Source organism: Magallana gigas, chromosome 4 (assembly GCF_963853765.1).
Source record: "Magallana gigas chromosome 4, xbMagGiga1.1, whole genome shotgun sequence".
In the NCBI taxonomy this organism is placed as follows: Eukaryota; Metazoa; Mollusca; class Bivalvia; order Ostreida; family Ostreidae; genus Magallana; species Magallana gigas.
In genome coordinates, this window is record NC_088856.1 from 53,987,149 (window position 1) to 54,131,327 (window position 144,179).

General features: G+C 34.9%; 5 protein-coding genes and 1 long non-coding RNA gene across 14 annotated transcripts in view; 3 read left to right on the forward strand and 3 right to left on the reverse strand.

Annotated features, from left to right (window-relative positions):
• Nucleotides 1-2,119: 2,119 nt before the first annotated feature.
• On the forward strand, nt 2,120-15,378 carry LOC105323820 (acetylcholine receptor subunit beta-type lev-1-like). Its single transcript, XM_011422899.4, has 2 exons — nt 2,120-2,686; nt 13,957-15,378. Exons 1-2 carry the CDS (start codon nt 2,366-2,368, stop codon nt 14,911-14,913), a joined length of 1,278 nt encoding a protein of 425 aa, XP_011421201.3. The 5' UTR covers nt 2,120-2,365; the 3' UTR covers nt 14,914-15,378.
• A 7,265-nt stretch (nt 15,379-22,643) lies between these two features.
• LOC136274945 (uncharacterized) lies at nt 22,644-25,198 on the reverse strand. The gene is made up of 2 exons (XR_010713401.1): nt 23,439-25,198; nt 22,644-23,263 (listed from the first exon to the last, which is right to left on the reverse strand). It is a non-coding gene; the product is annotated as an uncharacterized lncRNA (long non-coding RNA).
• Nucleotides 25,199-26,501: 1,303 nt separating this feature from the next.
• Nucleotides 26,502-96,335, reverse strand: LOC105323822 (mucin-4). 4 transcript variants are annotated; one of them, XM_066082995.1, is made up of 47 exons: nt 96,258-96,335; nt 95,126-95,186; nt 92,086-92,247; nt 88,797-91,427; nt 82,267-82,304; nt 80,193-80,718; nt 79,651-79,824; nt 79,259-79,402; nt 77,621-77,776; nt 77,381-77,518; nt 76,772-76,890; nt 76,351-76,515; nt 75,898-76,086; nt 74,057-74,304; nt 73,204-73,536; nt 72,545-72,699; nt 71,471-71,704; nt 66,529-66,741; nt 64,837-64,947; nt 62,016-62,324; nt 53,637-53,917; nt 53,150-53,393; nt 52,471-52,596; nt 51,657-51,785; nt 51,272-51,400; nt 50,902-51,024; nt 50,519-50,656; nt 50,189-50,317; nt 49,856-49,984; nt 46,978-47,106; nt 46,077-46,202; nt 45,512-45,643; nt 44,578-44,697; nt 43,091-43,228; nt 41,804-41,926; nt 41,228-41,350; nt 39,513-39,650; nt 39,118-39,240; nt 37,442-37,570; nt 35,116-35,238; nt 34,670-34,843; nt 34,171-34,232; nt 33,643-33,758; nt 32,698-32,931; nt 32,347-32,452; nt 28,971-29,080; nt 26,502-28,276 (listed from the first exon to the last, which is right to left on the reverse strand). In XM_066082995.1, the coding sequence occupies exons 1-47, from the start codon at nt 96,315-96,317 to the stop codon at nt 28,132-28,134; spliced, it is 9,945 nt and encodes a 3,314-aa protein (XP_065939067.1). In that variant the 5' UTR covers nt 96,318-96,335; the 3' UTR covers nt 26,502-28,131. The 4 variants fall into 4 exon arrangements, with proteins under 4 accessions (XP_065939067.1, XP_065939070.1, XP_065939069.1 ...); XM_066082998.1 differs by lacking the exon at nt 88,797-91,427; XM_066082997.1 differs by lacking the exon at nt 88,797-91,427 and having other exon boundaries at nt 80,193-80,756; nt 81,687-82,304.
• Nucleotides 96,336-120,848: 24,513 nt separating this feature from the next.
• LOC117682760 (uncharacterized) lies at nt 120,849-123,287 on the forward strand. Its single transcript, XM_034451097.2, has 3 exons — nt 120,849-120,983; nt 122,022-122,045; nt 122,391-123,287. Exons 1-3 carry the CDS (start codon nt 120,917-120,919, stop codon nt 123,122-123,124), a joined length of 825 nt encoding a protein of 274 aa, XP_034306988.1. The 5' UTR covers nt 120,849-120,916; the 3' UTR covers nt 123,125-123,287.
• A 12,736-nt stretch (nt 123,288-136,023) lies between these two features.
• LOC105331212 (uncharacterized) lies at nt 136,024-139,742 on the reverse strand. Its single transcript, XM_011433317.4, has 3 exons — nt 139,281-139,742; nt 139,035-139,160; nt 136,024-138,631 (listed from the first exon to the last, which is right to left on the reverse strand). The coding sequence occupies exons 1-3, from the start codon at nt 139,740-139,742 to the stop codon at nt 136,730-136,732; spliced, it is 2,490 nt and encodes an 829-aa protein (XP_011431619.3). The 3' UTR covers nt 136,024-136,729.
• A 220-nt stretch (nt 139,743-139,962) lies between these two features.
• Nucleotides 139,963-144,179, forward strand: part of LOC105331211 (uncharacterized protein C12orf56) — a 70,835-nt gene continuing 66,618 nt past the window's right edge. For 5 of the 6 annotated variants that reach the window (XM_066083002.1, XM_066083001.1, XM_066083003.1 and 2 more), the window contains exons 1-3: nt 139,963-140,220; nt 140,598-141,604; nt 143,749-143,914. In XM_066083002.1, coding sequence (XP_065939074.1) covers nt 139,963-140,220; nt 140,598-141,604; nt 143,749-143,914 — 1,431 coding nt within the window. The remainder of the gene's footprint in view (nt 140,221-140,597; nt 141,605-143,748; nt 143,915-144,179) is intronic. The other variant, XM_066083007.1, reaches the window with a different exon arrangement.

Genomic DNA, 144,179 nt, shown 5'->3' on the forward strand with positions numbered 1-144,179 from the left:
TGCTCCTCTCCTCTAGCGAAGTTTTGATAAATTAGAAAATCCACTGAAAAATAAACAAATATGACTACTAATTGGTTTACATTTCCTCAACCAAATAAAAGTCCTCTGCTATAAAATAGGGAGTTGGGGGTTGTGTTGGGTTGTGGTACTAGTACTTTTAAAATGTCAGCATACAATGTCTAGTAATTTCTATTTTTTTTTTTTTGATTTCGTCTATACAAAGAGCATAACATTTGCCAATAAGGTAGGCCACTCAAATGTGCAGAGGCCCACCATATATCCTCGACATTCCATTTATATTATTTTTTCTTTATATATTTTTTCAGATCCTGCGTTAAGGTAACGATTTCATTACTTTTAAGTTCAGTCGAAATAACGACTCTTCTAAGTTTCTGTACAATGTTTATTCTATAAATATTGGTCAACATAATTTCAGACATTAATAATAATATTTTTATATATTATATTAATTTGAGCTCAAATTGATTCTTAGTCCCTTTAAAGCCTTAACTCACCTTTAACAAAGCTTTACCATTTACTCACCTTTAATAGGTTTTGTTAAAGGTGAGTAAATAGCATAGTTTTGTTAAAGGTTACTAAATGGCATAGCTTTGTAAAAGGTGAGTAAATGACATAGCTTTGTTAAAGGTGAGTAAATGGCATAGTTTTGTTAAAGGTGAGTAAATGGCATAGTTTTGTTATAGGTGACTAAATGGCATAGTTTTGTTATAGGTGACTAAATGGCATAGCTTTGTTAAAGGTGACTAAATGGCACATTTTGTTAAAGGTGAGTAAATGGCATAGTTTTGTCATAGGTTACTAAATGGCATAGTTTTGTTATAGGTGACTAAATGGCATAGTTTTGTTATAGGTTACTAAATGGCATAGTTTTGTTATAGGTGACTAAATGGCATAGCTTTGTTATAGGTGAGTAAATGGCATAGTTTTGTTATAAGTGACTAAATGGCATAGTTTTGTTATAGGTGACTAAATGGCATAGCTTTGTTATAGGTGACTAAATAGCATAGCTTTGTTATAGGTGAGAAAATGGCATAGTTTTGTTATTGGTGACTAAATGGCATAGTTTTGTTATATGTGACTAAATGGCATAGTTTTGTTATAGGTGACTTCATGGCATAGCTTTGTTATATTAGACTAAATGGCATAACTTTGTTAAAGGTGATCAAATGGCATAGCTTTGTAGAGGGTGACTAAATGGCATAGCTTTGTAACAGGCGAGTAAATGGCATGGTTTTGTTAAAAATGAGTAAGCGATCTACTTTTCTCAACTGCTCTAGATCTGATTTAACGCTATTTATGAAACGGGAATTTCTAAAATAAAAAACTGTCACCAAAAGTTGTCGATTTTCCTTTGATACGTCGATCGATAGAAAAACTATTAAATTCATTTCTTAATTCAATACTTTTTTTAGTTTATTTAATTGGCAGAGGTACATCCTAGGCACAAGTTTCTTTCGTATGATTGTTAATTAAAATCTGAGAATCTTATGTTAATCCATACTGAGGCAGTTGCTGGTAAGTTGTTTAACTGGAGGAGAGTGATATACAAATATGACTTGTATAAAAAACAATGAGAAAATAAATTTATTTATTGCAGCGTCAAAGCCGCTTGTTTCAACGCCAGATGTCAAGTTACAAGCAAGACACAAGGACCAGAAGTTTTTTTGTTAGGCAAAAAAGGTTTGTGCAATGGTTGTGCCAATACATTTTCATTGATGAATAGAAAATACATTATCTAAAACAAAACAGGAAGTAACATCACTAAAGGATTTTGTTCATAAAGAATTTGCATATATAGAAAAACTTAATGAAAAACTAAATGTTTACTAAAACAATACCACGCATAAACTTGAACAAAAAAATATCGTGATCATGCGCATGTTTTCGGTTCATATGACGCTTAAAGGTTGACCCTACGGCATCCCAATAACGTCTTTGAAATACACATATTAAAAATTGATTGCCTTACAAATTTGGCAAGTAAAAAGGAAAAAACCCAGATTTAACCGAGAGCCCATCGTCACGAATGCTCAAACAACAGTTGTATAATGCGATATTTAAAACCATTTTAATCTTGAATATATGCACTTTCTAGATAATATTTTACAGGCCGCTTGATTTAAACATTTAATATAATCCTGCAATGATATGTACTTTGAGATTGTTTTAAAAGAGCATGCACTAAATTATTAAAATTGTATGTACTATAAAACCATGCTCCTAATCTGGAAAAAGTCCACATGAGCCACCCTCCGCGCAGAGGAAAGGTAGATCGTTCAAACCGTCGACTAATTTCCTATGTAATTCAACGGAACACAAAGAAGATAGAGATAAATTAGTTGAGATGATTTCTGTGGGCTTCCAGTGTTTTGGATTTTTACTTTTCGCTTCCGTCGCCCTCGCCACCCACCTGAACTATGACATTTCAACGTACAGAACCACGATGACTTCTCTTCTATCAAACTACTCCAGCAAAGTTCGGCCCATCGTAAACCAGGGCCAATCGCTACAACTGCAACTCAGCTTGTGGATCGCCGGAATCAATGAAGTGAGTACTACCGATTCGATGATGACCACCACGGGGTACTTGTCCGTTAAATGGCAGGATGAACTACTCAACTGGGATTCTGCGGCGACTGGAATGTATTGGATGCAGTTTAATCAGGTTGGATTTATATTTTTGAAAAAGTGTTTAAAAAATTCTATTACTGATTTGAAGGCCAAAAATATATGAATAAAAGGAAGTTCTGGTTAAGAAAAATAAGCACAGTAACTGCACGTACCTTTAAAGCAAAACTGATTGAAGCAGTGATAGAAGGAACATGCGTATTTCATTTATCTTTTTTAACACTTGCAAAAACCAGTGTTTATCTCAGTCATTGTCAACAAAATTGATACTAAAAGTGGTGTTTCTTTTGTTTTTGTTTTTGGTTGTAAATATGCAAAGTATACGAAACACAAAAATATCCTGGGTTGAATTTTTCAGAACACGTGCTGTCAGATATAAACCTGGTGTAGACATATATAGAGGATATCTATATTGTGTGATTTTATATTTGCTTTATCCAACGAGTTGAAATGGTGTATATATTCGCGAGGCTTGCCGAGCGAATATAACCATTTCAACGAGTTGGATAAAGCAAATATAAAATCACACAATCATAGATGTTCTATTTATCTCATATGAACAGTATTTTTTAGTTTTTGAAATGTTCCCTAAAAGCGACGATTGATTTTTTTCTTTTCTAACGTTAATCGATGGTGCAATGCGGCGTAAGCAGCTGATGTAACCTTGCGCTGCTCAAAATAGTGCGGATTTGAATTAGAAAGTTTTTCGCATCTGAATATGAATTATCACTGAAATAGACTTTGTTCTAAGTTTTTGTTTTTCTCTTATTTTGAATTAAGCCTTACATTTACAAAAGAAATGTTGCAGATTAGATTTTAAAAATTAGATCGCGTGACCTCATTACTTTGAAAAGTTACGAATGCCAATGGATTTGAATGACTCAATTACTAGAAACATAACGTTACGAGATGTTGTTTATTTGTGTGAAACAAAAACCAAATTCAAAACAATTCAATCAACTGGAAGTTCATTATATACATGTAGCTGGATTTTATGTTCATTTTGATTTCTTGGCTGGTGGTGGCTGGAAGTCCTGGGAGGCATTTTGGTAAGTGTAAACATTCATATTGTTTATGTGCAAGATTGCCCCTGCAAACAGCGACTGGGCCTGTTGAATGCTTCCTGCGGCTGACGCTTGTCCGTGTGGACTTGTGGTTGAATCTGTATTTTTCGTTGTAGACAATATTTTGGACATTTCTTTTTGTTTTGTAACTGTAATTTCGGAATAATTGTTGATGGAATTCACATTTTTGTGGCCAGTAACTTGCATTATATCCGTTGTGCTATATAGTTTTCCCTGAGTTTTTGGACACAGTATTTTCTCGTGCTTGTGTTTGTGAGGCGCTTTCCAGAATCTGCAATTTGTGGACATTTTTCAATCATTTTCCCCATAATTTTCCCGATTTTGTTTACTCCAAGTAGGGGGTTCAGTTTACCTGGCGTGACGTCGTAATTTTCGGCTCAGTCGGAGTAAAATTGACGATTTTGAACTCGCTTTAACTTTTTCTTTCACTTTTATAAAGTCTGAATGCAACGTAAATAAGTTGCTCTTTTAAATGGTACTAATTTTTAAACGTCATCTTTTATATCTAGTTATATTTCCCCGTAGTCAAAAATGCTCGGTTTTTCGTCTTTAGCATTTGTAATACAACTTGGATGCTAGTTTTGCTCGATTTTTGCACAAGTCGCGCAGTTTGATTGGATTTCCGCAAGCTATACGTAATGACAGCTAATATATCAGCCAATCAGGGAAGAGGTTACAAACTGCAGATTGAATATAGACTGGAATTCCCCCTCTCCGATGTAAACACGAAGGCCCAAAGACACTGCGTTGTATGTTTCGTGAATTCCATATGGTAAGCGACGTTTCAATGAAAAGAATTCACACAGAATCTTAAATCTTATGATTTCCCCCGTAAGAATGTCTATTTAGTTTCCTGCTATTATTATCAGGCCGCCGCGGAATCCCCAGTGAAACATGACCTTGATAACCTTACCGACGTCAACATCGGCGACATGGCAGAAGCGAACGTTATAACAGACATCAGAATAGGCAAGTCTTCACGTGCATTTTTAAACGCTTTATTGATATAAATGTTTCAAATTTATTGAGTAAAATTGTTATTAGTATATTGCTAATCTAAGATAACTTAAAAGTTTTACTGTGCAATTCGAATTTTCTCATCGTCATGCCTATATTTAGGTGTCCGGTCAAGTCGTACACAGACCAACTCGTATACAGGTCAACTCGTATACAAAATTTCCGCATAAAAAAACGAAAGTCAACTCGTATACAAAAAAATTCCCGTATACCTATCCGAAAGTCAACTCGTATACAAAAATTCCCGTATATTTAGCCGAAAGTCAACTCGTATACAAAAAATCACCATAATTTGAAAGTCAACTCGTAAAAAAAAAGTTAGAAACAAAACGTAAAAGTAACTTTAAAAAACTTGGTTTCTTGTAATAAAATTTCTTTATATATTGCTTCCGTAATTCAGCGTAAAAAGGACATATAAGAATAAAATGGATGTTATCAACTATTACAAAGATTGCAAAATTTATACATGTATAATTGTGCATTATCATTAAACTCGGTAACAAGGTGAAATTACAACAACAAAAATAAAGGATAATTAATTGTGTCAATCCAATCATTATTATTTGGTAATTACTTCTACAAATCAAAACAATAATTGTTAAAACAACAAGCGCGGTGTTTCTTGCTTCTCCAAACGGATGACTTCTAAAAGGCTAATTACGATACTCCTCATTATTTTGTTTGAAAAAACTATATCCAACTTTCCACTTTTATATGTCATTTCCCAAACTTCTTTCAACATGGTACGACACCTGTGTGTTTCCTGTCGACGAACTGTTATAAGTTAAAAATTTGCTTATTTATATAATGAGTGAAAAATGAAAAGTGAATATAAAAGTAACATATGAAATTTCTTTAAGTAATTACATATATATATGTGACTTTTGTAATATTCAATAAAAAATTAAATAGACAGATAGGCTATACGGGTAGCAATCTATTGCCTACTTAAAAAAGACATACTGGTTAATTAAATTAATTAATATTGGAGCTGAATTTGAATTTGAATTTTTCATATCAATATTTCATTCAGTATATGAATGTAATAAATCCACTAATAAATTTTGTATACGAGTTGACTTTTAGTTTTTTATGCGGAAATTTTTGTATACGAGTTGACTTTTGGTTTTTTTTATGGGGAAAATTTTGTATACGAGTTGACCTGTATACGAGTTGGTCTGTGTACGACTTGACTGTAAATCCTATATTTATACATCATACTCATAGTGTAGAGTTTCTTCCGAATTCCGTGGTATAAAAACAAAGGTTTTTTTAAACTAATATTTTATTATGAAACATTTTTGAATTGCAAGACTACTTGGAATTCCAAATTAATACTTTCAAAATTAAAAAGCTAAAAGTTTTTACTCACCTATAGAAATTAATAGTAAAATCACATTATTTACAATTATCATATACCAAAAGAATTTTTGATTTTGTCACTCTTATAAAACTGTAAATGAATATTTGCAATTAAGCTCCAAAATTATATAGAGTACAATAATTCTTATTTTATTTACATAATGTAACTTTGATATATTATAGTTTGATTTCATTAGCACAGATATGTACATGTACCTATATGTATACACATGTAAACAATACCTATATCAGGAATTAGGCTGGGAAACACTTAAGAAACGTAGAAGTAACCATAAATTAATATTATTGTTCAAAATATTAAACAATTATACCCCTGAATACTTATCTAATATTGTTGGTGAATGTTTCCCCCCACATAATACCTACAATCTTCGAAACAATTTCATCTATCGCACACCTGTTGCAAGAACAACATCTTACTTCAATAGTTTTATACCATCTACAATTATATTATGGAACAATCTACCTCAAAATACAAAAAATATAACTACAGTTTCAGCATTTAAGAACAGCCTCAAAAATATTAATAGTAAAAAACTGTATATGCATAAATTATTTAACCATGGCAAAAGATTAGAAAATATTTGGCATTGTCAGTTGAGAAATAACAGTAGTAACTTAAATGCTGACCTTTATTCACACCACCTTATTGCTTCTCCACTATGTCAGAAGTGCTTCCTTGAAGTGGAAGACTCTAAACATTATTTCTTACACTGTCCATCATATGCCTCCCAAAGAAAATCTCTATTTGATTATATGAACGACAATTCCATACCAATCACAATTAAGAATCTACTTTTTGGAAGTGATAAACTAACATTTCAAAATAACCTACTATTATTTGATAAAATTCATTTTTACATAAAAAGTACAAACAGATTTAAGTAAATGCATAGGTAAAAATGTACACATTGTATAAAAAATGTATCTGTATCAAAATGGGTACCACTGACTTTCCTTACACTCCTTTCTTTTCATTTTTTATTGCTTATTTGTTCTCCCCCTCCCCCTCCCACCCCATCCCCCCAAACTTTCCATTTTTTCTACTCTGTTATTAATTTTTGTTTTGTTTTTATTACATGTTTTTTCTTTTCTTTCTGATTTTTTCCCTACATTACATATACTTTTTTATTTCCAACCTTAGCAATTAACCATTATTTTTCTATTTTTTTTATTTTCATTTTCCTATCATGAGCTATTTGTTTTGTTTATTTTTCTGCACTGTACCTCCTTCCAATACTATTTACAATATTAATCTATTATACAAAATTCCATGGCAATATATATGTATATATATATATTATATATAATTATATAATTACTCATATTATACCTTGACTACAGGAGAGAACATAAATAGGCATTGTGCCTGCTGTTCAATCCAATTCAATGTATTTATATACTTGAATAAAATACTTATTAAATTAAATTATACACATGTATGTATATTAATTATATATGTACATGTATCTTATTGTGTAGTGTGGTTGTATACCAACATGTTTGGTGAACCAATAATTTATAGTAAAGATACTTTGCTGCACCATATTTATTATATTTTCAGAAGTGTGTGCTGGTCATCCATCCTCATGAATGTCACTGCTGGTCGGTGTGAAAACTAAAAGATATTCCTTAAAATCTGTTTTTGATATTTGCTGGCAAATATCAAGCAATCAAACTGTGTTAACTGCTGGACAGTGAACTGGTCAATTAAAAAAATATATGATGTCAAAAAATAATTTGGCAATGGTTTATTAAAAAATAAAAATTTCTATTTTATTTTTATTTTTGGTATCAAATTTTAGATTTGGAAAAAAAATGCCCAACAAATGGAGATATCATCAAATGTCTTGATGGAGAGAGAAGCTTTCCTGAAAACCTTGAATTTCTTAAAACCAAATACCCAACCTCAAAGTGGGAAAATTGCTCTGTGCGTGTTTTTCGCACAAAGATATTTAGATTAAAGAAAAAAATCAAGGATCTAAAGAAAAACAAAATTGCAGAAGGCTTATCAGAACTGCTCAGCCAAGAATTTGAATTTCCTGTTCCAAACATTGAGCTTCCAGTATTTGATGACAACATCAAAACTCAGAAGCTGAATTATCTTGTCAACAAAACAAAAGATGTTGTGTTTGAAAACCGCCAGCTAAAGAGAGAGCTTGTTGATGAACAAGAACAACTGAGCAATTTGAATTTACAAATATTTCATTATGAAAAAAAAATTGATTTGTTATTGAGAGTGTTAGATTCTTGTACATTGAAACATCAAGAAACATTGTCAAAAACTAAAGATTTGAAAGTGTTAGAGAGAGAGTGTAAGCACTGGGAAAAAAAGTATGATGACTTGTCAAAAAAGCTAGATAAACCTTTAGAACATTTTGAACTTTTAAAAGAAAAAGTTAGAAAACTTGATGCCAGAAATTCAAACAAGAAGTTGAAACGTAGAGATCAGAGAATAGAAAATCAGAGAATTGAACTGGATAATAAGAATGAAGTGTTAAGAGAGAAAGAGAAAGAAATGCAAGAATTGAGAGAAGAGAGTGAAAGAAAGAATGCACAAGTAGAGAACCTCAAAAAAGAAAAGAGAAATCTGCTGGTTAAGATTTGTAGATTAAACAAAAAAAGGGAAAATGAATTTGACAATTTTATTTCTGAAAATGTTGAACAAATTATGAAACTGAGACAGGAAATCAAAATTAAAGAGGAAAAGATAATAGAGCTTGAAGAAATCAACAATGTTCTATTAAATGAGTCTAATATAACTTCTTTCTGTGATGGGAAGTACACAAATGAAATTCGTGCAACAATAATGACACTAACAACTGAGTGCGGTGTTAGTTGCAAAAAAGTAAATCAAGTTATTCAAACCGTCTTAAAAAATATTACAGGCAAAACATTGTCGAGACTTCCAAGTGCTGGTGTTAGGTCTAGGTTGCTTATTGAAGCAAAACGTATTGCCCAGTGTCAGGTTGTAGATGCCATGGTTAATTCATGTGACATAGGTGATATGAAAGGTAACTGTCTGCATCAGGATGGAACTTCAAAGTTCCATAAACAATTTCAGTCATTTCAATTGACCACACCTGAACATAGGTCTTACTCAATTGGAATGACTGAAATTGGCAGTGCAGATGCTGATAGTCTGATGAAAGCTTTTCAAGCAAATATTTCTGAATTGTCAAACTGCTTACATAATGAAGACAAATCTTTCTCTAAACTTGTAGCAACTATTATTTCAACAATGTCAGACCAGGGTGCAACAAACCCAGTTTTTAATAAACAGTTAGAGGAATTGCGGCAAAGTCTTCTTCCTGATGTTCTAAAGAATTGGGATGAAATGCCAGAAATTAACAGAAAAGAAATGGGGAGGGTGGCATCATTTTTTTGCAAAATGCATGTATTTGTAAACATGGCAAGTGAAGTTGACAAGTGTTTAAGTGTTTTTGAAAACAATGTTTGTTCAGGAAAGAATCCTTACAGTTTTGATTGGAAGGAAAGTGGTGCCTCAAGACTGACTAGAACAGTTAGCAAGGCATTAACAATGCATGGCTGTGAAAAGTCAGGAGTGGGGTCCCACTTCTCCACCCACTTGAAAGAAAAAGGTGTAAAAAATAAACTTATAACCTTTAGAGGACATAGGTTTAACCATCTTTTTTATGCAGCTGGGGCTACATATCACCATTTAGCAGATATCAAAACATTTCTTGACAGTTGGTCAGATCCTAATGAATTGTTGAAAAGCATTTCTTTTGATGTGAATGAAAAAGTTTACACTAGCAGTCTTAGAGCTTTAGGTATCATAGACAAAATAATTACAGGTCCCTTCTGGAGGGTTATTGAGAAAACAGAAAATATTTTGGATTTGAACCCTGTGCTTCTCAACATGAAGTTGAACTTACAAGACTTGTCACAAGATGCATCACCTCTTCTTGAAGGCCATTTAATTTTTCCAGAGGAGAGTGTGCATAAAGATGAGGTGTATGATTCTCTCTTTGAGAACACAGATGATGCAGTATTTGAAACATATACTCAAATGGCTTTAGAATTGGCTTTAGGTGGCATGTTGTTGATACTTGAGAGGCAAGCAAAAGATCAACTTCCTGGTGGAATATATTATGAACCATCTAAAACTGATCAATTGAGAGCCGCTGCAGTACCAACAACAAACACATGTTCTGAAAGAGATTTTGCCCAACTAGATGTTTTAATGAGACTTAAACCATCAGCTTCTACAACTGCATATGAGTCTGTAATCATGTGGACTAACAATAAAACATCTACTTGGTTAAATTCTCTTTCAAATAGTGAAAAAAACTCCATTATTAATGATGCAAGAAAATCTGCACCTGAAATAATGGAGTTAATAAAAAAAAGACAAAGGTCTTTGTATGAAACAAAACTTGAAATTTTAAGAGCTAAACAAGAAAAAAGAGTCATGCAAGAAAATAAAATGTACAACCAAAAGGTAAAGCTAACAAATAAATTGACAGATGTTGGTGGTTTATGGCAGAAAAGAGATGACATCCAGTCTTACAAATTAAAGGTGTTTCAAGAATCTAACAAAGACCAGCTGTTAAGAGATGCATTAGTTGCACAATTGCAGTTTAGAAAAAATATTCTTTCAAGCAAAGGCCCTAAAAATATTTTTCAACAAAGCAGTAAAGGCGTTGTGTATTCTATTGAAGATCTAGAACATAATCTGGTAAAAGTTATGCAAATTAATGAACATTTGGAAGAGGTGTCTGAAAATTCTAAACTCTCTTACCATCCTTTAAGTCAGGTTGAACAAAAATTTAATGAATCAAAAACAAATTTAGCTGAGAGACTAAAAGAAAATAGGAGAAAAATAACAATCAAACAACAATCACTTCTTCTTCCAAGTTTTATTGAGTCTCCTTCCAAATTAGTTGGAAAGAAAATTCTTCATAAATTAAAAGATCAAACTTCAAATGAAGTTTGTTGGTACAAGGGGGAAGTTTTGTGTGTAAAAAGATTGAATGGAAGGATGACAAAGTATGAATGCTTGTATGAAGGTGATATGGAAGCATGTGAATTCCCATTGTTAATTGATTTCCAAAAAGGTGAAATAATAATTCAAGATTATATTTATTAGACACACTGTATAACATAATACATGTACATGTACTTTGCTTGCATGTAATATATCTAAGGCCCTAATATGTAATGTATCTAAATTATTAAATATATATACAAGACTAAGATACTTGTTGGATTTTTTGTTTTGGTCATTATATTAGTTTCTAATAATATGTCACTTAAAATTTACACATATATAGTTATAATTGATATATACATGTATTATTAGCAATTGATGGTAATTACTTTTATTAATTAAAGTTAATTAATAACAAAAATTTATCTTAAGCATCAATATTTAAAACTAATAAATTACTTAACATATTTTATAGGAAATTTTAACTACTTGCGGGAATTATATTTAGATAAATCTTCATAATTTGTGTATAACTTACCTGATGACCATATTTGGAAATATGCAAATTTCCGCCATTTTGGCGGCGGCCATTTTGAAATTATGCAAATTATGATGCAATTAAAATACAGCTTGAAACATGACAATTTTAAAAATATACAGTTTGCTAAGACTTTAAACAAGATTTATATTTAATTTTGAAATTTAAATAGCAAAAATGCAAAAAAATTACAATTTTGGTGCCATTTTTTCCTACACATTGCATTATATAAATCATTACAAAAAGCCGTACAATACTCAACTTTAAAATCTTATTTCTTTGCTTCTAGATGGAATATTTCAATGAAATAAAGTTTTTTGGTTTTGTTAAAGATTCCTCTTTCAATATAATTAAACATGAATTGAAAGTAAATAGCTGGAGATTTCACATGAACCCCCTACTCCAAGCTTTTGTTTCATGAACCATTTATCGCTTTTTTTGTCCGACAATGGAATAGTGCGGGTCGCAATATAAAAAGAATCGTTTGGTTCACGAAACCCCTGTGGTCTTAAACTTGCATATTTCTTATAAACTTCAATTGGGTTGTTTTCATTCAAATGGGGAATTGAAAATATTTTGCCAAGAACTGTTCTTGTGTCACGCGTGTTAGCACCGGTGCGCGTTTTTGTTTGTCTCTCATAATGCTGTAAATATTCTGTGCCATCAGGGTTTTTATGTAATGAAATATCACCCCAACAGAGGTTATAGTGTTCCTGGTGTCCACGCAACCCTAAATGGATGGCATTGTTAAACCATACCGTGTTCAACAGCGACTGGGGGGAGGTAACTCCTAGAACTCCGGAGTCATACAGAATATTAATATCGTCGTCAGATAACGGATCTGCTTTTTGTGGCCTATTGCCCTTCCCTTTTTGTTTAAGATCTTTTTGTTTGGCTTTCAAAGCTTGTTTGGTGGCTGTAAATATATTATCAGGCGACTGCATGATGCTTGCTTCATAGCGGTGTCGTCGAAGGGCTCTATCAATACTGGAAATCATACTTCTCAATGATATCGGTTCAAACTCCTCTCCCCCCTTTTTCCGAACGCTTAATATAAAATTGGCAATTAACACGTCTAATTCTGTAGGAGAAATTTTGTAGAATTCACGCATTTCATTTTTGGAACGAAGGAAAGAACTGAACAAATTGACATCATACAATGTTTTTCTCAATGTGTTTTTGTTTTCTTTATCTTGAATGAATTTTTCAATTTCTTGACTCTCGTAATGAACAAATCTTGACTCATTATGATTTGACAAGTTTTCTTTCAAAATTTTGGCATTATCATCATTATTTTCTTCTGAAAGCTCTGATTCAAATAATGCACTCAAAACTTCTAAACGCTCAATTTCGGAAATTTCTGAATCAATAACTGGCACTGGCGTTGATTTATGGGTTTTCTCACCTTCTGAAACTTCACCAACAGCTGTGTTTAGATTTTCTTCGCTGACAATGTCTTGAGTTTTCGATAATTCATTGCAAATGACAAAAAAATCTCCGTATTTCTTTTCTTCACTCATTTTCCAAACGCCGTCAAATTATTAAGCAGAAGATTTTTGATAATTGATTGTTACGTCATTTTCACGAACGTGATTTAGATCCAATTAGGTCCTATTCATATTTTTTCATAATTTTATTATTTATTATTTTACATTTGTATTGAAAAATTAATTTTAAAAACAATTATATTAAAATATAATTGTTTTTAAAATTAATTTTTCCATACAAATGTAAAATAGTAGCCTAATGTTCAATACAGCTCCACTTAAATTAGGTCATTGAAGCGTTGAAGCGAGGGGCTGTGTCAAAAGTAGTTCCGACCGGAAGTATTTGATATAGCATCACCCGTGTGATATAGCAAAGGTTTATCACACGGGTAATATACACCACACGTATGAGATAAAAGATGTTCTGTCTTCTGAAGCAGATATTGTATCCAGTGGTTTATGGTTTATGTAGCTACTTCCTTACATTCACATATAGCAAAACACATTTTACGAGATTCTATATAAATATTACATTTACATATTACATTATTGCAATTATATTGGTCATTGGTCGGCAGTTTTAATCAAGTTAAGCTCAATCAGCATACCATGCAAACTGTGTTAAAGTAAATAGTCCTTCTCGTTACCAGATATAAATGCTTCAGGATTTAATAGATTGTTTTAAATTTAAAAATATATTGACGATAACATTTCATTTTCGTTTTGTTTCATGTAATTGAGAACTGACGTTTTGATATCTATAACTGGAACCATTTAGGATTGATATGTCTATATAAGACTTAATTTTAATTAAAAACTGTTTATTGTTTTCAATTTTTTTAGAAGGACATATGGGTTCCTGATATTGTTCTGAAGAATGGGTTTACGGATTTCAAAATGATGGGCGGTGATTTTTACTACCTGTACGTGTATAACGATGGTTGGGTAGATTGGTATCCTTACAAGGTGTTTGAAACATCCTGCGAATTGGACGTGACGTATTATCCTTTTGATTCTCAAAAATGTGATATCATTGTAAAGTCGTGGAGTTATTCGAGATGGGAAGTGAACTTCACTTTTAACGATCCACAAATAGGTTTTTATGAGTTTGTTCCCAATCATGTTTGGCATCTGGAATCATATGACGCTGAAACTGACTATACCAATAGTCAAACAGACTTAAAGTTTACACTACACCTTAAGAGAAAAACAAAATATTTTATTGCTAACCTTATCCTCCCAATAATCTTAGTTGGTGTTTTGAATACTTTTGTTTTTATGATTCCCGCAGACGCTGGAGAGAAAATGGGATTCTCCGTGACCATCTTCCTGACATTTGCCGTATTTTTGACCATAGTTAGTGGGGAACTTCCAAAAACCTCAGATTCTATTTCTATTCTAAGCATATATTTAATAATCGAGTTGATTATAAGCATATCGAGTATAATGCTTTCAGCTGTTCAACTTCGCATCCATCACAGAAAACCAACTATAGAAATAGGTGAATGCTTTCGCTTCTTGGTCAGGGCTGGAAGGCGTTTGAGATGCGAAGGAAGAAAAAACGACAAATCGATGAAGTGTTTTCCAAATAGCTGTTTAAATAAACCCCGAATTCACGAGATCGAAGTTATAGACTGTGAAAGCAGAATGAAAATGAACCGACCAGTGGAGGATGAACAGGAAGAGGAAATGGACTGGGGCGACGTGTCGTCTGCGATTGATTTCTTTGCTTTCATCTTTTTGTTATGCGTCCAGGTTTTTGTTACTTCTGTTATGTTCATTTACGCCGCCGCCCGATAGAAGGAAAATATTCTAACACAGATTCAAGATGAACACCAGAGGGTTAGAAATTGACAACTTTTGTCACAACACTTTTTGGACAAAGTTTGGCGAAGAAGTACACGCTAATGTGTTAATGCTTAAACTCATTAAATTCTCTGCACCTTTTTTTCTATCTACCTTTATCTTTCATGCTTATTTAATTGACTCATTATATGCTGTTACTAAGTATTTAAACGTAAACGTATGGAATACAAATAAATATCGGGTCGAATTTTGGGGGTTGATGTTTTACATTGAAATACCGAAATACTCAAAAACTTTTTTACCGGAAAGCTACAGCTTATGTTGAAGCATCCTCAGGTGATGTATATTCATGTTTGTTTAAATCACAAACCTTTGGGGTGCGGTGGAGCCACAATGGCGGGGGTAAAATTGAACATAGAAAAAAGAATTATATTACTCCTAAAAATCAAACGTAGCTATATAATATGGTATTACGTATATGCAAGCTTCTTTAATCAATGACGTTTTTGTTAAATCAGTAGTAAGCTGAGATGTTGAAAGAGGGGTCGGAGACTGAGGGGATCCAAAATAGTTTTACCTATGATTTTCAAGCAAAATTGGCAGTTTTAAATAAATCCAAGATGGCGGCGATATGTAATTTTTGTATTATTAGGTAGAGTGCATATATATCCCCCCGGGGGGATACACTCATTAAACTCATAGAAACTCATAGAAATTACTAAAAATTTCCTTCGATCTATAAAATCATATATTATTAAAACAAAATTTTTAAAACTCCCCTTCCTAAGCAAAAATGTAGGGGTGCCAATTTGTTCAGTTTCAACTTTCATGTGTTTTAGAAAAAAAAATTAAAATTTTATGGAATGTATTTTTCAAAATCTAATGTTTAGTTTGCTTTAATTCATTCTATCAACAAGAAAAGAAGGCAATCGCAATTGTATAACAGCTAAATCAAATTCTTTCTGTTATTTTCCTAACCCTCCGCACCGCCGTCAAATTTGACAATTGTTTTGAAACATGTACCTCTCTAAAGATGTAAACATGCGCTGCAAGGAGCTGGTGTACTTTATTTATGCTTCTACATAACACAGTACCCTATAAGTCCCATCAGGGAAGTCCACAACGGGTACGTTGTGCAATGTAACATTATATTTTCATTTTTCAGTGTCTGCGCCTGTAATAACACTACGCATCGGTTTTTTACAGAACAGTTCAGTAAATTCAAAATGACCTAGAACTGGGGCGCAAGCGGGGTTTCCTTATTGATATTCAAATATTTAATCGTGCAAATGCTGAACATTATATAAATATAAGTAATAAGGAATCATTCTTTGAATATTAGGAGGTAATAATTTCAGGGCGTTGTGAAATCTGTCATAAAGCCCTTTGGGCTTTTTGGATTCAATCACGCCCCGACCAAAATTATCACCTCGTAATACCCAAAGAATAATTCCTTATTCCTTAATTGTCTCCATACACGGTGGAGTACCTTAAAGACTGCTAGCGGTGAGAAACGCCTTCAATATTTAACGGTTGCTGGTTGATACAGATTTCAAGGGTCACGCGCAAAACCAACGAAACGTGTCCAAAAATCAAGTAAGTTTTCAAACAATCCGTGATCACTAAACATCATCATCGCAAGCCATGGGTTTACGATCCACTCTGCCCTTCCACATCATCGCAAGCCAAGGGCTTACGATCCACTCTGCCCCTCCACATCATCGCAAGCCAAGGGTTTACGATCCACTCTGCCCCTCCACATCATCGCAAGCCAAGGGTTTACGATCCACTATGTCCCTCCACATCATCGCAAGCCAAGGGTTTACGATCGACTCTGCCCCTCCACATCATCGTAAGCCAAGGGTTTACGATCCACTCTGCCCCTCCACATCATCGCAAGCTAAAGGTTTACGATCCACTCTGCCCCTCCACATCATCGCAAGCCAAAGGTTTACGATCCACTCTGTCCCTCCACATCATCGCAAGCCAAGGGTTGATTATCTAGGAGCAGAGGGGATCGTAAGCCCTTGGCTAGCGAAGATGATGGAACATGAAATGAATCATTGTCATTGATAAGAATGTGATTTGTAATACTAGTATGTATTAATACTAGTATAAGTAACCGAATGTAAAGGAATTTCCTAAGTGTGACGCATCAAAAGGTACTTAAAACAGTTTTATGCTCTCTCTCTCTCTCTCTCTCTCTCTCTCTCTCTCTATATATATATATATATATATATATCCCCCACTGATTTTGTTGGCTCCGAGATGTAAAAATATGTGTAAATCTATTCGATTCATTAGGAAAGACCAATTTAACAAGAAAGTATATTGTAAAAGAAACTTTTGAATTGCAAATATATGTTTTTTAATTACGGATGCTATTAGGAATATTGGATTGTTAACATCAGCAATGAAATGAAAACAATACACAGGCTGCTTCATAAATGTTTTGACTAAGCGGAGGAAAAGTCATATAAAAACTATTTAGGGGAGAGAGGGAGTGTTCATTGCTTTTTGTTTGATACGAGATTAACCAGAGAATAATTACTACGGCAATTACTACTACTACTACCCGTGGTGAATAAAACTCTGCAACTTTTTCTATTCTTTTTAATTTGTTGTTTCTTCTACAAAAAGATTAAGAACATTTGAGGGTACAACATAAGAATCACCAAACCTACACAAAAAACGCAAGAATAAAGAAACTGTTTGTGATATACGGAGTGCTTTGACGTTGGTGGTAACGATCGACAGCCTTCACAGACGTTTCAAATTTAAACTTGAATTGTAAAAAATTGTTCCATTTCTACATTATTTCCCCCCCTCTTTTACGTTTTATTCCTCGTTAGCGGGATATGTAGTTTTTTCTGCAATGATCCCTATCGTCATAACCAGCATGAATCACCAAAGAAAGCATTTTATTGATTTTATTTACATCTTTCTTTAAACAAATTAATAAACTGATGTAAAAAGTTGGTGAATTAAATAATTACTGATTTTGTGCATCTATGAATCATGTTTGTTTAAACAATAAAATTGTTTCTTTGATGATTCATGCAGGATATGAAGATGGCGACTTTGCAGAAAATTTTCATTAAAATCCGCCCGTAGACCACCCGTGGAAGCGATAAGTTGTGACTAAGGCTATACGTTAGCGGTTATGTAATTTTTTTCTGCAATTATTGCTACTTTCAAAACCCGCATAAATCATCAAACAAAGCATTTTATTGTTTACACAAGTTTATTTACATCTTTCTTTTAACAAATTAATGATTCCGAATTAATTGTAAAAAGTAAGTAAAATGACTTAATAACTGTTAATGTTCATCAGTACGTTAGCTAAAAGAAACAGCCAAGTCGTCTCCTATGAAAATTTGAGTCTGACTTTATTATGAGCATTTCGTACAGTCCGTGATTCTTCTTGGGTCGATGTATGTTTCGACCAATTGATAAATGGGGTGTGTAGATTTCAGTCCTGTCAGTTTCAGTCCCCGTAGGTTTCGACGAATCGATCAACGGGGTGTGTATATTTCAGTCCTGTCAGTTTCTACAGAGCTGTGAATTAACTGTCAGTTTCCGGAAGAAATAGAGGGAATCATACTCGGTAGATGTAGAAATAATGCACTTAAATAAGGACGTTTTTAAATGGGTATCACGTCATCAATTTCAGAAAGTGGTTATATGGATTCGGAAACTTACATTGTGTGAATCACACTTTGTACAACAAACAGAACCAAGAAAAAAAAATGGATATTTATACAATAAACTACAAAACACTTTGCGTATTTTGATTCTTGTCGTTAAGGTTGTAAATCGGCTATGGTTTGGAATTTGTAATTATAAGTATGGTGTCTGAACATCATCGTAACCTCTATTTTGATAGGTAGATTTTTTAATTAAACATAGAATGGCATCTAACTAACCCTAAAAAAAATCTTTATAAAGGTAAAAACAGATTTTTAAATAATATCTTTCTTCTAGGCGACGTCAAATCTTTAATAAATTAGGCCAATTTCATGAAAAGATAATGATTTTTAACTGTTTGAAATAGCGGAGAAATAAATACAGAAACGCAAGATTAGTTTCTGCTAATCTTAAACTGACATTCAACGATCTTTTTGATAAGTTTAATTTGATATTTAAGTGAATTAATTTCATCAATTTATTAAATACTTTTATTTATGTACTTTAAGTTTATGAATACAATACACGGACGCCTTTATAGGCCGTGTACAATTATTCATTCACTCAAGTAAGCTTAAATCAACAGAATTGATGTAATTCTATTCTTAAGTAATGCTTAGCTCAATACAACTAAACTAATCTCTGCTTAAGTAATAAAAGTATATTTTTATTTTTTGGACTGAGAAATCATTGACCTCCAATCAGAGCTCTGAGTACTAAATAATCCAAATTGTATGTACTATAAAACCATGCTCTTAATCTGGAAAAAGTCCACATGAGCCACCCTCCGCGCAGAGGAAAGGTAGATCTTTCAAACCGTCGACTTACTTCCTAGGTTATTCAACGGAACACAAAAAAGAGGTCCTAATTACTTTGACGGTAATTTTTATGTGAAGTTTGGAGATTAATTAGTTGAGATGATTTCTGTGAGCTTGCAGTGTTTTGGACTTTTACTTTTCGCTTCCGTCGCCCTCGCCACCCACCTGAACTATGACATTTCAACGTACAGAACCACGATGACTTCTCTTCTATCAAACTACTCCAGCAAAGTTCGGCCCATCGTAAACCAGGGCCAGTCGCTACAACTGCAACTCAGCTTGTGGATCGCCGGAATTAATGACGTCAGTGACGTCGACTCGAAGATGACCACCACGGGGTACTTGTATGTTAGATGGAAGGACGAACTACTCAACTGGGATTCGACGGCGACCGGGATGTTTTGGATGCAGTTTAATCAGGTACGTTATGCATGTCGAAGAACTAATGACGTAGGTTATGACATTGCATGGAAAACGTAAGAGTAACGTGTCATCTACGGCGTTCCTTTCAAGGTCACATTGTATTTTATATATAATTGATTTTATATATAAAAATTGTAAATTTCATGACCCCTTGGGAGGGGGTTTGGACACCAAAGAGGTGTCCTTTCTGATATAATTAATTTTAACAAATAAAATACACAGTCGTCATATTTCATGTTTTATTTGTTAACATAAATCATATCAGAAAGGATAGTGGGGCCCCTCGGCAGCACAAGAGTACCGCGCTTTTCCATCCTTCACTAGTTTCAGCCTTCACCGGAAGCGTTAATGGCTTAATTGCAAAGTCACATGACTCCGATGTATCTAGAATAAAAACGGTTTTCCAACAGCAACCCAAAATGTGCTATTGATACAGTGTTAATCCGTGTAATGGGGGTCGGTGGGCTGTCATTTTAAATAACATCCAGCTCTTGAATTTTGATAAAAGGAATGAGTACACGTTTATTAGAAAAGAAAATAAATGAAGCTGTCTATCAATATTAAACATACATGTACATGTATCATGAAAGCCTCTGGCAGGAGTTTAGATAGGGTATGTAACAGTTAAAATAGTTATCTTTTTTATTCATATTTGATGATTTATATTGTTAATAATGTAATTAAGAAGTAGAAAGATTAAAAAAGTTTAACAAGTGTTTTATTTATACAAAAAAAACTAGAACAGTTTTTTGATTTATTGGAAGATTTAACTAAATTAGTTATATGTTTTTGCATAACTTTTCTATCCGACTTCATTCTAGTTAGAACCATTTTAACAAGACCTTGGACTTTCAATAGGACGTAGCTATCTAATTCTTGCGTCAAAACAAGTTTAAAATGACGCGGTTCCAAGCGAAATATGCACCGATTGCGTAGTCTTAGCTCAAAAGCCAGACAACCCTTGATGATCTCAAAGAGCCATGGGTGCGTGGCCAGCAATGACATAGACAGGCCTACGTCACAGTGCTGTTTGACACCAACTAACCAAAGTCCAAGCTTAAGCTCTTGTTAAAATGGTTCTATATGCACAGTATTGTAGCATTTATAACAAGCAATTTATTTCTGTTTCACTAATTGTACTATAATTAGTAATGTTGTAAATGCCATCTGTATGGCGTTGAAAAAATATTTTGTATACAATAAGGAGAAGACTATTAAAGTTTATTAAAACTTGTGTCCGAACCTTTTGGCAGCAAATAGTCAATAAAATATGTTAATAATACAATAGTAAAGTAAAAATTGGCTAGTCAAGAATTTTTAGAAAAAAGCCAGATAGTGTCAATGTATTGTAGGGTAAATTACTGAACAGGTAAATCTGGACATCCGTGCAAACAGCATATTCGAGTCTAGATATACGACAAATATACAGCTTTTGTCCACCCCCCTTGTTTTCGATAAGTACCTTCAAAACAGTGGTTACAATATATTTACATATTCCAGTGTCTTTGTCTGTGATAACACAACGAATCAATTTTGTATTGTACAGTCCAATGAATTTAATTCACGTACTGGCGGATCACAATTGGGGTTTAAATATTTAATCGGGCATATAAATTTAAGTTATAAGGAATTATATTCTGAATATTGTGAGGAGATTATTTAGGTCGGGGTGTGATCAAATCTATCATTAACCCCTCCCTTCCGGCATATTGGATTTGTTCACGCACATCAACATTATCACTTCATAAAATTCAAAGAATTATTCCTGAAATAAATAGACCTTGTACAGTAAAACTAGTTTATACATGTAGCGAAGTCCTTGGGACCAATGGATTTACTTCGTTTTATCCGTAATTAGTTATAACTGTCTATATAACTAATTTGTAATCATTACTATAGCGAATTCACTATATACATGTTTCCTTTCACCAGACTACATTTTTGGCTAATTGAGAGGGAGAATGAAATAAAATAACACTTTTTTGAGACCTGTAATAATCTGATTGTGAATAGAAGAATTTTTGTAAAAATAGATTCATTCAAATTATTATGTTAAAAAAGTAATGCAAACTTTTTAAACTGTAAAATAATTCGTTATAAAAGTGTTGAATTTCGTTAATACCAACCTTTACAGGACTCAAAATTAGTTTGCCATATCCGTAAATTCGTTATATCCGATTTCGTTATAACCGTAAAATTTTGCAAAGATTTGTTAAGAATTTTACCGGGGATTCCAAACAAACCCCCACCCCCCCCCCCACCCCCATTTCCGAGAATTCGCCATATATCCGTGTTCGTACTAAATAAGTTCTACTGTATCAATAACTCAAGCGGTAATTATCAATCTGAAAAAATATGTATCAAAAATAATATTAATTGATAGCTACATGTATAAATTTATTACCGAAAATGTTTTTTCTTCTTCAATTTTTCAGAAAGACATATGGGTTCCTGATATTGTTCTGAAGAATGGGTTTACGGATTTCAAAATGATGGGCGGTGATTTTTACTACCTGTATGTGTATAACGATGGTTGGGTGGATTGGTATCCTTACAAGGTGTTTGAAACATCCTGCGAATTGGACGTGACGTACTACCCTTTTGATCGTCAGACCTGTAACATTATTGTAAAGTCCTGGAGCTATTCGCGATGGGAAGTCAATTTCACTTTAAACGATCCAAAAATAGGGTTCGATGAATTCGTCCCAAACAGTATTTGGCATTTGGACTCGTATGATGCTACAACTGATTATTCACAGGAGAGCACCGACATCAAATTTATCTTAAAACTCAAGAGAAAATCTCAATATTTTATTATTAATCTTGTTATTCCAATAATCCTGGTTGGTATTTTAAATATTTTCGTCTTTGTGATCCCTGCAGACGCCGGAGAGAAAATGGGATTCTCCGTGACCATCTTCCTGACATTTGCCGTATTTTTGACCATTGTAAGTGGGGAACTTCCAAAAACTTCAGATTCCATATCCATTCTAAGCATTTATCTGATAATCGAGTTAGGAATCAGCATATCTTCCATCATGGCTTCTGCTCTTCAACTTGGCATTCATCACAGAAAATCTACTCAAGAAATAGGTAAAGGATTTCGTATATTGATCAGAGCCGCGGAGCGATTGAGGTGCAAAGGTAAAGCAGGCGGAGCAGTAACCGGATGTTGTCCGAAACCATGTGGAAAGCAAATCCACGTTAAGGAATTGACTGTAAGGAAGCGTGAGAACACTTTGAAAGTGGACTCTTCTGCGTTGGAGGAAGACGAGGAGGAGGGCAAGGAGTGGTCAGATGTATCGTCTGCGATAGATTTCTTAGCTTTTTTTGGCCTGATCTTCTTCCAGTTATTGGTGACCATTATTTTGTTCAGTTATGCTGCCGCCTCTGGTTAACTGTGATGTGTTGAAATGCTTAAAATATAGAACAAAAACGCTATCAGGATACCGTTGACATACATTGTTATACAATGAAACAAGAATATTCGAGATGTTTAACTACGATAAAATTGACAGTTTAAGTCATACACTGATATTTACCGCTACTGAGTATGATTCCCTCTATTTCTTACGATTTGTTAATTCATACCTCTTAGAAACTAACAGGTCTGAATTCTGCACGCTCCGTTTATCGATTGGTCGAAACCTAAAAATCACGGACTGCAAGAAATAATCATGATAATGTCAGACTCAAATTCCCTTAAAGAGACAGTACAGCTGAAAACATATGTGTGAATAACTTCAGATTTACCTATTGTACCGTTAGAAAATAAGAAATGACGTTGATTGTAGTAGTTGAAATACATAAAAATCCCTTTTACATACTTAATTAAAGTAATTATGAGCTTCCGGAAATTTAAGGGCCGTACAAACCGGAATAATCTTATCTATACTACTATATTAAAATAATAGACTCAAAGTTTTGGTCTTTAATACCGATAAATCGGAAGAATACTGTCTTTTGTTTTATTTATTCTAAACGTCATTGATACTTGAAGATTACCAACTTGTTTTTATTTTTTCTCAGTAAAGCTTCTATAATTAATAATTAACGAAAATTCCTTAAAAATATACCGGAAATCATCTGGATTTTTTGGATTTTACAATCTTGCGCTTGGACAATACATTCACGCTAACGGGATCTTTAGTTTATGTTCCACAATATCATTTTTGCATGAACAAACTCAGAAAAGATAATACAAATACGGGTAAATTTTCATTGTATTTTGCTTTATTTTCTGTTTATATATATATTAATGATTTCTTATGAGAGAAAGTATAAAATAACAAATAATTTATACATTTCAACTAAGTACATGCACTTACTTTTGTCTTCGTGATGACAAAAAATATTTGATTACATGCAAAAAAAAATCACATTATATTTCTTAAATGAGTGAAGATAGAATATGTTTTATCGTTAAAATGAATAATGTTTTACGATAGAATGCATTCCGGTTATTGTCTCTGTAGGAAAGAAAATACATGTACGTTGGTGAAAAAGTGTTGAATTCTTCCATTATATGGATTAACATTTTTAAATGAAAGGTATTTACAGTCTCAAAAAGGTTAATTATGATGAATTTGACTGTTATTTTCAAGGCAACTTCATTAATTTTCTCTAAAATCGTTCCGGGGCGATTCTGCAATTTTCTGCTAGACATTACGGGTATATGGAAAGCATTCTAACTGTGGTGAGGGCCTTTCCCGAGACACGCTTAGTTAATTCAAACTAAGAAAAGGTTAGTGAAATTAATAGCATTATTGTAGGCTTATAGCTTTGTTATGTCAATAATACGGTGTGTCGATGTATCTATTTCGTAAATTATGTCCGATATGCAATGTCAACCCGTGCACGCACGGGTCAAAGTATAGTATCGTTTAGTTGTACGACGTGGAATTGATTGACAGTAATTGACACGTGCTGAAAACTTCAAGATCTTCATTCGACTTCGGTTATCATGGTATACGAGGTAAAAAAGAGACTATCTAAACGGAACACATCCTAACTTACTCGATAATTTATAAATGGTTTACCAATTTCGGTTCATTTTAAAATGAACAGACATAAATATGTCAAATAACCCATCAAGGGACCTCATTTACAAAAAATATGAATTTAGGTTGAAGCAACTCACTTATAAACATGAAAAATACATGCTTACAAAAATAATTTTGGTTGTTTTAAAAACTTAAGACAATTATTACCTGGGAAAAGATTAAAAAACATACTTTTATCAACAAACATGTCCAGGAGAATCTGAAGAAGGTAATGGCCACATATTGTGTCTTTAATATGGATTCATTCGTTATTTTAAGTTTTTATTTTATTCAGAATTACAGGGATCTACCCCGTGTTGTTTTCAAAATACGCGATGACGTTGGCCCTGTGTTGAGTACAACATATTCCTTGTATTTGATTTCTTGCGAAAAAAAAAATATATATAGAACATGCTGATTTGCGGTTTTTTTTTTGGTTTAAAATTCCTGACATCTGTGAAAAAAGCGAATGCAGGACTTAAAAAAAAGAAAATCTCAAATTATACTGCTTCGTTAGGGAATGGAGAGAGTCTTAAAAATGTAAAAGGGTGCGAAAGTGTAGGCATTTACTGTGAAATCCACAGGGGCCAAGCCCGTTTTAACATTAATTTCAAAGTAACCATAAATAAAGAAAGGTACATTGGAATTAATTTTTAAACACGCTTGGTCCCTGTGGTGAAATCATATAAATTCGTGAGCGGCCAATTTTCACGGATTGTGGGTTTATTTTTTGTTTTTGTTTTGCTTATTCGTGAGGGTGTTTTTTCTTGGATGCGTTAGGTTTCAGTAAGAAAAATATAACTTTTTCCAAATTTGTTTTCGTCGAGGATGTTAATTCTGTGGAAGACTAACCACGAATATAACGAAAACTGAGCCACTTTGAATTGTAATGATTCGTATATAGACGATATAGCTTTGATGAGCAATGTTTCATGTAAACATGATCTTAATCTTTTTCCTATAGATCGCCGTTTTGGCAAAGGAAAAGTGAATAATAAGAAACTCGTACATTAATGGGAAAAACAGGTTTATTGGATAAATATATCATAATGATCAATAAGAAATACTTTGTTTTCATTGGACAACAGAAACAATATCCATGGTAACACACCAAAGGTGCTTGTCGTGAAAAGGAAACAAGAATGGAAAACTAAAAGAAAAACCCCAAAAAGACTATGTATAAATCAACAGATGTTGGCTTGTTCACATCAACATTAGTGCACTTAGAAATCACTATGTAAAAAAAAATACTACAGTAAATGACATTGTTTTCAAAGTAAATAATGATAACTCTGTCAAAAATAATAAATAATAATATATCTTTGTTGAGTACCGTTTTAAACGCAGAAATAAATTGCAAGGATTAAAAAAACCAGTTGTACAATAAGGGGAAACTTGTGTTAAACCGCAAACATTTATCTAATGTCTTTCATATACATACAGTATTTTGGACAAAATATTATCTCAGCTTGATGTGTCAGGATATATATTGAAAGTTTTTTCATCTACATTATATTTTGAAACACAAATGCGACATATACTTTCGTTAAAGATACAATATCTTTGTAATTTTAAATGTGATTAAAAAGTCATCGGAATGTCAAAGTGATAGTTAAGTAAAAAAAAACAACATTGAATTGAATCAGCCTAACTATAAGTTTTTATAAAAAATTTAATACACATTGAGAAATGTACAGAATAATTATTTGAAACAAATCTCGGAAAAGGATGAAATATAAAGCGTAGACAAACGCATCGAGAATATACAAATATAAATGTAAAAATAAATTCCAGAGATTTATATCACCTTGTCATAAAATAGTAATACAATGAAAAGACAAAACAAAGAAAATAAAAAAAAAATATAAAAGGTGATCGGTTAACAAAAAACCCCATAATAGTAAAGCTTACGTATAAGATATCAACAGAATGCTAAAACATCAATGACTGGGACTATAGAGTATAAATATAAAAGAAACCGAGTGCTAAATACTGTGTACAGAGAAATATTCGCCCTCGTTTTATTTTCGCCCCTTTCGCCCTTGCTGTTAGCGGGCGAATTTCAGACTGCGCTAATCTCAATGTTTCAAATACTATCTCCTTCAACACAACTGTGTGTTGGGGAATTCAAGACTGGGCAAAACTGTTTGCACGCGTAGAAGGACGTGAATTACTAGTACATTGGACGAAATTAACCATCAATACAAACGTTACTCGGACAGGAAGTGTAGAGTAAAACACCAGGAGAATGGACGGAGCTTTGTTTGATATGTACAGCAATACAAATATGAATATCTACATTTCATGATATACATGTACAGTTGAGGATGAGTCTACATGGGCCGCTTCCCTGTAAATTGTCCTTTGTTTCAATTGTTTGCAATATTTTTAATATTTTTTTTTTTTACATGTAATGCGTTCTGTATCGAAAATCGGCGTTGAATAATCATGATTTTTTTTTTAAAGAAAATTAACATCGATAATACTTTTGAAATTGTGTACTTCAAAGTAACAATGAAAAGGAAAGCAGCCCTGCATCAAACATCTTAATATCACATTAAACAATAAAAAAAATCACAGTTCTTCATTTTTATGACTACAGAAAGGCAATTTATTATACAAGTATATTATGCCGACACAAAAACTTAGTTACATTAAATTCATCAAATGACATCATTCTGGAGCATCCTTTGTAAAAACAAATATAACGTTTCTCTAGTTGTTGACGTTTATTTAAATCATTAATTTTGATTTGCCTTTTTAATTCATAAAAGTCATGCATAGCATTAATTTGATTTGCAAACAAAAAAACCCCTACAAAATCAATTGTTTTGAGTAAGTACATTTAAATTCAGTTTTGATTAATTTTTTTTGTATCAAATTATGATAAATTTGATATATGTCTTAATCTAATGACGTCAATCAAAAATGCATAGTTTCACTGCTTTCTTTACGCCAAAGATCTGAGAAACAGATAATCAAGCATTTAATCTTATTTTCTAAAATTGGAATAGACACAGGTATACATCTATAAAAAAAATTTAAAATCTCATGACGAAAAAGTCTAAACACATCTCAATTCAATACCCCCTCCCACTTCTTCCGTGGAAATGAGTCTGCTCTGACTGTTTTTAGAACAAATAAAATAATCTCACTGTTTTATCATTCCTTCTCTCAATTTCATTATCACACACTCTTGAGCATAAACTTATACGACAAGGCGGTGCCCGGAGATCACCTGGTTATGTGAGCGGGGCCCGGTCGCCCTGGGGTGAATTTGACCCCTGGTTCACTGGTTGTGGCTGGGGAGGGTTGTTAGCTGGGTGGCTGGGGTCGTTTAGTGGGTTAGCGTGTCTATCATCCGGGTTGATTTTGTTTTTTTTATTCCTAGATAAATAAAAAAGCAATCATATAGTGACGGAAAAACAAATAAAAAAGAAAAAAAGCTAATTAAAAAAACGATGCGTTACTAGCACATGTTGTACACCTTTTCGGACGAGGTATACGTCATATGTTTGTGACGTTATATCTCTGTTATGCTTATATTTTGTTCAAAAAAAGTTTTCAAAATTTGATACCAGTTATTATTGATATTAAATAGATAGATCTACATGTAGATCTTATATACATGCATGGGCGACCTAAATCAGAGAAATTGTGTCCAATCCAATAACTACAGAACAACAAGAATGTGATAAAACCCAACATATCATAAACGTAATTATTTTGCGTAGTAAACGGTGTGTTCTACACTACAGAATGATATTTTTATTTGCTGCCAACCGTTAAAATGAAAGTACTAACAGATATTTCTATATTTCAGCAGAACGACCTTTTAATTTTTGACATTACTATTTTGTTACGTTTAGGCATAAACCATTATTTGGTAAATAAAATGTCCATCTATTTCAGCTTTAAAAGTATGAAAGTTTTCCTATATTTTTTACACACAGCTCTTTAATAAAAGAAGATAAAATAGGGCTAAACTAATGGCCACAACCAATCAGCAACCTTAAAAAAATGCAGAGTCTTTGCAAAAGTTTAGAGACAAAAATAACCCATGCATCCTTGGAATACTTACATTTTGACGATGAGTAGTACGATGACGATGACAAGGATGACCCCGAGGATCGCCCCGACTACCGCAACGGGCACCACCCACGCTTGTGATGTATTGGACTCTGTGGGAGTCTGTAGAAGATAAAACATATCATCAGCTATGCAGCCGGACAAACTTTTATTTGAAAACGAGGTTCGTAAAATCATGGTGGCAGCTAACATTTCTCGCTGAAAACTTATTCTTCAATGTTGCTCATTCTTTTTTAGAAAAAAAAATAGACTAAGCTGCGAAAATTAACATCTGGGAGAATGATAGGTCAAGACCTGGGGACTCGCGAAATAAAGTCGTCGTGAATTAAAAATTACATCATAGTTTAAGAAGCATTCACATATGAATTATGATCAGATGTTTAAAAGATTGAAATGACAGATAATAAAAAATTGCCACTTAAAATGATTCCATGTTTATAGGAGAAATCCCACTATAACAAGAGGCCCATGGGGCCACATCGCTCACCTGAGCAACAATGACTTTATATGGGCATTCTAAGATTATTGTGCTATATGGTCCCTCGGTAGAGTAACAAAAAAATACCGTAAAATATCCAAATGTTACACTTATATTTGCATACACTTAATATTTGACATTGTACCTTTATATAAATTGTGCCTGTTTGGAAGGGTAACTGTTGAAATAGACACCCCGAGAAAACTATTGTCAACCGACGCGAAGCGGAGGTTAACAATGCTTTTCGAGGGGTGTCAATTTCAAAAGTTAACCTCCCAAACAGGCACTATTTTGTGTATTATACTGAATGTCTAATTTTTTAAAGAAAATTTAACTGCTTTTATATAGAAATGAAGTGAATTCTACGGCGAAACGTACGCGCATAATTTACGCGCATGTAACAATTCGTTGTGTTACCCGTTGCCAACTGTGTTGCTAACGCTGAGAGTAATAGAACAAATTACCAACTGCGTCTAAACCAATCAGATTTTATTATTTAACATGAAAGTATAATAATATGAAATACCATTTTTACCGAAAAAAAAAATTCTACGCAAGATATTTAACTAATTTTTTGGTAGGAGTTGACGGTTAACCTCTGGTTCTCTTTATTCTAGCCCCCCCCTCCCCCAACCACTTTATAAAGAGATCAAACAGGATAGGAGAGCATATAGGTACATCTTCTCCCTCAGTTGCTTACTAGTTATTGTATTTTATTTTTTTAAAATTCCTACATGTGAAAGAAGAAAATTGTACCTCAATGCGCTCAATTCTCGAATCAAAAACATTCAAAAATTTAATTTGTTTTCAAATATAAATGATTGTTGTTTACCTGGCGTGAATTCATTTCGTATGACGTTTAATAACCTTACTCACTTGACTGATGAATAAACTATAAAACTAAACAATGTTATCACATGATAATTCTAATCAATGTATTGACAGGCATATCGCCCCTCCATTATTTTCATCTTCCTTAAAAAGAACAAATGACTAAAAACAAAGATGCTTTTCCGCTGCAATATTTTTTAAAGAACAACGACATTGCTTTTATTCTCATAATAATAATGTGTCAGAATTATGGCAACTGTTTGAAAGCCTTCGTTTCTATTTACTTGTGTTTAAAAAACTATCAAAATTGGCGTAGATTTTATATATATATATATATATATATATATATATATATATATATATATATATATATATATATATATATATATATATATATATATATATATATATATACAATTCATACAAGAAGGGGCACCAGAAAGTAGGTACTGCATATAATCCTTTTGGCAAGATATTTCTAATGATTACCCAAAATTTCAGCGTCAATCGTAGAATTATAAGGAAGATACAGACATTGGTTTGAGTCAGGTTTTTGTTCACATGAGGTTATTTCATTCAACTTAAAATTTTTAAACTTGGTATTTCCTATTCAGCATTTAAAATATAAACAAATTTTAATATATTAAAAAGCATGACCTCAGCTCTTTGTACAAACATAGTATAGTGCACAAAGCTCTGCATCTTGCTTATAACCCGAAACTTGACTCTTAGATGACTCTAAGTCATTAAGTAATAGAACATTGTAAACAATTAAAACAAGAAAAAAATGCACTAACACACAGGAAGAGCACAATTTATTTTTCATCATAAATACACCTATATATTTCTAGCAGCGAAAATAATCTCCGTTTAGACTGAAAATGCTGAGCGTCACGTTGCATTATTCTACCATTACATAGAGACCGTGCTGAATAACGGATAAAATGAATAGCACAAATGAATTGTGTTTTATTATATGTTGTTAGTGCATCAGATTTTGGTCACTTTGCGCAGGTAAACAATCAGTTGTCTGGTTTATCGAAGTTTAATACGTAGATATTTCAAAATACAAGCGATAGTTCCCCTCAATATCTATGGCATAATTAATGAAAATGAAACTAAAGTCAAAACACGCTAAAACCACCGTCACAAGTAAACATGTCAACGCTTTGAAATTTTAAACCTCATTTACCTCACAAAATTGGCACAAATACTGTACATTATGCAAGTTTCATATTTTCCTTTCGCACGTAAACTGTTGCACAACAAGCAAATTCATCTTTGTCAGTTTGGCACGTTTTTGTTCTTCGAACATGGTTGCTGGTTTTCGATGGGATGGTGTAAAAGTAGTCCGGGACATATGTCTAATCTACACTTTTGGCGAAGGAAAATTGGCGATTTTAAACTTATTAGTGTTTTATATGACTGTAGCAGAAATGATACAATCGACTAAACTTAAGATGCTTTTTTATATCTGATGAATTGTATTTGAAAAAAAAAAATAACTGAAAAATAAGTTAGACGCGAAATAGAAAATAAGGACAGCGCGGGACATATGGCCCCAGCTCCTTTTACACCGTCCCGTTTTCGATATACGAAATACCGAACCTGAAGTTATAAACTGATCGACCCCCATTCTTTCTTTATTATTATTTTCGTAAATTACTCAAATTTTAAACAGAATTAGCCCATGAATTTTACATTTTATATTTTCCTTTTCATAAGAATTATTTAGGATTAATTACGTTGAATTTGACTCTGTAGTTTTTGAGGAGAAGATTTTTAAAAATGCACCCCATTCTTCAGTTTCGAGGTTTTCTCCGCTTTGACTAAATATCGGTCTTTCATTTCTGCTATTTATATTTGTGCTGAGGTTGCTTTGTGCCAAATTTGGTGAAATTGGCCAGGTGGTTTTGGAGAAGTTCAAAATGTAAAAGTTTACAGACAGACGGACGGACAGACGGACGACTGACAAAATGTGATCAGAAAAGCTTACTTGAGCTTTCAGCTCAAGTGAGCTTAAAATGAAATATACAACACGACATAGGTATACACATACCGATGTTGGTGCAGTGACCAGCATTATCTCCCCTGCTGTAATACTTAGAGTCGCATTTGTGTGTTCTTTTATGGCAGCCGCTAATTGAACAATGATTTCGTCTTGTCTAAATTAATAAGGATAACTTTTACAATTCTTATATTGGTGAATATATAACATTATTTGCAGATAGATAGATAGATAGATAGATAGATAGATAGATAGATAGATATTGTTATACCATTTATAAGTGTAATTTATGAAATGATTTAAAACAATGGCAATATCTCTCTCTCTCTCTCTGGGACACACCCCTGGACTATTAATATTTGACCACATTATTTATTAAACAGATTCCTGTGTTATTCTTACATTGTTGCGTTCGCCATTATCTGCTGCAGGACAGACTGGGGAATTGCTATCTCTAGATTACTCAGAGTTATGCTCCGCCTCCTCCGGCTAGATGTGGCTGAGCAGAGGGCGTTACTTTTATCACCCTTCACTACAACCAATATTTGGGTGCCTCCATTTACATCCCTCGGATAACCGTCTCCTATGGCGATTTGTTCTGCTTTTGTGAAGGACTTTATGCTAGAAATACTTGGTCTGTAAATAAAAGTTGAGATGAAATAAGTAAAAAGATGAACAGAGTGTCAATTAGAATATGAACTGGTGTAAAATAGCATTCATGTATATATACATAGGATGGAATATTTGTATAACAGCATTCTTATACAAAGAGAACGTATACTTATACATTGTACAGAAATTAATTAACAATAAAAGCTTACTAACCCATACGTGGACTGACTGTTACGACATACTTATACGTAAGTTGATTCACAATACCAGTAGACTTATACACAAGTTGATTTACCTTACAATAACAGCGTATTAATGCATACGTGGACTGGGTGTTACAACATACTTATACGTAAGTTGATTCACAATACCAGTAGACTTATACACAAGTTGATTTACCTTACAATAACAGCGTATTAATGCATACGTGGACTGGGTGTTACAACATACTTATACGTAAGTTGATTCACAATACCAGTAGACTTATACACAAGTTGATTTACCTTACAATAACAGCGTATTAATGCATACGTGGACTGGCTGTTACAACATACTTATACGTAAGTTGACTTGCAATAACTGGGAACCTATGCAATTCTGACTTGTCGGTCTGTTACAACATACTTATACCAAGGTACATAAACTGATCTTCTTTAAAAGCTTACTAACACATGCATGGAGCGTGTGCAACAGCATACTTATACAGAAGTTGATTTACAATAACAACATACTTACGCATATGTGGACTGGCTGTTACAGCACTGCCTAAGATTTGTGTTGTCTGTATTGCAGTATTTGTTTATCTCTGTTGCTATCTTTGAAGTGAACTTTGCTTTGACCTCTACCGTAAACTTTAAGGAAATGTGGATATTATTAGCTAACGTTAATCGAATGAATTACCACTGTCTTAGTTTGTGAAGAAAAATAATTCACGAGAAAGCAATTTATCTGGTCAAGGCCCATTGATATTGTTTAGTAATATTAAAAATAAATAAAAATAAAAATGAAAAAGAATATTTAAAAAATATAAAATACATGTTAGATCACAACTAACAAATCAATTTTTACAATTGCGACATTTAAATAAACTTGCAAAATGCTAATTAATGTAAAATATCATGTATAGTTAAAACACACAAATAATTTACTTATTGTTGTTAATGCCAAACGCAGATAGTGTTGCAGAAAGCAGAAATTCAGAATTTGAAAACACGGGCTTTAGACTTTAGAAAATCTAGCGCACAATAACGGCGAGAGTCTTACATGATCTGCTGTTACTCCTTTGTATTGAATAATTACTCCATAAGTCTGTTCGTCTTCCGTTGCTGCCAAAAGGAACAAAAAATGTGTAAGTAAACGACAAGAAAGAAAATCTGTGAAAAATCACGTCAATTGTAAAGGATACGCAATATTTTTATTAACCAGCAAAATATAACGCAAATCATTACTTAGAAAAAAAAAAGAAAAGTGTATGGGTAACTAGGCTACCCTAATATAACACTCAGACAGACACAGACGCAGAAGACTTTACTTGTGTCACCATTGATAATTAAGATCTTCCCTCCCAATGAAAGACCCTTATGTCACTTTATATCGATACATGTATTTGGTAACTGTAAAATTGAATGTGTATGGTTGGAATCACTAAGGCGGGCACTTACGAGAGTATTATTGAATGTGTATGGTTGGAATCACTAAGGCAGGCACTTATAGACTGTATTATTGAATGTGTATGGTTGGAATCATTAAGGCGGACACTTACGAGGACAGAGGTTAGTGTTACAGGCCTGAGACTCAGACAGTGACCCTGTACAATCCCTCCCCGACCCCTCCCGCGTGGGTTTGTTACAGGCGCGGGTCCTTGTCTGTGTCCCTGACCCACAGGTCTGCGAGCAGGTGCCCCATGCCGACCAATCGGACAAGCCGCCGTCACGATCTGGAAAACAAAATCATTGCAAATGACTTTTGTGTCCATGAAGTTATGTTTTATAATCACAATATATATATATATATATATATATATATATATATATATATATATATATATATATATATATATATATATATAAAGAAAATTTGAAAAATGAAAGACAACACAGAGTAACTTATAAATAACCAATGATATATAAAATACAATGGCTGCATTGACTAGTCTATATTGGTAATTGCTTTGACCAATCGTCTGCCCAGTGAGTGGAGAATACTGACCCACACACACGTTGTTGGGCCCCAGAATGTAACCGTCGGTACAGGAGCACGTGTAGGATCCCACAGTGTTCTGGCAGGCGCTGTGGGTGGAGTGACAGGGGGAACCGGTACACTCGTTAATATCTGCAAAACACCAAACATACACAGGTGTAAGACCTAACAAAACATTCGGGTGGTCATCAATTAACATACACAGGTTTTAACGCGGAAATACATGTATCATGGCAACCCGACTGGTACTCAGGTCTCTGCGACTGATACATTGCGACTTGTACCCTGCGACTCGTACCCTGCGACAAGTACTCTGCGACAGGTACTTTGCGACTGACACTTCATGCTCAGAACGCAAATTATTATTTTTAAAAACCAGAACAGAGTTTAAATGCGCAATTAATTGTTTATCTTCCATAATTTTCATGATCTTCTATCGTTACTTTATACCAAACACCTTTGATTAACCGCATTAATTCTTTAAGATATGAACATACAAGTCCACAAAATCTTTAAAGTACTAAAACAGATACAATTAGAATGATATTCTAATATTTTAAAATTAAAATGCTCTGCACGTTTGCATGTTATTTTTTGTTGTAATAGTTAAGGGTCCTTTTATAAATGTTGTCAGTGACAGCGTTACAAGATTTATTTAAAAAGACAATAAAGTTGTACATCTATAACAAAGTTATAACAAGAAAACTTAATGGGCGTGGCCATTTTGAGACTGTTTTGATCTCCCATTGGGGATAAAACCTCTGTATAATGATATAAGTATATACACAAGTTTAAAAGCTAAAATTTATGGTCTTTAATTTTAATTACTAAAAATTATAGTTTGTAGCTTAACAAATAATTTTGAAATATTAAGGTAGATCTGATGGTGAATGCGTTGACCACACAGCCCCTTATGTCCATGCAGGCCTCAGGATCATAGGGCAATGTTTAGATTAAGTTTAAATTTTACTCCTTTTCAAAAAAGAATATTTGTTATAAAATTACGCTTGGAAATTGTTACTATCAACGTTATATAGAGAAACATTTTAATAGCATGTCATTTGTGATCCCCTCGCGCCAACGAAAGATATCAATATAAGTTTTAGAACTTGTTTATCAATCTTTGTAAAATAAATAAAGTTCAGTTTCAGCATTTAAATGTTTTCAATCAGAAGACAATATTAAAGACGGTGCACAAGTTTTGACTTCAGTCTAAGACTGTCTCACGATCCTTTAGCCTTTCGGGGCCCATGATTGGTCAATAAAACATCTTGTGTCGTTTAAGTGGTTTTGGCGGGAAAACGGCTTTGGCAATCGAGGGTGTCGCTAAAGGTGATGTATACGTATGTATTTTTTTTTTAGATATGTACATTAAGAATGAGCTATGTCAAACCGTACGCTAGCTTAATTTAAGAGGCTGGATAGTCAACAAATTGTCCGTCAGGTCTACCTTAAACTACATGTACCTTAAAAATTGAACATGATATTTTTTAGTCATTTTGTCACTGCTTGATCAACGATTTCATTTTAGTCGAACTACATATGTGGCGACAGCAGTTTGTGATCATACTCGTACCCATAGGCTTCTCTCAAGGAGATAACTATAGTATAAATATGACCAAGGTCATCGAGCCGTCATAAAAATCAATGTCGGGCATATAGCGTGCCGTACACACTACGTATATAAATACGTGTACAGTAAGTACAGTACGGACCTGAAATATCGTACCATACACACTAAATATATAAATCCGTTTACAGTAATTACAGTACGGACCTGAAATATCGTACCGTACACACTAAATATATAAATCCGTTTACAGTAATTACAGTACGGACCTAAAATATCGTACCGTACACACTAAATATATAAATACGTGTACAGTAATTACAGTACGGACCTGAAATATCGTACCGTACACACTAAATATATAAATCCGTTTACAGTAATTACAGTACGGACCTGAAATATCGTACCCTACACACTAAATATATAAATACGTGTACAGTAATTACAGTACGGACCTGAAATATCGTACAATACACACTAATTATATAAATCCGTTTACAGTAATTACAGTATGAACCTGAAATATCGTACCGTACACACTAAATATATAAATCCGTTTACAGTAATTACAGTATGGACCTGAACTATCGTACCGTACATACTAAATATATAAATACGTGTACAGTAATTACAGTACGGACCTGAAATATCGTGCGGTACACACTAAATATATAAATACGTGTACAATAATTACAGTACAAACCTGAGATAGCGTACCGTACACACTAATTATATAAAAACGAGTACAGTAATTACAGCACGTACCTGAACAGGACACTCCATCAGACGACAGTTTGTAGCCCGGATCACAGGAACACGTGTCTGTGCCGTTCAATTTGGCGCACTTTTTTGTTTGGCATGTCGCAGTTTTAGAGTCATCACAATTTGCCTCCACTGAAATACATGTATATTTAACTTTAATGTTTTTCAAAAGCTAGAAATGTGTCCTACATCAGTCTTATCCTGAGCATCATTTATTATGGATTTAGAAAAAGACGATGTTTCGAGGATACGTAAATTTGTAGGCAATGGTTTTACCAACGAAACAACACTTAGGTATCCTTGACTTTATTCACTAATAAAACCACAAAAAGCCCACCAATATGTCTTTTACTTCATCTAACATTTGTGGTTTTTGTACATCTACATACAAACGAAATCCAAATAAAAGGTTCGTGATATTTCTGTTATTTATCGACTTGAGACATATATAAGGGGTTGTTAACGATAATAATTAAATAAAATTAAAAAAAAATATATAGAAAAAAATTGGAAAAGGAGGAGGGGTAATCAGTGGCGTAGCGTCCTTTACGCAAAAACGCAAATGAATACACAAAATTTTGCAAAGCATATATAGGTCTTATGATTTGAGTTTCCTATTGTTTGCACGTAAACAAATCGTATTGAGACTCCACTGAATTATAATCTGCATATTTAGTTTTCAGTTCTCATCGTAAACCATACAATTACTACGATTCCGGAACATACCGTCATTCCATACTTAACATAAAAATTAATTGGAAGTTCGTTTGAATCATAAATTAATATGGACGAGCTATACCTTTGACTTTCATGTTATTGGTTTGAAGAATGATCTACAATAAACTTATCAAAATGAGATGAACAACTTTTAACTCCTTTCAAGTTTAAATATTCATACTAAAATCTGAAAACACATCAAGTTTTGAGTGTGTGTTGTAATTGTATTCTGTCAGTCTATACTTGCATGTAATTTAAAGTCAGCGGTCGGGTGATTAAAATTTTGACAAATTAAAGTCACAATACATTGTGATAAACTTCATCATTTGTCATTTAGGTAAGTATGTTACGGTTTGAATAATAGACCTGTTTCAAATGGCCTATTATCTTTAGTCATATACAGTTGGTTTCCGCTGGGGTATCAGTGTTTCAAATATAATTACACATTCTTTTAAAATTCAACATTTCCCTTACACATACAGTATGTAGAATTGTACCATTTTGAGACAATATCTCATCATCAAAAGCCTGTAAATCTAAAAGCTAAATCCTAAAATCCAAGAGCATCGGGGGTCTTGAAATTTTAAAGAAAATATTCGAAGAGTACCAGGTAAATAATGTTTGTCTCGGAGTTCAGCAAATTTTGTTCATATTTATTGGAATCATAATACTTAAAAAATGTCATATTTTTAAGGCTGTTTTGTCATTCAAATAACATAAAATCCAGGAGCTTCCAGGGGCTTCGCCCCCTGGGCCCCCACCAAGGCTCTGCCCTGGACCCGCTGGGGGCCTCAAGGCGGCCCCAGACCCCCTACCTTTTTTTTAATACAGTAAATTAAAAGGTAGCTACGCCACTGGTAGTGCACGGTCCTGTCCACAAGCACCTGTGTTTCCACGCATGCAATAAAGGCATAAATTGTATTTTTATTGAATACCACTGTGAGCAGACGACATTCACATACCTGTGCAGGTTCTTTGATCGGCTTCCAGTCTGTATCCAAGTTGACAGGAACAATCGTACCCGCCATTTTTATTTACGCAAGTATGTTCACATTCATGGCTGGATGTTGAACATTCATCAACATCTGAAATATTCAAAATCCAATTGATGAAGTGCCGACCTTACCGATATCTGCTTTTAGTTTACTTAATTATTCTTAAAAATATTTTTCATCTCATTGATCCTCTAATTCTTTTAACGTTCTCTCTCTTACCACCTCTGTCTGTCTCTCGTTCTCTCTGTTCTTTGTTGTCTGTCTGTCTGTCTGTCTGTCTGTCTGTCTGTCAGTCTGTCTCTCTCTCTCTCTCTCTCTCTCTCTCTCTCTCTCTCTCTCTCTCTCTCTCTCTCTCCCCTTACCGTTACAGGTTCGATCGTCTGAGGCCAGGGTGTAGCCCTCCAGACACCCACAGGTGAAGGAGCCCTCGGTGTTCGTACAGTTCCGCCTCTCCTGTCGACTATCACAGTTATGTGTGTTCTCTGAGCACTCGTCAACATCTATTGGACAACAGGCAAAATGAGAGAAATCCTTATGATATTGGACACAATATTCAAACTCAGATAGAACAGTTGTTAATAATTCCATTGCAAGCAATGGTTGGTTTGATGTTTGTATACAATTCCTTGCCACGGCTCATTTGCTAGTATCTTTCAGCAAAATAAAAAAAGAAATAAACCATTTATATATGGCCAAATATTCAGACTCAATGATAATTGTTGCCTCGTTGCAATCCTTGTATGATTATTCACTTACTGAATTCACTCCCAATAATCTTCCTGCCAGAAAGGTAGATTTTATCGCATTATAGTTCAAGTTATGTAAAGACAAAACATATACAAGGGCTAAACAAGGAAATTACGTAAACAAAAAACGCTGTCTTGTCAAATATTTTTTCATTTAAGGTATCCGATCCATAATAGGACTTTATTTTTCCAACCCTAAATATCAATCATGTATTTAATACTTTGATATAATTTAAAAAGAATTTTAGAGTAGAAAAGATTTACCGAGATCGAGAAATTTTCAAAAATATTATTTACTAAGCAGTTATTGATTAATTAAGACTGCATTATGGTCTATGGGAACAAACACGTTTTTTTAAAATAAGAGAATTAATACTAGGAATATCAATAAATGCTTGGTGGAAAGATGTATTTTATCATTAGGAATACAAAAACAAATGAAGATAAATTTTATACCGCATAGATTTTTCTAGAATTAATTTTTATAGAATAAAAGCAAAGGGAGGCAACTCTTCAAGAAAAGGATAAGTTCATTGATTAGGACACATTCCACTGTTACCATGGTTACATATCGATACTTAAATATGAAAATTGTATCCAAGTATTCTAGGTATTAAGTCCATACATATCTGTTATGATCCCAGATGCATTGGATATGGGGCTATTATAAATCGAATACCGTAAGTAATATATAACGCACTGAATTATAATACATTATTCAATTTGTAAAGTTTCGTTCTATTTGATGAAATTGTTGTTTTGATATGCGATTTTTAAAGGTTTTAGCGTTCTTCTACCACTACAGAGCTCGGTAAAGCCTAAAATATGACGCCGACTCAAAGATTCACCGCGAGTTTATGAAAAATACCCTGTCTATGCTAAGTTTTAAACACTAAGTCTTTTGTGCCTTCCCCACAATATATAACAATATTTTACCACTTGACATCTTATTTGCTCACAATAGTTCGAGAGGCAAAAGTGTGCTCTTCCATGTTTGAATTCCATTTTCTTTACCGTATACAAATATACACCTCTCCGTTTACAGATGACGGACCAATGTAGAATCTTTGGAAAATATATCTACTGATAATCTAGTATCAGGCAGTTTGATGTCAAAAACAAAGTTTTTACCACCTCAAAAACTTCTTAAACTGAAGCACGGACTTGCGACTAACGTATGTTACATATTTTGGCATCATTGGGCATTTTCACAGTCTGTTTCGGCGTTTTTCAGAGTTGAACCCTTACTGTTATGACCTCATCAGAGTAAAACAGACTAATAGACGTACAGATAGGTACATATAGACGGACGGACGGACAGACATTCTTACCTAGGCAGGTTCTACCGTCCCCCGTATAACCGGCTTTACATGCACATTTGTAAGCCCCGGGGGTGTTAGTACACGTTCCTAGCGCGGAATTGCAATCGTTGGAACCATCACACTCATTATTATCTGAAAATAAAGTGATAAATGCTTACATAAATTCAAACCACTTTGAATTTCAACAGCAGTTTTATAAGAAGAAAGTCTGATTTTAGACAGTTACCTTCCAACGTACGACATTGAACATTAAAATATTCATCGGCCATTACAAAAGAAGACCACTGTCCCAGTTTTTTTAATGTGAAAAATATCGAACTTTTATAAAAAGGACATAATTACTAATAGGTTACAATTTTGATAAGTAGAAAATCTGAGAAAACGCTATCCTTAAATGAAAACATCTTTTGATGTAAAACAGGAATATAAATGGTCTGTTTGTAGCTTATAACACACCCAACATCATAAATCAAGGATTCCATGGAAACTCAAGATATCACTGATTGTTTGCATTTTGGATGTGTGTAGTACTTATATTAACATGCCCCTCATCCTAACCCAATAAGAAGAATACTAATGGTTTACCTTGACAGGTATCGCCGACCTTAGTGTACCCACTGACACAGTTACAGTCAAAGCCCTGGTCCCGATTGACACACAGGGAGTTAGAGGGACAGTTAGCGGTCCCCAGCGTACACTCGTCTGCATCTACAAATTCAAAAATGAAAAAAATAACATATTTGTCAGCATCTCAAATATCAACAATTTAAACTCATATTTAGAATTTCAAGGATATAATTTTTGGACTTATTTGTTAGTAACTCAAACACAAATGTAAAAAAGAATCTCAAACATTAGTCAGTATTTCAAATTTCAACGATAAAGAATTAATTACTGGTCAGCATCAGGAATTCAATATTTTAAAAATATATATTTTATTTTTGGACATACATGTATTTGTAAGCATCTCAAACGTCAACAGAAAGAAATGAAATATTTGTCAGCATCTGGAGTTTTAAATTTTTTTCTTTTATACATATATAACAATATATTTGTCAGCGTCTCAAATTTTAAGGATATATATCTCATTCGTCAGCGTTTAAAATTTCGACACAAACATACTTCACCTGCATATCTTGATAAAAGTTTTACGGACCGTTTTAAAACGATTGAATATGAATCTTAGTTGGTCATGACGATATAATGCAATGCACGTCTTTTTTTATATTTTTTTTTATGAAAAAATGGTCCCTAAATCTATCTCGACTCATCACTTCTAAAAATGCTATTGGCTTTCGTTTTTACCAAAACAATGCTTGTTTTATCATAGAAAAATTGCTTGCTTTAAAAAAAACCCACTTTATATTGTCCTAAACCTAATGAAATATATAGTTATCCATTTGTACCATGTTTTTTTTTTCAAAATCCTCAGTTTTATGAACCAATCAAAAGGCAGACTTTTGACATCTTGTCTTTGTTATGCTATCCTCCATAAATCATCCTTTAAGCATTCATTGATTCATAGACTCTGTTTTAATCCGTTTAAACATTACAGTCATATGTATTACAGTGCCATTAAAACATTTTTCTTTTCCTCCGTGAATATTTCTCATAACTATGATATAAACATTTCGAAACCTTATTTGATGCAACATTTCTGTACAATATCAAAACCCCATATCTTTTCAAAAATTCATTTAACAAAACAAACCATCTACATGTATTTTAGACAATGCCTTTAACAACATATACCTATTTGATATAAAAAAAACTTAGTAAGTTTTTTTCAAAATGAATCGTTTAACAAATCATCCCATCTTTTGTGTACTTTGGACTTTGTGCTGGGATATTATCGCTATGACAACCACTCACCCACACAGACGATGTCCTGGGATTTAACGTACTGGCTGCTGACACAGTTACAGACATAGGACCCCACTGTATTACTACACGACACATTGTTAGCAGCCAGACAGCGGTGTAGTGCGTCACTGCTGCATTCATCAATGTCTGGAAGAGAAAACGTCAGATATATACATTCTCTCTTCAACATATACTTCTTTACTGGTTCTGCCTCAGGTAACTAAATGGTTTGCTAATTATTACATCAAAAACGGTTCTTTTTTGGTTATTTCATAAGATAACATATGGCCACCCAAAGATTACTAATATCTGATAACTGATTCAGCACCACCCATAGACTACTTGTATCTGAATGACTGATTCAGCACCACCTAAAACTACTAGTATCTAATGACTGATTCAGCACCACCCAAAGACAACTAATATCTGAATAACTGATTCAGCACCACCCATAGACTATTTGAATCTAAATGACTGATTCAGCACCACCCAAAAACTACTAGTATCTAACTGACCAATTAAGCACCACCCAAAGAATACTAGTTTCTGAACGACTGATTCAGCACAACCCAAAGAGTACTAGTATCTGAATGACTGATTCAGCACCACCTAAAGACCACAGGAATTTAAATGACTGATTCAGCACCACTCATAATCTAATAGTATCTGAATGACTGATTCAGCACCACCCAAAGACTACTAGTATCTGAATGACTGATTCAGCACCACCCATAGACTAATTGTATCTAAATGACTGATTCAGCACCACCCAAAAACTACTAGTAACTAAATGACCAATTAAGCACCACCCAAAGAATACTAGTATCTGAACGACTGATTCAGCACAACCCAAGGAGTACCAGTAACTGAATGACTGATTCAGCACCACCTAAAGACCACAAGAATTTAAATGACTGATTCAGCACCACCCATAATCTACTAGTATCTGAATGACTGATTCAGCACCACCCAAAGACTACTAGTATCTGAATGACTGATTCAGCACCACCCAATGACTACTAGTATCTGAATCACTGATTCAGCACCACCCAAAGACTACTAGTATCTGAATGACTGATTCAGCACCACCCATAGACTATTTGTATCTAAATGACTGATTCAGCACCACCCAAAAACTACTAGTATCTAAATGACCAATTCAGCACCACCCAAAGAATACTAGTATCTGAACGGCTGATTCAGCACAACCAAAAGAGTACTAGTATCTGAATGACTGATTCAGCACCACCTAAAGACTACAAGTATTTAAATGACTGATTCAGCACCACCCAAAATCTACTAGTATCTGAATGACTGATTCAGCACCACCTAAAGAATACTAGTATCTGAATGACTGATTCAGCACCACCCAAAGACTACTAGTATCTAAATGACTGATTCGGCACCACCCAAAGACTACTAGTATCTGAATGACTGATTCAGCACCACCCAAAGACTTTAAGTGTCTGTGTTGTTGGTTCTATGTAATTACTTACCCACACAATTTTTTTTAGTTCCATCAAGTTCATACCCTGCAGGACAAGAACAAGTATCCACTTCGCCTATCTTACCACAGGTGTGACTGCAGCCATGGTTGCTGGCACACTGAAATTTGGCTGCAAGTAAAGCATTCAGGTTTACACGTCAACCAATAAAAAAATATAGATGGGTTATATACAGTACAGGAAGGTCATAAGCCCATCAGTGCCCCCGATAACTATGTGGCGTTCACCAGATCAGTGCCCCTGTTGATTATGTGGCATTCGCCAGATTTTTGTGTCCCTGATTATTATGTGGCAGTCACCATATTATAGTTCCCCTGATGATAATGTGGCGGTCACCAGATTATAGAGCCCCTAATGATTATGTGGCAGTCACCATCTTGTAGTTCCCCTGATGATAATGTGGCGGTCGATATTATAGTGCCCCTAATGATTATGTGGCAGTCACCATATTGTAGTTCCCCTGATGATAATGTGGCGGTCGACAGATTATAGTGCCCCTAATGTTTATGTGGCGTCACCATAATATAGTGCCCCTGATGATAATGTGGCGGTCGCCAGATTATAGTGCCCCTAATGTTTATGTGGCGTCAACATATTATAGTTCCCCTGATGTTTATGTGGCGTCACCATATTATAGTTCCCCTGATGATTATGTGGCGGTCGCCAGATTATAGTGCCCCTAATGATTATATGGTGGTAACCAGATCATAGTTCCCCTGATGATTCTGTGGCGGTCACCAGATTATAGAGCCCCTGAAGATAATATGCTGGTCGCAAGATGATTTTGTGAAGGCCAGCAGATGATATGTTTTTCTCATTGGCACAAATCCAATGGGCTTCCATGACCATCAGTTGTTAGACAACAAAGTTTACAATATTTCAGACATCAAATTTCACTGCTATCATAATATTATATCAAACTTACATTCACATGTTTTACCGTCCCCCTTTAATTCGAAATTTGTTGGACAGGAACAAGTGTATCCGCCAATTGTATTTTCGCAGTGATTGTTGTCATAGCAACCATTTGCAGCCGATTCTGAGCATTCGTTAATATCTGTTGACAAATAATTATACTTTAAGAGCTCAATGCAAGTACGTTTTCATTACAAAATATGTTTACTTTGTTTCGTCCAGGTTGGAACACAACAATTACTTTATATATATATATATATATATATATATATATATATATATATATATATATATATATATATATATATAACATCTTTGAAACATCTTTGCAAATGCTTATTTCGCCATAAGTATTCTAACCTGCACAAAGGCCTTTTAATGCAAGTTCCCCCGTTTGAAATCTATCAGATAGTTAGTAGTAAGTCCACATCCACTGTGTCTCCTCTACTGTCTGTCTACTTGTCTTTCCGTCTGTTTTCTTGTATGTTAGTCTGTCTGTCTTTCTGTCCGTTTGTTAATCAGTCTGTCAGTTTGTAGGTTAGTACGTCTGCCAGGATTTTTCTTTTTTGACTCACCGTTACATCGTCTCCCGTCAGCGTTCAGTGTGTAGCCCCTGAAGCAAGAGCACGTGTAGCTACCGATATTGTTGATGCACGTCTGTTCACACTGATTGGTGCTTCCAGATGCACACTCATTCTTATCTGCAACACATACACCCAGTCCATGATCGTAAATACCAAATTTTTATATATATCATTACTAACATATTTCATAAAATTTTAATTCCCACTTATTGCGCTTATCAATAGAATAAATTATACCTGAAAAATACTTCTCCATATACAATAAGCTAATAGATATAAACGCAATGTATTATAAGGAGCAAAAGTTTTGCTTGGATATTCACCAAATTCAAAGCCAAGGAAAGCGCTTTAGAGTGATAAGATTGGTTTTTGGTAGAAATATATTATTTTATATTAAAAAAGGCTTCCGTTTTTAAACGACCTTATTTAGTACAAAATTTGTAAGAAATCTTTTAATCATTTTTTGGGCCGAATATGAAATTTGATTTTAAATCGATTCACGCATTCACGAGATTTTGGGCTACAAAGTCCTGAAGCGAGAGTCCGCATAGCTCAGTTGTTAGAGTGGCGGGTTCAGTCTCCGAGTTCCAAATATTTCCTATTTCTTAGTTGGGATAAGATTTATGATTTTATATTAGAAATCATAGATTTTACTTATTTCTATTTTAATTTTATCAAAAATCACAATAATACCGACTTTTTAAAGTATAATCTAGGTATAATTATATATCTATTGAAATTTTAATAGAGGGTTCAAAGGAATTTGATGAAGCGTTAAGAAATGATAGAAAAGAACAACTATCCCTATTGTCTACTTCATGGTGCACTCAAACGGAAGACCTTTAATTGCTTGCAACGAGCGTCTAGTTATTATTAGTATTATATTTCGTACCTGCACATGTATACCCATCGCCAGTAAATCCACTGTTACAACTGCACGTGTAAGATCCGGCGGTGTTTGTACAACGTCCGTGCTCTTTGTCACAGCTGTGGGTGGCCGCGGACGCACACTCGTCGATATCTAAAAACAAAAGAGAACGAAAGTATATTTATATACTGTTAATTCAGTATAAGAAAAGAATAAAAATAAGATTAAAAACTAGAAAACTGACCAGTCAGGAAGGGCCCCGCTATGACAATTAATATAGAGAAGTGAAAAAAACTTTGAATTCCATCCTCTTTATATTAACAATGATGAAAAATAAATGCCCGGCAGAAGATGTAAAGAACTGGAATATATAGGATCTCGTGATTTGTAGTTGGATATGATTTTCATCCAACAATTAAAGTGTTTTTTTCTTGAGCCTTAGTGAGGGGATAAAACACACAAGTTGGATAAAAATCATATTATACTACAAATCATGAGATTCTATTTATCCCATATTTTATACACCGCAATCAATGTTTACACTGTTTATAAAACTCTACATTATTTTTACTTCATTATGCCTAGGCAAAACAAAGAATTGATACCAATGCAATGATACCTAGGCTTTGCCTCTATTCAATAAAACTATTATAAATCATTGTGTACGGTATTTTAACCAAAAAAAATATGAATATTATATTTCAAATCCATATTTCAAAGAATGTACACAATACTATCCAATGAGTCATATCCACGGGATAAAGTGGGTTAACATGGGATGAAATAAAATTTGTTAAAAAAACAAAGAATTGATACCAATGCAATGATACCTAGGCTTTGCCTCTATTCAATAAAACTATCATAAATCATTGTGTACGGTATTTTAACCAAAAAAAATATGAATATTATATTTCAAATCCATATTTCAAAGAATGTACACAATACTACACATCATTCAAAATTGACCTTAACTTCAAAACAAAGTTCATTTGCAGACACAGGCAGTGCAGTAATTAATCTCAATGTGACAGATAAAGATAAAGCTTAGGATTTTCTTCCTGTGGAAGGTTAATTAATCCCAAAGGACAAATATTGCACAGCCTTCCATGTATACAATGGTAACATTCTCAGCAGTTATCTCCTCTCTTTGCCCATTCATTCTCAGCAGTTATCTCTCTTTGCCCATTCTTCTTATGCATAGTTAGGAATCTACCCCACCACCCCAGCTCCAAACCAGAAGACATAGAGAACCAAACTTAGCATCAAAATATGTATTTCTGCCTACTGAACTACCATACCAAATTTGAACTTGATTGGGCAACCATAAAAAAAGTTATTAGAAAAAAACAGGAAATTTGTGGACGGAAGAGTGACAGACGGACGGACGGACAGAAGGACGGACGGACAGAGTGATTACTATAGGGCACCCGCAAATCCTTGCGGGGCCCTAATTAGAATAAGAATAAAAAAGAAAAGAAGTTGGTTTAAAGTAAGAATACCGTACATTCCCACAACAATATACTATATGCAATGTCTTCAAGAAAATTTAACATGCAGATTAGCAATTAGAATAACTATTACCTTTTTTTATTTGCAAAGACTATAGTTGCTGTTGACTACTGAAAAATAGCTTTTGTGATAAAAAGTCTACATTTAATATCTTAAAAAGAATTATATAATATCGTTAGACAATAAGGGGCTCTAAAATATAAATATCCTGCAAAGTTTATAGCGCGCAAATAAAGTTTATTTTAGAGTTGTACTAGGATCTTTGCTTGGGTTTTGACTTTAATCCATGGTGTACATTATTACAGGAATCTTTGGTTTACAATTTTTCTAGAATGTTCAGGTTACAGTATTAGTAAAATGTTAAGTTTACAATATTGCAGTAATCTTTGCTTTACACATTGCAAGAATCTATCTAAAATATATGGTTTACAGTATTACAGGAATCTTTGGTTTACAATTTTTCTAGAATGTTCAGGTTACAGTATTAGTAAAATGTTGAGTTTACAATATTGCAGTAATCTTTGCTTTACACATTGCAAGAATCTATCTAAAATATATGGTTTACAGTATTACAGGAATCTTTGGTTTACAATTTTTCTAGAATGTTCAGGTTACAGTATTAGTAAAATGTTAAGTTTACAATATTGCAGTAATCTTTGCTTTACACATTGCAAGAATCTATCTAAAATATATGGTTTACAGTATTACAGGAATCTTTGGTTTACAATCTTTCTAGAATGTTCAGGTTACAGTATTAGTAAAATGCTAAGTTTACAATATTGCAGTTATCTTTGATGTACAATATATCTAAAATCTATGGTTTACAGTATTAGAGGAATCTTTGGTTTTCTATATTACATGAATTTTAGTGAATAATTTTACATGAATCTTTGGTTTACAGTATAACTGAAATCTTTGGTTTACAACAATACGTGAATCTTTGGATTACAGTATAACAGAAATCTTTGATTAACAGCATTATAGGAATCTAAGGTTTACAATATAACCGGGACCTTTGGTTTACAATATTACAGAGATCTTAGGTTTACAGTATAACTGACATCTTAGGCTTACAACAATACAGAAATCTTTGGATTTAGTATAACAGGGATCTTTGTTTACAGGACAACAGGGATCTTTGGTTTCCAGTGTTATAGGAATCTTTGGTATCACTGTTACAGGAATCTTTGTTTCCAATATTTCTAAAATCTATGGTTTACATTTTTAGAGGAATCTTTGGTTTACAGTATTACAGGAATTTCCAGTTATAATTATACAGATATATTTAGATTATAGCACTACTGTAATCTTGTAGTTACAGTATTATCTTTGGTGTACTGTATTACTGGAATGTAATGGGTGCGTTCACAGTATACCTGCAATCAATGTTTACCTGTGCAGCTGTTGCCATCACTCCCTTTAGTGTACCCCACGGGACAAGAACATGTGAAGCTGCCATCATTATTCTGACACGTGGCAGGTGCCACACAGGTGTCTGTATTTAATGTGCATTCATCTTTGTCTAAAAAAGGCATCAAATAAAATTAAATTGAAATCAACATTAACCCAGTTTGGTAAAACCTATTTCAAAATGAATTGAGAGAGTTTTAATGAATATATTGGCTGACAATTTCTATTTTATTGTTAAATGATATATTAATCAGGGGGGGTCATACTTTTATGTTTTCAATCAAAACAATATAATAATCTGACATTTCTGTCTTACCTGCACAGATAAAATCGCTGAGTTTGTTAAATCCGGTCTTACAGTCACATCGGAACGCCCCAGGAGTGTTAACACACGTGCTGCTAGAGTCTACACAAGTGTCCACGTTAGTAGCACACTCATCAATGTCTACAATAAAAAAAGAAATATGCAAATTATAAGCAAAATTTGACACATTCACCTGTTGTGCGCAGTGTTTAAAACAATCTATGAACCAATTCAAATGCCTTTTTACTAGCATGATTTGAACAAGAAATAGTTAATATACATGTATCACATGATACAACGGAATTGATAATCATGATCACAAGTTATATCAACTAAGCCCACCTATACAGTATTTTGAGGCGTTTAAGGCGTAACCAGACGGACAACCACAATACACCTGACCATTAGACACTGCGCATGACGCAGTTTCACTTCCGCCATCGCAAGTATTCTTCTCCTCGGTTGAGCATTCATTTTCCGCTGTAAAAATACATATAATTGCTTTTCAAAATTGACTAATTTCAGCATCTAAGTAAAGAATAAAAAAATTTTTTCATCTGTAAATATAAGATATTGCATGCTGGCAATTAATCCATTTCTGGATTTTAAAAATAAAAGTATTTCGAGCTGTAAATCGTAAGGAACTGCGTACTGTAAATTAACTGACTACAGTAACTTAGTAAGATGAGATTATCTGGTTCTTTCTGTTGATTGGTCACACTTACGTAGGCAGCTGACAAGGTCTGTTGTGTTCAATTTGTATCCAGTATTGCAAGCACATGTATACGTTCCGATCCCGTCCACGCATCTCTGGGCACAGTTGTTGGTACCAGCGCACTCATTTATTTCTGTGATACAGAAAAGGTTACTTTTATGCAACTATAATGATATACCCCATAACACGTCATGAGCCCCCTTTGATGCAATGAATTATACAAATATCTTTACCCTGAAAATGTCTTTTATGGGGATTCAAAATTCATTAAAACAACCAGAACCCCCCCCCCCCCCCCCCGAAATTATGACACACATTTTGCATTTAATAAACAAACTTAAGCCTGAATCAACATCGTTTGATTTCTTAATTAAGCTTACCCTCACACGTGTTTGATTGCGTATTTTTGCTGTAACCATAGTTACAAACACAATCATAACTTCCGACCGAGTTTTGGCAGCGAGAATTGGCTGGACATGGATTAGAGGAGTTGGTACATTCGTCAACATCTGCAAATTAACAACAGACAGTCAGTTAGGACCAATATACTGTGGAATCATTAGATTTCGTGGTGGCTCAATTTTCGTGGAATTCGTGGGTACCTCTCTTCCACGAATTAACATCCCCCACGAATTAATAAATTAGAGCTATAATGTCATATTCCTCTTGTATGTATACGAAAATTCACGAAATTACGTCCCTACTGCATTCGGATTGGTTAAGCTTTGTTTGATATATATTTCATGGTCTCTGTCAGATACCCACCTGTACAGGTGTAAGTGGTCTCCCGTTGGTAGCCGGTCTTGCAGGGACAAGAGTATCCCCCCACGCTGTTCAGACAGGTGGTCGTGACGTCATTACACTTGTCTGCGTTAGTTGTACACTCGTCTTTATCTGTAATTAGTCGACAAGAACCGTTGAAATCGTAGAATGTATAGCATGTCAGTTAGTCAGTGTAAGTTTACATTTGATGTATCTAAACATCACATGGTCATCTTTTTCTTTGTAACATTTTAAATACTTTGAGTTTGCAATGTGATGTTACATTAATTACACTAAGGTAGAGATCCCGCTATCAAGCGTTTTAAGAGCGTATACAACAGTTAATTTTGGTTCTGTATTTACCCCTGGTACTGTATTTACCCGTGGTTCTGTATATACCCCTGGTACTGTATTTACCCGTGGTTCTGTATTTACCCGTGGTACTGTATTACCCGTGGTTCTGTATATACCCCTGGTTCTGTATTTACCCATGGTTCTGTATTTACCCCTGGTACTGTATTTACCCGTGGTTCTGTATTTACCTGCTGTTCTGTATTTTAAATAACCCCTGGTTCTGTATTTACCCGTGGTTCTGTATTTACCTGTGGTTCTGTATTTACCCGTGGTTCTGTATTTACCCCTGGTTCTGTATTTACCCGTGGTTCTGTATTTACCCCTGGTTCTGTATTTACCCCTGGTTCTGCATTTACCCGTGGTTCTGTGTTTACCCATGGTTCTGTATTTACCCGTGGTTCTGTATTCATCTTTGATTCTGTTTTACCAGCAGTTCTATTTTACCTTGTAGTTTTGTATTTACCTGTGCACGTTTTGCCGTCCGCCCCCAGCACGTATCCCTCGGCACAAGAACAAGTAAATCCGAATTCTATGTTGGTGCAGTTATGAGAACATGGAGGGGGAGAGTTCTTAACACACTCGTCCTTGTCTTTAAAGAGAAAGTAAGTAAACTTAAAGATCATAGAATTGTAGCATACTGGACAGCTACTGGTAACTAACCAGACGGGTTGATTTGCGATTTACTGGACTTGGATTAACAAAAGATGACGTTATATAAATGATTTGAATAACAAGAAGGTCAGCTCAGAGTACATGTAAGGTCATTTTCTAAATTGGTTAGAATAATGCAGGGTAAACAACTTTACTGGGATGGAGAGAGATGCTTCCTTCTTTTGTTGTTACAGTACCGATCAGACCCAACCTAACAGAAAGTAAACCCCAACTAAACCCTGGGTTTACTTTCTGGGTTGACTTCGGACTTTCTAGAGTGGACCCAGAGTAAACCCAAAGTAAACCCCGAGTGGACCCAAATTTTCGAAAAGTTAACCTAGAGTAAACTCCAAGTAAACCCCAAAAATAAACGCGGGGTTTAGTTGGGGTTTAGTCTGGTGTTAAGTTGGTTATGAACTGTACTGTAGGTGTCAACTTTTGATTCTTTATTCAACATACCAGTAAATAATATAACTTTTTTCATTAATTACCTGTACAGGAGATCCCATCCCCCTCTAAATGAGTCGGACACGATCCGCACTTGAAGCCCGCGGGGGTGGTGCTGAGATCACGTGCCAGGACGTCCGTGCAGTCCACCCCGGGCCAGCACGGGTTGTCGGCGCACCCATCCTCGTCCCTCTCACAAAATGGCCCAGTATATCCGGTCACACAGACGCAGGGGACCAGCAGGAACTGGTCACTGCTACTCACACTGAAGTCACAGCCCCCGCCGTTCTACAAAGATATATTAAACAATGAAACACTCATCACCTACAACGACTGAAATACAACTCAACTAAAGAGTGCATGGTTAAGGTGCGGTAATACTAGAAATGTTACTTGAATACATGATACAGGTACAAGTCACATCGCCTTACAAAATATAACAGAGTGCTTGTCAATAAGTAGTTTTCTAAAACATAGGCCTTGATTTAAATATTAGTTATAATAGTGAAGTAAATCATTAAATCTACTCACCTGGCATTTACAATATTCAATCTTGGGCGTCCATAGAGACTGCGCCTTCCCGTCTGACACAGTGACCTGGATCTTGGCCGTCTCAAGGTCAGCGATGTTTGTCCATGTTAAATTGTGAGTGTCGTTGGTGACAAGGAGACCGGAAGGGGCGTCATCGTTTATCAGGAAGAAGATGATGTCCCCGGCGTTTTTGTCGGTAGCCGTTAGATGTAGTGAGTATGTCGCCCCAACCGACACCTCTATAGTCACATTCCCATTGGCGATTTCCGGTGGGTAGTTCGCTGAAATTTAAAAAATTCTTAATATCATATCTTACAAATATTAGGGTTAGGGTTAGGGTTAATTCAGGACATTTGCAAACCCCAGAATTCCGGTAAATCAACGTCTTGATTATGACCTGATAAAACTTTAAATGTTAAATCATTTTAATGAACAAAATAGAAAAACAGTACCATTTGAATACCCTCATTTCAATTGTAGCATACAGGATGTATTACTATAAATTGTAATATCGGGTACATTCCTCAGGAGAAACAAATTACAATATATTGAACTATGTAAAGGCATCTACTGTACTCTATGCTTTTCTTTTTGAAAGTCTCAACTCATACGTAAACTATAGAATTTTCCAAAATTTTGTAAAATCAATTGAGAGAATCTGCTTACATATAGTCTTATTTTATATTTTGTTGATGTTATTTCTGTTTGTTGTAATTGATGTAAAACTGATATATTGAATAAATCTATAAAGAATTAAATTATGTTGAGTTTGAACTCATTTGAAATAGCTTTCATCTTTACTTCTTTATTTTTTGTAAACCCCCTGTCACATACTCAATTGTTTTCTATTTGAAATCCTGAAGTTATCCGTCTTTGGTTTTGTCTTTTATGTGTACAGTACAGCTCACGAGTATCCCGACACCCACCGTGGAAAAAACACGGTGAAAAACGGTCTGTGTCACACCGTGTACACGGTGTGACACCGTGTATGTATATTGGAAAATTCAAGAAAAAGCACCGTGTCGCACCGTGGCCGCCCGAGTAACTCCGTGGCCACAGTGTCACTCCGTGGATATCGTTACCTGAGACCATGATAAAAATAGCGTATGTTTACAAATACAAAAATTATGGCTAAACAAGGGTTGAAATATAAAAAACCTTTTCAAATTAAAAAAAAATGTCGATTTAAGGTACGCGGACCCAGAAAATTGTCGGGGCTTTTAACGTGAAGTTAATTTTTTGTGATCTGAAAACTCGACGTAAATGTGTACCTTTTAATTCATTTTTTTCTTAAATAAATTCAAATAAATTTACCAAACATATTTATCAATCAATTGATATATTATCAAAACTCAAATCAATTTTATTCATGTTTTTTTTTTCTTAACAGATGTGATGTAACTGACGATCCGATCAAAATGTCGGGAGCTTACCGTCTTATTTTCTGTTATCTGAAAACACCCGAAAATAGAACACCTTTTGATTTATCAATTAATTTACAGTTTAACTTTAAACACCCCCCCCCCCCCAAAAAAAAAAAGAGAAATGAAAACATTTCAGATCATGTTTTTTTTTAAATACATAATACCGGTGACTCGAATATACTCAGCTATTTATGTAGCAATAAATTTTTAAAAAATCACTCTTAAATGATAAATTATAGATAAATACATGAACAAACTCTTGGCAAATTAAATTCAAACATTGAAATAAAAAAACAAATACACGCGTTTCATAAAATAACTTTCAACTTTATTTTCCGTATAGCTGGTAATAGCGTCGTGATTTAACATGAACAAAAAATCACTCGTACGATACACGTGTACGGAAGCTGATCAGAGACACAGCATTGTCTTTCATCTTGGGTTCTATACACAACAGGTGTTATTGTCTTTCTTTGTTTTTAGCAATCATTGTATTTTACAATTAACTCTGTATACTTGGACGCTTAAACAGGTGTACACGGGATGCCGTTATTCACACCTTTCCACGGACACCTGTTAGGTAACTCATCACAACCGGTCGTGTGTATAGTCTGAATATATCTTAATTCTACTTTGTTAGTTTCATGGTTTTTCTTAATCTCTAAAAAACAAAAGAACTGTCTGTAGATATGTACACAAACAACTGCATGTACATGTACATGATTGTAAGACTATCGGCGCGTGGATCCGTGGGACAATTCAGCAAGTCTACATGCGGGAATTTCACAAAGTATTAACCTGCGATAAAAAATCATTTACCGGGTACATTGATGTACGAAAAAAAACCTGATTAAATGAAACTGTTAAATAGATGAATGAGATAATGCCTTTTTGCAAGTATTTAGAACAAACACAGCCATATTTAGTTTATTTTCAATGTAATATGTGTGATGTGAAATAGCGTCGAAATTTTCACCGATAAATCTTTATTACACCGTGTACTGTACAAACTTTTTGCCATTATGTTGAAATCGTTATTGAAACCATGAGCCTAAAATAAATGAATTAAATTCATACAAATAAAACTCTAATAATTCAAAATTGTTTTCACACAGTGACATACACTCAGAGAGAGAGAGAGAGAGAGAGAGAGAGAGAGAGAGAGAGTTTATTAAACAACGCAGTATTTCAACACTCGTACATGCAGTATAAGAATAAAGAATCAAAACAATTCAAACACTAATTACTTCATTGTTAAACATTTTTCTATTCTTCGGACTTGAAGAACAATACAACGACATTATTTCCTTATCATGGAAGGAGCACGTGGTGTAGCTCGTGGGCTGATTTGATTGAAAGGAGTAGCACGTGGACTCTGACTGCATGAATTCTATCACAATGTGCAATTTAGGGAAAAGGGGGTTCAATATAAATGGAAACTATTAAAACTATCATATTTAAGTGAATTACAACTTAAATGTACTTAAAGTTAAGCCTAACCCATATTCTCTCTCTCTCTCTCTCTCTCTCTCTCTCTCTCTCTCTCTCTCTCTCTCTCTCTCTCTCTCTCTTATGACGATTATTAAACAACCAAACAGTAATTATTGCAATAGTTTCTTGGAACACAAATGATGTCTAAATAAAAGTGGCTTGATATAGATGAAATAAAAAATTATCTAGTACCGATCCACTGATTCTACACGCTATGAATATGTACCGGTATTACATGTACAAGTACATCACACATAGGTATAATAGAAAGAAAATTTGAAAATGAACTAAATACATGTATAAAGCTGTATAATTATATTATTTTGAGAAAGTACAATTGTTTTCAACAGCCCTTTAGATTTGATATCGTTAAATTGAGTATAAGCGAGAAAAGATCACCGTTACGATTCTACGCGCTATTGAAACTGCCAAACTACTACAATCACTACTACGTTTACAAATGGACTGAAACATAAACTTATTGAACTGTATATTTCAATTTTAAAAAGGAGAAGAAATTGTTAGTGTTTTGAATGATCACGCTTTTAAATATGTGGGCGATTTTTTTGTTCTTTATATCAAAAGAAATCAACCGTAACAATCGCATAGATCTAAATTATTGCTTGCCTGAAGATTTTATTTATTTATTTTAAATTTCTTGGTTTTTTTCTTTAATTCTCTAACGTAAATAAATAATTATTTTTTTTTTATAGGTTTTATTCTTAAATCCTCCATTTTTCACAGGTAAATACCGCGTGTTACACCGTGTAACTGTCCATGTAGCATCGCGTTGCACCGTGTCGCACCGTATTTTTTCTTGTTTCGAGGCCGTAACAGAGAACAATAGATCAAAGGTACCGACACTTCCACGCTCAGCGTGGACTTTTAAACACGGTGGCCGGTGTTTTTGTCGGGATACTCGTGAGCTGTACTGTATGTCAATAAATTAGAAACTAACATGGCTGCCTCCATTGTATTCAACATGGTGTCAGAATAAATCTACAAAATTCGCCCATCATTAGAGGCCATCGGCAGAAAAATACAATCTTAAAAATTGTTAACATACCGCTGCCACCTTTTAAAGACGAAAAATGGAAGGAATAGCAGGAGCTAGCCCGAAGATGGACTGGAATGCACCCGACCTAGTTACACAGTGGAAGTCATTCAAACAACATTGCCAGTTTTGGTTTGCAGGCCCCCTTATAAAAGCATCGGAAGCCCAGAAATGCAACTACGTGATGATCTGGATAGGAGACAAAGGTAGGGACATTTACTCTACATGGGATCTCTCGGAGGAAGATAGCAAGAAACTAGACGTACTGTATACGAACTTTGAGAAACACGTCAAACCCAAATCAAACAAAATCTATTCCCAATAAAAGTTTCTAAGCAGGGTTCAAAAAGATTCGGACACTTTTGAGGAGTATTTGACAGAACTTAAGTTATTAGTGAAAGACTGTGAATACAAAGATGCGGATGACATGATAAGAGACGCCATTGTGTTTGGAACTAAAGACCACAAAGTCAGGGCTAAGTGTATCGACGAGGGTTCAGATTTGACACTTGAGAAGGCAATTAATTTTGCAAGAACTCAGGAAATATCAAAGGCACAGTTGAAAACAATGAATGGTGAAGATAATTCAATAAATGCTGTAGCTACCAAGCAAACACAAACCCCTTCTCAGTATGCTCACGGAAACTCTGGAAAATTCAACAGGGGAACATCTGAAAAATCAAAATATCCATGCCGAAACTGTGGTGGCGTACACGAACCGAGACAATGTCCTGCCTATGGAAAACTCTGCACAAAATGTAACAACAAGCATCACTTTCCCTCAGTATGTTTGTCATCAACTACATACAAGGAATTCAAGCCTATGAAACCGAAGCCACATAAACTCCACACACTCCACGTGGATGACAACACCAACTCTGAAAGTGAATCAGAACTATTTATCGATACCATAGAAGAAGTAAACTCTCTGACTATGGATGAATGGAAAGAGACAATCCTTGTGAACAATGTACCTGTAAAATTTCAGTTGGACACAGGTGCTAAGTGCAATGTTATGTCTTTGGCAACATTGAAAGCCACATGCAGTGAACCTAAAATCCGGAGAAAAGATGTCCCACTCAAGTCATATTCTGGACATCTCATTAAACCTATGGGCATCACCTCCCTTACATGCCGCCACAGAGATCAAGACTTTCAGGTTGACTTTTATATAGTCAGAGAGGATGTACAAGCTATTCTTGGAGCAAAAACTTGTCAAGAAATGAAGATGGTGCAACGCATTTACAGCTTGACTCCTAGTGCATTACCGGAAGACATAGTAAATAGCAACATGTATGAAAATTTGTTCAAAGGCCTTGGATGCTTGCCTGGCATGCACACTATAGGTGTAGACAAAACAGTCCCGACCAGTAGTACATCCACCAAGAAAGATACCTATTGCAATCAAGGACAAAGTCAAGACAGAGTTGGATCGAATGACCGAGATGGGAGTTATTGTGAAACAGGAAGAACCTTAACTCGATGGTCACAGTCATTAAACCGAATGGCAAAATTAGAATTTGTATTGACCCAAGAGACTTAAATAAAGCAATTTGTCGTGAACACTATCCTCTTAAAACAGTGGAGGAAGTTATTTCACAGATGCCAAATGCCAAAATATTCACCAAACTGGATGCCACTAGTGGATTCTGGCAACTTAGACTGGATGAGAAAAGCTCAAAATTATGCACGTTTAACACTCCATTTGGACGCTTTAGATTTACACGCTTACCTTTCGGCATCAAATCGGCTCCAGAAGTGTTCCAGAAAGTGATCTCGCAAATGGTCTTCGATGTCGAGGGAGCAGAAGCCATTATTGATGACATCCTGGTGTGGGGATCCAATCAGGAAGAGCATGACGCAAGATTGAAGAGAGTGTTAGAGAGAGCAATGGAGTACAATCTCAAACTCAGTGCAGAAAAATGTGAATTTAGAAAATCGGAAGTCACATATGTTGGCCATAGACTCACAAGCAAAGGAGTCAAACCTGATCCAGAAAAAATCAGAGCTGTATCCAACATGGTAAAACCGACATGCTTGAAAGATCTACAAACATTTATGGGATTCATCCAATATCTCAGCAAATTCATGCCTCACTTGTCTACAGTCCGTGCACCCCTAAGAACACTGCTGGAGAAGAACACAGCATGGCACTGGGATGAAGAGAAGGAAACAAGCTTCCTTAAACTCAAGAATATGGCTACAAATGCACCTATTCTTCAGTATTATGACCCGAGCAAACCTCTTACACTTAGTGTTGATGCTAGCTCAAAAGGACTAGGCGCAGTACTTATCCAAAATCAGAGACCAGTTGCTTACGCATCAAGAGCACTTACGCCAACTCAACAGAGGTACTCTCAAATTGAGAAAGAGACCCTTGCAATTGTGTATGGTTGCAACAAATTTCATGAATATGTTTATGGACGTGAAGTACTCATAGAGACTGACCACAAACCATTGCAGTCAATTTTCCACAAACCTCTTCACAAAACACCTCCAAGACTTCAACGACTCCTACTTGCACTAGAAAAATATGACCTTGAAGTCAAGTACAAACCTGGTAAGGAGATGTTCTTAGCAGACCATCTGAGCAGATCATACCTACCTGAAACCAAAGAAATACTAGTTCCTGATATCAATGTCAATGAGATCCACCTCATTTCTCATTTACCAATTTCACAAGAGATGTACGAGAAGTTCCAGAAAGAAACCGCAAATGATGAACACCTACAGGAACTACAAGACGCCATATTGGATGGATGGCCTGAAGAAAAAAGCAATGTTTCCTATAACTTGCGACCTTATTGGACCTTCAGAGATGAGCTATCTGTCATGGACGGACTTCTCTACAAGTCAAGCAAACTCATTGTACCCAGAGCACTACAGAACTCAATGCTGGACAAGATTCATGAATCGCATCTTGGGATAGTCAAGTGCAAAGCACGTGCCCGTGAAGTTCTCTTTTGGATTGGCATGTCAACAGATGTCGAGAACCGAGTTAGGTCATGTGGACTATGTGCACAACATCAAAACATCAATGCAAAGGAACCAATGCTAATGCCAGAGATACCAGATCGGCTCTGGTCGAAACTAGCTGCAGACCTATTTGAACACGAGAAACACCATTACCTACTAGTCGTTGATTACTTTTCCAAATGGCCCGAAGTAATAAAACTAGAAAACCTGTCAAGCAAAACAACTGTCAACTGCTTAAAAGAGCTGCTTTCAAAATACGGACTCATCGATGAAATGATTACCGACAATGGACCCCAGTTTTCCTCTGCGGATTTCAAAGACTTTTCGTCTGAGTTCGAATTTAAACATGTAACCAGCAGTCCACACTACGCTCAATCAAATGGCCAGGCAGAACGAACTGTACAAACAGTCAAAAGGCTCATCATGAAATCTAAAGACCTGTTCAAGGCACTCTTGGACTACCGAAACACACCGCTAGACATCGGATTATCACCAGCACAACTTTTTCTCAACCGCCGACTTAAAACATCACTTCCAACCTCTGCGCCCTTGCTAAAACCTCTTGGATTAGATGCCAAAGAAATCGCAGCCAAATTAAAATCTCGCCAACTGAATAATAAAATCCAATTTGACAAACATGCAGGACCTGGATTGGAACCGCTTAAGGCAGGAGACGCAGTATTTCTGTACACAGAGGGAAAATGGAAACCTGGTCAAGTCATTGAACAGCATGCATCACCTAGATCCTACGTTGTTCAGTCGTCAGATGGAAGGAAATTGCGTAGGAACCGAAGACACCTTCGCGCAACCAACTACCGTGCTGAGAATCCACCGCGAAATGATGGCATGCGAAATTGTGTGAATCCTGAAGATTTGCGTGATAGTTACAGGACCGTTTGGACCACAGTAATGAAAAAGATGCAAACATCACTGCTGAACCAAACAACGCACCTGTTCCAGTTCAACCCCAAACCACGCGCTCAGGCAGGACCGTCAGACCACCAGCAAAATTCAGTGACTATATTGAATGACTCATTGTGTTGCGTTAAATAGCTATTACATTGAAAAATTAACAAAAACAATTAAAAAACTGTAATTTAGAGTTTAGAAATTATGTATTTTGTTTTTGCATGAAAATCTAGTCTTGCGTAATCTCTAGTCAATTTTTCATTACAAATGCATAATATTTTGCTTTTGATGGAAAGAGAGGGATGTCACATACTCAATCTTTTTCTATTTGAAATCCGGAAGTTATCCGTCTTTGGTTTTGTCTTTTATGTGTATGTCAATAAATTAGAAACTAACATGGCTGCCTCCATTGTATTCAACACCCCCCTCCTCCAAGAATTTCGTTCTGATTAAGATATCTAAACTTTTCGCAATTATAAGAAAATAAAATACTGATTAAGTAAAAACAAAACAATAAATAATTACCAAGCGTTGACTTGGTTTCATCTAGAGCGGCCTTGGTATCTGAGGTCGCCGACGCTAAATCCGCGTTGTCTGTCACCTTGAAGTCAAAGTAGCACTCCCGCCGCAGTGTGGGGTTATCGTCCGTGGTTGCCCCGTTGTTACATGTACTGATTGCCGTGGTTCTTTTAGAGTCGTCGGTGAACATCGCAGTTAAATTAGGATTGAAAAATACAGGCTGATAATCTGCATCAACATGGCTTCCCCAATTATCGTTATCACCCGTCGTCTTTCCATCATAAGTAAATAACGATGTAGCCTCTGAATTCTGCCCTGTTAAAAGAGAATGAAACATTTTTGGAGAAGAATTAATTAACTTCTTGAATTTATTTGCTTGAATTGTCCTCTGGCTGACGTATGCATGATTTATGCACGGAGTGACAAGAATGTACGCGATCAGTTATGATCATTTTAATTGTATGATAGCGTATTTCAGGTCCTTCCCGACACCTAAGAATCCTTCCCTCAGTTTCCCATATCCTTTCTGACCATGGACCAGCTTCTAGGACTTCTGCCTTTATCGTGAATAATTCATGGCCGATATCGATTGGCCCCTTCACACTCGTAAGGAAATATCAGCAGTTGCTTTGTTGTTTACGCATTATCAACATGTTTTGATTTATGACATGATCATCGTTTTTATAGCTCTAAATCCCAAAGGGTGTAGCTACAACAATGTAACTAGCCCTTTCTCTTCTTTTTTTTGAGATCTCCAGAAAACGTCCCATAAAAAAACCCGGAGAGAGTTTTTACAGCTACAAATTGTGTCGCTCTACCCCTGCGAATGCTTTCATCTCGTTGCTAAGTATGAAATAAATCAAGAGGTGCTCGTATGATAGTTCACGAGACTTCCCCGAGATTTGTTCAGTTCATGTGAAAATTCGAGTGGAAGTATATTAAGTGTTCGTATAATATTCTCAAAATTCATAAGAACTGGTCGTTTTACATATCGTGTCCTTCACGAAAATCTATTAAGAGGTCTGTCTTTTTTCATCATCTAACTGTATTTAAATTAAACGATGATATTCATAACAGAGTTATCGTTCGTGCTCAACCACTCTACACGTGGTTGAAAATAATGTTTTAGGGTGCGACCGTTGGGGCGAGCACAGCAAGTGATCAAACAATGAATTATGATAAATCAATAAAAATAAAATTAACAACGTAAATAAATTTGATTGCAAAATAAAATAAAACATACCTATTTTCCAGTAAATATTCATTATTCATAGTTTATAAGATTTGTTATAATTTACTTATTTATAAGTAAAACAATAGTTTAATCTCAGATACAATGTTGTTGAATAATAAAGATTTCAATATAAGTGTTCTTTGCACTGTATCTCCTCTTTTAAAAAGATTGTAACGTTGGTTCATCCCCTTTTTTTGCCGTAGACTCTTTTTCCTTAAACTTACATAGAAAAATTGAATCATTTTAGAGCATCCTGACCCCCCCCCCCCATGTTAAAAAATAATATTTAATCTTTTTTTCAATTAACACATAGAAAATCGACTTATCATGGATTTGCCCCCTCCACCTTTTATAAAAAATTAAATTAATTTTTTTTTGGGGTTTACGCTTAAAATATGTGCTTATCATATTAAAAGAACATGGAATTCTCCCCCCCCCCCCCCTTTGGGACTTGGATCATGTAATAAATGGAAACCATTGAACTGCTTAAGACCTGAAGGATTAGAATTTTCATGATTTTTTTTTTTTGCCTGTAAAATTTTTTGGGATGAGGCTGCCATCCACCCACCAACCCCACTTTAAAAAAAGGCGATGCTACGTGTACGTTCCAGGAAATTACCGTAATTATAGTGATTAAAATAAATGTGAGCATTCAACCGAATAAGTGCAAGTTACAACTGTTTATAGTATCTGAAGAAATGTTCTCATTCTTCATCTTTGCAATATTTTGATAGGATTTTGGTAATTTCACCAGATTTCCCCTAATTGTGGCGTCAAAGTTCACGGTTAAGACTAGTGTCGTCTGACTCTTTCATTAAAACTCCCCTAAGATAATCAAAGTACTGAAGTACTGACGGGAGTTGATTTTTTCGATTATCATTTATTTTAAAATCAACTTATCTGGCAATTAGTTTCTTGTCTACATTTGAATTACGCACTTTTTTTATTATATGAATTTTAGACTTTTCCGACAAGAATTTCGAGAAACCCTATATGAATCATGTTGTGTAATATTTAAAGATAGATTTCAAACTTTGTATCAGTAATCAAAACAGTTCTAAAAATCTTATGGATCCAGGCACTATTGATATCGAACTCTAGTCTAGTCTCGTTCAACCAGACGCTCGGCTGTCTCCGTTAATTTCTGACAAGCAAGAGAGCCTTTCACTTTTATTTCTAAACTCATTTTATCCACCAACTAGTGAAGATAAAGTTTAAAATCAATAAACATGAAGATTTTATATTTGATTACAAGTACCTATACTATAAAATAGACTATAAACACGAGGCACGATTTTTACTGCAAAGGGTTGACCTTCCGTACCGCGTGCATGTTGCACCATCACATGTCAATAACTTACCGGTGTATAGTTTACAATGTCCCATCCACCTACTTTTCGTGTTATTTTACCCCTTGTCTGTAACTTGCAATTTCACTGTGTAAAGTCAACACAAGAGTCATAACCGCAGGTTTCGCATTTTACTTCTGATTCTCATGTACCTAACAAATGGGGCCTACATATATTGCATATCAATTTCAACAAGAGACGCCCCTCTAACTAATGATACTCATATATAGGTTCTAACACTTACAAACTTTTCCATAGTTGTAGATGGCCTCCTCGTTGGAGGTAGAGTTCGTCACACTTCCGTTGGGAGCTGTAAAGTCATCGGCAGGGTTATCATTAAAGTTGCCCAATAATCCTGAAATAAAAGTTACCATCTTTATTGTGACATTCATCAACCAACTTTCTGAGAAAAAGATGTTTAATTTCATGCTCTCATAGTATTCCTTTAATTTTTTGATAATTTGCTTGAAGACTCTTGCTATAGTTGAAGATCTAAAATAAAAAACCATTTAAATGTCGGTTTAAAATATCATATATCTTAGAGTAAAATGAACTAAAAGTCGTACGCTAAAATTTCTTCGGATCAACCGCTTTTGACAATAATACTTTTATTTAAAATGGCTCAATTAGGTACGCGGATAAATCCTTTTTAACATTAATTATTTTTTTAAAGCAATGTTTGTATTGAAACTCCCAAAACCTAAACATATACGGGATTTGTTTTCACCGTTATTTTTTTTAACCTAAATTTGTGACCAATTTGTGGTTGATTTAAAATAAAAATAAACTACACAAGAACAATATATTTATGATTATTTTAAGTCTTACTCTTACTGTATATTTCAGGTTTCAAGTTTTTCTATAAATTACAGAAACCAAACGCTTAATAACTCTACTACAATATTCTCCAACACTATAATATTGAAATGAACCGTACAAACGGCTTAACTACTGGTAAGGGTAGCTGATTAAATTTATATACAGTATCATTTTATCTTTCAACTGAACATAGCTTCACTTTAGATGATGCCCTCGTTCAAGTATTTGGCCGGCCATTTAATGTATATAATACTGTGGAATCATCAAAGTTCATTGTGGTATCGTGTCAAATATTTTACTTCTGTTTATTTTATTTTTCTTCTAAATTTTAGCGCGATTTTAATCAAAATACATGTACTTTCTCAGGGTTTGAATATGGCTATATTGTTCGGAAAAAGCTTTTGTTAGGTTCAAATGTTGGTTAATCTCATTTACTCGTTTATCTAAATTCATGATAGTAAAAACGTCAAATGTCTTAGAGTTTTAGATAATTGAATTTCCCCACATCTTATCTTTATTTTGCTAAAAGCATTTACAGGCATCATACACTTCAAAGGGAACTAATTGGCTAGGTAATTTACTTAGGGATTAACTCAGGTGTCATGGTCTAAGCTATTATTCATTTATCGTTTTACACGATACATATTTTGTTTAATATACTGTTGAAATTCTTTTGTACATTAGTCGGAATCGAACAGCCGTCCCGATATCACCGATCTGTATCAAAATTAGTCAGGTCCTTAATAAATGTTGAAACGCTGATCGGACTTTCCTCGGTTACTTTAACCAAATTGAGGGCTACCATCGGAGTGTTGATTGTGTTATAGTACAGCCGAGTGTCGATCGAGTTGTACAGTGGTCCTTTACAAATTTTGATTCTCGATAATCTAAATTTTTGTAAAGGACAGTGGCTCAATTTTCGTGGTATTCGTGGGTAGCCTTCCCCCACGAGTTTACATCATCAACGATAACATATCTTTCTTACTAAAACTGAAAACTGACGCATCCACGAAATTGCATACCCACAAATAAACAAAAAACCCACAATCCACGAAAATCGGTCCCCGTGAAATTAAATGATTTCAAAGTATAGTGCATCTCTTGAACAAAGATTTACCTTGGAAGTTGTTCTTGTACAGGGCGGCCGATTCAATGACCAGCTGGAACATTTCGTTCTTGAGTTGAACGCCTGCCGTCAGCCCATTACTGAAGATCATCTTCCAGGTGTGGACGGACGAGGCGTCCGTACTCTTACTGACGGACACCTTGGTCCAGTCCTGATCATTCGTCAGATCCAGGGAATCCAGCACTACTCCGTTCTTTAAGATCTCTTTAAAATAAAAAACCCACATAAAACAACTAAATGAATTGCTTTTTTAATTAATGTTATTTAAACGTAAATGTAGTATATTTGTATGTACATAATACCTAATGAAAGTGTTATATGTTATATATACATGTACATCTGCAGTTTATTTCATTCCTGGAAAAAAACGGAGTTGTTTTCCTGTTATATAAACTGCTGATTGATGAGCTATAAATATAACATGAGGTAAATATTGATTTTTTTATAGAGTCGATATACCTTTGCAGAAGTTTAAATCTAAAACTGAATACTTATAGGTACATGTTGCTACATTCTGAATTTAGGAAAGGCGTACAAGGAAAAACCAAGAAATAGATATGATGTTATATAGTTACAAGAGGCCCAATGGGCCACATCGCTCACATGAGCAAAACTGGCTTTATATGGGCGTTCAAAGGATATTGTACTAAGTGGCCCCTCGGTAGATTAACCAAAAATAAATATCCGAATTATCACTTATTTTTGCATATACTTAATCTTTGACATATTTACCTTTATGGAATACAATTTTTACCGAAAAGAAGATGATATGCAATATAAATATATAAATAACTAAATTTTCAGTTGGTGTTCACGGTTAATTTCCAGTTCCCTCTATTTTATCCCCCCCCCCCAATTACTTTAAAAAACGATTAAAACACCTAAGAGCATAAAGGTACATTTTCTCCCTCCACTACTTACTAGTTATTGCATTTTAAAAAATCCTATATGTGAAAAAAGAAAAGTGTACCTTAATGCACCAGAATGAATGCGCTCAATTCCTCAAATCAAAAACATTGAAAAATTTAATTGGCCTTCTCCATTATAGACGATTGTCATTTACAGGCATGAATTCATTTCGAATGACGTTTCATATCCTTACTCACTTGACTGAAGAATAAACTTTTTTTTTTATTTAAATACAACTTTCACAAAATAAAGAGCAGATACAAGTGATATAATACATATAACACTTACTGGTATAATAAATTTTGTTAATACATTTCTCTGATATAATATGATTTTACAGATGTATATACACAAATGTACATTATCACCAATATAATTTTAGTATTGTCATGAAAGTTGTTATTTTTTGGGGTATATATTGGGGGCGAGGGGATGAGGGAGGGGTAGAAATTGGGTGATTTATCTATAAGTTTAAAAAGAAAATTCACTGACTTACTATAAATTAATCTTGCTCTTGTATTCTTGTACATACTTAAATACATGCATGTATGACATGTACATTGGCATAGACACAAACATAATACACATGCACATATAACAAAGTGTGTTTCCATAAATCAGGATTTACCAGCATATGATTTTGATTCAATCACCCATGGGGAGGAGGGAAAAAATAGAGAAAAAAAATAAAGCAGGGGGTAGGGGAGAGGTACAAAAATAGAAGCAGATGAAAGCAATTATCTATGATTCTAGCTTTTGGAAGATGTTTGACCAATAGTTATTATACTCTTGGTATTTGCAGTTTTTTAGAAGGATATATTTTTCAACATAAAGTCTGTTAATAATGGTATGTTTCAGTGCCTCTACGTTTAATTGTTTAGAGAAACTAAATTTACAGGCATTTATATATTGTTTTACTATCAAGATTAATAGATTTTCAAAGCGATGTATATCACTGTTCAGATATTTACCAAACAGAATAGATTTATCATCAAAATTCACGTTTAACCGTAAATCATCAAACCAGTGTTTAATTTTGTCCCAAAGTTCTTTTATGAGGTAGCATTCAGAAAATAAATGGTTTATTGTTTCTGTTAACTGTCCACAGAAAAAGCATGAAGCAGAGTTGATTAAATTGCAATTACATAAGTATTTATTTGTTGCAGACTGAAGAATAAACTTAACTGAAAAATGTTGTCACATATGTTAAAGAGCTATAATTCAAATTAATGAATTGGCAGGCATGTCGCTCTATTGTACCAAGGCCCGTCCATTATTTTCATCTTTATTAAAAAACAACAAATATGTACAAACGAAGATGATTTTCCGTTGCAATAATTTTTTAAGAACACCGATAATACTTTTATCCTCATAATAATAATATGTCAGGAGTATGGAAACTGTTTGAAAGGCGTCGTTTTCATTTACTTGTGTTCGAAAAACTATCAAAAACTTGTGCAGATTTTATGCAATTCATCGTTGAAGAAGGGGCACCAGAGAGTAGTTACAGCATATCATCCTTTAGCAAGACATTTCTATCGATCAACCAAAATTTCAGCGTCAATCGTAGAATTATAAGCAAGATACATAGCTTATTTTGAGTCATGTTTTTGTTCACATTCAACTTAATATTTTTAAACTTGGTATTTCCTATTCAGCATAGCTGCATTTAAAATATAAACAAACTAAAGCATGACCTCAGCTTTGTGTACAAACATATAGAAGCATTGTGCGCAAAGCTCTGTATCTTGCTTATAACTCGAAGCTTATCTCTCAGGCTAGTAAAATGATAGGAACTTGTAAACAATTAAAACAAGAGAAAACTGCACTAAAACAAAGAAAAAACTCAATTTATTTTTCATCATATATATACTTAAGTTATATATTTCTTGCAGCGAGAATAATCTCCGTTTAGATTGAAATTGCTGAGCATCTTAATAGAACATGTTGCATTACCCAACCATTACATGTACGTTGAGATCGTACCGAATTACACGCACCAACATAATTTGACCCCCTATGGTGGCCCCATCCTACCCCCTGAAATCATGGCTTGAACAAACTAGAATGAATCAACACTACATGTACCTAAGGATGCTTCCACACAAGTTACAGCTTTTCTGGCCAATTGGTTTTTGAGAAGATATTTTTAAAAGACTTTTCGCTATGTATTCCTGTGTAAAATTTGACCCACCCACTGTGGCCGCACCCTACCCCGGGATCATGGTTTGAAAAGATTTAAATCTACACTACCTGAGTATGCTTCCAAACAAGTTCTGGCCCACTGGTTTTTGATGAGAAGATTTTTCTCTATGCATTCCTTTGTAAAAATTTTGACCCCCCATTGTGGCCCCACCTTACCCCTGGGGATCATGATTTGAAAAAATTTGAATCTTCACTACACTACACAAGTTACAGGTTTTCTGGCTAACTGGCTTTTGAGAAGAAGATTTTTAATGATTTTTCTCCATACATATGCATCAACAAATTTGACCCCCCCATTGGGGCCCCACCGTACCCCCGGGGATCACGGTTTGGACAAGCTTGAATCTACACCTTTTTGAGGATGCTTCCACACAAGTTACAGCTTTTCTGGCCAATTGATTTTTGAGAAGAATATTTTTTAAAGATATTTCTCTGTATATTTCACCTCAGGTGAGCTAACAATTATTTATGTCTCTGCTACATGTACACACACTTAGTATTTCCATCAGTAAAATTAATCTCCGTTTAGACTGAATAGATTAGAGAAAATACTGACAACTAGCCTAAAACACAATGCAGTAATCAACTATTAAGCCAAAACCATACCGTATTACCTCAGAATTTGTATTTTAGTTGTTAAAGTACCGTACCTGTTATTGTATCTTATTTTCTGCAAGTAACAGCCAGCTGTCTTATTTACCGATGTTTATGTTTGATTGATACGTAAAACTTACAAAATACAGGCGATAGTTCCCCTAAGTTACAAACCGTAATTCATGAAAACGAAACGAAAATCAAAACAAGATAAAACCACCGTCACAGGTGAAAATGTCAACGCATTGGAATATTTAATCTCAGTTTACATCACAAAATCGGCATTAATGTATCTTGCCTATTTCAAATATTCCTTTCGCACGCAAACTGTTCCACAACAACCAAATTCATCTTTGTCAGATTGACCCATTCCCCATACGTTCAAAATGGCCGCTTCAAAGAGGGTTTTGAGATATGGAATATCGACGCCGAAGTTATAAACTGATCGAAGCCCACCCCTTCAATTTTTTTTGCGAAATAACTCGAATTCGGAAAAAGGATAGCCCTTAATTTTTGCAATTTATATTTTCCTTTTCATAAGGATTATTTATGTTAAATTGCGTTGAATTTGACTAAGAAGTTCTTCAGAAGAAGATTTTTAAAAATGCACCCCCTTTTTCTACAGTTTCGAGGTTTTCTCCGCTTTGAATAAAGATATGTCTTTCATTTCTGCAATTTATATTTGCATTACCATAAGGATGCTTTGTGCTAAATTTGGTTAAAATTGGCCAAGCGGTTTTACAGAAGAAGTTCAAAATGTAAAAAGTTTACAGACGGACAGACGGACGGGCGGACAGACAGACGACGGACAAAATGCGATCAGAAAAGCTCACCTGATCTTTCAGCTCAGGTGAGCTAAAATATATTCTTATTTGCTATTCTTAGAATCTCGTTTTTTAATCATTACTCTTAATTAAACAATCCTTTTTACATAATGAAAAAGCAATCTGTATTTAACCGAACTATCATACATTAGCACTGTTATATGTTTACAGAAACGATGTACCCAAGTAAACCCACATAAAAAAAGAAAATCAAAAGTAAAATCAATGAAAAACACAATACCAAAAGTTGGATAAAATTTGAGAAATAATTATAATTTTCTAGCATTCGCAATTTAAACTTCTCGGGTCCTTCCGACAGGAAGATGATTCGGTTGTCGGAAACACCCAAAAAGTTGTGCACAGTTGATACATGTAGCAGGCAAAGATCAATTATAACAAACCTGCGCCATCTTTTGTGGTATTTAGTCGGATCTCCACTTTATCAGAACCGGTCTGCTCTCCGACAATTGAACTGATATAGGTGGCAGGTTGTTTCTTTCCATCCTTCATAAATGGCGTAAATCGACCTTGAACTTGCACGTCCGATGCGTTCAGAAGAATGAACTCTCCGTGCCCGTTAAAGGTGAAGGACAAACCGTCTAGGGTCGTCAGATGTGGGTCTCCGAGAGCTCCACCTAGCGGTCGATATAACAATATCATCACACATGTAAGAAACTTTATAAATTATTTCATCATCTCTTGTTTTATTTCGGTAAAAAAGTAGTTTGCGTGTGTAAAGAGAGAGAGAGAGAGAGAGAGAGAGAGAGAGAGAGAGAGAGAGAGAGAGAGAGAGAGAGAGCTGAAAATTTTGTGTAATAAATCGACATGCGCGGGTCCAGAAAATATTCCGGGGTGGGGGGGGGGGGGGGGGTTTCGAGGAACATTTTTGGAAATTTTATGCGCGAGTTTAATAAGGCCGTCTTTCCACTTTCCTTTCCTCGACCCCTTCCCTTTCTAAATTCGCGCATAATCGATTCATATAAGTAAGTTGGTCGATGTTATCAATTACAATGTAACAATAAAGTCAAATCCACATTTTGCACAAGTTGTTTCCTATTGCAGGGTCCACTTAAGGTCAAAAGGGGAAAAATAACTTTCCCCTTCTTTTTGCCAACAAAATTGATATTTGGGTATCCTGTATTTAAATCTAATATACTCCTCATGTTTGGGTTGCCCCTGCCTTGAGCAATCAAACTACACAATGGAGACGGACTTAACGTCACACGACAAAGTACAAAGGTACAGGGGAAAATCTATAAAGTACAAATGTACAGGGGAAAATCTAGTATGGGTTTTCCCCCAAGGATGACGGCCAAGGAACAATAAATTTCTAAAGTGTGGGTTTTTCTATAGGATATATATTTCTAAATCATTAGAAGAATTCACGTTGGGATAACATGTTGCTGAGTTTCTCTACTTTACACCTCTAACACATGCATGATATTGGATACACACGTGCACATTTTGAACTGTACCTGCTCCGCTCGCGATAAAATCGTCGGATGTACACACTGGTCGGCGACTGAGGAAATTCTGGCACACGTCAGCTCTTGAGGCGTACCCGTTGCTAGCGTTACAGCACCATTCGTAGGCCTCGTGAACCTTCTCTTGGTCTTGTCCAGAGTGTCGCCTGCAAACAACAGGTATAAACATGTAAAATTTTGCTGTCTTTATGATTTTTTTCTCGAAAAAGTTATACTTCTCCATGAAGTGACGTAACAGTGATTGCGTTACATCCGCTTAATGCGTCCAAACTATTTTCTTATTTCTAATCACTGTAATGTAATGAGTTTTAATGGCTTCATATAGACAAAAAAAAGGCCATAAGCTAAATACGAAACAAAACAAAACCCAAAAAAAAATCCTACAAACAACGCAATCAAACTCACTTCAATGAGGTTATTCGATTGAGAGAACAATAATTACAATAAAAATTATAATTATTATAATTTTTTTATTAATATAACGCAAGAAAGCAGTAAAAAGTTTCTTTCTATTGAATATTCTTTGCTGTAACTAAAAACGATCTGGACAATCAAACATACCAAAATTGTCATGTGAAGTATTGAAAAATTCAAAGATTACATTACATAAGATGACAACCAACTATTGGAAGTAAACATTTTCTACTCACATGTACGTGTTAAAGCCATTGGCCAACACATGATCCAGAATCAACCCTTTGTTTGCCTTGTCGAAGCAGCATCGCATCGTGCGTGGATCAGTAAATGTTGTAGATAGGGCGCTCCGCTTACCATAGCATTCTACACTAGAGGGAATTTCCGCCTTTGTGTACTGTACGAGCGAGTCCGTCTTCTGCAACAGGCTGGGAGGACATTGCGTCACTTCTGATGTCACCACAGGATTGCTGGTATCAGCGTCGTCAGATGTTATCCAGTTTAAGCATTGGATACCAGGATGTGAGATTGGAGAAGTCTCCGAGAGACGGTAGAAGGAACGGCCGATACTGCAGACAAATAAATTGGTCGGCGGGTAATTGACTTAAAAAATCGTTTTTTACCCGCTTAAAAAGATAACCCCTGGTCTTAACTTTTTGTGATCTAAGTGGATTTAAAAAAAGAATCTGACCTTGCTTATACTAGAGTTTTTTTTTCAAAATGGCATGTTAAAAGCAGGAATAACATTTGAATATTTTTGATATAAATACTGTATCTTTAAAACATATCCCAATTTATCATTTTACCATTCTTTAACTTATGTTATTCATAATGAGAATTAAATACTATTGACGTACTAAGTTTAATTGTCAGACTAACCGTTTACTAATAACTATTGAGGAGGCTAGATAGACAACAAATTACCTAGCAAGTACGACCATTATGTTGAGATAATTTTCAAAAATGTTTTTGTTTTAAATAACTTTATCAATATCTTTATATGTAACTCTTCTATAGAACTAAATATGGCCTAAAAGTGACCAGCGTCATCCAGCGCTCCTAACCTTTTGTCTCAACAAGCCTGTATACCTTGTAGGGTTAGTAAAAGTCACTTCATCGATTCTCTCTATTTTCGATTTGTTGGCCGCATTGCTTAGAAGGTCAAGGTATGAGTAGGGGTACTCCTCACTTGTTGCCCCCTGTTTCAGAAGCCCAATCCTGACCGGGTAGTTACCCACGGAGTTCAGGACGTCCCACTTCATCTCCCTGTCCTCGTACGCCACCTTGACGAGAGTGTGCAGAAAGTCTGTGACCAGGATTAACTGGAAGGTGACAGTCTGCAGAATAAAAAACAAAGTAAAGGATAGAAAAAACAATCCTTTAAGGATTAAACAAATCCAGGCACTAAAAGGCAGAACCGAACAGGAAAGAGCTCATGGGAAAGTGCAGGAGAGAGCCAATGGGGTTGAGCAGAAGGAGAGAGCCAATGGGATAGACCAGGAGAGAACCAATGGGAAAGAATATGAAGAGAACCAATGGAATATAACAGGAGAAAGCCAATGGGATAGAGCAGCAGCGAGTAAATGGGGTAGAGCTGGAGAAGGCCACTTGGATTTAACATGAGCCAATAGTACAGATAGTGAGTCGTACAATAAATATGCTATGATAGAAACAATCATTGAGATGAAAAGTGCCAAATACCAATATGATAAAACACGATTTAAAAAGCTGTTAGGATAGATCATAAAGCAAATAGGATAGAACATGATTCAAAAATCCAATAGGATAACAATGTATTTCGAGCAGCCAAAATGATAGAGCAAGGATGAAAAGGCATTGATATACAACAAAGATCCAACAGCCCGTAGGATCTGTCTAATAGTCCTAGGGTAGACAAAGACAAAACAAATAGACAATAGGATAAAGAAATAGTCCTAGGGTAGACAAAAACAAAATAAAAATAGACAATAGGATAAAGTAATAGTCCTAGGGTAAACAAAGACAAAACAAATAGACAATAATATAAAGTAATAGTCCTTAGGTAGAGCAAAGACAAAACAAATAGACAATACGAAAAATTAATAGTCCTAGGATAGACAAAGACAAAAACATAGACAATAGGATAAGGTAATGGTCAAACAACTTAGGGGATAGATTAATTGTCACAAAACAACAATGGTTTAACACAATTAGCAGGATATATAAACGAAACGACCAAATATAATAGCTGTTTAATAAAACTTTATCAGAACCAACTAAAAGATGACAAGCAGCAAAAAGTGGCTAATGGTATAACACGAATAGCAGTTTATGACGTAAGCTGTACATGTGAATACTTTTTTCTCGCATTATCACCGGTGTGAGATCGGTTTGTCCGGTGTGAGACAGCAGTGTGAGATTTTTCTGTCTTACACTGTGTATTACTACGCCGTTTTAAAACGTAAACAAATGTTGTCTGCTGAATGGAAATGTAAATATGGTGCATTGAAATTATCCATTAAGTAATTGTGTTGCTTAATTAATTACAATTGATCATATTTTTAATTAAAAAACTGTCGTATGCCCTCATTTTGACTTGCACTATTTGAAGCACGCGGAGGGATATACCGAAAGTAATCTTTTGAACGTCATAACAGAAAGTTGTCAAACATCATTTTTTAAGGTAATATAATGCGAGAAAAATAATCATTCATTATATACTCGTGTGGGAAAATGAAATTCCACCTCGGGGCCAAGATTCATGGTCTAGGACTCGGCATAGCCTCGTCCTAGACCGTGAATCTTGTCCCCTCGGTGGAATTTCACTATCCCACACTCGTAATAATGAATGATTCTATTAATCTGATAATGACTTGCATTATTTAAAGAGATACTGTTTTTGTCCGACATTTGACCATTTGCTTGTTAACATTAAATTTTATTTTACATACCTGGGAAGGAGTAGCGGGGCTTTTATTCTGTTCCATTTTGTACCACGTGATCACTATCATGTATTTTGGGGAAAATCCGGAAACGCTGAGAGACCCAGCAATCTCTGCGGCCTTGTCCACCATGAAGGTGTTTTCTGACGTCACATCCGCTGAGTATTCTTTGTAATATACTCCATTGTCTGCACTGGCCTAAGTAGAAAGTCGTACATGTAAATCAATGTTTATATTAATGTTTATATTACCGTTTTACTAGATTCTCACGCATCAAAATATTTATTCATATAATCATTTAATTTGGTTAACACTAGAATACACAATGCAGGTTAGACTACAGGTTCCCCACATTGTTTTCATATACATACGTAACTTAATCGTGAAAAAAATCTTTTATTTTTAGGTACTGTTCTTTACAAAGATCATTTAAACTTAAAAAAACAAACAAACAAAACACACCCCTGAGCTTATCATCATGTTCGACCACCAGGGGGCGAAAGCTGCTTTTTCTTGGAATGTGGCATCAATGGTGAATTTGGCGGGGTTCGTGAAGGACTTCCGCTGTCCGATACCAACTTTTTCACTAGTGACTGTGGTAAATAGTAGTAGACCACTCCTCGTGAACTGTCAATGTGAACGTAAACGTATTTGCCATACTGCCGTAATGTGTGTTTAAGTTTGATTTGAATTTGATATAATTTTATTTAGATTTTATTATCATGGCTCTTGCATGTGTAAAAGTACATATTTTGCAATATCTGCCGTGTTTTTTGTCATGTCTTTGTGTTTGTAACTTATTATTTATCCACTATTTTAAAGTCTATTCGTTTCAATTTAAAAGAAAAGCATTTCAAATTTCCAGTTTATCGCATCATCTTACGTAAAACGATGGGTACAGATGACTTCCGAATGGTACAGCATATTTCGGGAAGAAGTAGGTGGAGAAGCCATCGCTATTGGCTAGCTTTGTATGACCAGTATGAGGCAGTAACCGAATCTCTGTGCAAGAAAACAAGAAAATGGATTCAGAGCACTGTGAATTTTTGTAAATATTTATATAAATACTGTGAAAGAAAATAAATACTACAAACACACATAATTCCTATGAATACACTTATGTTAATGGACTATAAAGGATACTTTTGGTCTGGGATTTTTATTTAATCAAGATTTTTTTTAAAATGATCATATTCCTAAATCTGTATACAGAGCTATTCATTCAAAGGGAGGTAAATAATGCCTATTTATAATTAGAACCAGCAAAGTAAATTGCAAATCCGTCCAGTCGGAGCCAAACTCTTTAGAAGTGTATTCTTAAAATATAATTTGTAGAAAATGATTGCCCAAAAAGAAGACTTCATTATCTCAAAATATACTTTTTGTCTTTTCACTTATTATCACGTTAAAAAATTAGCAAGATAAATATGTGTGTCCGATATTAATTTGCATATGATCAGGTCAGAATAATTCAAATTGATCACGAGGTTACCTTTGCAGGTACCAGCGGTCCCCGCTCCCTGAAATTTGGGTTTACAGGCACAGGTAAAACTTCCAGGTGTGTTGGTACAGGTGGCACGGTCTGTGACGTCACAGTTGTTCGTTGATGTACTACTGCACTCGTTAACATCTTTAAAAAAAGATTCAAATTCATTAAACTTGCTTATTTTAGATTGCTGTTAAATGATAGTTTTGTTTTGAGGAACGAACTCAACAGTTATCGAGGATGTACCTGTGCAGGTTCTTGCGCTGCTGTCATACGTAAACCCACTGCTACAGACACACGAGTAGTTTCCCACCGTGTCTTTACAACTGGCCACGCCCACTTTAAGTCCACGTGTGTTGACATCGTTACAGTCGTTGTTGGTTCTTGTGCACTCATTCTCGTCTACAACAATCAACGCACGAGATGAAGGATATAATAATACAGGTTTTTACGTTTCCTCTCTGTTGATGCTGTACGCGCTACGATATTTGTTCTTTTGTTGTTCTATTTATAAATGCATTATTTGTTGTGTTTGTAATAACTCACACATTATTTGTTATTTAATTTTCGTTGAAATTACTGATACTGTAATTGTTTTTTGTTGTTGATTTTTACTTATTGATACATTAGTAATGGTTGTGTTTACTGAAACAGCATTTGTTACAGTTAACTGTTGCACTCCATGATTGAAAATGTGATTCTGTTGCTATTATTCTTGCTAGGTAGCATTTATTTTTGTTGTTGTCGTACTTACTACTGAAACAGTATTTATTTTTGTTGTTGTTGTTGTTTGTCGCACTTACCATTACAGTATTTGCTGTTGTTGTTGTTCATACTGATGCAGTACTTGTTGTTATTGTTGTTGTACTTACTGCTATAATATTTGTTGTTTTTGTACTTACTGATACAGTATGTATTGTTGTAATACTTACTAATACAGAATGTGTAATTGTTGTTGTACTTACTAATACAGTATGTTTTGTTGTTGTACTTACTGATACAGAATGTGTTGTTTTTGTTGTACTTACTGATACAGTATGTGTTGTTGTTGTACTTACTAATTCAGAATGTGTTGTTGTTGTACTTACTGATACAGTATGTGTTGTTGTTGTACTTACTAATTCAGAATGTGCTGTTGTTGTTGTACCTACTGATACAGTATGTTTTGTTGTTGTACTTACTGATACAGTATGTGTTGTTGTTGTGCTTACTAATACAGTATGTTTTGTTGTCATACTTACTGATACAGTATGTGTTGAGTATGTGTTATTGTTGTTGTTGTACTTACTGATACAGAATGTGTTGTTGTTGTACTTACTAATACAGTATGTGTTGAGTATGTGTTGTTGTTGTACTTACTAATACAGTATGTGTTGTTGTTGTACTTACTGATACATTATGTGTTGTTGTTGTACTTACTAATACAGTATGTTTTGTTGTCATACTTACTGATACAGTATGTGTTGAGTATGTGTTATTGTTGTTGTTGTACTTACTGATACAGAATGTGTTGTTGTTGTACTTACTGATACATTATGTGTTGAGTATGTGTTGTTGTTGTACTTTCTAATACAGTATGTTTTGTTGTCATACTTACTGATACAGTATGTGTTGAGTATGTGTTATTGTTGTTGTTGTACTTACTGATACAGTATGTGTTGTTGTTGTACTTACTGATACAAATTGTGTTGTTGTTGTACTTACTGATACAGTATGTGTTGTTTTTGTACCTACTGATATAGTATGTGTTGTTGTTGTACCTACTATTACAGTATGTGTTGTTTTTGTACTTACTGATACAGTATGTGTTGTTGTTGTACTTACTGATACATTATGTGTTGTTTTTGTACTTACTGATACAGTATGTTTTGTTGTTGAACTTACTGATACAGTATTTGTTGTTGGCATCGTTGACGTAGCCAGACAGACACAAACACCGGAAGGAGCCATCACTTTTGACCAGGCACGTGTGATTCACTCCGTCCGTCAGGCACGGATTGATGACGCTGGCACATGGATCTGTCGTTACTGAAAGGCAACCCTATTGTTTGACTAAGATCATTTTCTATTCCATATTCAGCGTACGTATGTTTTATATTTGAAAATGAAGAAAAATTCGCTTGCCTGTATGATCATTTTAAATTTCCGAAACAGAATACAAACTGGTGCTCTAAAGACTATACTGTACTGCCTGCGATGATCAAAATAATATATTGATGTACATTACTTTGGATTATCAAATGATTGTGTGTTATATTTATAAGAACTGTACTTACCCACACATGCTGGAAGATTCTCGCATTCTATGGTCTCCTGCAAGTCGGGTCCACAGTCCTGGCCTCGATTTGCTCCTGTGGCGTCAGAGCATGTCCTATTTCTAGTTTTTACACCGCCTTTACAGTTTTGATCACAGGTTCCCCACTTGCCCCACTGAGTGTATGAAGCAACAGCTAACAGTAAAAGAAAAAAAATATTTTTTGTGACAAAATCTTGGTATATGATTAAATCTTTTCAGAAAACCAATTGTTCATGTCTCAGTATCTATTTCATTTCATTATTATGCACGTTTCTTTGTAACCGTATGATTTGTAATATTCTTTGACTTGACAGTTCTTTTATAAGAAGCAGAAAGTTGTAAATTCCATAGATATAGGATTTATTTTAATTAGTTGTCATTTATTTTGAGCTGGAATATATTTAACATAATTTGCAATCACGGTTCAAATTGAAGGTGGGAATGATGGTAGAAAAGCATTAAGAAATTAATCTTTAATAAATACACTTGGCCTCGAGTTTGTCACGTGGGCTTTATACTCACCAAACTGACAGGTGTCTCCCGTGTAATTCTGGTTACACTGGCACGTGTAACCAGTTGGTGACCCAGGTGACTGCACACAGTTTCCGTTGTTTTGACAGACAACACCGGCACATTTATCTTCAGTTGTAGTAGTAGGTATAGTAGTTGTTGTTGTTGTCACTGTTGTTGTTGGGGCAGCTGATGTTGAGGTTGTCGTTGTTGTTTCAACAACGTTAATGGTTGTTGTTGTAGTTGTGGTTGAGTCTGGCCCAATCGTTGTTGTGGTGTCAGCAATCTGGGGAGTTGTAGTAGCAGATGCGTTTTGGGCAACTGTTGTTGTGGAGGTGTCAGCAACCTCGGAAGTTGTTATAGAAGTTGTTGTAGATGTGGTTGAGTCTGGCCCAATCGTTGTTGTGGTGTCAGCAATCTGGGAAGTTGTAGTAGCAGATGCGTTTTGGGTAACTGATGTTGTGGTGGTGTGAGCAATCTGGGAAGTTGTAGTAGCAGATGCATTTTGGGTAACTGTTGCTGTGGAGGTGTCTGCAACCTGGGAAGATGTTGTCGCTTCTTCTGTTGTCGTATTGTCTAAATCAATAGGGAAAATGTTGAGGCAATATTGGCTATGATTTGTGACAGCGTTTTAACAATGCAATACTCACACGAACTTATTTCTTATGACAGCCTGCTTTATTTGTTTACATCATTCAGTGTTTCATACAATACTACATTACGTCATATTTTCTTTTTTCTTAGTTTTGTTTAGGAATTATTTTGCACCGCCGCATTAAATTAAATTTTCTCTTTTTGTAAGAAAATTTTGTCATGAAATTCTACTCCTGTTTTTTTTTTCTTACTACAATGATAAAATTATGACACAATTGCTTACTGACAATTTCGCTTAGATTAGACAGCGATATGCCAAAACATATATTAGTATTCCAGTTAAGACCTTCATGTAATAGGTTTTGTCAGTTTTATTTCACTTCTTACCTAGGTTCAAAAGCCTTATATATATGATGGAAATTTCAATTATGAATGTATCTTTATCAACACTTCTATCCCAAGTGGATAACCACAAAAATAATGGTAAGGTCTAAATTAATGATTGAAATTCAATTAAGATAAATGCAAAAGGGCAGGAAAGATATCATCATAGGGATTACTTTTATTGTCACAAAATCTTGGTACATGTATATGATTTAATCTTTTCAGAAAACCAATTGTTCATGTCTCAGTATCTATTTCATTTCATTATTATGCACGTTTCTTTGTAACCGTATGATTTGTAATATTCTTTGACTTGACAGTTCTTTTATAAGAAGCAGAAAGTTGTAAATTCCATAGATATAGGATTTATTTTAATTAGTTGTCATTTATTTTGAGCTGGAATATATTTAACATAATTTGCAATCACGGTTCAAATTGAAGGTGGGAATGATGGTAGAAAAGCATTAAGAAATTAATCTTTAATAAATACACTTGGCCTCGAGTTTGTCACGTGAGCTTTATACTCACCAAACTGACAGGTGTCTCCAGTGTAATTCTGGTTACAATGGCACGTGTAACCAGTTGGTGACCCAGGTGACTGCACACAGCTTCCGTTGTTTTGACAGACAACACCGGCACATTTATCTTCAGTTGTAGTAGTAGGTATAGTGGTTGATGTTGGGGCAGCTGATGTTGAGGTTGTCGTTGTTGTTTCAACAACGTTAATGATTGTTGTTGTAGTTGTGGTTGAGTCTGGCCCAATCGTTGTTGTGGTGTCAGCAATCTGGGAAGTTGTAGTAGCAGATGCGTTTTGGGCAACTGTTGTTGTGGAGGTGTCAGCAACCTCGGAAGTTGTTATAGAAGTTGTTGTAGATGTGGTTGAGTCTGGCCCAATCGTTGTTGTGGTGTCAGCAATCTGGGAAGTTGTAGTAGCAGATGCGTTTTGGGCAACTGTTGTTGTGGAGGTGTCAGCAACCTCGGAAGTTGTTATAGAAGTTGTTGTAGATGTGGTTGAGTCTGGCCCAATCGTTGTTGTGGTGTCAGCAATCTGGGAAGTTGTAGTAGCAGATGCGTTTTGGGCAACTGTTGTTGTGGTGGTGTGAGCAACCTGGGAAGATGTTGTCGCTTCTTCTGTTGCCGTATTGTCTAAATCAATAGGGAAAATGGCTATGATTTGTGACAGCGTTTTAACAATGCAATACTCACACGAACTTATTTCTTATGACAGCCTGCTTTATTTGTTTACATCATTCAGTGTTTTATACAGTACTACATTACGTCATATTTTCTTTTTTCTTAGTTTTGTTTAGGAATTATTTTGCACCACCGCATTAAATTAAATTTTCTCTTTTTGTAAGAAAATTTTGCCATGAAATTTTTTTCCTGTTTTTTTTCTTACTACAATGATAAAATTATGACACAATTGCTTACTGACAATTTCGCTTTGATTAGACAGCGATATGCCAAAACAAAATATTAGTATTCCAGTTAAAACCTTCATGTAATAAGTGTTGTCAGTTTTATTTCACTTCTTACCTAGGTTCAAAAGCCTTATATATATATGCTGGAAATTTCAATTATAAATGTAGCTTTATTAACACTTCTATCCCAAGTGGATAACACAAATATAACGGTAAGGTATAAATTAATTATTGAAATTCAATTAAGATAAATGCAAAAGGGCAGGAAAGATATCACCATAGGGCTTACTTTTATTGTCACAAACTTTTCCGAATGATTTTTAAGGTAGTTCGTATGATGAAGCATATTATAAAAAAAAACAAAAACAAAACCAATAATCATTCTTAACAATAGAAGAATTTTTGTTCGAAAAAATGATTATTATAATAAATTTATGTTAGTTTCATGTATATTGGAAATAAAATGCAAATACCAACATTAGTACGGTTGTTCGGAAATTATTAACTAAAGCCAACACGAATAGTTTCCCTTTCTGAGTGACGAATGTTGGTAAAAATTGGCATAAACATTTAAGACACCCAAACAATTGTTTAAAAGCAATAAAGTATTTACTATTTTGTTTACGGCAGTAGATAAACAAGTCGGTGGTCTAGGTACCTGGCGCAAGCATTAGCTTAAAGATTAAGAAAAATTAAACATCTACTTTCTAAGTGTCCGTAGAATTACAGCTAAAGATAAAAGAAATCATATTAACCTTATTCGTTTTGCCTTTTACTGTGACTATTTTTTTTTATCAAGATTGGCTAATGTGCGAATTGAAATACGGATATTTTTTATATATATTTTCAAAGCAAAAGATATCTGAGAACGACGGTATATTGAATTTTGACGTCAAGGCGGCGCAGTGAACATACATCAAATTGGTGGACATCTCAGAATACCTTTTAAGGCCATCAAATTGCTTAAACAAGAGGCCCATGGGCCACATCGCTCACCTGAGGAACAATAGGTATGATAAAGTCAGCTTAATGGAGTCATAATACATGTACAAATAATCTGGACAATGTACAATAATACATGTAGATCCTGTATAAATAAAATCCATTCCCCCCCCCCCCCCCCTTGGAACTCGGATAGCCCTGATTTCTGCCAATATTTACAAGACTGAAGAGCAGACTTTAATCACCGCTCCTGCACATATATAGGGACTCAACATTACGCAGGCAGGGATGACCGCACACCTACGCAACTCAACAGGTACCAACGTTTACGCAAGCAGGGATGACCGCACACTTGCGCCAACAGCTCAACCTAACGCAAGCAGGGAGTGCCGCACACTTGCGCTAGAAAGGCCTGAACACCAGCAGGGATGACCATACATTAGTGCTCCGCCGCAACCACCACCAATTCAAGCAGGTATGACTTCACACTTGTATTAATGCGATACAGGGCAGGAATGCCCGCACACTTTGTATCGAAGGTTAGAAAACACATAGATTAGATAGAGCAGGGATGTTCACACACACAATCTTTCCATACCTGTTCAAGTTTAACCCCAAACAGTCGCTCATTATAATGCAATAGACACTGTCCCTATACATGTGCCGGCCTAAAATAATTCATAGTATCTAAAAATTGGAAATCAAAAATAAACAAACTAATCCGGCCTAATCCAAAACTTCTTATGCAGAACAACTTATATACATTGAATATTTATTATTGTATAAAAATAATTATCACAATAATTGGTTAACAGTGGATGCATTAATTAAAATAATCAAGAATCAATAAATCAAGGGCAATAACTCAATACAGTAATACAAAAAGATTCTAATGAAAAAATAGCTGCCTGCTTAAATTTTATAGTCATATCACATGTTGAGTATTGCAGTTCTCAAAAAGATCCTTTAAAATTGTTTATATATGGGATATTTAGCTACATCAAACTCTGAACGTTCTTGTGAGGCCGAAGAATTGTCCTGGAGCCAAAGTTTTAACAATTATAAAGAATCATCTTGCTGATTAGTTTCTGAGAAGAAGATTTTTAAAGATTTACTTTATATATTCCTATGTAAAACTTTAACACCCCCCCCCCCCCCCATGTGGCCTCACCCTACCCCCACGGATCGTGATTTTCACAACTTTGAATCCACACTACCTGAGGATACTTCCACACAAGTTTCAGCTTTCCTGGCTGATTAGTTTCTGAGAAGAAGATTTTAAAGATTTACTCTATATATTCCGATGTAAAATTTCGACCCCCCATTGTGGCCTCACCCTACCCCCGGGGATCATGATTTTCACAACTTTGAATCTACACTACCTGAGGATGCTCCCACACAAGTTTCAGCTTTCCTGGCTGTTTAGTTTCTGAGCAGAAGATTTTTAAAGATTTACTCTATATATTCCTATGTAAAACTTCGACCCCCCATTGTGGCCCCACCCTACCCCGGGGGTCATGAATTTCACAACTTTGAATCTACACTACCTGAGAATGCTTCCACAGAATTTTCAGCTTCCCTGGCTGTTTAGTTTCTGAGCAGAAGATTTTTAAAGATTTACTCTATATATTCCTATGTAAAACTTCGACCCCCCATTGTGGCCCCACCCTACCCCCGGGGATCATGATTTTCACAACTTTGAATCTACACTACGTGAGGTAATTCCACACAAGTTTCAGCTTTCCTGGCTGTTTAGTTTCTGAGAAGAAGATTTTTAAAGATTTACTCTATATATTCCTTTGTAAAACTTCGACCCCCTCCCATTGTGCCCCACCCTACCCCCAGGGATCATGATTTTTCACAACTTTGAATCTACACTACCTGAGGATGCTTCCACAGAAGTTTCAGCTTTCCTGGCTGATTAGTTTCTGAGAAGAAGATTTTAAACATTTACTCTATATATTCCGATGTAAAATTTCGACCCCCCATTGTGGCCTCACCCTACCCCCGGGGATCATGATTTTCACAACTGTAAATCTACACTACCTGAGAATGCTTCCACACAAGTTTCAGCTTTCCTGGCTGTTTGGTTTCTGAGAAGAAGATTTTTAAAGATTTACTCTATATATTCCTTTGTAAAACTTCGACCCCCTCATTGTGCCCCACCCTACCCCCGGGGATCATGATTTTCACAACTTTGAATCTACACTACCTGAGGATGCTCCCACACAAGTTTCAGCTTTCCTGGCTGTTTAGTTTCTGAGCAGAAGATTTTTAAAGATTTACTCTATATATTCCTATGTAAAACTTCGACCCCCCATTGTGGCCCCACCCTACCCCGGGGGTCATGAATTTCACAACTTTGAATCTACACTACCTGAGAATGCTTCCACAGAAGTTTCAGCTTTCCTGGCTGTTTAGTTTCTGAGCAGAAGATTTTTAAAGATTTACTCTATATATTCCTATGTAAAACTTCGACCCCCCATTGTGGCCCCACCCTACCCCGGGGGTCATGAATTTCACAACTTTGAATCTACACTACCTGAGAATGCTTCCACAGAAGTTTCAGCTTTCCTGGCTGTTTAGTTTCTGAGCAGAAGATTTTTAAAGATTTACTCTATATATTCCTATGTAAAACTTCGACCCCCCATTGTGGCCCCACCCTACCCCCGGGGATCATGAATTTCACAACTTTGAATCTACACTACCTGAGGTAATTCCACACAAGTTTCAGCTTTCCTGGCTGTTTAGTTTCTGAGAAGAAGATTTTTAAAGATTTACTCTATATATTCCTTTGTAAAACTTCGACCCCCTCCCATTGTGCCCCACCCTACCCCCAGGGATCATGATTTTTCACAACTTTGAATCTACACTACCTGAGGTAATTCCACACAAGTTTCAGCTTTCCTGGCTGTTGAGTTTCTGAGAAGAAGATTTTTAAAGATTTACTCTATATATTCCTATGTAAAACTTCGACCCCCCATTGTGGCCCCACCCTACCCCGGGGGTCATGAATTTCACAACTTTGAATCTACACTACCTGAGGATGCTTCCACACAAGTTTCAGCTTTCCTGGCTGTTTAGTTTCTGAGCAGAAGATTTTTAAAGATTTACTCTATATATTCCTTTGTAAAACTTCGACCCTCCATTGTGGCCCAACCCTACCCCGGGGGTCATGAATTTCACAACTTTGAATCTACACTACCTGAGGATGCTTCCACACAAGTTTCAGCTTTCCTGGCTTTCTGGTTCTTGAGAAGAAGATTTTTGAAAATTTCTCGAAATTTTTCATTAATTTCTAATTATCTCCCCTTGAAAACGGGTGTGACCCTTAATTTTCACAACTTTGAATCCCCTTTGCCTAAGGATGATTTGTGCTAAGTTTGGTTGAAATTGGCTTAGTAGTTCGTGAGAAGATGTTGAAAATGTGAAAAGTTTACGGACAGACGGACAGACGGACGGACAGACGGACGACAGACAAAATGTGATCAGAATAGCTCACTTGAGCTTTCAGCTCAGGTAAGCTAAAAACGATACGATGACAAGGGATAAAGAACTTTAGTTCATCGTCTTTTTTCACTGATTCTTTACCTAAGATGTAGACAAAGGGATTAAATATCGACCACTATTTACACACCAACTGATGTCAACAATTCTATAATATGTACAAAATGACTGCAAGAGACATGTCACAGTAATTTGACTTTCAGGTAAAAATAACCCGATTTTTCCACAAAAAAAGAATAGATAGAATATGTTAATGTTGACATCTTGGAATAAAACAAAAGATAAGAAATGAAGTATAGTTCTCATTTCCGTTCGTATGTAAGGTGTTTAAAAATATAGGAGCAGTAAGACGCGTTAAAATGACTTTGCGATGTGTTTGGGGTTGCCACGGTCACTGGAAGAATACACAAATGTCAGTTTACCAGGAATGATCTAATAATGTCATGGACAAGAAGTTTTTCACATTGATAAACTCTATCCTGATTTACGTTTTGGTGAAATTTTAAGTGTTTATTGTATTTCCCAAAGGATAAGAGAAAATATCTTAATATTTTCCGAACTCCCCTTAAAAATCAATTGAATCTTTTGTATGCCTTGAAGATATGATAGGTAATGTTTAACAAAATTTAGGGAAAAAATCACAAATCTATATATAATATGTTATGTATATGAATAAAATCATAATATGACACAGTAGATATTTTCTTATGACAAAACAAATATGCTTTTATTAATCTTTGTTTTCTGAAAAGAAATTATGAATACATCTACATGAGATTACGCACAATATTATGTGGCGAATGTGTGACTTAATTCTGTGAGCAGTTTACCAGCTTGAAAGGTGTGCAATGAAAAATGAAGTGATTTCGTGAGATACTCATCATTTTATTTGACGAGAATTTGCTACATATTAAAGGTTTCAGTGTAATATATAAGAAATGAGTAGATGTGATTAAAGTAGATGCCTGAGAGGATATGATTGTAAAAGTAACATGGTCTCAAAAGTCACGTGCAGATGTAAATGAAACTGAAGTATTGAAACAAGGCATAGACGTCAATATTGTAAGGACGCATTAATATAAAAGATGCTTTTAAGCTCAAATTTAAAAAAACAAGCATTCGTTATAAATATCACTTTTTATAAGTAAAACGTATGTGGATAAAGCTTTTCTTTGAATGTATTAATAGTTTTTTATTATATCACCATAAAATAACTTTCTTAAAACTTCGCATTTATAGATTATTGATTAAAAACCCATTTTAATAAATGTTGAACCTGCAATTAATTAACTAGTGAGAAAACTCCATGTATGCTTGCCATATTTGTAAACAGAATACTTTTATAATCACAGTAATTGCGATGCACCTTTTGTAAGGTAAAATGATAATAATTGGTAGAAAGTGATGTAATAACAATTGCTCCATAAAAACCATTTAATTTTCTGCTTGTTAAGTAAACATCTTTATTTGTCTGCACCAAACTGTTATATACGTCTTAGAGTCAGTCCTTGGTCTAATTAATCTGGCGAAAGAAATCTGTGAATACCTCATACAGTGTATCGTTGAACATATTACAACATGGGTTCTTACATTTAGTGTATTGAGTGCCATTCTGTCATTCAAAAGTCAATGAAAAAGGGTTGCACAGTGAAACACACAGTTGAACTGGCGGACATGCTTAATGTAGCGATGGCGCATGCCCATATATAAGCAAGACATGATAGGGCACAACAAATGTGAGAATTAGGATCCAGAAGCATTGGTTTACCTGTTGAGTTGACGTTGCTTGGGCTTGATATTTCTAATGGATTGTTTGTGGTGTTTGATTTGTGTTCAGTTGTAGCTGTAACGGGGGGAGTGTGTGGAGATGACAGAGGGGTGGTCTGTGTGTAGGATGCCTGTGTTGTTGTAACGGGGGGAGTGTGTGGATATGTGACTTGAGAGGTTTGAAAAGCAGTAGTTGTTTTTGAGCTTGGATTCCCTGACTGTGTAGAAGTAGAAGATATTATCTCGGTAGATAATGGGGTATTAGCACTTGTTGGTGACAGTGTTGAAAGGTTTTCTAATTGTGAAGAAGAAGATGCTGTGATTTCTGTAGACATTTTGGTATTAACACTCGTTGGTGACTGTGTGGAAAAACTCTCTGTTTGTGTGGGAGTGGATAAAACAACTGGAGAAGTTTGGCCAACAGTGTGTGTTGTTGAATGTGAAGATGGATTGTCAGTTGGTACAGAAGTAGAAATTGTAACAACCGGAGATGTTTGGCCAATAGTATGTGTTGTTGTTGTTTGTGTAGATGAATTGTCTGCCGGTGTAGAAGTAGATGATGCATCTTCTGTAGACAATTGGCTATTGGTATATGTTGTTGTTTGTGATAGTTGATTGTCCGATGGTAGAGAAGTGGAAAATACAACAACTGGAGATGTTTGGCTATGGGTATTTGTTGTTGTCTGGGTAGATTGATTGTCGGTTGGAATAGAAGTAGATGAAATGGCTTCAGTAAAACTCTTTGAACTCGTTATTTGTTGTGTAGAATGACTTTCTGCTTGTGATGAGGTTGATGAAATGACTTTAGTAGATGCTGGAGTATTGACACTTGTTGGTGATTGTGATGAGGGTCCTTCTGTTTGTGAGAAAGACGATGAAATAACTTCAGTAGAAGTCAGATTATTTGTACTTGATATTGAATGTGTAGACGGGTTGTTTGCTTGAGAAGAAGACGATGTGACTTCTGTAGATAAAGGAGAATGTACAGTTGTATGTGACTGTTCTGTCGCAGAACTTCCTATGTGAAATAGGGAAGATGATGCGACCTCCGTCGAGGTTGGAGTATTAACGTTTATTAATGTCTGCGTAGTAGGGTTTCCTGTTTGCTTGGTAGATGATGATGTTACTTCTGTTGATATTTGAGTACTTTCATTTGCTGATTGTGTAGATGATACAGCCGAAGATGTTGCAACTTCTGTTGACGTTTGAGTAGTAATGCTAGTTTGTGTTGATTGTATAGATGGACTTTCTGTTTGTGTAGAGGTAAATGACGCTACCACTGTAAATGTTGGAGAATATGCACTTGTTGGTGACTGTGTAGATAGACCTTCTGTTTGAAACGAAGAATATGATGTGACTCCTGTAGTTGTTTTGGTATTTCCACTTGTTGAATGTGAAGAAGGATTATTTGCTTGTGTAGAAGAAAACATGTATTCTGTATGTGCTGATGTATGAGTATTAATACCCTTTGTTGTTTGCGAAGAAAAAGAATCTGTTTGGATAGAGGTAGGTGATATTGTTGATGTTGGAGCACTTGTGGATGATTGTGTAGAAGGCAAGTTAGTTTGTGAGGAGGGGGGTGTTGTAAGTTCTGTTAATGTTTGGGTACTTGTGGATGCTTGTGTAGAAGGCAAGTTAGTTTGTGAGGAGGGTGATGTTATGAGTCCTGTTAATGTTTGGGTACTTGTGGATGCTTGTGTAGAAGGCAAGTTAGTTTGTGAGGAGGGTGATGTAATGAGTCCTGTTAATGTTTCGGTACTTGTGGATGCTTGTGTAGAAGGCAAGTTAGTTTGTGAGGAGGGTGATGTTATGAGTCCTGTTAATGTTTGGGTACTTGTGGATGCTTGTGTAGAAGGCAAGTTAGTTTGTGAGGAGGGTGATGTTATGAGTCCTGTTAATGTTTGGGTACTTGTTGATGATTGTGTAGAAGGCAAGTTAGTTTGTGAGGAGGGTGATGTTATGAGTCCTGTAGAGTGTTGGGTACTTGAACTTGTTGTGGATTGTGTAGAACTTTCTTTATGTGTTAAGGTAGATAAAACAACTGTTTGACTATAAGTATTTTCTGTTGTTTGTGGAATTTCTGTAGATGTAACAACAGGAGATGGTTGAGTATCTAGGCTAGTTGGAGACTGTGTAGATAGATTTTCTGTTTGTGAAGAAGAAGATGATTGTGTAAAAACACTCTCTGGTTGAATAGAAGAAAATGATGTTACTACTGAAGAAGTTTCGATATTTGCATTTGTAGTTGATTGCGTAGATGGTGGGATTTCTGAAGATGTTTGGGCATTTGAACTTGTTAAAAACTGTGTTGAACTACTTTCTGTATGTGTTGAAGATAACACTGCGACTTCTGAAGATGTTTGGGCATTTGAACTTGTTAAAAACTGTGTTGAACTACTTTCTGTATGTGTTGAAGATAACACTGCGACTTCTGAAGATGTTTGGGCATTTGCACTTAGTGGGGATTGTGTAGAAGAACTTTCTGTTTGTATAGAGGTGTATTCTGTTGTTAGAAGGTTATTTTCGGCAAGAGAGTCTGTGGTGGAGTGCATTGTTAGTTCTGTTCTGTCTGCTAGCATTGTTGAATAGTATGTAACTGAAGTTGAAATAAAAGATGTCGCTGGGCTTTCCTCTGTTTAAGAAAATATAAGCGATAGAGTATCAATGACAAAGAAACAAGCAGGTTAAAAACTTTAATTTATGGTAGATAAAACAATTCTGAAAGCAGATTTTCACAAGAAGCATGGTGGCAGAATATATGCCTTCAATTAAAAAAAGAAAACGATGAAACAATTCAAAGCTGGTGGAATTATAAAATGTTAGTATTAAAGCATAATTTTTAAAGATGTATTATTTGTGAACAATTTAAGCAAAAAATGCTTATAAGTTATAAAAAATAACTCATTGTTTACTTTATTTTCTTATTTTTTGAAGAATATTTGAAATCAAATTAAAAGAAGGTCATATGCAAACAAAATAAATAAATAAATAAATTTTGAAAAAATATATAAATAAAAAGACAAAAGAAATGTATTTTCTTCTTTCTAATAAAAACTTGACATTTTAGAGTAGCTAATTTCTGTCACAAACGATGGCAACAATTTTCGTTTCCAGAAAACTGAATATCTGTTGCAGAGTGTGCTCTTTTGCCTCTTTTTTTAAACGTTTGAGCAATTCCAAGCAAAATAAATGTATAATTCAAATATTAAACTTGAAAAGCCAGTACTAGTATCTCGAAAGCCATTCACCAGATTTGAAGTAATTGTTTTTAAAGATTAAAAAAGTTTTACCTGATGTGGTTTCTGCTTCTGTGGCACTTGACAACTCCGTGGTCGTAGAGCTAGACATCGCGTCATCTGTGGTGGCGTCTGCCTCTGTTGACGTCACAATGGTTGCGTTGGTGGTCATTTCTGTGCTTGTTACTGGAGCTATCGATGTGGTAGTTGTCTCCCCTTTGAAAACAAAGAGCATTGAATTATAAAACAGACGACAATTAAATAGTCTAATATGAACAATTTACAATTGTTGAAGTGAAAAAATGTGGTGCTGCTACTTCTGTTCAATAAAAATGTAGATAATTATATTTTTTTCAATTCTTCACAGAACGGAACTGTATGAATCAATTTTTGAGGCAACCTTATATCTTATTTTGATTAAATCACAAATACATGGCCATTTTCTTTAAATTGTATTAGTAATTATAACTTTAAACGACAACAGTGAGATACAGGGCTCAATGTTTTAAGTCTTACCAAAGATTGCTCTATGTTTATGTATCTCGACGATTGACATTTAGATATTTGTACAATTTTATTCATATTTGTATTGTTGTACATTTCATATTGTCTGATTTTATTTGTTTCATTCGTGCTGTAATTTTTTTTTTTGTATTGTAAAATCCCCCCTTATATCAAAAATTTTTCCATAGATATTGGCTTATATAATTTGATTCTGAAAATATTTAAAAAAAAAAAAAAACAAACAAACAAGCTAACCCATCCAATATAATATGAAAATATTATGGAAAAAGAAAATTCATAAAAATTTACTGATTTCACAATGCCTACAAGTGAACATACACATGTAAATAAAATCTGAGTGATAATTCACCACAAGAAGTAACTGGATTCAATTTCAAAATCTAGTTAATAATTGAAGTGAGAAATTTTTTAATCATTTCTCAAGAGAACGTCCCAGGCGTTGACATTTTGGATTTCGTGTCAATATCTCATTGTTTTTTCCTTTTAGGTATCTTTTTCTATTTCCTCTTTATTTCCTCTGTGATTATTAAAGACACCTACTAACTCATATTATTCTTGCTGGTGTTTGGTTTTGAAATCTGTTGATTCGACTAAAATTAATCTGTATCGACCACGAGAAACACTTTTGGAATAGGACAGTTTTCTATATAACTCAAAGTTTTGAAACTGTTGAAACGATTTATATAGTCTTTTCCCGCAAACAAATTGATCGCAAATAATAATCGACGCGATAACTTAGGAAACAGTATTAAGTGGCAGAGTTAATGGACCTTATTATCATGCAAGTTAAGGAAAGTCTTTGGACTTTTATGTTATATATCTCTTTGTTAATTTCATCCTACATTGGTTAATATTTTAGCGAAGTGTACGAAATATCGATGGAATATACTTATATTTAATTGATCGTTTCTAGTTTTTCCATTATATAAGTAAATTTAACATTTGACCGCTATCGATGACCTTGACTCGATTGACTCAACATAATGATTGACATTTTACTTGACAGAAGAAATATTGAAAGCTGCTGACACACAAAAAAGGAGACCGGTAGACGAAGATATGTAATTTTGTAATTAAAAATCGATTCAATTTTCAATATAGCTTGACTTTAGGGAACACAGTCAACCTTGTAAGAAGGACAACTCTCGCAGATAAAATCACTTTCATTCTTTGTTAATTCTTTTGTTGGATTGCAAGTTTTCATGAAATCGTCAGTACCTTACATTCGGGCTATTTTTTGTGGTTTGCCTGATTTTTACAGGTTTGTGTGGATGTAATGTCAATCAATTTTATGAATAATGCATAAAGACGAAGATTTCTTGATGGTTTTCTATGAAAATGGATATGCAAAAATAGAATTCGGAATTAACTGAAACAACACGAATATTTCCCTTTGTAAGTGACGAAATAGGGGGGAATTGGCATAAACATTGAAAAAAAAAAACCAGACAAATAGTTAAACAAAGTGTTTGCAACGGTAGATAAACAAATCGATGGTCGGGATACCCGGCTCAGGCATAAACTCGGAGAATAAAAAACTAAAACCTCATCTTAAACTTACAGTTTAAAAGCTTAAAGTATATGATAAAAGAAATCAAACTTTGTATTCACATTTTGCTATTTATTGTGACAAACTTTTGATCAAGTTTCGAGTCCTAGTTGAAATATGGTTTTGGTACAGTTATATTTATTAAGTAATAGAAATCGGACAACGACGGTATATTGAATTTTGACGTCAAGGCGGCGCAGCAAACATACATAAAATTGGTGGAAATCACGGAAAAAGACCTTTTCAGGCCACCAATTTGCTTCGATAAAAACTATACGATGGCAAGGGATGAAGAGCTTCAGTTTATCGTCTTTTTTCACTGACTGTTTCACTAAATAGGGACTACATATCAAGTACTTTTTACACACCAACCGATGTCAGAAGTTCTAAAATATGTATACAGAGTTACTGTACATGAAATTTCACAGTATTTTAACATTCTGTTGGAAATAACTCGATTTTTTCCCAAAAATCAAGAATGGAGAGAAAATGCAAATTCTGACATCTTGAAATGTAAACAAAAGATGAGAAATGAAGAGTAAATTCTATATAACATTATTTAGTTATCCAGGTCCAGTCTAGGATTTACCCCGGGTTGTATTCCATACATCTTCAGGCCGCAGGCCGAATGGTGTATGGAATACAACACGGGGTAAATCCCCGTACACGCTTGGTTGGACCTAGATAACGAATTTATTTCCTATGTTTTACAAATTTAAAATTACATAGTTTTACCAGTGAAATAAGTTTGATACAAATATCCAAAAATTAATATTAATTGGAATTGTGCTGAACATCATTTATTCATACATATAGCTAAAATAGGGATTTTGACAAATTACTTCTCATTTTCTTCATTTATCAACGTTACATTATTTTGCACAAAGACCTAAAGGTGCACTTGCTTGAACAAAAATTGCATGGTGACGTCACACTTGATTAATTTGGCTACCGTCGTAGCGTGGGGTTGTTGTTGTTGTTTTTTTGTTTTTGTTTTTGTTTTTTTTTTGTTTAGCTTACCTTTGCTCTGTGACAAACATACTAGGAAGCAGAGAATGGCAAACGATGGAAAAGTCTTCATCTGTTAAAAGAAAATGTGAATAATAGATATGTCGGCATTGTAATGAGAAGACGTTAGGCGTCGTCAAAATAGATCGCGTTCAAAACATCCAACGCTCAAAGTGAAAAAAAATAAAGTTAATAAAAGAAAAACCGAGAGCGTGAAATTTGATTCGTCTTTTTAAATACGTAACCTTTCATCCGTTTGAATCTAGAGTGACGTCTTTATTCTAAAATTATTCCTTTTTTAAATTACGCAGAGTGTAGAAAACCTTTAATCTGGGTACAATTTCTTTCTTGTTTTTTTAATTATTTAATGCATGACTTTTGATCGAACTTTGTTAACAAAATTGTTGGTTTTAAAGGTTAAAACGATTGTATTGATGAAATACTGAGAAGAATTATTAGATTGTAACTTTTTACGGATGAGGAATAGCTTAACTTAGCATTTATAATTGTGTGAATTCCAAAACCCACCAGTCATTTTAGCTATTCTCAAATAACTTTACAAGATGTACCCATTTAACATACTCAAATCAAAAGCAACACAAACTCTACATGTGTTTATTTTGCTATGAAATATATACATTTTTCTGCAAAAAGCTTAAAAAGTTTTAATTCATGACACTGTTAGGGAAGAGATCAATTTTTGTTCCTATATAAAATATTATATATAAGTAACCAAAGCCTTTTATTTGTGCTCAAAGAAATTGTAAGAAATACAATTTATGAAACTTTCTTGTTTTCCTGAATTTTTGTGATGAAATTTCAGACTGTCAACAGAAGCTAGATGGTTTTGTTTTTTTCAAAGCGCAAAAGATTAGGTGTTAAAAATTTCATTCTGTCTCTATATTTTACCTAGTTTCCCCACAAACAGAACATATAGGTCTATTCATTATGGATCTATTCATAATAAACATCTAAAGCTTTTTTCTTTCTAAAAATGTAGTTTAATATGAGAAAATTACAAGCAAATTATATGTAATTGCATCGCTATCGTAAACCATGACTCAATTAAAACAAACATTAAGATCAAACCTTGAACACGTAGAAACAAGTATTCGTTAATAATTCACTGAATAATTGTACATACCAGCTGGAGCGTTGTTATGTTGCTATTTCCGAAAAAAAGGTGAAAATATGTTAACTGCATTCTCAGGTCGTGCACGTGCACTTTGTCGAGGATTAACAGGTGTAGATAAATTTAATATTCATTAAGTAAGCTGACTCATCTACAGCTTGTGTCACGACTTTTACCTGTGCTCGGTCTCTTCATCATCAAACACTTTGTTTTGCTGGGGAAAAGTTCACATTTACTTCTAACACATGATAATAGTACATAAAACCAGTGCGTATCAAAACAACTGATCTCTGACAATTTTAAACTTTAAATGGTCAAAATGACTAAACTGTTTAAGTTCTATATTAGTTTGTCCCTTTGATACTTACAATCAAACTTTCAACACCTTTTTATTTGCTACAATGTATTCACTGATTTCTAGCTGACGGAAATGCTATAGTTGAAAATGTGGTAAACAGTTGTATTTTGAAAATTGATTTTAATTAAATCTCTGATGCAGTTACTTTGACAAGCCGGAAGTAAAAAAAAAGTAGACCTAAGCACAAATCATCACCGCTGACAAGACGCCGTACTTGAAAATAATCGATAAATTCGATGTTATGTATGCAGAAGCACAGTTTTTCAAGGAAATTTATTTATAAATACCTTATAAATAGTCAGAATTTAAATACATGTAGTATGAACAATTTAGATATTTTTGTAGTCGTTTGTATTCCTACGCCAGAGCACGATTACAGCAGTTACGTTTAAGATCAAGGACATACTATCCATACTAAAGAAAGAACCATTACTGGCGTAGACTAGACTTTATTATCGTCTGTTTGTTTAAGATTGCACTTTTCCAGAAATATTTCGATTACTGATACATAATGCGCCGTAGAGTTCAACGACGTTTATCCTATCTTTGAATATTACACAATACACAATGAACGTGATTCATATGAGGTTAGCCGTCTATATCTCGGCTTTCTTGTCGTAAAAGCCCAAGAATTCATATTTATTCAAATAAAGCCAAGAAACTACTTGTCATGCGAAATCACATATCGTTGATATCAAAATTCATAATAATCAATAAATACATGTATTAACTCTCGTCAGTACCTAAGTACAATGTATTAACTCTCGTCAGTACCTAAGTACATTGATTGATTGTAGTTTTGATGTTACTGTTTTTGTTGTTATTCTGTTTAGATTTATAGTTTTAGGATATCCGGACAAAATTTAGTATTTTTGCATCATGAGCTAGAAATGTGACGTTATAACCTCTACAGGACAAAACACCGTTCCGTGGACCTCTTGGAAAGGAAGGAAACACCATTAAATCGGACCTACGTTTCAATATGTCATAATATATAAATAATGCCTGTTTGGGAGGGTAACAGTTGAAATTGACACCCCGAGGAAACCATTGTCAACCGACGCGAAGCGGAGGTTGACAATGGTTTTCGAGGGGTGTGTCAATTTCAACTGTTATCCTCCCAAACAACAGGCACTATTTATTTTATTATACTGAATGTCTTAATTTTAGAGAATTTTTATATTGCTTTTGTATAGAAATGACGGGAATTCTACGGCGAACCATTCGTGCATAATTTTCGCGAATGTAACAATTCGTTGTGTTACCCGTTGCTAAGTGTGTTGCTAACGCTGATGGTAATAGAACGGATTATCGACTGCGTCTAAACCAATCAGATTTCAGTATTTAACATGAAAGTATAATAAAATGTAATACGTTATCTCCGAGATATTCCGCGAGTTTCATGCGTCCAGTTTTTACTTTCATAATACCGTCTATTCGGTAATTTTCGCAATTATCTATTATTCGCTTTATTGAATACGCAAAAATTATATCCTGTATCATTTTCTATAAGTAACCTTTAAAATCGCAAAAAATGACTGATGCAAATTAAAAATGCTACATATTTCCCCCATTTTTGCAAATTTTGTGACACGCGAAAAATTAACCGGATATACGGTAGTAGATAGTTAAAACTGCACAGTCATTGTTTCCCCGAGATCACATGTAACGATCCCGTTTATTCAACAGTTCCAAGAAAAACGACAAAGGAGTTGATTAGGTTTAATTGCGTTTATGTATTGTTTCTGGAAATCAGCCCGTCACGGCCTGCCTTCAGTATAAAAGGAAGGGTCCCCTTAGATCAATACAACAGACCGCTTGAGCTCTCCACTGGAGCTTTGAAGTCGTCATGGCCTTTCGCTGTATTCCTACAACTGTTACTCTCTTTTATCTCGCAATAAAAGGTTTTGATCATCAATTCACAAACCATTATCTTTTTTTCCCATTTTGGTTTTTCAAATTAGGTTTTTTTTCCTCTCCATTAAATAGAATTTTTTTTTTTCATCAGTTAGTGTCGTCAATATAATATTGATCGGTGATTAATTTTCGAAAGACAATGTATCTTGATTTTAAAAATGTATCTACAAATGTAACATATAAAGTTGTTGTCATTTTGTAGGGATCATTCCACTCAATTACATAGACGAGTATTGGATTGAATCACTTTTATTTTTTGTGAAAAAACTTATGTTACAGTCAGGGCAATTTCTATCTTTTTCCACCCATTTCGATATTTTTCGCGGACCTCAGTTTTAATGAGCTTTTAAGAAGACTTAGATTTTCAATGAGATTGCGTAAATTTTTGACAATGGTTCTTTAAATACATAAATTCTTGATTCAATGGATTCTGTGGACCGATTTAATGAACATTTAGCAAATTATGAGAAAATTAGCAATATCCCAGCAAACGTTTTCTCTCTCCGAAAGAACAAAAATTGAGTTACTTCTCCTATCGTTATCCATCTCTTCACCGTAAAGACGCCGTTGGCTCCATCTTTGTCCCTTTCTATACAGTTCTGATCAAAACCGGAAGTGAACAGCTTTGAACAAGGCGGAAGAACAAAGAAAAGGAGAACCCCTTAATTAACAAGGTCTCGATGGTAACGGGTGGTTTGCATGACAGAAAAAACCCGTGTTCTTTCTTTACCTGTGCACAGGTAGAACAGAATCAATCGATGGCGAGGAACTAGACACTATTTGTTGTTGGAATGTTGTACAAGAGCAACTAGTTTGATCTGATGCTGCACGCGATGTGAATCAAGGCATGATTAGCACATGTTTCTAGCTATAATCTACGAGTAACAGCATGGATGCAGCAACGGACAAAACATCAAAAAGTAAAGGAGTTCAGGAATTATTTTTTATTTAATAATTCTTAATTTTCAAATTTAACCCGACGGTCATAAAAACTGTTCTAGTTAGTGATTCTATTCTCTACATTCTACATAAGATATATTTATCCTTAATTCTCTCCACCCACGCATACCATGTCCATAGAGATCTATTCCTTCTCACGACTTCGTGTTCGAATGCAATGCAAAGATAAAACCTGTTCCCATCTCGCTTTTATGACTCATTAACTCCAGCAGACTTTTATTGGTCAATCACAGCCAAGCAGAGGTTCTTGAGAGCCATTCAATTATGGTCTTAGATTTGAACCGTTGGAATTTGGCAATATTTCATGGCATGTTATCAGAAAGCTTGGATGTCCAGTTGATTGCAAATACATGTTGCTGCGTGAAGAGCTTGCAGGCGAAATTAACGAGCGGGGGAAATAATGTCGGTAAAGGAAAAACTAGACCCCTTCATACCTCCCCACGCCAGGTGTTGGATGACAACAGATAAAAAAGCTTTTACAGCAGTCTTAACTTGGTATTTCTTAATCATATACCGCTGTGTCATGGAAGTCATAATCCTATTGATTTCCAAACGGTTACTCTGTCACCCAATATGCAGGTTGCCGTTATCTGCCTAATTAGTCTATCAGATTTGTTCAACAGCTTCAGTTTCAAGATTCAAGAAACAGGCGATTAAGAGCAGTTTTCTTACTGGGTGCTGTTGTGACTGGAATCGAATTTGGTTTAGCTTCCGGTCCAAGGGTAAAACTAGGGTAAAGTGACAGCGGGTCGTCTTCCGGTCCTTATTTGCGGATATGGTATAGCTATATGCAGAGGTTCCCCTTCCAGGCTAGATGGTTGCTTCCTGGTAGAGAGAGCTCAACGACAGATTGGTGTAAAGTCGCGGTGGGAATAGTGTATAAAGTCGCGGTGGGAATAGTGTATAAAGTCGCGGTGGGAATAGTGTATAAATTCGCGGTGGGAATAGCGTATAAAGTCGCGGTGGGAATAGCGTATAAAGTCGCGGTGGGAATAGTGTATAAAGTCGCGGTGGGAATAGCGTATAAAGTCGCGGTGGGAATAGTGTATAAAGTCGCGGTGGGATTAGCGTATAATGGCGTCACGAAATCGAATTGATGTACCGTGGAGAGAGACCGGATGGAAAGGAAAAGTAGCGTGTCAAACTTAGAAGTGTCATGATCAGTCCAATGGTTACGAGGATTATGTACAGTTTTCGTTGGTAGTAATTGACTGCGGTTTTTAATGGGCATGGTTAAATTGTATTGCTTACATTGATTAAGTAATGCATTTTTAATAATCAGCCAAAATTTGAGTCCCAGTCGTCGTAGAATTTTAAGAAATATACAGAGCTTACATTCTTTGTTTGGTAAACAAGGCTCGTGCCTTGGTTTTGTTTTTATTGTTTCAATATACCGGTCAAAATTCTTTTAAAGTTGATTTGTTTTATCTGCTAGTTCGTTTTAAACATTTATAAACCGTTCTGTCATTGGTCACATTTATTTTAGTGTAAATTCAAAATGTAAAAAAAACGGGACCTGAGTTTTGTTTACAAAACAACAAATCGTGAGCACTGTATCTCACTTATCATTGGATGATTGACAATCATTTTGGTTGACAATTCGAAATGTATTACTGAAACATTGTAAACATCTAAAAGAGAAGATAGAATTTGACCAAAATCGTGACCATGCCCCTTTAAGTTGATGTAGATAAAGCTTTGTGGAAGTACTGAAAAAATGGGAGACACACATATAGGCCATAGTACACACCGTGTATTTATTGATTAAGTAGAATTTCACAACATGGAAGATATCGAGGATTACCCACGGACGCCAAAAAAAAAATTTGGTAGAATTTAATCACTTTATGCAATAGATCATCCATTTTTATCCGTCACGGGCTAGTATTATTATGTCATTATAAATCTAATTCTTTATCTGAGCAATATATTCAATCAATTCGAAATTAGTCCCATTCTATTATCTATAATCTTACTTTACATTAGGAACACCTCAGGCATTTTCAGTGCGGCAATATAATTTATCAGATGATGGAGATAATTGTATTTCTCCCTTTGCTGAGCTATTTCAATCAGTTATGTGTAAATCAGGCCTAAATCACTGTCATTATGACAACGCAGTCGTGAAAATGGTTTCTGTGGCAAACAGACAATTTTGTCGGTAGGATGCGATCGATTTCCCATGAACAATTGGAAATTCCAGGCGATTCAACTCGATTCCAATTAACCAAGGTTATGAAGTGGAAAATTCCCAATAAAATTATTTTTTACTGATTTAACACTTAGGGACAAAATATCATCTCCTTGACCTAATTTATTCCTTCTCCAACTTTTTTTTATAATTTCAAATAAAAATGAATACAACATGTTTATATAGCATTAAAATAGTCTACCGTAATTTGTATGAGCGGCAACTTTTGCGCAAAAATAAGAATCGCGCGAAACTGGGGTTCGAGAGGTTTGATTGCATGTCTCGCATTCCGTTTTATTTCGGGCATTTATACTTAAGCCATATTGGTTCATACACGTTGTGTTTCGGGTCACTTGACGCCCTTTTAATAACACACTGCGGGAAAACTCTCATTTTCCTTTTTACAATTTTCTACGATTTGAATAGTCTTCGAAATTATGTTTATTTGGATGAAATTTAAACTGCAATGTCTCACTGTCTGGTATAATAAAATTTTATTTTGTTTGCCTGTTTGTTTTGTTTTTGCGTGATAATGGCGCGGAAGGACAAAAAAGAACTTGTGCATTGATTTAATTTTCCCTCTTGTAACCAGATTTTTTTATGCTCTGTTTCTTGTCATTTTCAAAATAGGTATGTTATTTTTAGATAATATATAAAATTGTGTGAATTTCATAAAATTTCTGTTTGTAGTGCATGTGTATTAATTAGTCGTTTGTCGTCATCATGCTATTACGTAAGCTCATTCGGTATTAATTATATCATCAATTTGCACACGAAGTATTTCCATAAATTTCAGGAAAATAAAAACCGGCCAATGGGACGATCTGTCAGTTTTTTTCATAGTGAACAATGATGGGTGGATACTGCATTTTCATATTTTATCATAGATGTTAAAATCATTTTTTTTAAACCCAGATATTTCGTTTCCTGCTATTCGCCTAAGAGAATTCTATATTGTTGAAAAACACCCATTACTGCTCCACAAACTGAAAGGAAACTATAACGGGCATTTTTCCTATGAATGCGGTGCGTCCCATTCAGTGATGCATACACTGTAGATTAACAGAAAGTGATTAATATTTCAGAGAAAAAGAATCCCAGAGCTATAATAAAATGATATCCTTTCTCCGTGCATCTGCTTATCGACACAACATGTTAAATAAAGCATTGGGAGTGAAAGTGCTTGCTAGCTTTCATATATATTCTATTTGTTCTCTCTCTCGTTAAATTTTTCAAATACGTTTATCTGTTTATATTTAGTATATTACGTTTATAGCAGTATATTTGGGGAGAAAAAGTTCTAAGGAACGGGTATTAGACATTAGGTCTACATTACCTGCTCATTTATTAAAACATGCCAACCAATGTCTTAAAAGGGCCCAATTCTTTTTTTTTTTTTTTTTGGTTGCCTTTAATATTTTTAAAAATCAGTATCTGGTTTTTTTTTCTTCTACTTATACATTTAAATGAACAATATGATCCAGAAGCACGGGTGTACTTTATAGAGAAACTAAAATATAATCTTAGATTACAGAATGATGGCGAAAAATGGGCGAAAAAATTTAGATCCAAAAATAATTTGTTTACTAATTTGAGAAATTATTTGTGATTAGAATATTTTGCTTTAAATGTACATGCTTCTTAATAAGATGAATAAATAAAAAAGAGAGAGAGAAAAGAAACACGGGTGCCACAGACGTTTAAGATAGAGTTGGCAGATATATGAAGGGAACGTCGGCCAACTTGAAACTACACTACATTTTAATTCATTGTGGCATTAAAATTCTTTTAATTATCGGTGTCTATTTATAAACGGCACATGTGCGCTTAAATACATATGTAAACACATGTAAATAAATAGTCAATAGTAATAAATAGTAAAACTTGTGTAACATCATGTAATTACATCGAGGAGGAATATTGACTGCATAGCTTTATGATGAGAAAATTGAGACAACAATGAAAAATATACATCAATAAACAGATAAGGTTTTGAATGACACCAATGCATAAAATTAACAGTGGTAAAATATTATAATGCAACGAGTCTGGCATAGGAGTGGAAAAGATAAGCACATACGACTCCGACCCCCCCCCCCCCTCCTTTTATCATATCTGTATCATATGAGTGTGAACACAAGTCCTATATTCATTCGCATTAAACTTTTTTTTAGCTTTTCATCGGCCAAGTTAAAGACAGACTACAAAATAGAGATAGTTTCTTCAAAATGTAATCCATCTCTAAAATCGGGTTGGGGGTGTTGGTGGGGGGGGGGTATGAGAGGGGGTAACATACACTTGACCAGGTGTAAATATTTTTTGAGCCTCCCTATCGATCTCACCTGTAGAATTAATCACTCTTGACCGTAGTCTGTCAATTAATTTGGCATTCATTAACTACACAGGGGATTCCAGCTACAAATTAATGCTAACAGATCTATAGGGATTTATGGCCATTTCTAACATTAAAGCCAAATCGACAAATAGGGAAAAAACGAACAGACTGGTTGCGTAATTTTTGGTTCATTTCAACAATCTTACGAGTCCCCCTTTTTTTGGCTGACTGAAATCAATTTATTCTCTACGAGGCCTTAATAAATCAATCTTTATAAAATCATTCAATTAAAAATTTACATTTTTTCCTGAATCCTGAGATTCTAAACACATTAATTGAACTCGGTGTTATTTGACATTAATAATTAATTGATTCTTTAGACAATCGCCGTCATAAAAAGAATATTGATTCATTTTCTGTACTTCATTGTATTACATTTAAGTGCACTTTTAACAAAAATCACCCCCCCCCCCCCCTCCGACCGCAGAATGAACAAATACTATGCATCAATTTTTATTCTTTCTCAACAAATTGTTCGCTATTCCATTACCTCAGCTACAGAATGAGATCACGTCATGGCGGTATTTAGTTTACGGCTGGCGTTTATTAGTTCGTGGAGACAAAATGAAGACTATTTTTCACGGCCATCTGACAAATGCATCAGATTTCCAATACGAACCAGCACTCGGCCATTTAGGAAAATGTATTGTATTTAATTTGGTATGTAGAAATTAGGACGATTTTATGGACGACAAGACTTGTTGGTATTCTTTAAGATAGTTTGAGAAACCAAACAACTATAAATTTATAAATTAATTGGATGTGACATACATACATACACATATAAATGATGATGGGTTTTTTTTTTTTACAAAAAACCTGCATTCGATTTCTTTTCTTTTCATATACTTTCTGCCCAAAGAAAAGGTTACAACTATAGTTCTTTTAAATTCATTTCTCCATATATACCGTAAATAGTAAAGTAAACAGCCATATCTTTTTTGCGCAGTTGAAATATCACATCATTTGGTGGTTTTTTGTTTTTTGGGTTTTTTTGGGGTTTTTTTGCTGAGAATCAACTCACCTTTTTTAGATGTGTAGCCGATGCCAGTGAAAAAAAAATATAAAAATCACAAATTTCCAAGTTCACACAATATATTATCACAGAACAGCTCAATGTATCAAACGGAGGAAAACGGTTCCTTCAGGAAGATATGGAAAAACCGACCATATTACATAATTACAGCTGGTATCCAAACTGAGGGTGGCTGAGAGGGGTAGATAGCGTCAGGTAGGTATTGATTATCTTAGATAGGTAGGCACCAATACAAGTAAACTTAGGTAGAATACTGCTGCAAATATCATCTCTAAAACGGATACCTGGTGTGACGTCATAAAGACTTTACCAAGGCGATGTTGGCTTGCGTTTCTAGGCAACAGTTTCAGCGTTTCCAGTGAGATTTTAAATCTATTTTAAGCTATGATTAATATGGCGAGGGAAATGGTCCATGAAGGGAAGTCAGCTCGATCTGTTGTTGTTTTTATAATTGTTAAAACAGTCTATTGAATTCTTCACGCGGTAGCAATGCATTAACATAACGTTAAATTCCTTTTTTTTTTAACTAAAGGATAAATGCAAATCAGTTCTACTGCATTTCAGAGACGGAAAATTGGGAATAATGGTGTGTGCAGTTGAGTTGGTTTGGCATGATCTTGTAAATTTACTAGTTTTTCTTCTTATTAACTATTTTTTCATATTGAAAATTTATGTTTTCGAAACACAATTTTATTCATTTATAATTTCTACATTTATATTATATATTATATTGTTTTTCTTTTCATTGAACCTGTTTTCCTGTAGTTTTAAAATCAGATGCCAAAATACTCAATTTTAATTATTAAACGCAGATCTAAAGCAGGGACTTACTATGATAGATGGACACAAAGATCGTGGCAAATGATTAAAGTGATTAATATGCACGCATATGTTATCAGGTTTTACAAGATAACAATTAAACAAAAAGATGTTAAACCATGCATATGGAAAATGAATAAAGATTTAAGATGAATTATTAAAAAATTATGCATGGAATACAAATGATTATATGATACAAAACGAAATGAGATTTAAAGTTATAGAGTAAAGATGACATAAAGATTTTACGTGGAGAACATGGATAATTTCAAACGGAAAACATCAAATATTGAAATGTTTCAAATGCCATGTGTCATGGGGTCAATAAGTGGGCAGAAATAGAATTAAGTAATTCTGGGAACCACACACTGAGTACATTTCATGAAGGTTCCACCAAACCGGAAACAGCGCAGTGATAAAATCCTGCACGTCTGGACAGATTTAATTTTCCCGATATTTTAATTAACTTTCATGTTTCTCTATCTATGCCGTTCTTATCCTTCGTTGATTAAATCTAAATAAAGGGATTAATTTCACTTTTACATTTCATTTTTGATTCACCTCGCTTACGGGAGCATGCTGGTAGAATAATGACTGTATAGATTCCATTTATTATGAATAAGTACACTTTAGTTTCACTCAAGTACACACGAGTTTCTATGTTTGGTTGTTAAGTAGCAAACTACTTCACCGAATCAGGAAAAGTTACTTTTAAAACAACAAATAGAATTTTATAATGCAATGTAAAGACAAAGTCTTAAAAAAAATCAAAACTATTTTATATTTATGATTCCTTTTATATTCAGTCCCTAGATCTCAACATGCAGTTCCTGTCTCTTTTAATAAATAGGTCTTGTCAAATACCATTAGTTAATAAAAGTTCACATGGGATTCTTTAACACGCTTCGACTTAATGTTTTTAAATGACTTCAAAATTATACATTTTGAAAGAAGTTCTCAAAATGAAAGCAGTGGATAGATACATCACGCATTTTCCATTTAATTTCTTTTTTAATATTTCATTCAAATTTTTAATATTTATATTGATGCTAGCATACTTTTTCCTAGGCAATTCTATGGCGACTGGAACATATATTTAATATGGAACTGACAATGAATTCAGACATTTCTCCTGCTGTAGCCGGCGACTAATTGATCAGGACTGCTTCAAAAACATTAATTATCGTAATAATTACCAGTGGGAATATCAATGAGGAGATAGCATGTCACGATAAGCCGTCAGCCTTACATACCCATCATCTAAAACATATGCTGTATCAATTTTGAATATGACTAATTGACTTTTTAGTTTTAATTTTTCCATCAGGATGTTTTATCTGCTTAATGAAAATTGACTATAATCTACTATGTATGAACAAATTTATGAACTCAAAGTTTGAAAGAGAATTATGAAATATAATTTTTTTTAAAAACTTCACTATGAATACCATACAGTTGGGTTGTATACTTTCTCTCTCTCTCTCTCTCTCTCTCTCTCTCTCTCTCTCTCTCTCTCTCTCTCTCTCTCTCTCTCTCTCTCTCTCTCTCTCTCTCTCTCTCGTCTTTCCAATATGACCATTTCCGGCATCAAAGTCGCGCGCACGCATACATGTACGTAGACATCGTTCTCTTTTAATCAAAGAAAAGCTTGCTACCTGTTGAATATTTCATCAAAGACAGCAAGAAAACAAGCACGAGCGGTTCTGTTTTGTAACCAGACGTGGCCACCGATTACCATAGAAACCGCCAAAATATTATTCGGGATTCGGAGAAAAACAAGGGTTGCCGGAGAAAACTAATCGATTATTCCCCCTAAAACGCTTAAAAATTGAACCTCCGACGGACGAGTCGCAATAAAACGGCCAACAAAGAGGCGCCATTAGTACCGGAAAAACGAAGATATAGAGACATCCTGGGTCCAAGATGCTATAGATAAAGATTCCGTCAAATTGTCACTGTTTCGTCAAAATCGACTTTTGGTTGCCGTAATCTGATTTTGGAGTCTGCGGCATTGGCATTCAAAATGTCCGCCTCGCTTAATTAACGACCTGGCGGTACATGGGGACTGATCGATAATTATACCACAGTTGGGGAAAACGTGGATAATTAATATAAGGTTACAGAAAAAAAATTTCCGTGAAAAGAGGCAGATCAGTTATAATTAACGGGGGCTTATAAATATTATTATTAAGATCAGAATTCAACAGTAGCACACCATATTGCACCTGTTATTGGGTTCTAATTACATGTAGTAATAAACATATATACATGTACCCACTTAATTGAGGAGGGGTGCGGACCTGGAATCCATAGAGGTGTGTAGGATCACTGGAAGCTGTGTTACCCGGAAAGAACTATTTCAAACAATGTGGGGAGGGGGCGGGGGGGGGGGGGCATGTGCCGACCTAATTGGCTTAAAGGAAGATAGATCCAGACTGTGTAGGCGAGAATACAAAAATTGCAGATTTAGGGGATAGGGTGGGTAAAATAAATCCCACCAATATGACTATATATAAGCGTCCATTATTTCTTTCCTTTTTTGCAAATCCTTTTAATTCAAATATAAAAGACTGTCGTTTATACCATGAACGTAGCATCGTTTTTGAAAGTGGTGGGGGGGGGGCAGACTCATCCAAAAAATCTTGACAAGCAAATCAAACAAAACGAAAAAAACAACAACATTTCCAAAATCTTCAAAATCCTAATCCGTTGGAAAGGGGGGGGGGGGGGGAGGGGGCTGGCATGGAATATCTATAACTTCAATTTTCAATGTCACTCATAATTTCCTTATTTTCTTACCAATTTTTTACATACTCAGAAAAACGTAGGGGGGGGGGGGGGGGCAACTCCATGATACTAGTAATTCAATTTTTCATATGTTACTTTGAGAAAATTGCTTCCTGCGAGAAAAAGTCGGGGGCAGCCCCCCCCCCCCCCCCCACTTGATGCTACGTGCCTGTTTACTGTAGCTGCTTCCTCACTTTATAGCCTGTAAATTTAACATAAGGTACACGCTAACCCGTTTTGCCTATCAATACGTATCATCTTGTGTAAAACTATTTATCGCCCGCCACCCAGTGACCGAGAATAAGGCATCACCCATTGACAGCTAGGCCGGGTCAACGCAGACAATAGCAGTGCAAGAAGCTGAACTTTCTGTTGAATACATATGTACCATAACACTGAACTTCTGAAACAAGGCAAAACACAGTTTAAGTACATGTGCCTGAGTAATTGCAGTTCATGTTACCTTCGTGTTTCACAGAAGAAAAAAAATAAAAGTTAACCACCACTAGCTTCTCAAGTATTAATTTTTACAATCTTTTCATTCTACTGTTCAGAAACGCTTCATTGATATTGACAATACAAGTGAAAATTTAAGATACATTTCATTATAGAGAGAACAATAAAATTCTGAGACTCGGTAACTGACTTATCTTAAAACTCTATATAAGTAGCTACATTACTTTTCTCGGTCGACATCCTTACTTTACTCAAGACCCCCCCCCCCCTCTGGTAGCCTATGGTTGACGTTTGATGAAGGCGCATAGCAACAGGAAGATGGGGCAAGGATTGCTTCCTTCCTCTCAATTTTCAAAGGCAATTGATTCAAATAAACATTCATATGCATGAATGCACGAAAAATCTGACCCGGTCGACTTTTTGGGGGACAGCAGAAACAACAAAGACATTAAATGCTAATACAATAAACAGGAAAAAAATATCTAGGTAAAAAAAACCACCCCAATACTGGAACAATGATTCAATGATGAGATGTGAATACATCACGCATTTGATTCCCGTTTCTAGTAGGCTTCTATGATTTAAGTCGGTACAGATGTAGCCTATTGCTAAACTCATGGCTCAGTGCATTAGTACTGCTGCTGAAATAAGTTTTAGGTTCTGTTGCTAGCTATACCGTGCTAATTTTACCGACTTGCGGTCAATGTACTAGTATTTAATTAAGGATACCATAAAATCATGGCAGAATTTGCCAATGCATGTAAAGAAACTCAATATTATGTTCCTCTAATGGATACCAATGGAGGATCGCAGCTGAGTTTACATATGTACGTGTATATAGATATTATATAAGTCTCTGTATACATGTATTCTGTTTCATTGCTCACCATATGGAATTGTCTTTGATTATCACAATACCAAAACGCTTAATATTAAAATGATTACATGACTGTCGTCGTTAAACCAAAACAGAAAAAGATCAAGAAATAATATATTTATAAATAACTGCAGGTCTGTAGCTCCCGGTCTGAAAAAAATCGGATGGACGACCTGGGAGCTACAGTGCCTCCCATAGTAAAAATCTGCAATTTACGGCGCACAAAAAAATGTGCTAGATTTGGACTGAGCTCCAGGTCGTCCATCCGATTTTTTTCAGACCGGGAGCTACAGACCTGCAGCTAATTTATAAAGCACATTTAGACCCCTTTACTATATTAATTTTTCGCATACCCCCTCCATCCCCCCCTTCCACAAACATACATATATATTTGCCTATTTGTAACATGGGGAAAATGATTAAATTAGTAGATACGCGTTGACATAAGGACTTACTTGTGTCGGGTGTAGAAGTCCCTACCATTTGTGTTTCAATAAGGATACGGGGGATGACCAGGATACATGGTATTGCGCTTTGTATCTGACCATCTTCCTATTGTTACGTCATCTTTACAGGTCCTTAAACCCGACTACATGCATAGTTAGTGACCAGTGCGGTTAGCAGCACATGTATATATGCGTGTAAATATACATGTCAATCCAAAATCAGTATAGATCGAAATTATTTATCTTGCCGTTTTTACTTTTAAATTGCAGACAATGTGACACTAACTTACATGTATATAATTTACGGCAGACAATGTGACACTAACTTACATGTATATAATTTACGACAGACAATGTGACACTAACTTACATGTATATAATTTACGACAGATAATGTGACACTAACTTACATGTATATAATTTACGACAGACAATGTGACACTAACTTACATGTATATAATTTACGACAGACAATGTGACACTAACTTACATGTATATAATTTACGGCAGACAATGTGACACTAACTTACATGTATATAATTTACGACAGACAATGTGACACTAACTTACATGTATATAATTTACGGCAGACAATGTGACACTAACTTACATGTATATAATTTACGGCAGACAATGTGACACTAACTTAGATGTATATAATTTACGGCAGACAATGTGACACTAACTTACATGTATATAATTTACGGCAGACAATGTGACAGTAACTTAGATGTATATAATTTACGGCAGACAATGTGACACTAACTTACATGTATATAATTTACGGCAGACAATGTGACACTAACTTAGATGTATATAATTTACGGCAGACAATGTGACACTAACTTACATGTATATAATTTACGGCAGACAATGTGACACTAACTTAGATGTCAATAATTTACGGCAGACAATGTGACACTAACTTACATGTATATAATTTACGGCAGACAATGTGACACTAACTTACATGTATATAATTTACGACAATGTGACACTAACTTACATGTATATAATTTACGACAATGTGACAGTAATTACATGTATATAATTTACGGCAGACAATGTGACACTAACTTACATGTATATAATTTACGACAATGTGACAGTAACTTACATGTATATAATTTACGGCAGACAATGTGACACTAACTTATATGTATATAATTTACGGCAGACAATGTGACACTAACTTACATGTATATAATTTACGACAATGTGACAGTAACTTACATGTATATAATTTACGGCAGACATTGTGACACTAACTTACATGTATATAATTTACGGCAGACAATGTGACACTAACTTACATGTATATAATTTACGGCAGACAATGTGACACTAACTTACATGTATATAATTTACGGCAGACAATGTGACAGTAACTTAGATGTATATAATTTACGGCAGACAATGTGACACTAACTTACATGTATATAATTTACGGCAGACAATGTGACAGTAACTTAGATGTATATAATTTACGGCAGACAATGTGACACTAACTTACATGTATATAATTTACGGCAGACAATGTGACACTAACTTACATGTATATAATTTACGACAATGTGACACTAACTTACATGTATATAATTTACGACAATGTGACAGTAATTACATGTATATAATTTACGGCAGACAATGTGACACTAACTTACATGTATATAATTTACGACAATGTGACAGTAACTTACATGTATATAATTTACGGCAGACAATGTGACACTAACTTACATGTATATAATTTACGACAATGTGACAGTAACTTACATGTATATAATTTACGGCAGAAAGTGTCTGGTTTACAACTACATGTTGTTTATCTGTTTTAATTTTGATTTTAAAATAATGACAATGTGCACGTCCTAAGTACGGAATCCTTTTTTAATACTCAACGAATAAACAAGGACACTGTTACACTTGTATATTATACGGTCAAATTGAGCTGCTAAACAATGAATTTTTTTTGTTATTGTTTTCACAACTAAATCGATCTTTCGGTCAATCGGTTTTATTCTTCGCCTTGGTTAAAAGGATATCTTGATACGAGCCATGTGGCAACCAACTTTGAAACAATTACGCAATATGGAGTTTTTGTGATTGACTTCGACCGATCAAAGTTGTCCCAGAATGAGGCATCCGGCAAAGTTTACTATTTGCGCACGCATTGCGCTTTGTGCTACTTTATTTACTATGCAGTGACAGCTTCGTGTAATTTTTTTACGTCATGTAGATTTCTAAAAAATCTTTATTCTATAAAAATCCGTTTTCTTTTAGATTAAACCTTTTATACATATACACAATGCTTCAAATCCCATTTTTCTTTACATGCGTAAGAATATTCACCGGAAATACATTTCGCCTACTAAGAGTATTAAAGTTTATTCGTGCCTTGCTATTTCGGAAATCAACATAACGGTTCGATGTATCCTATTTATCACTTTATTGCATGTACTGTAATGCTTTCGCATGACATAAACTCAACTGACCAATGATATTGCATGCCGACGATTCCTTTACAAGGAAAACAGTACCCGCAACGTTATTCTTTTACAAGATAAACGATAGAAAGTGCTTCACGCACGATAGGATAGGATTAACGCACGATAGGATAAGATTAACGCACGATACGATAGGATTAGTATACATCACGCTAATCGATCTTTACGATTACATGTACTTGTTTTTCAAAGTGCGTTGAATTAGGGACATAAGCATTTATTTATATTTTTTTGAAACTTCTTAAAGAGGTTCGCTCCTCAGGTTTTGGGTTGCCATTTTGGGTCACTTCTAGTCTGAAAATTCTGCATCACATATTAATTCTAGTAGTATAATTATATTCAACAATGCCAAATACACTCTATTTAATAAATTGTTTTTTAAAAATTACATTTTTACAGACTTTAGTAAGGGACTATATTTTGTGGCGGAAGGTTTTCAAGAAGAAAATGAACAGTTTTCATAACTCAATATAGCGTATTGTTATTTAGCTTCCTAAATTTCAGCGCAGACCAAATTCCTAGATAGTTTGTGTATTATGACATATTCACGATGATCTGGAAAAACATATGTGAACAATATTTTGATATTTCTATCGATATATTTTGGCATATTTAGCTTATATTTAATAAAATTTAAGAAAATATCAACTCCAATTTTGGCCTAAAATTAGCTTATTTCATGCTATCTCCCACATTTTTGAGAGGTGCCCCCCCCCCCCCCCCCCCACACACACACTTTTTTAAAATTTTATATGATCGAGATTAAATGCTTGTCCATTTGTATGCAAAGTTTTGTAAAGATGACATCACTTATGCTTTTTTTTTTCATTTGCGTTATACTTCGATTACTCCAAAATTGTGTAACAATCTTAAGCTGTTGTGTTACGTACATTATGTACTGGCGATTTGAAGCCAACAGTAAAGCGTGATTTTTTAAACTCTGACTTAAATAATACTTTTATAGTCACTTCACGTGATCAACTTCATACTGTGTTGAAATCATAATTAAATAATAGCATTTGTTTGATTTCTTCAAATAATCAATTTCCTTGCCAAATCTTCGCAAACATTTCAGGAAATTTGAAATATGTCATTACTGTTTGGAGCCCCATATTTCCAAAAAATAGCACGTGACATGGGTCACAAATAAATGAACATTTTAGGTCCCCATCTTTATATCCAAGTGGTTTTTGGATGATTGACATTACTATTATTTTAGGTGCCAACCTCCTTAACTAAAATAGAAAACCAGTTATATTTATATATTAGATCAATCGCATCTTCGCTAGCCAAGGGTTTTCGGTCCATTTTGCCCACTTTGGGTTTATTGGGAGCGAAGTGGACCGAAAACCCTTGACTAGCGAAGATGGATAAACCGACGATCCGCGTGATATAGTGATGTTCTGATTTAGCGATGTGTTGTACCAAACCATCTACATTATATCAAGTACCAGATGCTATTTGGTTTCAGAGCTACCTTTAACTTGAAGATATGGCCATGCGCGGATCCAGAAAATTTTTCCAGGGGGGGTCCGAAGGATAATTGTGTTTGCCAGGGGGGGTCCGAGGCATATTTTCGCGATAATTTTACTATGTAAATTTAATAAATTTTCATTTTCCAGGGGGGGTCGGGACCCCCCCCCCCCCCCGACCCCCCCTCTAGATCCGCGCATGATGGCTTTTGACGCTATGAACTTTTATATTGTAAAGAAAAAATCCATATATTAATCTAGCCTTAAAATTTAAACCTTTTCTTATAATTTTAAACACAGCTCAGGGAGACCAATATACCATAAAAAATGGCCCCGACCATCCAATCGGTTTAAGATCGTAAGGTTATAAGATATCGGCCTTTGCGACGGAATATGATAATTTATTTTCTCTGGTGTAATTCAAAAGTTCAGTGACGCTACTAGTGGTGTCGTTGAGGTTTTTTTCTTTACTCAGATTGAGAAATATCCCATTTCCTAATCTAATTTCCTTTACCCAAAAGTCACACAAATACCTAGACAGAAGGATAAATTATCATTGACATCGGTTTTTTGGTAAAATACACGCACAAAGCATCTTTTTTAATAGTGGGAGGGGGACAACTCCCCTATAATTTATTTTTATGTGTGTGAATTTAAGAAAAATGTCGGCTGCGAGAAAATGTGGGATGGGGACACCCCGCCCCCCCCCCCCCCCGGCCCGCTGATGCTGCGTGCCTGTAATAATAGCCAAGAGTTTATTAAACCATTGTAAAATTCAATGCCTTACCTTTATATATGATTATCGGTGGTGAACAAAATATCTCAGTATAGTTTGTTTACCCGCGATTTCCGTGCTGTTGCTATCGAAACACATTTAAATGACTACAGGTAAATTAAAATATCAGTTTCTAACAGGAAAAAACCCCCTATAAACTTTATTATGGGAAACGGCTCACATCTACTTCATCACATAAAAACAAAATAGGGACTTAATGTTGAATAATTCGCCGCCTTCAATTCATATTACCATTTTACTTTTTAAGAAGAAAAATTTTAGAATCTAAAAACTATATTGAATAATGTTTTCCAATATAACAGAAGAATGACAGCTTTCGGTTTCAGATATATAACTTGACACCTTGAACATTTAAGTGCAACACTCGGATTTCAACCTTTCAATCCCAAATTTAAGAAACTGGAACGATAATAAGAGATTCTGATACGAAAAAGGGAGGCGAGGGAAGAGAAAAAGGGGACCTACACATAAACAAACATACAGTCAGGCATACCTTGTATACCCCAGTGTTCTCAGCCTCGGGGGTCGGGCGATGATCCGTGTGTCAGCAGCCCAGAGGAAATTGTCACCCTTGAGCGGCAGTATTGCGCTTTATAACAGAGATGGGTGATTGGATCTGGTGCAGTGCTGTTGCCAACTAAATAATATACATATATACCCACCATCTACGTATCACTAGCCGCTCATCCGTGAGATGCTGTAACCCCCCCCCCTATAATCCCCCGTGGCATATCTACTATCTACGTTTCACTGGAGAAGCGCGCTCAGCCGTGAGATGCTGACCCCCCCCCCCCCCCCCACCTCTAGTGACATACCTACCATCTACGTTTCACTGGGAGCGGCTCAGCCGTGAGATGCTCAGACAAAAACGTCATCTGATATTATTTCTTTTTTCTTCCTTTTCTTTCTTTTTAAAGATATATTTGCACTTTTTTTTCATGCAGACTAAAGAGATGTGAGGCAAGGTTTTTACATCGTGTCTGGTTGTACAGACCCCGCCAGGGTTTGGCTCATTTGACTGTCGACTGTATCAATTAGTTTAGAGACATTTGTCCTACTGTGCAAATACAAGAACTTTGAAAATAAGTGAAAAAAGAACTAATTCCAAGTAAATTACATAAATATATAAGGTATTGTTGGATAAATCAGAGGAAACATTCATTAAATAGGTTGTTTTAAGAACTAACATCTTTTGTACCCTTAGCGCTGCGTTTGTGCAGTTTGTATCTTATATTGGCATTTTACTGAAAAATATTTAAGACGCATGTAAATACGTGTTACAAGAATACAATGAATTGTATTCAACAGGAATCATGACATCTAAATCAGCTCTCGCAATATTTCCCTTAAATCATCTGGGCTTGACAGTTAGTACTGATACAGTTCAATATTTAGTCCAATTTTATCTCGTCGGCTGTGTGTTTTCTTTTAAATAGATAGGACTAAGTTACATTATTCATGAAGAACTGAAATTTTCACCCATGAACAATAACAGCGTTAATTGCTTCTTCTGCTGATTTCACTATTTGCATCTGTTTGTTGGATGAGGTAGTTCAAGTGAGGTAGCTCAAGTTTTTGATATCTGATAATAAATATAAAAAAATCAATCGATTGTTTATTATAAAATTTTAACAGATATGCAGTCACATTGCCTGCAGTTTGTGAACACATCTTCCTTAAATTTTAAAATATATATGTGTTTCCAGCAATATAATTATAATTAATTCTCTCTCCATGGTTTCTTGTTTTTTCCTTTATCTTTGTTTTTTTAAAAATAACTTTCTACATTTACTTTGTTTCAACATTCCCCTTTAATCGATCCTTTCAGTGGTGCTTACGTCCCTAACCTTTTGATGTAAGTTGTACTTTAGTACTGTTTAAAATCAAAGGACCAGGATAAGTAATAAATAGAGACATGTAATTTTTATACTATTAACAATGGTGGTAATCTAAGGCTAGAATATTAAAGAATCTAAGATACGTTCTTTAAAGGAAAAAAATACGTCTCTAAAGCGTGAGAAGGCACTTTTAAAACCCCCTAAAAGTTAGATTTTCTCTTTTATCCACAATTTATAAATTTCAGTTTGAACAGGAAAATCATTTTTGACACGATTGATTAATATCATCGTCCAGACTCGTTTGAACAACCCTGATCGCATCAAAGAATCTATTCTTTTTTTTCTCCGAAATCGTAATTTTGTTTTAATTCTTTGTCTCAAATTAAAATTCGTCATGCCTCTGAATTTGAAGACTTTTAAATAATTCAGATTCGGTACGAAACCATTATCACATTGTCTGGGTCGTAAACATTGTCAATAATCGATGAATTCAGAAGTTTTATTTTTCCTCTGAAATTCTTATTTATTCATATTTTATTGCAATATTCTTATCAGTTAATTGTCTGAGTATTTCATAATTCTTTCATGCACAGAGAAAATGACAAATTTTTGACAATTTAAATCACATTTGCTATTATATATAGCCTTTTTTTAGCGATAGAGCTGTCATGCAAGTGGCACGTTGTTTTTTTCACCTAACTTGATTTATAATCGGCACTGTGACCCCTGGTGGGTCGCTAACAGCAATACAGACTGCTTAAAATGAAGTCAGAAATTACTGATTCCTTCCAAAAATTTCTACGAATTTAAAAATGCGGCTAATAAATTATTTGTAGAAAGGTAAATTTTATACTGAAAAATTAAGGAAATAAACACAAAACATATGTATATTATGATTTTACCTGTAGAGTTCTTCTACAACAGAGAAGAAAGTAAGATCTGCGAAAAATGACAGTATGCAAGACAATGATTAAAAAGGTTTGCTGTTTATTAAGGAGTTGATGGACTGTATAAAAAATACAGGTAGATTAGAATATTTGTATTCATTCTGTACTAAAGATAGTGTATGGCTTTATATATCATATTTAAAATTTTGACGCAGATCTAATGGTTTATTTGTTGATCATAGGGTCTCCTTATTATCAAACTAAGAGCTTATGCAGTGAAACTTTATGGAATTATCACCAAATAGTTTGACCAATCGGAGCCTACCTATATAATCTTCTATAATAATGATGAGAGCATGTTCACGTATTTATTTGGAGATAATTTTGAGCGAATATCTTGTACTACAGCAGACATGATCATGTAACATCGACATCTGTTTGAATAGTATGGATGTGTGCATGTGCAGTCAGTAGAATAAGGTAAAAAGCGGGAGAGGGAAATCAATGCACGACAATCTCCAAATTTTCTTCTACCCCGTCCATCTTATTAGATAAAAAAAATCCCACGTCCACTCTCCGATTTCAGACCTCATTTTTTTACGCTTATTTTGGATACATTTGCCCACTCCTTGCAAAAAACCTGATGCGTGACTGCGTTATAGTTATACCATGATTGTACCTGATGCGTGACTGCGTTAGTTATACCATGATTGTACCTGATGCGTGACTGCGTTAGTTATACCATGATTGTACCTGATGCGTGACTGAGTTATACCATGATTGTACCTTATGCGTGACTGAGTTATACCATGATTGTACCTGATGCGTGACTGCGTTAGTAATACCATGATTGTACCATTGACATCGGTATGTATGTCCACCCTTGTGTATATCTTGATTTTTATGGAGTCCATCACATTGACATTCCACAGACTCATCCCAAAAATCTTGACAAGCGGAAAAAAAGGAAAAGGAAACTTAATTTCCATAATCTTCAAAATCCTATAACTTCAATTTCACTCTGCATTTCCTTATATTCATTCCATTTTTTACGTACTCCCAAAAAATGGGGAGACAACTCCATTATAATTCAATTTATTATATGTAAATTTAAGAAAATTTGCTGCCCGCTGCCCCCCACCCCCCCCCCCCCCCCCCCCCCATCCCGCATGCTAAGTGATCCTGTTAATCAGTCTGTGGTTCCCCATCTTTCACATCCATTGTATATGTGGATCTAAAGGTATTTCAAGTACAGAAAAAAGACAACGTAAACTCCACAGCCTATATATTTTTGACCTTATATTGAAATATTTTTTCTTGAATAATATTAGGATACACAAGAACAAGCCACCGTGAAATTCTTTGTCACAGAGGGAGGTTTGTGATCTCTGAATAAACAACAAAAACAAAAATATCATCAAAATTACGCAATGTCGCTCAGACCTTGAAATATTGATGAGAAACAGACCAAAGTATTTTTTAAAATAATTCATAAAGTTGGAAAAAAGGTCGAGGCGCCTGCATATCTATCGTCTGTTGTGTGCTATCATAGCTTTAATACTATACAATATCATGCATTTCGTGTTTTCTTTTAGTTTACTTGTTAACAATGTGTTGTTCTTCTTCCTGTTTGTTTTGTTAAACGCTGCATTTTGGGCCAGTGTATCAGATTGTATGCTAAAAGTGAAAATATATCAACTTCCACACTTTACAACTACTATTATTATCATCAGATATAGGTTGCTGTTGATTCCCACATCGCGTGTAAAGCAGTTTACAAACAATTCTTGAATGCAGTGTATATATACAGGTACACACATTAATAATGTAAATGCTTTAAATGTCACCATAGTTCACATGTGCATACATATTACAAATGAATGCCCATGTACAGGTATCTGGGCGTATAATAAAATTCCTAAATATCACACATGAAACGTGCATAAACATGTATGTATACAGATATTTCGTGTACACAAGTTCATATGGTAAGTGGGTTTGAGGTTGATTATTAGAATGTATTTACAAGCATTTCTTTACATTCTTTAATTTATTCATCAAAACTCCACATTAACTTGAGATATTAAAGAAATCGTCGAATGTTTATAAACCGCTTTTATAAAATTCACTGTTGAATTGTTAATCCAATTCCACAACCATTCTATTTCCCATAATACTGAAATACGTTTACTTTACCAATTCCGATTTGTATAAAACATTGTATATCAATTTTAGATATTTCATAAAATGCAACATCAACTATCGGCAGAGGCAGTGCCACTATGTGACGTTTTGTGATAATGATGAATCATCTATAACTGTAAATTTCAAGCTTAAGCGAGCCGGTCACCCCACCCGGTAAACATATGACAGCGCTCCCGTGAACGGAACAAAACTGTTTGAACCTTTATCAGTTCATTACTGCTAAATCTTCGTGTTGCGGTTATGTAAGGTTAGTATAGGAGCGTCTTTGTGACTTTTTGATGTCTGTAAACAATTTTGGTAGATAGGTAGATGGCTCCCCTCAGAAACGCCGGCTCGTGGCCCGGCGTATCACCCAGTCATTGCCCAGTTGACAAATACAGATATCCGATAGGATTAGGTCGAGGAGAACTAGTTAGGTTAATGATTACCGCCCTATAATAATATAATACGAGGCACGAATTGAATTTACCATGGGGCCCCATAGACGGGTACCCAACAAACAGCATCCGCAGCACTCCGCCATGTTCAAGCCATTTTTAAATTTAACATGAAAATTTCCCGACTCACGTCTTGTAAGACTTACTTATATCACAATGCCCCGGTAGGGGTTATCGCTTTGTTCCTTTGCTTGTTTGATATTTCCTTGTTGACCCCCAAGCAGAAGTTCTATATAAAGTCTTTGAGGTCTTTAGGATTTTGCATTCTGGGTTGTCAAGCAAGCAAGATGTTTCCCGCCTTTACTGTGGCTGTCGTCTGCCTCGGACTTGTGTCGGCTGGACCGGCATCTCGCGGTAAGTCGTCAGTACAGATATATTTAAAATATCTCCCGTAAGACACTTCTATATTGTAGCCGTTCTCCTTGGAACGGTCAATTCCGAGTGTAAAAGTTAAAATGGTTCCTAGTTTTACTATAGATCAAAACAACTGCTACCAATTGATAAAGAGTGATGATTGAAAGAAACTTGGTTGAGAATTTTTTTTCTTGTAAAATTTGTTTATTCTTGTATCCTTTCCATTGTAGTTTTATCGTATAGAGGAAAATAAAAACGTTCGTGAAGTATTAGTAATAAATGGTTTGACTAAAAGAAAATAATGTTAGTAATACTAGTAATCATTAGTTACCTATACTGGTTTATTTATAAATTGTCAATTTCTGACTTTATGGAAGACAAAAATAGGCAACACCTTTATGTTTGCATCGGATTTGCCTAGGTACAGGTATGAAATGATAATTATTATATTTATATTATAGTAAACGTTACATAATGTAGATATATATATATGTCGGTCGATGAGTTAATCAATGCACTTCCTGACACCAGAGACAAAATAACTATATTAAACAAACTGCAGATAACAACTTAACACAATCTTATTTCCATCAGAGGCCCTTGAGGCATTGATTACACCCCCCCCCCCCCATTCCAACTATCTTTATCAACTGAAAAAACTCGCACGTATTTCTTGTTTATGCTTAATATGCATAAAACTTTGTTGTTTATGTGAATTTTAAGTCCATTAAAGCTTGTTTTAAAAGGTCCGTTTTTCGACTGATGTTGACACTCGAAAAAGTGCGAATTTAAAAAATAGCTGTAAAGTTTTCATTTTGATATTCAAAAACATTCAAATTAGAATGTTTTAATTGGAGAAAAGCTAGTATATGTCTGAAATAGTTTTCTAGTATAAAAATTAAATTAGGTAAAGAGGAAAGCGGGATAACCCTCACGTGTATACTGTATTATCACAAGAATTGATATCAAAGTAGCAGTGAAATAGCTGGTTATGAAACAATTTCACTACATCAGTTTTTTCTTTTCTTTTCTTTTCAGAAAAGCGACAAGTCAACTGTCCAGGTATGTTGACTTTGCTTTGTGTGTTTGAGAGATGCAGTTCTTTTATATACATAAAAACAAGAGCTAAGTTAGTTCTAAGATCAAGTTGTAACACAAGTTGTTTGGGGACAGTTTTGCTTCAAAATTTACATAGTATTTGAGGTATTTTCACTGGACTATTGATAATTAATGATTATTTTTATTAAATTTATTTTTTCGAATATTGCAAGCTTGAGATACATGTAATTCAACACTTTGGGGACGTCATATAAATGTCCATATATTCCTATATATTTTTGTGAAGATAAATACATTAATTTGGCATCAGTTTTACATGCAGTTATTTCAATAAATTTACATTTTCAGATGCATTCACTAACGTTCCCAACCCGTGTGTCAACAACGTAGAGGGCAAGATCTACTACCCCCACCCCAGCGACGCCACAAAGTTCATCCAGTGCGACTTGCTGGGACGCATGTACATCATTCAATGTCCCAAGGGCCTGACCTACAAACCCACCACCTCATCATGTACCTCCGTCAATGCCCCAGTCCCCACCACAATGGCTCCTCCTCCCACCACGCATGCGCCAGTTGTCATTCCGGTTGTCACATCTAAACCTACTTCTAACCCATGCACTTCTACGAACCTTGCACAGGGAAATATCTACTTTGCCTACGCCTTCGATAAGTACCGATTTATTGAATGTGATCTTCTCGGAAACGCCAATATCTTGAGCTGTCCCTCTGGTTTGGTTTGGGAGCAGAGTCGCTTGTCTTGTGTTTACGACATCGGAACGGATAACGTTGTACCCAACCCTGCCGGAACCGGAACTGGCACCGGAACCGGAACTGGCACCGGAACTGGCGGCGCCGTGAATCTGGAGACCGTCTGCGCTTCACCTGGATCCACAGTAACTACCACAGACGATTTGTTCCATCCTTATCCAGGAGACAAGACCAAGTTCATCCAGTGCGATCTCTGGGGTCAGGCCAATGTCGTAGACTGCCCGACAAACCTCTACTGGAACAATTCCGCCAAGACGTGCGCTGCTCCGTACGTGGTTAACGGACTCCCTGCTCAATCTCTTACTGGCTAACTTAGGGACTGCATACTTATTCTAGGTTATGAAATTGACGTATAGGTTTATAATATATGTACTTAATGATCACACACATCGATGGACCATATCTCTCTTCTTTTCTCTGTAACTCAGGAAATGTCTTGTTTGCTTACATCATGCAATAAATTAATATCTTATATTTCAATTCTTCATTGAGTTATTGACCACTTTATAATAGTCACTGTTTTATCCCTTGAAGTATCTCGGACTAGAATGACGCAACTTCTTTGGTTAAAATATACGTCTGTGAAGCGTAAAAGTCAAATTTATTTCTGAAGTCAGCCATTACCAAATGGAAAGCCGTAACGTCTCTTTCTTCATATTTCTTCAACTGACTAACATACACGTACTAAAAGGTTTGGGTCCTCGATAAAATAAAACACTTATTAGGTATGTTACCTAATGAAGGATATACATGTATGTCGGGTCGTTAAGGTCCCGTGAACAGGAAATAGTGTCTTCTGTGGCATTAAAAGGGGCATGGTCACGATTTTGGTAAAACAAATTTTTTTAGGCATTTTTTAAATAGATAACATTCTTATATATAGTTAGAAGCGAGTTACAGAGCTTGAAATTTTTCGCTATGTAAACAAAGCTTTTGTTTACATTTTGAATGTTAAAAATTCAAGTTTTAGAATGTGTTAAACGACTGGACTGTTTATTTATGCTTAAAATGAATAGACACATTAGCTTGAAAAAGATTTTTACTAGTATATTGAACCTATGTAAACAAAAGCAGGGCACGAATCTTGTTTACATGATAAAGAACTGCGAGCCTTGTATATTGCTCCTAAATTACGCAAGACTCTCAAATTTCACTTAATCATTAGTAATTTATTCCCTAAAGCATTCTAAATGAAAAAATAATACAATTAAATTTGACCAACATCGTGACCATGCCCCTTCAAAATATTTTTTCATATTATGATACTAACATGTACATATACATTTTATCTATGCTAAGGGGAAATAACTCTTTTTCTGACCTTTCTCTAAGTTGTATGTCTAAATGCTATAATTTTTCCAATCCCAAGGACTAATTTTAAAATGTGTTTGTAGTTTTAGTTTTCTAACACAGTTGACATTAAAATTAAAAAAAGATAAACAAGTTTCTGCCTAAAAAGATTTTACTTTTTAACAAAAAAAAGTACGGTTTTCTGATGCTAAAATATGCTCAGGCTAGTTCATGTTTATCTGACATCTCAAAAAGTGCGATGACGTATATTTTTTCTAATTATTGATGAAATTTAAGTATATTAAGTTGAAATCAGTTCTGTTTTTCAACTTTCATCAGAGAATTTTACGAGTATGGAGTTACTTTAAATACAAGTTGATTATAAACGTTAAATAAAAAAGAAATGCTTGTGTAAAGTTTAAAAGATTTACAGAATGATCCACTTAAAGTTGCTATGCCAAGATATATATTATTGGGATGCTTCTCTGTATTATTTCCCTTTGATCAAGCTTCATCTCTTTCAACCACTACAGCCACATCTCCGTTTGTTCTCTTCTTGTTCTACGTATACTTACATATATACGCTGTCTGCCATCAAAATGCGATCAGAAATTTCCAACAAGTATTTTTAAAGGAACGATCGGCATGTTATGGCATTGGCTGTTAATGTAATGCGACAACATTTAGGTGCATGCAAGCAACATGATAAATAATCATACATCGGCATTGCACCGTTTTGTTGATTTCCGAAATAGCAAGGGATGAATAAGCTTTACTTTTAGTTGGCGAATTGTACTTCCGTTTAAATATTCTTACGCATAGGTAAAGAAAAGCGTGATTTGAATCATTATGTTTGTTACAGTATATATAAATGTTCTACTCTAAAGACACACACATCCAAATAACGTTTTTAGCAATCTACATGTAATTAAAGACTTACACGAGGCTGTCATTGCATAGTAAATAAAATAGTGCAATGCACAATGCGTGCGCAATAAGTAAAATTTGCCGGATGCCTCTAGTTCCATTAAGTTTTTTATTTAAAATAGAAAGTTTAAACTTCATCAGCGATTGTACGAAAAAACAAACTATGCAAAACCAAATTAGATCCATCTTTGTATTACATGTATTAAGGTAAACAATGGCAATTTCAATTTATTTCTTTGTTTTGTTTTTTTTCGTCGAAAAAGTTTGCATAACATAAGAGCAATTCATGATGCTGAGAGTTGATTAAATCATTCCTTTTTAAGGAATATTTTGTTTCTGTATTGTTTACCGACAATTATACAATCTGTGCTTCTTTGAACTTTTTATCATGAGCTGATGGCATGGAATCCCGATTCAGATGAACATATGCTTGCCTGGTTCCCTGGTTGTGATCAGCTTTGGCAATATATGAGACTTTTTTTACTAATTGCGCACGCATTCCGCCTTTTACTACTTTATTACCACATGCAATGACAACTTCATTCAAATATTACATTACACGTAGATTTTTAAAAACGTTACTTTCATCCGTTTGCAATATAAATAAAACATTTATACAATTACATACATAAGATCTTACCAAAATCTTACCGACTGAATTACCGACATTTGTGCACTTAAATCATCAATGTTTGGATATGTATGTTAATAAACAGAATATACCATTGTCTTTTACTTTTCTGAATTCTAAAGGAAAATGACTGCATTAAATGACGTCATAGTTACTATTTGCACTTCAACGTAACCTATATCGTTTGTTACATTTAATTTTTTTTAAAAATGTTCACATGATTGACGTTTTATCAAAACATATTATTTAAATCAATTGATTACATGTGATATACACCTTTATTCACAGGCAATATTGTATTTTTTTTTTACTTTACTTGTGATGAACTCGGTCACAAAAAGGTTGTCACTTGTGTCTTCACAGATACCCCACGGATTTTGTAACCCACAGTTGTCGATGCAGCGAAGGAACATTCCGTCTTGGTCTGGTAAAAAGAAAACTATTTGGAATAATGATGAAAATTCGGCATTCACGATATTACTGTATACAGAGAAATATTCGGTCCCGTTTTATTTTCGCCCCTTTCGCCCTCCTTGTTAACGAGCGAATTTAATACTGTGTGAATTCCGATGTCTTCAATTATTTTTTTTTAAACACAACTATGTCAAGGCGAATTCAAGACGGGGCGAAACTGTTTGCGAGTGTAAAAAGGCCAAATTTACAGTATATTCTCGCCATTTTGATGCAGAACCATTGAATCGCATAAATAAGGAATTTACTGTTATAGTAGTAGTTTTCTTGAAAAAAAAAAGGGGGGGGGGGCAAGGCTTAACGTCATTTCATTTTGATTGTAGTAATGCCGTATGCTATGAATAATTTCTTGTTAGTAGAAGGAGGACTTGTGTAGGTAAACCGGAATTTCCCGGCCTGATTGACCACCACTACTGCCCGAAGACCATTGTCTGACACACAGATATCTAGGTTCTTGTTTTCACTTATATATGTTATACTACAATATGAATAAAGAGTTCATCCTTTGTCATCATACTGGATGCTCTGTTTCTCTGTAGAGCCTGAGTAGCGCAAAACTTTTGTTGGTTTGTTAATTTCACTGACCATGACAACCAGGATGTCATTAGAGGCGGTACTACAGACACCAGTAGGTCTCCACCCCTCTATTGTGACCAATGTCGCTTTCTGTTTATTTTTCATTATGTTCACAGTTCAGAATCTATGAATGACATTCGCATAAACTAGGTCTCCAGTCTTTGTCACTGCTATGTCGAATGGATAGTTTTCTGACTTGGTTTGTATTGACTTCATTAGTTCCCCCCCCCCCCCCCCTGAGGATGTAAAGTCTAATAATTTTGTCATCACCACATATCCATTTTATCTTCATCATTTTGACAGGACACATTGTAAAGTTTGTAAGATTCATAATCGGTGTTTATGTCTTTCGTGATTCGTGATAAATGTATACGAATGAGCTTTGTGTCCGAGTGAGATGAATCTATTGTATGCCCATCTTCTTCTGTTTTAATAGATAAGTAGGCACGTAGCACATAGCCACTTTTTTGTGCAGCAAAGATTTTTCTTAAATTTACATACAAAACAATTGAATTAACATGGACTTGCGCCCCCCCCCCCCCCCTTTTCTGTGATCACGTAAATATTTAATTGAAAAAATAAGGAAATAAACTGTGAAATTGAAGTGAAAAGTATACCTGCCTATAGTATATCTAAAAAAAAAAAGATTTCGAATATAAACAACCATTTTTTACTTTACATGCAAATTAAATTGATTCCTTTTATTCCAAGTTTTTTTTTAAATAAATTATTTAAAGATAATGTGAAATTGCAAGAATATATTCTGTTTTACAATATACATTCTACGTGATTTTGGAATTTTAAGGAATATGGGTGTTGGGCGTAATTGTATAAACCTTTTAGAAAAATTCAGCGACAACAAATAAAGATATATATACTTGCATCATATTTATTATAGTATTTCCATGAAGAAAGTGACATCTGTGTTTTGCTATTTATTAGAAATTTCAAATAGTTTTAGTAAGTAGCTTGTATTTACCACCTTTAAAGCTTAAAGTTTCATGCTGTAGCATGCAGACAACACATTTCAAAATTTTGAATAATTGTAAGACCTGATGCATATTGTAAAACGCACATCTTCTGTGAAAAATACAGACGGCAAACAGCTTGAACAAAGAGTTATAACTCCTTTTACCTGTTTGCCTTAGTATCTGCCTAACTCTATCCTTTTGGAGGTCTGTGTTGCTCTGCTTTGAATTTGTATTTCTTTTTATGGATTTTTGAGATGGTTCACGGTTTGTTACTGTCATTTTTTAATCTACCCAAATAGCTTCATATGCATTTCTTTTTTCTTGAAGAGTATAGTATATATATATATGTTACTCGTAAAACACCCTACCCTTGGACGATGCTTAGCTTGTAAGTCAACATCACATAAAGTTTTAAATGATCATTTCTAATGAGAGTTTCCTGCACATCAAAAGTTCAAGGTCAACAATGTTCAATATCTTGTTTGCCAACCGTTGGCATCAATAACCCTGGCAGCGTCTCCCTATTGATAACGTCAAGTTGCTAATCAGTTGCTGGGCAATGTTGGTCCACTCTGCTTGTAACGCTTGCACAAGTTGTTGCAGCGACTGGGGTGCAGGTTGCTACTGTCTGACACTTCTGTCTAGTTCATCCCAAAGATGCTCTATTGGATTCAAATCTGATGATTTGGAGGGCCAAGGAAGAAGAGTAATGTTGTTTGTCTGTAGGAAAGTTTTAGTAAGTCTTGCTGTATGCGGTCTGGCATTGTCATGTTGGAACAATGTTTGATTGCAGTATTTGGTCACAGTACCGCTGAGCCGTCAAAGTACCGTTTACGTGTACCAGATCTGTTCTTCCGGTATGGGATATTGCAGCCCACATCATGACACTTCCACCTCCACATCTGTCGACATCCTGGACGCATTTAGCCGAAAAACGTTCATGTCGTCTTCTGTAGACCTTTGCTCGACCAACTGCACGATGCAACAAGAACCTTGATTCATCACTGAACCAAACGGTATTCCAGCGCTGCTGTGGCCAGATTCTGTACGTGAGAGACCACTGAAGCCTGTTTTGACGATGTTGCCGGTTCAAAACAACAGCTCTTACAGGACGTCTTGCTCGGATACCAGCATCTCGTAGTCGTTTCTGGCTGTTTGATCGGAGATTCTACGCCCTCCAGGAATGGATGAAGCAGTTGAGGTTGCTGTTCTGAATCAAATGCTGTAACCTGATGTAGCGGCCTTGAGCAGCAGTGGTGATTCTTGGTGGGTCTGACCTTGGAAGGTCACGGGTTGACCCATGCTGTCGAAACTTATTCCACAAATAAGAAATGGTACATTAAAGACCCTCGCTACAGCTGTCTGAGATTCACCTGCTTCTAATCTACCAATAGCATTGTTGCTCTGGGCTTCATTTAGACGTGGCATAATGTGCGAGTCTACGGTCAAAAGAAAGAACCGGTTTTCACATTTTTAAATGTCTAGAGACGCGGTTAAGGTATCCCACTCCTCAATGTTGTTGTATCAAGATTTTCTTGAGAAGTATATCATTGAAATCTGTAGACAAAACAAACTTAAAAAATACAAAGATAATGGGGGATCAGTATCCATCCCTCTGAGTTATGGCCCATTTAATTTGACCTTTTTGCACCTAAAATGCAATTTCATCCTGATTAGGATTTATTGTCAGTATTTTTGATTAAGCAAACTTATTTCTTCAAATATTGTTTTTAATTATGCACAATGGTCACACTGAATAGAGGGATTACGTAAAAAAATTGTACAAAGCTGCATAAATTTTTTTGTGACCTTTTTGCACTTAAAATAGACAACTTCTATAATAGTTACAATTTGATTTGAAATAAAAACTTCTTGAATATCAAGAATTTTATAAGATTAATCCAGTTTGCCTAAATATGTATTCAGTATCATTTTGACATAATATAACAAGGGGGTCAGTGATGTCAAATTTTAGATATAGGGCTTCAAAGGTAAAATTCTCGCAAAATTTGGCTTAAAAAAATTCAGACATGTTCTATATATATGCATGATTTTATGCTAAACGGCTATCACATTCTCAAGATTTGATTTTGTACATGTCACACAGAACTTATAAAATATGTTACAAACCTATCAAATGCTCAAAATGTGAATAACGAATAAAGTATAATAAAAAGAAAAGTATATTGAAAATTCATAAAATTGCTTGTTTCTGTCATTTTCGTCTAAAAAACCTTCCGCACGAAAAAATAGTTCCCCCAAAAACTTGTTTGTTTCTTGAATTCAAATGGATTTTCTTTATGAATTTTGTGTAATTATGAAATAATAATCTATCTGTGATGATTAAATAAATAAAATCATATTCATTTTAAATATAATGATCATCTACGCAATGAAATCAAAACATGAGGAGTGAGATACATTAAGCATGAAAAGCATGCGTTGTTGATTTAAATTTGCTTTTCGTGAAAAGCGAGTGAGTACAAATTTGACGAAAAATTCAGGATAGTCCTTTAAATGACCTAATTTAATCAAAACAATCAGTTTGAATTCAAAACAGTATTATTAACATTACATTAACAGTACATTATTAACAGTAAAAACGGTATTATTAATTTTCGGAAAATATAATTTAAACTGCACAGTATTTAAGAACTATTTTTCAAGAAAAAATAACGCGTTTCTTTTTTTGAAGAGTTTATATTTACTGTTATGTAATATGAATTTTTCTCAGTTCAAGAAAAAAATTTATTTTGATATTGTCTTGTAAATTGCCCGTATTTCTCTCGGGTTAAGTTTATTTGTCTGTGACATTTTTCTTTTGACTTTGGAGGTCTGTTGATAAGACCACAATTAAATTCAAATTTTAAATAAAGCAGATATACTAAAACGTTTTGGTGATTTGTACATCTTAAGTTTAAAAAGTCATCAAATATGAGTACAGCATAGTCATACATTGTGATCTTATCAGAAATGAAATGATCTATCTTTGAAACGAGTAAACTTTATTGATATTGAATCCTATCTTAGTGTATCTATCAAATAAAAGTCTCTGTCCTGGTTATGTAGTTTTCCGTCCTTTAAGGTCAGACGACACGTTCCTCGAGAATCTTTTTTGTATCTCCTCGTAATAAAGAGTTCCAATAAAAAATATTCATTTTATAATTATTTTAAAAATGATTACAATTTAATTGAATGTGGTTAATTGTGTCTAGATGGCCGAGTGGTTAGAACCGTGGCCGCTCACTGCCAGAAGCGTGAAGATAGAGTTCCAAAATAGTGAATTTTACTGTGCTGTATATGTATTTATTTTTATATATGTATTTATTTTTATATCAGCAATTCAAGTGTATTTTCAAGAAGATAAAATAGGAAATTGCATACTCTAGTATTTTGCAGAAATGCCTGGTAAGGTACCCTAATTTTTTGCACGAAAGCTTGTCAAAATAGTAGTAAACCATCAACAAATTCCTGGAAAAAGTTATATGAAATAGAGGAACGTGTCGTCTGACCTGAAAAAGAATCAACGTCATGTATGTATAAATGAAAAAAAAAATCTACCTTTGAAAAGGAATGTTTTTGAAATATTGAAGACAACTGATTACGCCTCACTATATTTCATAAAAATAAATCTTACATTGTTTATTCTTTTAGTTTAAAATACACAAATACATGTACCCATTCACACATTATTTTTAAATATAATATTCACATTTTATGTACATGCGTTTAGGATCCTCTCTGCCTTACCTTTGTCGAAATTGATGTTATATTCGATTTTCTATACTAGACCCGTTGTTTCAGCCACAAAGAGGTTGTCTCTGGAGTCCATACATATACCTCGTGAATCCTGGTAATAACAGTTGGCAATTAGCGGAGGAACTGTCCATTTTTATTCAGGACGTGAATAATGTGTCTGAGACGGTCTGCTATTAGGATCTGACTCTTGCTGTCTGTGGTGATGCCGCGCGTTACTCAATCTGTATGCACACGCCGCTGCAGTTATGAGACTGTTACAGTATCTTTCAAAAAATCAAGAATCATTGCTATTTTATCAAATGAAATATTATTTTATACAATAAACATTAAGTTATTAAATTAAATCAAATTATAACGATTTTTCAAGTTACAAATGAAATAATCATCCGATAATTCTATTTATTCGTGAGTTCGCTTAGGTTGCCTTCCTTAGAATCAAGTAATTATCAACAAATGCAACGAAGCCTTCAACTGCCAATACAACACGCAGTTATTGTAAGATTTTCCCAGGGCCTACCTTGGCTATTTGAACAAAGAATCAAAATACAAAATCAATCTATAATCAACTATCCATAGACTATGGATTTAAGTAAACCATTCTGTTTGCTACCACTGTGCTACACAATCACTATCAATTCACCAATACACTGTCAGTCAAAAGTCACCAAGACACTAATGAAATCGCAAAGACACTAGCAAGTCACAAAGACACAGGTTACAGAAGCAGAGTTAGAACTGAGTGACCGTCTAGCGTACAATTCTGTTGCTTTCCGACGCAGCTCAAATCTCTGTTCTGTAGAACACCGCGGTTGAGTCGTTCACAGATTGAAAACAGACGAGGAATTATTGAGTGGCTGTATACCCAACTAGTTCTCACTGAATCTGATTGGTCTAATCATGTATCATTTCTATTGGGTAAACTGATTATGATAATCATTGATTGGTCAAAAATAGAGGCATATGATTGGTTAAACACTTGATACATTTCAATCCGAAAGTAATATCATTACAAAATAGCAGTCGGTTAAGGCATGGTTTTAAAGTTTAACTAAAATGTGTTTTTTTTTTCGGTTGAACTTTCTGTAAAAAGTTTATAAAAAGGGAAAACTTTGAAATGCCCGCGCCCGCATACATCAATTGCTCACCGAGTTGTATTTTACGGTACTCTGGGTCTTTAATCTGCTGTTTAAGCACTCTGATTCTTGTTCTTAATATAGTCCCTGTTTCGCCGATATAAAACTGGTTGCAACCATCACAAATAATGAAAAAATGACAATAACAAACCATGAACCATCTCAAAAATCCATAAAACAAAATACAAATTCAAAGCAGAGCAACACGATTAAATTTTTGGATTGACGTGACATGTTCGAATTTATGCGGAATCGTTTACCCTTGAAGTCAATAGAGCTGTCTTGTTTTAAAACGACACGTGCCGCATCTTATGTCTCCACATTTGGATACCGTTTTTATTGACGTGCTAATTGTAAGTGGACAGAGTATCCTCTTTAGGTTCTTGGTTGCCTTTTGCTGTAAATAAACTTTAATATACATGTAGATAAAAAGCGATCCATATCCGCTGCGTCTGCATCTGTTGTAAAAACTCCGTTCAGATTACTGACCACCGGGCTATATTTGGGTGTCTATGGTTATTGATAGTAACGAGTGGTGATATTTTTCTTTCCTTGTATACATGTTGTTCTAATGACGGCATTAGAAAGGCCAAAGAAATAGATAAACAGGATCTTATTAATTCAGTTTTACAATTTTTGAGAAGTCACGTGGTGAGACTATTTGCAGCGGCAGTTGCACCAGTTTAGCAAAGGTATTTGACGGATTGAAAATTGGGGGGGGGGGGGGGGGGGGAATGTCATTTTTCAACATTAAATATTGAGACCAAATTAAGGTGTTGAATGGAGACCATAGTCAGTTGAAAAATGACCTGCATCGTGAAACTTTTAACTAAATTCAACATCAAATAAACGCATTTTATTTCATTGATACTTTTCTCTTTGATTTATTTATCAAAATATTCATTTTATTAATATTTCTTTAGTTTCACGTTTGAAATGAGCGTCTTCAATATTAAATAGTCTTTCGAAAATATGGAATATTTCATAGTTCTCTATTTAGCAGATTAACCCTTCATGTATGGAACCTTTAGTGCCCTTTTAGCTTAGGGTAAGGATGAAAAGGGGTCGGTTTTGGCCGAATTTAGAAGTAGTCTTAGCTGTTATTTCAAAACGATTTATTTTTCAGTCATTATCTTTTGTGTAAATTTTTACGTGTTAATATTTTTTTAAGTTAAGGTGGCTCTATACACCCACAGTTTATTCCAATTTTCAATAGAAGACCACAAAACATATACTTTTCAAATATCAAAATGACGATAGGGATAATATAGGTATTTTTAAAGAATTTTTTAATGTTTTTTCGTGTTTTTGTAAAATATTTTTTTAAAAGACAGCTATCAACAAATTGAGAGAAATTATTTTGTCATATGATGGATATTTCCTTCGGACACAAAAAAAAAATATATCGCTTCTTAACATTCAAAAATGTTATTATTGCAATCTTTTTTAGTATTTCCCCAAAACATAATTTTTCATATTTTCTTACTCTGTTGAAAAATCATCTGAAAAAGTTGCTTGATGTTATAAGAAAACGATTTTAATATATGTGACTTAAAAAATTGAATGAAAACCATTGCAAATAAACACAAAAAATATTTTAAATTTTATTTGGTATGAAAGTTCCTCATGTAAGGGTTATCGTTCCTAAGTCCCAAGGCCAAAACACCTTGGGGACTTTTCATTTCTGAGTTGGAGAAAATTTCCTAAATGTAATGTTGGAATGATAAATACATACATATTTCATTATAGACTTTGCCCTGTATAAGTGAATATATTCGCTTTAATGCAAAACTAAGTCAAATAAATAAAGGGGAACATTGACTAGGCTAATAGGATTTATGTATCCCAACCTGAGAGAAATTCAAAGCAACCCTCTCACCCCCGTGAGGTGTCGATGTTAATGTGCATTAAAGTATATTATAATTGAAATATTTTCACCTGTTTAGAATTTTCACGGTATTCAACCAAAAAATACGTTTTAGAAATTTTTGGACAGTTAAAAAATTTATTGTTCTCAACGGGAATCGAACTCATGACCTACTGGTTTGTAGTGAACCCACTAACCCACTGCGCTACAGTGTAACATATCGATGATGCTAAAGAAACTCTTTAAAAATTTCTACTTGATTTTATTGTTTATTTTAATAAATAATACCACACAACGTGAAGGTGTTACATACCACATTACTTGTAAGTAATGAATTTTCCAATTATCAAATTAAATCTATCCATTTAACATATTTTTCAAAATAGCGGTTCCCATACAATTCACCTCAGTTTAAATCAGCCAGTACCGGAAATGCATGTTTCCAGGTTTACTATTTTGCGTACTACGTCATCAAAAAGTGGTGTATAGACTATAGAGCCACCTTAATGCAACGTACAATTTTTCCCTGCTAAGCAAGAAATAGTCTCGCGACAAAGAAAACGTTTTGGACGAGGTACAGTTAGTAATATGAAGAATAGATGTTTGATGTAGTATCGCAGTATATTTCTTGCATTTTGTTTTAGATTTTATCAAAAAAAATTCTACTCCAGGTAGAATTACTGTATATATAGGTAAATATTTGCTCCTATTTTATTTTCGCGCCTTCACCCTCGCTGTCAGCGGGCGAATTTAAGACTGGACGAGCTCCAGTCTATCAAATTATCTGTCTTTTAACAATACTTTGTCTGGGCGAATTCAAGACGGAGCAAAATTGTTCGCATGTGTAGAAGGGTGAAAATCACACGGGTTGAAAATAAATCTGTATACAATATAATCATACTATAATTAAATGATCTTTATTATCTAGCTTCGAAGGCCATAACACTCCATAAGCTTAAGGTCACGAGTGATCCTTTTAATTGGCGCAGGTTCTTCAAAGATTTCAAACAGGCAGGCGGACTAACGAATTACATGATTAGTTGAGTTACTGATGTGACCTAGTTGCATTATTTAGAGTATTTTACTTAAAGAATTACATATTGGTCTGCTACTAATGCAATATTATCAACACAAGTTCTACAAATTATAGTTCTGTGATTTTCCAGTAATGATAAATACATCGTACTTATTTTAAATGCAGTGTATATTAATATCATTGATAACGTCACTCGAGTAGGGAGCCACTTCAATAAGTATACTTCCTGATTTAAGTATGGAGCAAGTACCGATCAGACCCAACCTAACAGGAAGTTAACCCTAACTAAACCCCGGGTTAACTTTCGTTGTCTGCTCCGAGTTTACTCCGGGTTTACTAAAGCAGACAAAAAGTAAACCCCAAGTAGACCCAAAGTAAACCCTTGCTTAGTGAAAGCAAATTTCCACATAGCAGATTCCGCGTATTCAGTAAACTCCGAAAGTAAACCCATAGTTGTCTGGTGTTAGGTTGTGTCTGGTCGGTACTGTACTTGTAGCAATTTAGAAAAAAACCGCACCTTATATATACATGTAGATTTAATTTAGATTATACCTATGAATAAATGCACTGTAAATAATTGAATTACACAGTAAAAAATATTGAGGCAAACTTCAGTATATAACAAATACATGAAAGAACAAATTAACTTAATAATACTAACTAAACTTTATTTCTTAAATGTTCATGCTATTGCATTTTATTTATTCAAATATACAAAATGTACAAAAGGGAGCAATTCAGGACATTAAAACTGAATTATACAAACAGCTAATTAAGGATACAAAATCAATGTTACAATTTATAAATACATGTAACAGTATTTATATATAGCAATACCAGGGTATATATATTTCCAGAATATATTTCAAAAGTTTACATTCATTAGCCCTGAAATTATTAAAACAAGTCCATAAATTACATCAGACTAAAACAATGTACTATTTTTGGTAACTTTAATACCATGTGATTTTAAATTAAGTTTGAATTTTTTCTGCACACATACTGTATATAGTCAGTTTGATTGATGGTAAGTTCATAAAAGGACAGAAAACGTTAATGCAAATTGTTATTATTTGATGTCTGGAGAAATGACAACGTTTTCCATAGCAAATTGGAAAGTGTATATATACAAATATATATTCATAATTTGATTATCCTTGAATAACAAATAAAGCATTTCTACAATAAAATAAAGAGTGCAAGTACAGGTATATGCATTGCTGCTTCACTAATTGATATGCTGGGTGTCAAACTCTTACGGCATTTGGTCATAAACTACCTTAAACCTTGACCTCAGTTTGGATACAATGTCAGCCTTTTTTTGAGGTTGTACCGATGCGATATTTCCTTTTGACCTTGCGGTAACAGTCTCAATAGGAATTGCCATTGTTTGACTCTGCAAAAGGCAGAGTTTCATCAAAACAGCTACCCATTTATATAGCTTTGAATTAGTTACCGGTTTTGCCTCCATGTTTGGCACAACTTTAGAAAACTCTGTTTTGTAGACTCCAATTCCATGCATATCCACTTTTTTATCTCTGTTTTGAGACATATTATGATCAATTATTGCTATTGCTGTTCTACAGTTCATATGATCCAAGTCAAAGTCCTGCCTTTTTGGGACATATTTTGTGAGAACCCTGTGGTACACATCCAGATTGCTGATGTTACAATATTCACTGAGATTACCAATATCTTTCAGCAAACTTTTGTCTTGAACTACCTCCTTCAGGGCATTGTGAGCTTTAGATCCCCTTTTAAGCCACTTTTTCTCCCTAGCTTCTTTTGGACTTAAGTTCTCGTGAGAACAGCCTGCACATGTAACAATTTCACCCTCAAAGCTGTGTTCATTCAGAACATGATGCAATATAGAGACCCAGCTCTCCTTGAGCCATTGCTTGTCTCCCTGACAGTTAGCCACACACCACCACAAATGATTACAAACTGCCTTTATATATGCCGACAATTCTTCACATCCTGTTGTTTTAGACTTTTGCAATAGTTCTTTCCTTACCCATTTTTCAAGATGCCAAACATCAAACTGGTGATCAATTTCTGGGAACTCTTTTGTCACAAGACTTTCAATCTGATCATGCCTAGCAGTTGCTAATATTTCTATTCTAAAGCCCTTTTCGATCAAATATAGCATGCATTTCCTAAATCCCTCAACTTCCATTTTACTTAGACTATCTGTTTCAGTAACTTTGATGTTAACAAATGCTACAATTTCTTGTGTTTCCATTTCTAATAAGGAGTACGTACAATATGATGCATTTAAGTCGGAGGAATCATATCTACAGTCACCAGCCAACCTAAGAAAACAGTTGGAATCTTTGATTTTCCTGAAAATGTGGTCTTGCATGACATTCCAAGAATGATCAACCACTGGCAGTACAATTTCTCTCTGTACAGTCTCATATGCTTTTTCGCTTTGAATTTGAAGGTTCATAAAGTTTGCAAACTGAGATATCTGTGTGTATGATTGACCTGCAAATGGGGTTGCTGCACTAACAAGTAAATCGACAACAGGAATTTCACCATGCAGTGGTTGAGATGACCATTGTTTAACTAGATGCCCATCAGGACAAAATACTGACACCATTATCATTGAACCCCTGTACTCTTTGATGGTACTGGAACGTTCAATTGGACATTTACAAATATTGCATGTCAAACAATTCAGCATATCATCTATGCAACTTTCAAAAACAATAAACTTTTTGATTTGTAAGAGCGAGGATACTTCATCATTATCACCATCACCATCATTTTCACTGGCATCATATTCATGAGAATCAAACAAATGTTTCTCAGTGCCATTAGCTGGGTTTCCTTTTCCATGACTTTCATTAATGTTGGATCTTACTTCTTTGTGTAGGGTGTGGGAGATCTTTTTTACTGAAGTTACAACAATGTCTCCATGCTCCATGATACCATTGTCTGTAGCCTCTGTCATTGTCCCAATTGTTCTAGTTTTTCTGCAGTAACCATAATGATCCGGTGGAAATTGTGAGGGCTTGGGATATTCACTTTTCAGACAGACGCTGCATGGATGACCACATACCCTGCATGGAACCATTTCATCACATTCCACTTTCTCCTTGACAGTAACAGATGTGGATACTGGGTTATTCTGAGAGATAAAGCTCATGTCCTCCTTTAACATCAAGATGATATAAATTTAAGTAACTATAGATTTGCTTTTTTTTCCTATTTTGGATGTTGTAATAAATGCGGAACATATTAAATAGAACCATTTTAACAAGACCTTGGACTTTCTGTAGGATGTAAATATCTATTTCTTGCATCAAAACAAGTTAAAACGGTGCTGGTTTCCAGTGAAATATGTCACAGATTTCATAGATTAAGATCAAAATTAAGTCACACGAATCTTCAAAAATCCATGGCTGAGTGGCCAACAATGAAATAGACATATTGCTGTTTGACATAACTACACTGAAACCAAAGTCCAAGCTCTTAACATGTCACTATGGTTCTAAATATTATGTATTTACATTTATATCAACATGATCAAATAACATTACGGTAATAATATTTACCCTGCCATGTTCTAACTGGTTTGTTGAGTTGCATTCTGGATGACTGTGTTTTGTAACCATGGTAACAGTGGCTGATGCGCGAGGCTTGCCTATGCCTCTTCTACGAGCAAGTAAGTCATCTAACGTCTAAAATTTAAAATATTAATCGCTTACTCATGTGTTACTTAAAATCTATTTAAACTGATTATAAAAATTATAAAATATTTGACAATGAAATGAATGAATATTGACAATTGTATTCATTACCTTGGCCCTGTTTTTCTTCAATTTCAATTTATTATTGCTAAGTTTAACTCTGACATTTTTCACAGAACCTTCAGTTTTCATCTTATTCGTTGCTGTATCAATTAAGGTAGGTACCGCATCTGGTTTCAACTTTTTACAACGAGGTAAAAAATTCAAAGACTCTGCCACTGGATTTCTATCAAAGCAGTCGGGTGTGAAATGATCTTCGCAGACGAGCTTTCTTGCATTGAACACATAATTTTCAAAACGCAGCTTTCTATTTCTCAGATTAGTTAGCCATTGTTTGCATCTTTGTTTGGATGCATCATCTTTCGCGGGATTTGGTATCACGAAAAAACTTTTCTTGCACTGTCCTTGCTTATTCCTGCAATTTAATGCTTGACAAGCTGGCATCTTAAGAACATGCGTTACGTAAAGTACATTAGATTTAACACCGCTGTATAGCGGTGACGTACCAGCCATATGCAGAGTGGAGTTATTCCGCTTTGATATGAAACTCTCTTACCAAAGGAAACCATGTTTACTATGAATGACCTTTAACCCGAACTTCCTGCATACCAATTAATCCAATGGAGTGCTTGGTAGCAGCGTCAATGTTTGGCAATGAGTAAAACGTGATAACCAGTAAATGTGGCTTCTGTTCGTCAGACTTTGAATTCGGTGAGATCAACTACGAGCATGCATGGCGCGGGGAAACGCAGATGTCTTGTTCAAAAAGAACAGCAAGTTGGAGAGTTTTCTCAAGCGCACCTTGCCAGAGGAGGCGTTCGAGCGAGTGCGGGGATACGAGGCTTGTATCATTGTGACAGAGAAAGAAAATAAGGGCTTCAAATACTGTGTCTTGGACGATGAGTACATTTACCAGGCGGAAAATCCGCCCAAAAATCGCGAGGACCTGCAGGTCATGGTTCCCCTCAAGGAGATTATCTCCGTTGATCTGGTAATTATCACAAAGTTAGGCTTAATATCTGATGGCGAATTATCATGTTTCTCATGTTGTTTGTTGTCATCGTCCTCTTCGACGTTATTTCTTAAGGGTTTTCATGATAAGGGGTTAAAAACATTTTAAATGTAAGTAAACAACATGTATATTTTCCTTAAAGATGTACTGGTACAAGATGTATGCTAATAGCATGTATCACATTTTATATTAATCAAACATGTTGGTATATTTATTATGTAACTCTTTTTGCGAGCTTATTTTTGTTCAAATTGAAATTTGTTGAGTAAATTGAATCTTTTGACATTGTCACTCTTAAATTCACTACTTTTACCTGCATTATAGTACATATGTACAATGTATGAATTCTTTTTTAGGTAAATGATTTTCCGGATTTTTTGAGTGGTGAAGAAAGGACTAATACTCAACACATTCAAGTGGTTCATTGGACTTCAGATCAAATCAAGAAACGGTCATTTAGAAAATCCAAAAAATCTCCCAGAACTGGTTCATTATCAGATCTACACGGTGATCGATCCAATGCATCAACACCATTGGAGAACATTTCTCTACAAGAGGGAAGCAACTGGTCTGAGGACTATGGTTACATAACCCAGAGCACGTCCAGTTTACAGATAAACAGTAGTCGACCAGAGAGTCGAGGTTCTGTGAGCTCAACCCAGGGACTGAAGTCGAGTGGTCGTGATATTAAGACCAGTAGTCTGAAAAAGAAGAAGAGGATTGGCGATGGAATGGAAGACAGTGTTCTGAAGGCGCTGAAGGAGGAGATGGAGGATGGTCAGCTGGATGATCTGGAGGACATGGATGGGGATTATTCGACCTCTTACACCTCCATTCTTCATACCAAGCGTGGGAGTAGAGTGAAGGAGGCACCCAGTGTTAGGACTGGCATGGACAGGCGTGGATCCACGGACACCACCGTCAGTCAAACCGGGTCAGTACGGCCCCAGCCCAGGGCCCCTTCTATCTCCAACGAAAAAAAATTAATTGATGTCAGAAATCAAAATGATTCTTCTGAGAAACCACTGCTGTGTAGCTGCTTTGGTTTTAATTGCTTCCGTTCAAGTCGGGTGTCTTGTGGCCGAGATGATATGGTCACTGAAGATAGCAGTGCAAAACCCATTGTGGCCAATGGAAAGCCTTCCAATGATGATGTGTTCTTTGTTGCTAACCCCCTGCCCCCTAAACCTGAAATAAGTATTGATGTCACGTCTGACTTGGCTAGCCAGGGACATAAGGGTTCTATGCAATCTCTAGTACAGGAACCGGTCTTGAATTCTCGTCGTTCGTCTGTGACGACAATACGTGGCTTGTCGCGGGCGGGAACCCCGGCCCAGGAGTTTGATGGCACTCGCAGTGCCAGGTAAGATGTAGGCTAGTGGCATGGTTACCAGGGTAACTGGGCAGGTGTTTTGAGCACTCTCCACTCCTTAGCTGACTTCCTTCTTTAATTTACATAACCGTCTCTATTTACTCCTTACAAGCAGTTTGATTTGTTGAATCTAATCTTCCAGTTTTTTCTGTATTTTGGTGTTTCTGATCTAACTGAGCATGTTTTTACGATGTCTTTCTGTCAGTAGCAGGAATCTGCTATTTATTTATTGCTATCACATCTGTCTATATATTTAGAGAATTTAACAACACTTTACTAGAAATTCTGATCGTTTTTTTAAATAGTCAAACTGCTATCTTGAAATACATCTGATATCATAGGGTATCATATTTATTTTCATAAGAATAGAATATCCAATATTATGAAATGTGTATTTTATTTTATGTATTCAGAAAAAGTCATGAATTTTAGGGCAAGAAGTTCTTTTCTATTTATTTTTCAAGTCAATTATAGCCCCATGATCCAAACCTTGCTTCTTGATATACTGTACTACATATAAACACTTATAATCCCATGATTTTATACATACTATGTATTATTTTATTAGTAAGAGCAAATACCTAGAATTTATGCTGGCAGATATGTGCTTCAATTCCTTCAATATAGCTTTATCATGGTTATGCAGCTGTCAGAGCTAATTATAGTCCAACATACTTATAATGTAGTATACACTTTGCTGCTTAATTTATTATAGTTTCTAAGTAGACAATAAGAGATAGTTGACTCCCCCACTTTTTATTTTAGTCATAAAAATCCTACATGTCACTCTAGTGACACATATATATAGTACCCTGATGCACTTGCCTGCATGTACCTGCTGATGTGTGCAGTAGATGTGGCATACTGAAAGTACTACTACTATTTGTGTATGACCATAAACACTCGATTACATAGCTTGTACTGTAACTGTGCTTTACATCTGTGGCCTGTACAAAGGGTCTGTATTTAGGGCCCAATGGTAACTGGTGGTACATGTATTTCTAAGCACGGTTTGGAGTGGTTTGTGTATATTAGGGGGTTTTGGTCGTAACTTCTGGAGACATTTGTGGTGGACTTTCCTCAAACAACCCCCCCCCCCCCCCCCCCCCCCGGCCCAGTCTACTGTTTGAGGGCCATGGAATAATATAATTTTTTTGGATGAGACTGATGAATGGAATTGGACAAGGAATTCTCTGGTCTGTTAATTGTTGTGTTCTGTAGTTGTACAAGATTTTGTAGAGCATCTGTCGACCATCAGTAAAAGAGTTTTCAACTCAAATTTCATGATCTAGAAGGCTCCTATCATTTACTAGATCTTAACATTTATCACTACCCCATAGAACCACAGGGTGGGTGGGGGGGGGGGGGGGAGGCTTTACTCCTTACTGTTCAATCCAACTTCTTTTGATTTTTTTTTAAATGGATGACAAAGGAAGTTAATGATCCGATGCTTCCTGTACGCTTGTAAAGTGGGTAGATCAATCTCCCTTTTACCGGTAGTTGGTCTTTCCTTTGCTATAAGTCTTCCAGTGACATTGCAGTTGTTTTATCACACCCAATAAATGTTGACAGACATTGGATCTTTACGTGCTTTGCTGTGCCTTGTTGATTTTAGTTTTGACTAACCTGTGCAGTATTTAGAAACACCTGGCCATTAATTGGTATATAAGTCACTTGAGCACCTTATTCACGAAATCACACCACTGGGTGAGCCTGAATGTGAAAAGAAGGGATTTAAAATGCATGTGTGGTTTCATTCACAATCAAAGAAGCCATTGTCTTTCAAGTGCCTGCTTTTTAAATCACCATTCAATGATAAGCTGTATATATAAAAACATTTAAGCAGGTTTCTTGTTGATACTTTTGACATGCACTACAGATATATTATCACAAGATGATACATATTGTACAGTTTAATTATGTACAAGTTCATGAATCCAAATTTATTTATTAAATTGGAAATCAGCTTATTGATGAAATCAGGTCATTTGTCAGTAAGATCTGAGTTTTAACTCAGAAATTGATTGAGGTTCAATAAGCCTTTCAATGACAAGAATTCTAAAAAAAAAAATAAAAAAAAAATACACTTATGAATATTTGATGGAACGCCTAATGTAGATTTTTTCCCTCTGCAGTAACCTAGGGATGGCGTCTATGTCAGATTTCGGGAGCTCCATTATCCGCATCAACACGCTGCTGAGTCCGGAGGAGCGGAAGAAAGCGACCGTCAGTATTTACCTCCTAAATCTCCAGTCTCCAATGTTGATGTTAATCCGTAGTGCCTGGAATAATTACCTCATCGTAAGTACTCAGAAACTATACCTCAAGACAATGTACTCTAAAGTAATTATTTCATTGTAAGTACTCAGAAACTACCTCAAGAAAATGTACTCTAAAGTTAATTCCTTACTTATGCAGTAAAAATAGTCATAGGGAAGCCCCAGTGATGGTTGATGTTCGTCATTTTATACATTATAGGTTATACCTGGCAAGTTTATTCTATATTTTTGAGATATTAGGGAAAAACCTACTTGGCTGTATAAAAGTGAGAATTTTATATAGAAGT

Coding starts and splice junctions, on each gene's coding strand:
- LOC105323820 (XM_011422899.4), top strand. CDS start 2,366: ATGATTTCTGTGGGCTTCCAGTGTTTTGGATTTTTACTTTTCGCTTCC. Junction 2,687..13,956: donor ATTGGATGCAGTTTAATCAG/GTTGGATTTATA, acceptor CAATTTTTTTAG/AAGGACATATGGGTTCCTGA.
- LOC105323822 (XM_066082995.1), bottom strand. CDS start 96,317: ATGCAGTTAACATATTTTCACCTTTTTTTCGGAAATAGCAACATAACA. Junction 51,786..52,470: donor GGACGGCAAAACGTGCACAG/GTAAATACAAAA, acceptor GACTAATTACAG/ATAAAGACGAGTGTACAACT. Junction 37,571..39,117: donor CGATCAAAGAACCTGCACAG/GTATGTGAATGT, acceptor CATGTATTTCAG/TGGAGGCAAATTGTGATGAC.
- LOC117682760 (XM_034451097.2), top strand. CDS start 120,917: ATGTTTCCCGCCTTTACTGTGGCTGTCGTCTGCCTCGGACTTGTGTCG. Junction 120,984..122,021: donor GGCTGGACCGGCATCTCGCG/GTAAGTCGTCAG, acceptor TTTTCTTTTCAG/AAAAGCGACAAGTCAACTGT. Junction 122,046..122,390: donor GCGACAAGTCAACTGTCCAG/GTATGTTGACTT, acceptor TTACATTTTCAG/ATGCATTCACTAACGTTCCC.
- LOC105331212 (XM_011433317.4), bottom strand. CDS start 139,742: ATGGCTGGTACGTCACCGCTATACAGCGGTGTTAAATCTAATGTACTT. Junction 139,161..139,280: donor TGAAGAAAAACAGGGCCAAG/GTAATGAATACA, acceptor TTTAAATTTTAG/ACGTTAGATGACTTACTTGC. Junction 138,632..139,034: donor ACCAGTTAGAACATGGCAGG/GTAAATATTATT, acceptor TTGATGTTAAAG/GAGGACATGAGCTTTATCTC.